We start from the raw sequence: 126,376 nt of genomic DNA, 5'->3' as shown, positions 1-126,376 counted from the left end.
TTTGACGCCTGTGATGAATGTCGTGAAATTTTCCGTCCTGTTGTCGAAAAACACAACTTGTTTATTTTCTGGGAAGGTTGTTGTTTAGGCTATAACTTCAATTATTTTTCCTACGGTTTCAGAGATGCTCTTTTAACTCCGAAAGAGTATTTGGAAAAATTAACAGATTACAGCGAAGAAGGCAAAACATTAAACTATATCTTGGCGTATTATTTGCCCGATTGCGAGACTAACGTAATTACGAAACTCGGCTTTGGTTCTGGAAATTTGCGTCGGGTTGATCATCGTTATATCAATACCCCAAACCAAAAACCTGCAACACCATATCAGATTAAAATTGGACAAGAATGGAGTTCAAAAATACCCTACGATAACCCTGAAGATTTTCTAACTTTTAAGTGGTTCAAGCAAAACATCATGTGTCTGGATCAACCCTGGATTTGCAGGGAAGATGAGAAGCAATCTGCTCCACCATATGTTGCCTCTACGACATTTGGTTTGTGGGAAATGATATTCGGAAAAACTTGAAAAACCTGCCAGTCACATTCACATTAACTTCAACTTTTAATTGTAACAAATATTTTAATTTTTCTTAAAATACTTCTTACGTTCTTGAGGAAGAATTGTAAAATTGAAAAAAGGGAATTAGAATTTGGGCAAGTTGTAACACAGAGACGAAGCTGAGCTTCACATACTTGCGATACAAAAACAGAAAGCAGCTATCTCATATTTGGCACGGTCGTTTTTGAGAGAGATCAAAAAGTTTCCGAAAAACGGTCTCAAAAACAAACAATCTTAATTTTTCCGAAATAAGAAAAAAAAGGCGTATCAGCTTACCCAGCAGAGAATTCCGAGATCCAATATTACAATTGAATCAATAAAATTGAAATTGGAAGGGCAGTTTTTTGAGAACCGTCAAAAATTTCCGAAAAAAAAAACGGTCGAAGTTTCAAAAATTTGACTTTTCCCTAGGCGATTAGTTTTTGCCGACCATAGTAGACTAAACTCTCTAATGCACGAGGGTTGTCAAAACCATTTTTTTTTCTTTTAGGTTTTTAACATCACTTTGATTTGGCTGGCTAGTTTTCGATAAAGGTAACAACGTTTCCAAAAAACGATCAAAACTCAAAAAATTTGAATTTATCGAGAACTAAATTATTTTTCTACAAAAACTGGAGCGTAGCCGCTTACACCGGGAGGATTCCCACAACCTGTTTTTTCGGTAGAAACCTCAATTTGAAATGTGAGAGGTTACTACTTTTTGAGATAAATGGCAAAAATTTCCTAAAATGGATTAAACTGTCAAAAAAAGGCTTTTTTGAGGCAACACCTTTTTTTCTAGAAAAATTCGGACGCAGTAGGTTAAGTACAAAAACTCTTCACTAGCAGTTCTTGACAATAAAATTTTAATTACAGATTTGGCACGGCAGTTTTTGAAGAAAAATCAAAGAAAATGAGTCAAACATTACCCACATTTAATTTTTCAAACGCTTTTGAAGGTGGAGTTAGGTTAAAAGAGAATATGGAAGTATGCAGACATATCAGGTAATAGTCGGTCTTTAATTGGTGCCAATTTTTAAAAGTCAGTGAAAAAGTTGTCGAAAAATCAAAACTTCAGCTAGAAGTGAAAAAACTTGTTAAAGCCGTCTCAAAAAATCATAAAAATAAAAAAAAACAGGATTTCAAACTAAAATTAGCTGTTATTTAGACTCGTTACATGGCAACCGTATAGCCAGGTTACCACAGTGACGAGTGGGGCACGTCAGAAAACACGAAATTCAAGGGATCAGGGATCGATCCCCTGAGAAGAAAATGGTCTAGAAAATCCCCCTGAGCAAGTATTTCCCTTACTTTATTCGAAAGTCAGAACAATTACTACACCTGATGACTTCAGCCTTGCTAAAACTATGCGTACAAAGCCATGTTTGGCTAGTACTATGTTTAAATTTATTGTTGCGACTTTTCAAGAAAATTACCAAATATTTCTGATCGTAGTGGTTTTTTCTTCAGACTATATTCTTAACTGATTTTTTTTATATCAGCCAGTAAGAATTGAAGCCCTGAGCTCAATTTTGAAACGATATTTTACATTTTATGGTGAAACTACGAGGGCATCGTATATTTTTTTGCCAGTATGGCCAATTCGAGACAATTAATGTGCCATAATTTGCCATATCAACACGTAAGCGGAGCTTTATTCCGTCTTATAAATCGTTTCATATTGGTTGAAGCAGGCTTTTTGTCATTATTGCTACAATAATAGGAGCAATTTGGGGAGAGGGCGTTAACTTGGTACCTGGATGTACCGACTTTCGAAGTGTTGAATGAATACAATGAGTAAGTTTTTTATTCAGGCCTTTACGAATCATTTGGGGGCTCAATCCCCGGACCTACTTGACCCCTGCCACTATGTTAACGTGACTGGGTTGTTCAATCTGAAGCAGACTATTTCAGCACTTAAAATTATTATTATCTTATCAGCCTAAAACCAGCTAAAGGGCATTCGAAACATTCGGCGCTCTGTTCTGCTGCTAGCAGTCACACTGTTATTCATGTTACTGTTTTCGATTAAGATAAAAAATGATTTGGTTATAGAGTGATTCGTAGCTTTTCTCTAAAAGTGAGATTTTGATGGCTGTACAAGTTCTTGTGGGAATGTGAGTGTACTCAAGCAATCGGAGGAGCTGAAAATGAGCATTGGTTAACTGAGTCTTAATTCCTAACTGTACTGACGGTGTTATTGGCGAATACAATGGGAAGTTGAAAAAGAATCCTGAAAAGCAACTCGAGTTGATCAAATAGAACCGATGACATAATTTTCAGAGTTGTTTTCTGAAAGCGTTGTTCTTTTCCTATAAAACTGTATTATGTATAAATGGGCGTTTTTAGAAATTAAAAGACCGATACACAGTCCTGTTATGGATCAAGTTAACATCCTCCCCCCAGTTAGACCAATCTAAGAGCTTCCCAGCTCAGAATTTATTTCAGATAATATTTGCTAAGCGCTGCATGTAAAACGCTCGAATCTCGATTCTTTCAGCATGTTTAGATTTATTTTTCCGACTTATGAATAAAATGATGGAATATTTCTGATCGGGATAGTTTTACTCCAGACAAATTTCAACCTGTTAACGGGTACTTTCAACGGATTTTTCTTATATCAGCCAAAAGGTATTTTTGTCCTAAGCTTACATTTAAAAAGGTATTTCACGCTTGTGATCGATCTTTTTTCAAAAAGTTATGGGCGCTTAAAGCAGCTCGCCACTCTAGCCAATTTAGGACAATTACCGCGCTATATATTTTGCGCTAATAACGCATACGCGGAAATGTAATTCGTCTTAGAAAAGGTTAACATTAGTTGTTCCGACTTTCGTAACGAAAGTGACGGAATATTTGTGCTCGGGGTGGGTTTTTTTTCTTCACACAAGTTTCGACTTTTTAACTAGCCATTTTTGGTGGACTTCATTTTGTATATCATTCAAAAGGTATTGTTGTCTTGAGCTCAAATTCGAAAAAGTATTACACCTGTGATCCATATTTGGTAAAATTATGGGGGTTAAAAGATTGCTATTTTGGCCAATTAGGGACAATTAACGCGCGATATATTTCGCGCTTTTAACTTGTAAGCGCAGATTCAACCTTAGAAATCGTTCCAAATTGGTTGAAAGAAGCTTATTTGCCCTAATTGGTTTGTTACAAGGGGCGAAATTTATCTTTTTGTACTTTATATGGCGTCTGGGGGGATAATTTTCAAAAAACTCAATTTTTAGAACGAAAAAAAAATTCATTTTGTTTTATTACATTTAATTTTTTTATGTTATTACTGCTCCAAAACCTTAAAAGGAAGTCGGAACATTCAGGAAGACTGCTCGTATATGGGGGCAAAGCCCTGAATGTTACGACTGTTCCTTTATTCATATCGAATAATTTTTGGGAAAAGAAAATATTGAAAACTCATAAATTTTGGACGGTACCAGAGTGCAAAATTTTGAGTCGAACAAAATTAGTACGACCAATTAGCCTCAATTCAATTTAAAACATTTTTGTTGTGCGGGATAGTTAACCACGCATAAATTATTTGCGTTACGCTCTAAGCATTAAAATTAAATTCTTAAAAGCGCGCATAATTTTGTCCAGAATATGGCCAATTTACCTACTTTGAAACCCCCAGTACTTTACAAAAAAAATCGGAGGTAAATTATCTTTTTATATTTAAACTCAGGAAGTCAATATTTTCAATGAGATATATTTTTTGTTGAAAACGATTTCGATCGGCAATAACTGACTGAAAAAAAAAACACTCAGATATTGAAAGTTGCGTTTTCTTCGAAAGTCGGAACAACTAGCATTAACGATAGTTAACGCGTTGCGAAGGAGTTGAACAGAAAATTTCGAATCTATTGAGTAAATAATCTGCAAGAAATAGTTGTGACTGCGTTTAATATTTAAACTTATTCAACCTGTTATTTCGGTGTATCAGAAACAGCTTTTAAACTGTTGAATTAGGAGCTGTATTGAATTGCATGCGTGCCGCTTCGCTTGCGCAATTAAAGTACATACTCAGTTCAATGTGGCATGCCTCAGTTTAAGTTTCAGTTGCAAATGTGAGACCAGACAGCTCGTATCAGTAGCCTTTAATGTTCCGACTCCCTTTTAAAATCTACTAAGTGATTGCTTTGAAAAGCGTATGAAACTTTCGGAAAAAAAAGTTTTTTTTTCAAATTTGATTTTTTGAAAATCATCCCCCTACACGCTATGTGAAAAACAAAGAGATACTTTTCGATATATCAAAGGGTCAAATATAATAAATATCAGGCTTTAATTCAATTTGGAACAAGTTCTAGGACGGATTAAAATTCCGCTCACGCGTTAACAGTACAAAATAAATCGTGCTTTGATAATCCTACTTTAGCCAAGGTGGCTATCTTTAAACCAACATAATTTTACGAAAAAAATCAAATATGAAATATTTTCTTTTTTTTTAATGAAGCTTAGGACAAAAAACTTCTGTGAAAAATGTCTAATTAAAGTCGAAATTTGTTTGGACAAAAGAACAAACCGAGGACAAATATTCCGTCACTTTCTCCAAAAGTCAAAACATAAATTATTCCAAATTTTTCAAATATTGCATCGATTTTAGTTGAGCGATGTCTAACAGCCAGGTCCTCAGGAAAACAACACATGGCGGCTCTTAGATCAGGAATTGCTCCGACAGCCTCTAACTGGTGTCAAAAAATTTTAAAATATCGCCATTTTCTTGGAGCAACAAAAACTTTCGGATGATATAAAAAACTAACTCCATCAAAAGTAAAGTTGCTAGTTGGAAAGTCAAAATTTCTCAGGAGAAAAAAGACCCGAGCACAAACATTTCGTCACTTTGTTCAAAAGTCAGACTACCAACCAAAGGCTAAGCGGCACGCATGCAAGCAGGCCTATGCCCGTTGCATTGAGATATATCTATAATTCAGAAGAAATCCAAAAAAAAACAATCTTAAAGCACAAGAAGAAAGAGTTTCGCTCAACAAAACAAGTTAGTCTGGAATGTAGGAAAGTGAGAGAAATGGACTATATTTAGACAGGCTGCGAAACTTTTCATACATCCTGTGAGAATCGCAGGCACGACAATCAGTATTTTTACAAGCCAACAGAACCTGAGACAAAGCCATATTCAGAGAGAAATAATTGGGAAAAACTTTAAAGCTAAACCGTAATTTTCGTTCGCTTGTTCATCTCAAAATAAACTAAGAATACAAAAAACAGCATTGAAGCGAAATAGAAGAAGCTTTATCTAATCCGGCAAGTCTTTTTTTTACCTTCGAGTAGTTTTTAAAAATGTCATAAAATTTCCAATCCTGGGTCCTTAAAAGTAATAACATAAATCGAAATTAGTTTTTAATTTGAGATTTTTTGTGAAATTTATCCTCCCACACGCCATATAAAATAGCAACTGATAGATTTCGCTCCTAGTAACAAATCAAATATAGCAAATAAGCTTCCTTCAGCTAATTTGGAACTATTTTTCAAACCGATTAATTCTCCGCCTACGCGTTTATAGCGCGAAAAATATTGCTTGTTAACTTTCCCAAACTGGCCCAAATGGGAATTTTTAAACAACCATAATTTTACGAAAAATGATCACAGATGAAAATTTTTTTCAAATATAAGCTCAAGACAACAATACTTTTTAAATGAGATAAAGAAATTCTGTCAAAAAAGGCTAGTTAAAAAGTCGAGATTTGTCTTTCGAAAAAAACACCCTGAGCACAAATATTCTTTTACTTTCGTTACGAAAGTAGGTTACTGTGAAGTCACCAACAGAGAGTTCACTAGAAATACAATTTTGTCGACCTTTTTTTTTAAAGTCGACCAAATTGATTTTCTCAGCTCTCCCAAATCACTATAAACACTGCATTTTGACTGAATTGCCTGCGCCGCAGGCAAGTTTTTGAATTCACAGGTCAAAAAGGCGTTTTTAGGCACTTTTTGGAAAAATTTGACCAAAAAATTGCGTCTTTTCGGCGCGCACTCTCCCCTCAAAATTAGTACAATAGTAGGCGCCAATTAGTAGACGCCTTTAGAAAAATTTTAGGGTCAGTCAGCCAAAAATGGATACCTCAATATAGTACAAAGGGGGGAAATAGTATAAATCAGCTGGTGACTTCAACACTGGAGACTCTTTTGGCTGATCGATTAGTTTGGTTAAATTTTCTGAAGACTACTAAATAATTGTTGCAAATGATACTGCAATTGTAGGAAAATGATACAAGTTTTTACAAGTAAATGTTTTCGAAGTTTCCAATTGAAATAAATTTTGATTGTTGCGCGTAATCGTCTAAAAGCTTAATTGAAGCTGAACGAAAAAATCTTAAGTGAGATAGAGTATCAGGGGATTGTGCCATAGAGCGCTGCTGTTCGAAAAAAAAATTCTAAAAAACTTCGAACCACAAAGTTTTTGACAAGAGATCTATGAGTTGAGATTACAAAATAGATCAACATCCAGCGCCTCCTGCAATGATCAGACATCTGGTTTCTTCGAAGAATGTAAACGCCGACAGAACCAGAGAAAACCCAAATCCAGAGCACACGAAGAGCAGGAGACATATCGCCGTCTTCTTATTGGCTGTTTTCTCTCCCTCCTCGCGCCATTTTCGAGCCATCGGTTTCTGAGTCGGCAGCAGAAATACGAAACCGATAGTTGAAAATGCAAAGAACCAGTCGATACAAAAAGTGTAGAAAACCATCTTTCGGTCGAGTTCCGAATCCCGAATGTATCTTTCATCGTTGACGACATCAAAGAAACTGAACATTATATTGCCGAACGCAGAGCCTGAAAAAAAATTGACATTCAAATAAAATTGATTTTTCGTTTTAAATTCATAGCATTTGAAAAAAATGCCGCCTCCCAAATAAATCTTAAAAAGTTTTCGCATCGAAATTTGACAATGCAGGAGCCTTTTTTCACGAATTTAATACAAACTTAATATGTTTTGCTTTGCTTCCAAAGCACAATTTATTATTTGCACAAAGCAGTTCTGTAGCTGAAAATTACTGACAGTTTTCAAATTTCAAAGCCAGAACTTTTAATTTTGCAGTTATATCAGTGTTAAAAAATACAAGAAGCATTCCATACAAAACTATCGCGGAGTTACAAATAAGTTATGTGCGAACTTAACAGAGCTTTTGGAGTTCTTCAATACAGCACTTCGAAATTCTGGTTCTAATTTCTGAGGCAAGCAAACACACAAAAAAGACGAGTAGCCTTATGAACCAAAAAAATGTACATTGCCTAATTATGAGAAAAATGTGAGGAAGAAAGTTGTCTTCGACAAGTATTCACTCCATTTTCAAACGATTGATTAAGTTATACTATAAATTGTAGACCAAAAAGATCTAAACCATCATCGTGTCTTCTTGATTTACTTTTTCTCGATACTCAAAAGTTCCAAGGGTTTCTCCAAGAAAACTTTTTGTCGCAAACTGGTTGAGAATTAGCTTAAATTGAGTTTAAATTATCGTAAGCGTTCTTCTGCAATAACTTCGTCCGGAGATTAGTCGGCATGAATGGCTGAACAATTTTGAAGCGAATTTTTTTGCGAGAAAAATTCTTAATTGTATTTGATTTTGGTTATCTTAACATTTTGAACTCTATTTTGAGCTTGGATTGTCGCGTTTTTTGGTTGAAACTTAGAATCAAACTGCCAGCTCCCATGTGATATTGGACTAACGAATGTTTTGTTAAAAAGTTAAAACCAATCGTTCGTATTTTATCACATTTTCTGGAAATCATGACAAAAATCCCGAACCAGATATCGTATGCCATAAGCCACTGGATGAAGAACATCTTCAAATACAAGCTTTCCGGAGCAAAATGTTTGTGTTCTGAAGAACTGAACGCACTGGTGCATTGCTAGTGGTCTAATTTGTTTGTTCAGCTTCCGATACGTTTCCATGCTGTCCCTCCAAATTGAAATCTCAGGATTTTTTTAAATCTATGTAATCTAAAAACACTTTTTTTGCTATTCACGAACTTGAAACCATTTGAAGTTAAAACATTCAATTAAGAAGGCCATTTTAAGCAGTTCTATGAAAAATTTTGTACATTTCCCATTTTGACGCGAATTGGCAGTTGATTCGACAACCTGGGTTAGAAAAAGTTACGACTGGAGTACAAGCGTTTTATCGATGAATAAGCATAACGCATATATATTGGTACATTTTTGTCTTCAAACAGACATTTTCTAACAACTATAAAAGCCTAAAACCACTTCTGCGTTTCACTGGCAACTAAGGTAAAACATGCAGAAATAGACGAAAACTTTCAAAACTCGAAGGCTGAAAAAACAACTGATAATCGGGAAAGCCCGCATACAAACTAATGCAAAGGTTTCGTCCTAGCATGCGTATATTATGAACACTAAATTACTTTCTTATGCTGTATCATTTTAGTAATTGAAACCAGCATGAGCTGCAGACAGCGTTTTTTTCAAACTCAAGAGAAGGTTTTGCTTCATTATACTTTTTCCAAGAGAAACCAAGCGTTTCTTGAGTTCAACTGATGTATCGCAAAAGCTTTTCTCTTTGACCCGGTTTTTTACGCCGGTTTAAAAAAAACACGTACCTCTGTTCATTCAGGATTTTGCGCTAAACCCATTGTTCTAAACCAAATGGAAATCCAATCAACCTGCCTAGCTATAGCGGCATCTGGTGGTTCATTTTTTTTTCAATGACTTGTAGATGGTCAGTTATAAATCTGATACTTAAGCGCTGCTCATGTGAACACTTCTCAGATCGGTCTAAATTAAATAGAAAACAGTAGAGGTAAAAAAACACCCTTGTGGAATACCAATATTAGCAACTTTTTCATCAAAACGCGACTCTGCGATGAGTGCTGTTTGGCGTTAACTTTCAGAGAGGGATTTTAGGACGAATCTCTGACATTCATTTTTGTTTCCAGAAAGTAAATCATCACGTCGAAAGTTTCCGGTAGGTCGCCCTTAAAAGATAATTGTGATTTTGTCAAATATTCTCGGGATGTCATCAAAAAAAAAGAGGAGCAACGACGTTTCAGTGGAGCTATACTTCCGATAGGCCGATTGCATACTGGGTGTGGGATTGATCGAATACCGGGGGCAGTCAACAGTCAGGGTATAAAAAGCGAGAACCCGTGAACGCCGTCAAAGGCCAACGGCAAGACAAAGGTCATAATTGCTAGAATTGGTTAAAACCAACCATAGAGAACACTGCTCTGCTAGAAACATCATTTGTAACAACTGTAGTGGACGTGGATACTTTGCTAAACATTGTAACAAAGTAGCAGTTAATCAAGTTGATGATTCGGAATTTACGCAATACGAAATGAATGTAATACAAAAGTGGGACACAGAAAAGACCGAAAAAGAATTCGGGAGGTTCGCTATAAGGATGGTGTCGGATAGGTCGGGCCGTGAGAATCGTACGCTATAGACGGTCAACTTGGAGTGAATCGTTGGAAAGATGAATTCCAAACTGATTGTGCTAGTCCGGTGTCCTTTATATCATAATCAAATCTGCACGAACTCAGGATCCAGAATAGGTTTTTTAAAAAATGCACCCGAAGAAAGCTTTTTATAGTGCAACAGAAGATACAATCAAAGTAATTGGGCGCATTTTTGTTGAAATTTGTTCAGAGGGATGGTTAGCGGAAAGTGTGGAATTCTTCATCGCCGTTGGCGGTCAGCGAGATATCATTGGCCGCAATGCGTTACCTCAGTTGGGCATCGAAGTCCGACAAAATCGACATCTGGTTCAGTAAACATGGTAGAGATGCAGGGTGATTGTTTGGGGATTCAGTACTCGCCTATACGACGGAACTTTGTAAAGTTTGCATCGGTTCAAGGAAATTTTTTCGTATGGGTTCAAGGACTTATTCGAACGAAAAGGGATGCTTAGAAATTGCGAAGTTCGTACACATTCCCATGATCCGCTGCGCTCAATTCAGGTTAAAGGTAAACGGGTCTCCATTCACATATTACCCAAGGCGGAGGAAATCATCAGAAGCCTAATAGAAGACGGTCATATCGTAAAATTGGGCAAATGCACGGAATATTGTTTTATTTTACCGACGGTCATAAGCGCTAAAAGCGATGGGTCCTTGAAACTTGCACTAAATTCAAAGTTAATTCAAAAAACAAATTTACCGCAAATGCCACCAATTTTTCATTTTGAAAAAATTGGTGGATATTGTTGCATTGGCTAATAGCGGTAATAACGAGGATCCAATTTGGTTTTCCAAAATCGACCTAAAAAACGGGTATTCCCAAATGCAATTTAGTGAAGCTATTAGCCGGCAATGTAACTTCAGCATCGTGGGAGAACAATAACGGGAACATACTGGTTTAAAACGGGGTTTTACGGGTTGGTATATGCCCAACGAATTACAGCGGATAATTGATTCTTTGCTAGGACACTTACCGGGGGTGCATGTGTACTTAGATGACGTATTAATTGCAACCAGAAATTCCAATGAACCCACTGAAGTGAAGTCACGCGGACGCTGGAAGTTCTTGATTCCAATAACGCCGCGGTTAAAGGGAGTAAATGTACTTTCTTTGTTAAAGAAATGGAGTGACTAGAATTTTGCTTGTCCACTAAAGATAGGGTACTTATCGAACGAAAAGTCGAGTCTTTTGTAAAAAATGAAACAACCGGAAAACATCACTGACATTCAGCCATTAATAGGGTCAATTTATCAGATTTATACCAAACTTTGCCGCTAAAAAGGAACCGTTTCGGTAGCTTGTGAAAAAAAATGTTCTCAAATTGAATTGGACGACTCCCATGAAAAAACATTTCAGCAGATGAAGGTTATTGTCAGCCAATTTGTCCAAAATCATCATTTCGACGTGCACAAAACCTTTAAGGTAAAATGTGATGCTTCTGAACAGGGCCTAGGGGTCGCATTGGAACAGGTACATTCCGATGGATGAAAACCAATTTCGTAAACCTTTAGGTTCCCAAATGAAGCCAAACTAAAATACAGTAGAAACGAATTGGAACTTTTGGCTCTTGTTTGGTCTGTAACTCATTATCAAAACTACTTGTTTGGAGCTCCCTTGAAGATAGTCACCGATCATAAAGCATTTCTCTGGTGTTTATCCGATGAGAAAAATACTAAAACAACTTTAGCACGGTGGGTACATCGACTATAACCGTTCGATTACGAAATCGAGCACATTCGGGCAAGAATATGGATTTGGTGGATTATATGTCTCGCCACCCCGTGGGATAAGCGCCAAAACAACCCGAATTGGATAATACTTTCGCCGTAGCACAAATTATTGCAATTAGTAGGCTATTTCAACCAGCGGCTAAACTAAATACGGCGGCAAATTTTCCAATTAATGAAATAATCGAGTATACAAATTTTGACCGAGAATTGCGTCATCGGAAGGAAATCAAAGCGCAGAAACTCTTTAACGCGTTTCAATATTGTCATTTGTTTAAAGTTTGCTTTGTTGGTCACAAGCGCACAGAGTAACGCAAAAACTGTTTGCTAGTAAATCCATTAAGGATGAATACTCTTGTTAAATCTGATGAAGGGCAGGATACCCGAAAAATTGCCAGTTATCAATGTCCACGGGACTACTTCTTCAAAACAGCCGTCGGCTGAAACTTCTGTTATCCGACCAGAAATGTTTCCGTCTACCCTGTTTAAATGACTAGAGTTTTTCGACGCCGAATTTGTAGGTATACTTACGAAGGCGGTTGAAATTTTGAGTTGTATTATTGAAGCTTTACAATCAAGCAATTACAGTCAGATTCGGTACTTGGGCCAATACTTTGCCAATTATCTTGGTAATTTATTTTTATCCAACGGCATTCTTTTTCTCGACGACAAGATGGTGATGCTTCCACAGTTGCGGGCTCCAATAAGGATGCGCCTACATAAAGGTCATTCGGGCACGTAGCCAATGATTGTTTTTGATGGCCTCACGTGAACCGGCAAATACAGTTGACGGCGGCAATATTTCGAGAGTGCATAAAAAATCCGGTAAGAATCTCAAATCAGTTATTCCCGAGGGAGATGGTGTGCCTCTTCACTTTTTAGAGGAATCGAATCAGGAGATTCATTTGGACTTCCTAGGGCGGTTACCGGCGGTTTGGCAGCTAATAAGTATTATCTCATCTGTGTAGATCGATTCTCTAAGTTTAAGTCACTTCAAGTTACTATCCGAACCACTGCTGGCGATTTTAAGGACTTCTTTGAAAGCTTTATTGCGCTACACGCCATACCGTCGTTCATTTGGACTGACCAAGGATCGGGCTTCATTTGCAAGTCTATTCGGGATTTTTACAATAACATTCTAGTGATGTTTGCGCCTGTAAAAAACACCGGGAAACCGGTCTTGTCGAATGATGTATCAGAACTATTAGAGAACGCTTTATGGCGCCTTCTTTCCAAACATCTAGAGAGGCTCTCGAAACAGTGTTCACTGAAATTTTGTATAAAAATTGCAAAAAAACTCATCAGTCAATGGGCTGTTCGCCGTTTGAGGCACATTTTGGTCACAAACCAAATACAATCTGGCACACGGATGCTAAAACGGCTTCTGTCAAAAACTTAGAAACAAACAAGAAAAAATTCCCGAGCCAGGTGATGCAAAATTATACCTTGCCGACAATACTAAAATGATGAGAACTTACGACCGGATTGAACATTTGGTGGCGACTCAAAAGAGGATGGTGCATGGCCCAGTCAGGAAACCCCAAACAAAGCACCTATCTTGAGTGGTCAGAAAAAAGATTACCAGCTCTATCGAATAAAAAAACAAGATCGGTCAAAATCGAAACCTTATTTTGAACCTTTGTCGGAAAAAATTGTGCGAGAGACTGAGCATACGATCACATTTGATTCCGGGAAGGTGATTCATAAATCTGATATTTCGATAGTTTAAGTGAAAAATCGTTAGAACCGGCACAAGCGACACAGCCGGCTTCGAAAACACCCAGCACACAGTTGACCGACTCGAACAACCGACGAGCAAGTAGCCTTGAAGATCCCAGAAAAAGAGCCGCTTTGTTCGAATCGGAAACGACTTCCCAAGCTGCTCCCGACTCGGGAGTCGAGGATAAGAATAGGGGGGTCAAAAAGTCTTGGTCAGTAGACAATCCAATTTGGATTGACAGCTCGTCGGAGGGGCTAATGTTCTTAAAAAGCCCAGTGAAAACTTGGACATAAGTGCTAACTCTGCGCCCAGTTGTTCAGTGTCGGTTTCGCGTCAAAACGTCGCACAGTCAACAAAGACTAAGGGAATCGTCCCTTTCTCGAGTTCCGAAGAAAACAGTGGAGTTAAAGTAGATTTCAGCGCAAGGGTAAAGGAGCAAGGCAGTCCATTATAATTTTGTCAACGGAGGAAGCGGAGGAAGTTTTCCCCACGCCATACGAAACCTCAGGAATGGACGTTCAGGAGAGATCAGTAAGTCTCCACAAGCGGCCCGAACAGGCCGAAAGGTCAGAGCCAATGAAAATCAAAGGCCTCGCGTCACTGCCCATAGTCGTGCCGACGGATCTGAGAGACTCGAGTAGCCCGCAGGTTCAAACGCCGAGAGGAGCAGTGAGGCAAAATACCCGGCCACTACGTGATCGAAAACCCCCAAGTTCTTGTGGGAACGATTTTTCACCAGTCTCATTTCCTCGGAGACCGCAACGGTAAATGTAGTACAGGCGAAGGACAGTTCAGATGAAGAGGAAATTTGCGAGAAACTGAGGACCCCGAAATAAATTCTCAACATAGCCAACCACCCCAGCGGATCTTGTCATAGTCGTGACCGGGGACAAATACAGAAGGAAAGGGGTATACGAACGAAGATCCCGAGCCCTAAAAAACGTAACGCTGAAGACACATACTTCGACCATGAAATGTGTCGTTTTTTGGGGCTGACTATGTACAGGACGACATTAGTGGATTTGATACTGCGTTATCCGGGCACTTTTTGGAGGGTTTTGAAAAAGCCGCATCAACAAGCATTCAATGATAGATTTCGTCTATTTTCGTCTATTAAGGTCTCGAAGTACGCATTAGAAACAGAAGAAAGACTCGGCAAACTGGTCGATGTGGTGCAGGCCGAGATTCAGCGCACTCGAGAAGCCATAAACGCCGCGGTTAAGGAAGTATTATTGCGTGTACTGGCAGGGAAAGATATCAATGGTCAAACTGAGAGTGCCCGAAGCATCAAGTTTGGCACGCGTCCAAATACTCCTGAGAAAAAGCAGGGCTCGCTATTGAGACGGGAGACATGCCTCCGGCACTCTTATCAGCCAAATCAAGCGCTACGTCACCGGCGGTAAGGGTGGTCAGCTCCCCACCGGTTGCGAAGCACTCAACTGCGGAAACAAAAGGGCTAATCGATACTGTTATGGGACTGCTGACATTGCGAACATAAGCAGAGACTCCAGCGGTCCGATAGTAACAGATGATCTGGATTTTTCTGACGAGTTATTAGCAATCAACATGACAGAGGAAGATCACCGTCAGATTTTAGAAGAAATAGAAAGCCTGTAAGCGACCTGCAAAAAACTTTCACTTACCCCGAAAGAGGGAAAAAGGGTTGGGAGACTATTGAACTCTCAAAACACCTAAAACTAAGTACATTTATTAATAGAGCTGTAAAATTAAAAACCATACTTTCTGAATTGATGCAAGGGAAGTGTGGTGATGTATAATGAGTGACATATGATTACGTATTAATTATTATTTTGTAATGGTATGGTGTCAAGGTCAACCGTATGGAGTGAATTTAGGTTAGAGAATTTAGGTTAGGTTTTTAGAGAATTTAGGTTAGTTTTTTACGCTCTCTTTAGAACATTTTAGGTATAAACGCATCTTCAATGGGTATACTTCTACAAAATATTTTTTTAAATAATAGCTGTAAACTATTCTTGATTTCGAGCCCCAAAATGCTCAGTGAACTAAAAACGAATCATCACGTTGTTCATGGGCCAAGTTTGGTATACTGTTCGATAATTCCTATATCCTGTTCTATGGGTTTTACGAAGGCTCTGGTTTAAAAAAAAGAGAGGAGAACATAGAGTGAGCTAGGTCAACAAATGTGAATAAACCCACGACGAGTTCAATGCGAAAAAAAAAGAAAGCACTGGTATTTTGGGCACAATATAATTGCCTGCATCATTAACCAAAACTGTTCGTTCGACTGCATCGTCGCTAGAAAACGCTTGGCTGCTACAAGCCATCAACAGAGCATTTTGCTGGAATTAGTAAAAAACAAGTTTAACTTAAAAATTGCAACTAAAGGTTTTCTGTTCCGATCTTTGAACACTCGGGTGTTTTGGTTTTTTTGAAGATCCCACACAAAAACAGGTACAACAAACAATCAACGGATTGCTGGTTCTAGTAATATAAAAAAATTAGAGCCTTTCAGTCGAACGACATAAAAATTTTTTCCCAGTATTGAGAGAAACAAATTTAAAGTTTTTGAGTTTTAGTCAAATTTCGAGTAACGTTGGTTATATAAGAAAATTATATATGTTATATATGTTCGTTACAAAATTTCAGCTAAAAACTTGATCTTACTACAAGGAAAACTAGTTTTGGAAGCTTCAGTTAGTGCTTCTCTGGTAAACAAAAAACATTTTCAGAGTTTTTTCTAAACTTCAATGCAAAAAATTGAGTTTTTTTTGAAAAATGGTTTCATTTTTTTTTTCGTTTATTTATTGTTTGAAGACATATGTAGTCGTTAGGCCTAGTTCACTAACTTTTTCCGCGTTCGTATAGTTCTTTTATACACACCGCACAAATAAAGACACAATTTAGAAGAAAAATTTTTTTTTTCTGAGGATCTGGTCGGAACATTCTGTACTACTTGGACAGCAACTGGCTCTCCTTGTTTTTATTTGAGATCTGATTCTTTTTTCTCAACCCAAAAGCAAATCACCTTTCAAGCAAAATCATATTAGGGTCATTGCGGTATCTTTGCCAGGCGAAAGCATGTATGCGTGCTAAGAAAATGCCTAGCCAAAACTACTAGCTTTAGTTAACTTCAATATTTTACTATAAATAACTAAATGAAAAAAAAAACAATTTATGAACAACAATGAATAAACTCTTATGCCTCGCATGCAGAGAGCATTTCCGAATATGCACAAAACAAGATTTTAAAACTAAGACCGAAAAACTGATTTCTAGCACAGAAAAAAAAACTGGAAAAAAGTAATATGGATGTAACTAGGCAAAAGCTCATCGTAGGTTTGTCATTAGAAGCTGTGCAATTCGAATAACGAGTTTGGCCCATCCCTCGCTAACCCATAGCCATACTAAGCTACAAATGAAGAAAACATCCGTTTACCTATAGCTCCTGAACAAGCGGCAACAGACCACATGACTGCAAACGAGGTTCCCTCCAAGTTCTGAGGAGCATACTCGATGACGATTAATGAACTAGTGAAGAAGATCCACATATGAAATAAACCGAAGACCAGGTCATCCGCATACCATAGGAACTGATTCCGAATCACTCCGAATAGAGCCAACGTTTCAGTTCCGCCTCTCAATCCGATTTCGATCATGGTCAGAATGGCAATTAGTTTGCGCCAGTTGGAGTTGATGAAGAAGCGCCTGAAGATATACATTCCGAGCGCACTGAGAAGGTTGATCAATACACTCTGGTATCCCTTGACCAGGGGTTCCACTCCAACCCACCGGATCTCCACTTTGCTCTTAGCCGGAGTCTGAAACTCATTGTCTTGAGCTGTTACAGTTGTACCTACTTTTCACCACTGATTTCCCCTACATGAGAACAATTGTATATGTGCTATGGGAAGCTACACACTCTAATTTGTAAACTATGTTTTTATCGCCAGTGAAAAACCAATTTGCCTTGAGACTTAAAATAAGGTTCTAAGAGCTCTACCAAGGTGAAAAAAAATAGGAGAAAATGGTCAGTAATGCCTCTGATATGAAGTTATTTGCTCACCGAAAACCCAAAGAGAATAGATACAAACATTCTGTATGCAAGTAGCTTCAGAAAGTGCGTCGTCTGCAGGAACTCCCAGAAACTAGAGAAGTTATCCTTGAACCCAACATGCTTATCTGCAGTATCAATATCTCTCTCATTTGTGAAGATAATGGTGTAAATCAGAGTCACTATACATCCCACTGACACAACCAACGATATTTGGTTGAACTCCAGACCAAATGTACAAAAGCGTCCGCCATAGTCCACTTTGTTGTAGAAAGTTGCGAAGAACATGGCGAAAAAAGCAGCGGCCAACTTCTCTACTATTTTGATGGCCGTTAAAAATCGTCCACGCTTTGACTCTTCCTCAAGCATGGACTTCTGTGTTATAAGTCCATCAATGCAACAGTCAGACCAAGCCATACAGGTGTAAGCAATTCCGAATAAAATTGCATACGGTAAAGCAGAATTGGGCGCGTCGGGGTTTCTGATTACGTTCAAGTCACGCGAGCAGTTTGAGTTTCCATTCGAGTCAATTTCGGTGTATGAGTCAAAATAGGGTTCGGGCATCGGGAGTAAAAACATGATGCAGCTGGATAGGAAGATGATGCATAAACCTGTTACAGGGTTACAGTTCATTAAATCTTACCTTCGCAGATCTTACAAGTACTAGTCTGATGAAAATTATCCAGACTACCATAACGAGTTAAGAGCGCGAATGCTCAGCTAGTCCCTTTTCGTTATGATATACCAACTAATGCAAAAAGGGTAGCTGAATAAATAAATTTTTGAAAAATTAAATTGTTTTAATCCGACTGCGAGGTGGGAAGAAACTTTGTATTCGGCTGCGTTTTAATTTTTTTGCGCAAAATCAAATGTCAGGGTCGCGTGAGACATCATATTCAAGTTTTTAAATTCGTTTCTCCAACGATCTTTAAACTTTTCCCATTCATTTTCTCAGTGTCGTGAAAAATCTGGTTCAAACGTTTGCTATTTGAACGAATACCCGGGTTGACCTCCATAGACCGAAAATGATAATCATACAATTTCATACACTTAGTCTGTGGAAAAATGCTAGTCATACAAATTTCATACTTTTTTGCAAAATGAGTTTAATCGTATTTCAAAGGTATTTTATAGTTGTTTTGGCATCGAATTTTTTGTGTATATAACGTAGTCCTGGGATATACTAATATTGGATTTTTTTTTCCTTTTCTCTTCATAACTTTTTTCAAAAACGCTTTAAACTCCTCTTTCTTTTGTATGACATGTTTTTGTATGCCTTGATCAATGTCTGGTAATTTAAAAATTCAAATTTTAGAAATAATCATCTTTAAAAATTATTGCCAAAATTTATAAGTTCATTACTTTCGTTATATTATTTGTCTGAAACAGAAGTAACACATATCAGGCTGTTTCATTTTAATGCGAGACGGCCAAACCGTTGGTTACTACGTTTGAGTAGTCAAGGTTTATGTCATTTGTGTTCTGTTACGAACACAACCAAAACACAATCAATATTTTTGGTTTATGGATAAATGCTGGTCATACAATTTGCATATATGAAAAAATACTAATCATAGACCTTTCTTGCAATTTTCTGTACGTATGGAATTGTATGGAAAGTGTATGACTAGCATTTTTCCATATATGGAAATTGTATGACTAGTATTTTTGGTCATCCCGGGTATAGAGAGACAGAATCACACTAAATGATGATTCACTATGCATCGGATAAAAATGCTATTTTTTGTTATTCGCAAATAAAACCGTTTGGAGTTTGAGTCCCCACCTGAAAAACAATAAAAACTCATCTTTCAAAAATTTTTCCAAGAATAACTGTTGTCGGAACCTTCTATGATACTTGTTTGCACAGCAACCAGCTATTCTCGTTTTTTTTGCGCACCTGTGAAACTATCGGAGAAAAAATCATCAACACTGTTCGAAATGACATTTTCTGAATCGCAAGCAATGTTAAAAAACAACAGACCTGAATCGAAAGCTGCTTCTAAATCTTGGGTTGGAACAAACGAAACTTTAAGGATAGGCAAGATCATGCCTTGCTTACCTATGGAAATGTAGGGCAGGCGTCTTAGTCCACAGATTGGCACTGAGTCACTGATGAACGAGAAGAAACACTTCATGCTCCACGCATTGCGAAGCAGTGTGTTCATGCTCAAAACAGTGAAAACCCATTTAGTTTTTAAATTCCAAAAAATAGAAGAGGGTTATATCACAGGCAGCGTAGACTTATCAACGCTCTTTGCGAAATTAAAAAAAAACATAAAACAACTCACGAGGTTAGGTAGAAATCTGCTAGCTGTAGAATCGCCAAATATCTATGGTTTATAATTTAGTAAAGTTTGAAATGCAGCAGTGAATAAAAATTACCTGACGCACCAGAAATTACACTGGAAAAAATGGCGTGCGGCGAAACTTTATTTTCGTAGAAAATTTTTATATTTCAATCCTCCAACCAACACATCGAAATTAAGCCACTACAAATTACTCCAAAACCATCTAGACACATCCCACCTCAACATAAAATGAAGGCTTTAGAGATCAATATTTTTCAAAGTTAGCAGTTAGTGTCACCGCCGTACTGGACTCTTGAAGCAAGAAAAAATTGCTAAATACATGTCAAAAATCCGTTGAATTAGTAAAAAGTTCGATTCGATGTTAAATGCAAGTTACTATTGTCGCCGAAAAAATCCACTGGCAGCCTCCACAAAAAAATACAGTAGAGACAATAAATACTAAGAGCAAAAACTGTGAGCTTATCAAAAACTAGAAAGCAAAATATGCCAGCTCGAAGAACATCAATCAGACAGGCATTTAACTACGAAAACTGAACATTGCTTAAACACCGGTAAAATGAGTTAGGACCGATGTGGTTAACTCATAGAGTAATTTCGGATAAGGTACACCGTCTGCTCGTCACGCTATCTTATTTTCGGCCGGATAGATTCGTGCAACTTCTTAGTCTAATACCGATCCTAATCTTACTCTTATACTTTCTAGTCTCAGGGTGTTTAACTAGTCTCTGCTAGGCTCAATAGATCTAGGGTATACTGGTTTGTTGCGGCTGCTGAAGTTCTCTTGGAGAGACAACTAATTTCTAAGTTAAATTCAAATCTCTCTGGTGCTGAAATTACAAATAATTTCAGCACTTACAAATAAGTGGGTTGTTAGTTAGATGGATCATGATTGGTTAATATTAAATACTTTACAGTGGTAAAATATCTAATTTATCCAATCATAAAATGTAGTTTGGATCAGTTTCCACCCATCCGGGTTTTACAGAGTTTTTTAGAAATATCTTTCTGCAATTCAAAGGATTGATGATGAACGTTGGCATTGGGCGAACATCGTATTCTTGTCCGGTTCTTCTTGTTAGAGAAGTTCCAGGACGCTGGAGTTAGGGGCATCAATCGTTGTATCTTCTTGTGACAACGACTGCGTTTCCCAACGAAATCAATCTGACTTCAAAATGGTTTGCTATGACGGGTTTTTCTGTATTATGTAGAGAACTTGTTTTGTGTTCAACCTCGTCTGGGAATGGCGTGGAGATTGTGCGTGGAGGGGATGCCTTGTAACTCGGATCTGTACGTATACTTGAACATCGAGGTGGTCATTGGTCTAGTTCAATGAAGTCCTTTTCTGCGAAGTCAAGTCGTACTCTAAATCCTTTGAGTTGTGATTGTGGACGGCATATCGGTTGTGGTTAGCCATTCTTGTTCGAGTGTAGTGGGGTCATTTTGTCTTTGGATGTTCGTCTTTGTTGTTGTGTGCTGATCTATATGCTGCAAGGTATGATTTACATTGTATAAAATTTTTGTTAGTTCAGTTTTTTAATTATGAATTTAATTAGTTGTTTTCACAAAAGCATTTTGTTTTAGTTCGGTTATTTTGAAGAGTTACTCACCCTTGAGTACCTTTTATTAAAAATAGAAGTGTGGTCACAAAGCGTGGATGTAGCGCGGTGGGTTAGGCCGGCTATAGAGCATGCTCAGGACGTCCTCTCTGTTGGGTTAGGCCAGGAGTGGGAGTATGATTTCGTGCGGTTTCTTTGAGAGGTCCTGTTATGTGATAACGTTTTATGTTGGTTTTATGTTGGTCTTTCTTATGTTCTTTTGGTTGTGTCCTTTTTTCAAAAATCAAATTGTTTTTGTTATGGGTTTGTCTTTCGACTTTTTTGTGTTTTATTATTTCTTTCTTAAACTTTATAATAGTCTTCAAAAGAATAAATTATCCAGTTTTAAACTGGGTTAATCCGGTTTGGGTACCGTTGGTTTTCTTTTCTTATTCATGCTGTTATTTTATGATTTGTGGTGTTTAGTAAGCTGCGTTGGTTAGTTTGTTTTAGTATATAATTCCTTTCCAACCGGGTTAAAGCAAAGTTTGAAACTTGTTATCGTGTGTTAGAGTTGTTGAGTGTGAAAACTTGAAACTGAAATTCATTATTTAAACAATTCTTCGTGGGCGAGCTGTGCGAGTTTGGATAGAATTCTTGTGCGAGTGAATGAAAACATCAAAAAGTTAGTACTGCATTTTTATTTTATTAATTTATTACATAGAATTTCAATTTTACTGCTAGTTTTGGGGGAAATTTAAAGTTATAAATTTTCATCATATTTAAATTTACTGCTTTATGGGGGAATAATTTATAAATTAATTTACTACATTTGGTATAAATTTTATCAGATTATTTTGTGGAAAATATTAATGAAGTTAGAATAATTTTAACAAGTTTTTATTTTTTATTTTTCTTTTCTGTTTTTTGCAGATGATCGTGGTATGAAGACTAAAAATCTAAAAGAAACATGAGTAAAGAATGGTTAGTATTAATTTAAATTTATTAGTAAAGAATATTTGAAATTATACTTACCTGTTAATCGTCTGGGAAAAAACCGTGGGGGAAGATGTCGTGTATCATGTCTGAATTTGTTAGTAACTTTGCTAGTATGCGAATGATGTTTTTAGTTTGAAGCAGTGGCCAAAGCAATTGAAGTGCTTTAATAGTTTTTAGTTCTTCGGTGCCTACTGCAAACTCATAAGGTGTGTTTTGAATGAGATTATATATTTTGTGATTGTATTTAGTATTGTGAATAAATTCTAATATAGGGATTTCTATAGGTTGGATAAATTCATGTGGGATAAGGAAGGGTCTGGATTCTTCAGCATTAAAGGTCTTCGTGATGGGACAAAATATATACATTTGTGTTATTGGGTCATAATTGCGGAGGATGCCGTGGAGGTTAGTATCTATGATGCAATAGGTGAAATTTAGAAAAAATGGTGAAGTGTACTTCGAGTTAAGAAACTGAAAACGGTGGTGTGGTTGTCTTGATGGAGTATGTAGATCAAAATGATTTTGTATGAAGCGATAGTATGTATATGTGTGAGTTTGTTTAGTGCGTAACATAATGTCATGTGAACAATGCAAATCGCGTTCTTGTGGTGCAAGGAAGTGAAAGGCAAGTGAAAAATTTTTCTTTAAAACTTTCGTAAGCTTGCATATCAGTTAGTGCTTCAGAAATGATGTGATCATATTTTCTACCAAAAATATTGAGTGTGAATACATATGACGTTTTGATGAAGAATTTTTCTGTTAGTTGTGGGTTAGCGAAGTGGTCGTCATCTAGAAATTGGTCTTGATTAGTTCGGATGATATTATGGTCGTAATATTCTAGTGTAAATTCGTTAGCTCGGGGTGCAGTGAATGTTTTTAGTAATTTTTTTTATATCCAACGTAAGTAAATTGTCGAGGTGTTAGTGTTGTGGTGAGTCTATATAACATGTCTTTGTTCTTTTCTATGCTGTCATGAGTATTAATTAGTGGTAGGCAAAGGGGGTTAGTAAGATTATAATAAGCTGTCCAATGAAGTGTTGGCATTAAAACATATTCATCTACAAAATTGCGTGTGTCTTTCGTATCGTTAGGTGTGTTTAATGTATATTGCGGAAATGAGGGTAAGGTGATTGCAAGAATTTTTTCGTGTTTGTATGTTGCGGGTGATTGATATATTCGCGGGCTGTTCCTGGTTTGGTCGGGAATGGATGGTTTGGGAATTTTCTTTTAAAAGTGCGATAAGCTCGGTTAGTGCTATTTGATGATTCGGTGGATGTTGATGATTGTGCTAATGATGCAGTGTAGGCTGAGGAGGGTGTAAGAGTAGGTGGGTTTGAGGATTCTATTGTGGATGAAATTTGATTAATTGTGAGGGTGTTAGGGTGTATTAGCTGTTGTTGTAGGGTGATAAAATTATCAAGTTCTTGGGAGATTTGGGGAGTATCGGGAGAATTAGATGATCGGTCGGAATGAAATGGAGAATAGGTTGGGGTTAATTGTGAAGCATAAGAGGGAGTAGAAACGGGCGGGAGTGGATTATTTGGTGGGATTGGTTGAAAAGGGGGCTTTGAAAAAACTGAGGAGTTGGTTTGAAAATTATTGGATGGAGATGGTTCGGAGTCTGCAAATTCGTCAGGGGTTTCTATATTAGGGTTATGGAGTTGTGAAATGGAGTATAAAACTAAAATATCTGAATTAGTATCCGAATTCATGCTTGATGTTATATTACTAGTTGGAAAATCGGGTGGCGGGAAAGCAAAAAGTGGGATTATTGTGATTGGAGTGTTGAGGTTGTTTGGATGGGAATTTGAGCGGTGTAGGGATCCAAGTTGTCGGCTCATCGTGGGCTAAAAGAATTATTATTTTGAGACTGAAAAGCGGTGGTATGGGGTTGTTCTATAATTTGTTCATATGTATTATCATCTTGTGACTGATGTGTCATTAAATGTTGTATGGGACTTTGCGATATGTTTGGTCTAAAATTTGGGTTATGTGTTATTGCTAGGTTTCGGAAATTACGTGGGACTAAGTATAATGGATGGCTATGTGGTAAGGGTGGCAACTGTGGTGCTGTAGGCGTTACTTCTATGTTATTATGTTCTTCGCTATAATCTCGTGTATAGATATCTGCAAATCCTGCGGTTTCGGCAAGTTTGCGTAAGTTTTGGTCAATTGATTGTCTTGGTATAAAGTCCATTTGTGTTAATAATTCCTGGAATTGTTGTGTTCTAATGTGGTGTTGGATATCAGATTTTGAATATATTTCAATTGATTGTAAATCAATATTTGGGTTACGAGCAATAGCTCTGATGCTTTCGGGTGAAATTTTTTTGAGTGATTGCATTAACGTGGGGTATGGGGTAAGAAGATAATATTTATCTTCATCAGGGTTCAATTGTACTACATTGTGGCTATTCTCTGATCCACATGGGACTGCGGTATCCCAAAAATATGTTCGTCTTGAAAGTGTGTCAACAAAATGTACTTCATTTTTATAAAAGATAGGGATTCTTTTATAGCATCTTTTATCTTCAAAAACATATAGTGGTGACACTTTTTTGGTACAAGTATAAAACCATAAAACGTTTCCTTCGTAGTCTAGAAAATTTGATCTATTTCCTGATAGTAAATATCCTGCGTAGGGTATTTTTAATACTGCTAGTGCAAGTGATTGTAGGATTTGTGTCCTTTCTAATTCGCATAGTTGGTGAAGTGTTTCTAATTCGGAGAGTGACATTTCTTGAAAAATTCGACTAATCGTGTAGTCTAACTTCATATCTAAGTGGATATCATAGTGGGTATTACCAAAATAAGAATTATTCATTAGTGATAGTTCTTGTAAACGTGTGCTTCTAGTGTCATGTGGCTTTAAATGTCCACCAGGTTGACCATTACTTTTTTGAAAGTTAACTGGTATATATGATATTCCTTCGTGTAGAGGATGACCTGTGGCATAGGGGTCAATTTTTATTTTTCCAGTGGTCATGTCGAAACCTTTTTCGTATTCAACTAATATTTCAGAATATTGTGTTTTGTGAAGTGGGTTTCTGTATTTGCATGCGAGTTCTGTTTCTTGATATATTTGAAAACGTGTTAATTTATTTTCTATATTATGGATATTTCGAAAATCAGTACTTTGTTTTCGTGATGGATTAACTTGTTCATATGGACTTGGTTGTATAAAATATTTTTCGTGAAATTTTATCATTCGAGCGTGTATTTTTGCTACTTGAAATGTTGTCCATGTATCTTCGGGAAACCAAACAATTGTTGCTTGTGTCCGTGTAGTAGGATCACAATAACCTTGATCGTTTTTACAAGGTAGTCTAATTCCTTGATAGATTATTGTGTTGTCAGATAAATCTCGTGTGAGTTGTATTTTTTCGAGTTGTATTTTCCAATCGAAAAACATTATTTCTTGATATCCTTTATTTTTTGTGTCTGCTTTGCAGTTTGATGGATTATTTCTACCAATGTGTGGTATCCAGTGCTTATCGTGTATGTCATAAGTTAATCTTCCGTGTGCGCCATTGTATGGGTATTTTTCATCTAGTTTAATGTGTCCTTGATATCTTTCAAGTTCTGCTTGATGTACAGAATCGGCAAAGACTTGAAAAAATACTATTTTTCTGTCGGTGTTTTTATTTCTTGTGATGTTTAATCTGAGTAGCTCGTTTTTACAATCATCAGGATTTAGATGTAGAAGTCGTTCTATATTGATTTGGTAGAATGATTCATGGTCAAGTCGGTTTTTATTTCCGTTTGAAACTTGTGAACAATGTACTTTCTTTTCGGAAATTGTTGCTGTAAATTTATATCCTATGACTGTTGTTGCTCGGGCTTTTGAATATAGTGTCGCTATTACATTTGTAGTTTCTATAGCTTGTGGTTCCGTTTCGCATTGTGATACTTGATTTATTGCATATAGTGTTTTTTGTTCATTTTCTTCACAATCGTAATGTGTTACTAATAAGTCTTGGGGTCCTGTGCGGGGAGAAGGATTTATGTTCTGATCGGAGATTATTAGAAAAAAGAGTTGGAGAAATATCATTATTTTTAGAATATACATGTGTATGATAATCCTGAGTACGGGTTATAAAATGTGATGTAACCAATTGTCTTTTTGGTATATCTGTCGTATTTATATATTACTTCAGTTGTTATGAATGGTGGTGGTAGTGATTGAGCTGTTATATTTGATGGGTTTAATGGGTAGGGATGTTGAGCAATGTTGTTTAGTTTAACCGTGATTTCAAATTTTAATTGTAGACTATTTTGTTGGAGTATTTGGATGTTATGGTCACGATTGTCTTCGTGGATGTGTTGTCTATACTGTAGTCTATGGAGTACCCAGTTGTGGAGTCGGTTACTTTCCGGGTGTTGTCCAAATAATGGTGGGGGTGCTGTGAACGTGTTCCAATCTAATCTTAAAGGGATATTTGTTGATGATTGTTCTCGATATCTAGCGTCGAGGTTATTTGGAAAATTTAGAGGGAAAGGCGTCGGTGAAATCTGGCTTATTGATGGTGTTGACGGTAGTGATAATGTTTCTGGTAGTGATGATGATGTTGTTGTATCCGTAGAAATATCTATTGGATCATTTATTAAATTTGGTTCACCTTGTGTGAATGATTGTGTTGTCCAATATGGTAGTCGTGATGTTTGGTTTGGGGGGTTAAAGGGATTTTCACGTATTTGTTCAGATGTTGGTGTTGAACCTAAGTAATCTGAGGGTAGACTTGAGGTGCTACGTTGTGAAAGAAGTGTAGGGGTTTCCGGTAAGATGCTAATTGGGTTTTCCGGAGTAGTTGGTGATGGGGATTGGGGTATATCAAAATGAACTCGAGGGGTTTGAAAGTTTCTATTTCGTCGTGGATGTATAATTTGTCTATTTCTTTCACCTGTATTTTGGTTTTGACTAATATTTCTTATTCTACTTAATTCTTGTGGTAGTGTTGGGTACAAGTTATATGTTGGTTCACTTAGAGGTGCCTGTCGCTGAACTGGTTCTAATGGTTCAGATAGGCGAGCGTGTCGTTCTTCAAAAGTGTATGGGTTATCTTGGAAAGAAATTCGTGTAGATGTTTGGGGGTTTTGGGTAGTTGTAGGTATTGTTGGATTTTCTTGGGATGATGTCGGTGAAGACTGACTGTGTGATTGTTGGTTAGCAATTTTTGAGGGTTTTTTGATTGATTTCTTTTAGTTGTGAAAAATTGTTGGGGGCGAATTTTATGGTGTTCGGGATGTCTTCTTTGCTTTATTTTTATTTGTCAGGTGATCTGGGGTATTTTTGAGAATTTTGTACTTTAGGCTAAATTAATATGGTCGTACTTTTACTTTAGGCTAATTTAATATTTTTGTTTGGGGGGTTTTTGAGGTCTGAATTGGGAAAATATTGTTGATCTTTGCGTTATTAGATAAGGGAGGGTTATGATATTATGGTGGTATTTATTTTAGTTGTCAAGTTTGAGTGGTTTGCTTATTTTGGACCTGGAGGTTGTAAAGTTATAGTTATAGATATGTCTGGAGTTTAATATCTTTCGTCCAATTGGTTTGTGTTAGAGTTTGCAGCATGTTATTCTGAAAAATGAAAGTTCAAAATGTTTCAGAGGTGCATATAGTATTAATTTTAAAATTAAAGCTGTTTTTGAAATTCAACTTTCTTTAATATTTTAGATTGTGGGATGAATGTTTTGTAGTTTTTACGTCGTTGATTTCTAAGTCGTAATGACTCTCTATGTTCTGATTTCTCGACTTGTTCTTGGGGTATAATTTTTTCTATCATTTTTTTATTTTTCCTTTCTTTTTGAGGTGTTTTTTGATCTAGCTTTTTTGTATTGTTTTTGGTTGTAGTTGGTTTTTTATTTTGTTTTTCAAGGTGAATGTCGTTTTGTTCATTGATTTCATTTTTCATATGTGGGTGATTTTGAATAACTTTTAAACCTGTGAAATAATATAATTGAGTTAGTTCGCGTAGTGCGTATTCTTTTGGGTAGTAAGGCAATAGATTGTTTCTATGTTGAACAATTTCTTTTTTGTCTGAATCGGTGATTTTATATGTTACGTCTGTGGGTTTGGCGATTATTTGGTATGGTCCTTTACGAACGGGTTGTAATTTTTTAGAAATTCCTTTTTGTGTATTAAAATTAGGTTTTAAGACAAATGTTCCAATTTTTAAATCTGAGGCTGGTGTAAAGCGTGAAATTATTTGTTCGTTAATGTTTTGCCTTTGTAACAATTTTTTTGTTACTTTTTGGTAAATTTCATTGTGTTTTTTATCTCTATTTAAAATCCATTCGGTGTGTGTACCGGAGGCTAATTTAAGGATTTGTGGGTGATGAAAATGATTTTCATCATGTGTGTGTAAAGGTAGGTTATAACAAATTGAGTCTTTATTTGGTTGGCAATGACCTTGTGTATTTTTATGAGAGTTTGCTGTAAACATAATTGGTTTACGTGGCTTTTGATTAAAAACCATTTCGTATGGTGACATTCCTAGAGTTGTCGTAATTTGTGAATTATATGCTAAGGGAAATAATTTTACATCTGCTGACCATTCTGTGTATCTTGTATCATTTCCATTTATGATACATCTAAGATATTCTTGTAGTGAACGGTTCATACCTTCGACTAAACCGTTTGTCCAAGGTCCATGAGATGTACGTGGTTTGTGTTTAATGTTGTATAAATGACATAATGTGATAATTTCATTATTTTTGAATTCTGTACCGTTGTCTGTAACTAAGATTTCAAGTAATCCGAATTTGGCTATCCAGTGTTCATAAAGTGTTGTGTAAGCATAATAAGCGTTACAATGTGGTACTGGGTTGAGTGCTACATATTGTGTAAATGCGTCAACAATTACCATAATGTAGGAGTTTCCTTCAGAGGATGGTGAAATTGGTCCTTTTGTATCGAATGATATACGGTGGTTAAAATATAAACTTTGTCCTTTAAAATCTTGTTTTTGTGCTATTTGTTTTTGATTTGGATAAGGTTTATTTAGCTGACATACTATACAATCATTGCATAGTACTTTTATCCAAATTGGTGCATTTGGGAAATAAAAATTTTGTGTAAATATTGAATATGTTTTCTCTGATCCAGAGTGTCCTTTAATGTTTTGTGTATGTGAAATGTTAAAAGCTATTAGAATCATACTTAAAAGGAGACAGGGAACTGTAGAATCGTTTAAAGGATATTCTAGAAGGTCTGTGTTTTCATTAATTGTTGTATTATTATATTTTCGAAAATATCGAAGGAGTGTCTTATTTCTCAAAATTGTGGTATCTGCCTTTACGGGCTTAGTTTTGTATTTAAGCCATGATTTTAGTTGTCTAATTACTGGGTCAAGATTTTGATATTGTTTCAAGCTATTAATTGTAATTTTATCTGTTGGAGGGAGAAAAATGTTTTCAATTTCTAATTTAGATAAAGGAATTGTGTCAAGTGGGTCATGGAGATCAAAAACTTGATTTATTGTGTATTTTGAATCTTTTGTTTGTGGTCCTGATAAATTTATTTTATCAGTTAAATTTTCTTTTTCAATTAACGGAAAAAGCTCTTTTTTATGCGAGTGGTGTTTTATTCGTTTTTGTTGGGTGTTATTTTTTATCCATTGTGAGTATGGAATTGGTTTGAAAGTTGATGTTCCAAGTAGATCAACTTCGTAGTGATTATTTTGGCAATCTAAGTAAAGTGGGAAGTGTTGGAGATTATTTATTTGTGATTGTTCAATGTCAGTTTTTACTGCATATTTGCATTCTAGTCGGGGTGATGTTTCGTCTTTTGCAAGGTAAAATTTTATATTTTTAGGTATTTCAACTGTAGTTTTTCGTGTTAGTAATTCAGGTGGTGTATTTCGACTTAATGTATCTGGTAATGCAAGATTCTTTCCTGCTGTCCAAACTATATGTAAGTTTGGAAATTTCATTAGTATTAATTGAAATCTATAAACTCGATGATTTGGATTTGATTTTTGTGTAAAGAGAAAAATGATTGATTTGTGATCTGTGAATAGAACTGTTGGATGTTTTGATCCAAGTATCAGAAATTCATATTCTGTAAGTGTATAAATTATAGCTGTACATTCTCTCATTAGAGTTGAGATTCGTAGCTCTGCTTGAGTGAATAATCGGGAGTTTGCTGATATAAGGTTCATTTTATTTGTACCACAGTGTGATTGTAGTAATGCTGCGCCGATGCCAAAATTTGAAGCATCGCACATTGCGTAGAATGGTTGATTTGGATCTGGGATTGTGTTTGAAATGTGTTCAGTTAAAAGTTTTTTTAATTTCTTCAAATCGTGTTTGATGTTCAGTGGTCCATTCAAAATTATTTTGTTGTCTGAGGATATTATAGAATGGTCTTAAATGTAATTGCATTTTGTAAACGTACTTGCTTAAGAAATTTAACATTCCAAGGATTTCTTGGATTTTTTTTTGTTTGTTGGTGGTTGAAGTTTTTGAATAGCATCAATGCGTGATTTTAATGGAGTGATTGTGTTTCTTTCTATGTTATGTCCTAAAAAATTAACTCGTGTTAAAAAGAAGTGTGATTTATCGGGAGCGGCCTTCAGATTTTCGTTCTGAAGTATTTTATGATAGTGTTCTAAGACTGTAAACATTTCTTCTTTTGTCTGTGATTGCATAAAAACATCGTCTAAAAAGGTGATTGCGTTTTTCTTAAGTATTAGTGGTCTAAAAATTTTGCTCATAAAAGCTGAAAATGCTGCTGGTGCTATGGATATTCCATAGAATAGGCGGTTGAATTCATATTGTTGATTTCCAATAACAAATTGTGTTAAACGTCGTGATTTTTCATCTAGTGGCATTTGATTGTATGCGCTATTCATCTCTGCGGTTGTAAAGTATTTTCTGTTTATTTTTGTTAAAATAACTTGTATTGGTTCAATAGGCCAATTGCATTTTGATTCGTCTATTAGTGAATTGAGATATCTAGCGTCTAAAACTATTTTTAATGATTCTCTCTTTGCTAGGAATATAACAGGGTTAATAAATGTGTTACCTTCTGGTTGTTCTTCTTTGTTTACTGGTGAGATAATTTTGTATTGTTCTAAAATATCCAGTAATCTATTTACCTTATCGTGTAAATGAATTGGTACTTTACTTGCTCTTTGTTTTTTGAAAACTGCGTCAGGTTTTAACGGGAGATGTAGTGATGAACTGATTTTCCCAACATCATATTTTGATGTTGCATAGACTGTTGAATATTTTAACAGTTGTTTTGCTAGTTTGTCAAATTCGATTTGTGTAATTTGCGAGTGTTCAAAGTTAAACATCGTTAAAAATTGCTGTTGTTCTTTTGTGTAGTTTGTTATATTGAATGTTGGTTTAAAATATGGTGTTTTTGTGAAATAATCTGTGTTCCTCTTTTCATTGCTTATTATATTATTTATGGATAGTTCCTCGTTAAGAATTGTGGATTGACAAAGATCTAATAATTGGAGTATATATTTACGCGGTATGCTTTTTCATGTATGGGTGATATTGTAGCGTTTGTTTCGCAATATCCTAAAAGTCCTAAGGGTAATGTTACTTGGTACGGTGGGTTATTATACACATGTAGCAAAATGATGTCTGAATTTGTGTTTTTCAAATATTTTATAGATGAAATCGTGATTTTGAAAAACTTATGAATAGGTTTAAACTCAAAGTCTGACATAAAGAGTTGTTGTTTATTTTGACTTTTATCATATTGGTGAACTTGTTTTATTGAAAAGTTATATATGTTTCCTGATAGTGGTTTCAGGTGTTTCCGTTGTTGGTTATAAATTGGATAAAATTTTGAAAAGAATGGTGGTTTTTTATTTAATCTTTGAAAAAATGTTAGAGCTGTATTTTTTGTTTTTGTGTACTTTTCTTTGATTAGTAGTTTACTATTCAAGATGTTGATTGTTGGTATATATTTAGATATAAATGGTATACCAATGATATTGTGTTTAATATCAGTGATACGAAATATTTGATTAAATGGTTTGTTTAGAATTTTATTTTGCTCCATTGTTCTTGTGGGGAGGAGGAATAATTGAACTTTTCCATAATTTACAAATGTTGATCCTTGCGCTGTTGTTAGTTTACTAGAGGTTGCAAGAGGCGTTAATTTTGGGTGTAATGTTTTGATTTCATTCCATGTGGGAATGTTAATTATGTTTGATTCTGCTCCTGAATCAATTAAAAAATCAATTTCAAGATCTGGTGGTTGAATTTCTTTGTTTCTTGGACTTTCTGAGAGAAATGGTATTGTCCAAATTTTTTCTCTGGGTTGTTCTTTTTGTATATTTTGGTAAATATGATTTGTGTTTAGACATTTTGTTTTGTCATTTTCATTGGGTTTATTTACCGTGTTAATTTTGTTTATTTCTTGTGCAGTTTGTGTAGTATTGATGGGTTCAATGTAAAAATTGTGAAGGAGTTCCAATTGATTTTCATATATATGTGATGTAAAAGGTTGTTCATATATAATAGGTTCGTAGTCGTTTTCGACTGCTATCATATTGATGGAAATGGTATTTTCTGTATCACTTTCTGTGTCTGATGATCCACAGTTTCTTTGATTTAGTTGTAGTTCGTTATTTCCTGTGTCATCAATACCTGGGGGGTCTGATGTTGTTTCTTCATTTGACTGTACTTGATTAATATGGCTTTGATGTTTTGGTGTACTACTTCTGTATCGATGTTTAGAATGATTATAATGGTCATTATTCCTATGTGGTGATTGGGAATAATTTCTATATTGATTATTATAACTTGAATTTCGATTTTGTGAATTATTCCGTGATCTGTTTTAATAATTGTTATTTGATCTGTGATAGTTTGATCTGTTATATGAATTATTTCTTGATCGATTGTTCGGGTAATTCTGATTTCGATTGTTCGAATAACTTCTATTTCGATTATGTGAATAATTTCTATTTCTGTTATATGATGAATTTCGTGATTGATTATTGGAATAGTGTTTATTTCTTGGGTTTGATTTGGAATTGGATCTAGACACAAATTGTTTTGCATTTGAATTTGATCTCGAATAGTTATTTCGACTATTTGATTGATTATAATGATTTTGTGAAGAATTCTGTGTATTTCTTCGTTCTGGTGATCTTCCTCTATAACTTGAGTTATATGGTGACTGATTTCTTGTGTAATTAATGTTGTTCGGAAGTGGTTTTCCTGAACTGTTGTTACTGTATACATTTTTGTTTGGTAGATTTTGATCTTTCTTCATATATTGATAAAATGATTTATTTGGTTCTTTATACTTTTGAGGTTTGTTTTGGTTATCTTGTTGTTTTTGTCTACAATACTATACTAAATACTATGTCCGTATCGTCGGCAATAATTACACCATTTTTTGAAAGATGGTTTGCCCTTAAAATTTGGGTGTTTTTCATAAATAATTAGTATTTCAGTGATTTTTTCAACTAGGTCTGTATCTTATTCCTGTATGTTATTGATATGTGTAGTGTTTGTTTCAATTCGATTAACATATTGTAGTTTTAGATTTTCTGTTTCTTCAAGTTTCATTGTGATTTCCGCTTGCTGTAGTTTGTCTACTAGTTTTCGAAAATCTAAATCTGGCTCTCGAATTGAAGAGGGATGAGATGCTCTCTTTTTTATTGCTATTTTCCTTAGTTGAGGTGTTAAGGTCATCATTAAACTTTCTGTCATTTTTGTGTTTTTATAGTCATGTGTATTTAATGAATATGCTTTTCGAACCAGTGTTTCGATACGTACTGCTAATTGTTTGATAGTTTCATTTGGTAATCTGCGAATTTCATTACATAAAACTCTTTGGTGTTGTTTATTTCTTTCGGAGTCAAACATTTTTGAAAATTCTTGTGTAAATCTTTCCAGTCTGATTTTATTTCTATGGATAATAATGAAAACCATTTTTGAGCTGCGCCATCTAAGGTTGTTTGTATCAACGCTGTGCGTCGATGTATCCAATTTTGATGTAGTGCAGTATTAATTGGTTCAGGTCCTATATTTAAAATTAAATTTGCTGTTACTGCGTTTAAATAATCTTCTACAGAATATTCAGGATCTGTTCCTGTGAATACCATTAGTGGTTTATTTGATGTTATTGATGATCCATCCATAAGGTATGGATTCATTGTCATCTGTAGTGATTCTGCGGCATTTGGCATTTGCGAAAAATTTGAAAGTTGATTTTTTGTTATTTCGTGTTGCTGAAGGTAATATGGGAGTGGTATTTCATTTTGCATTTGAGTTGGTTGATACGAGTGCATAGTCATTGGGTTTTGTGGTTGAATTGGTTGAAAAGATTGTGTATTAGTTGGATTTGGCATATGGATTGGTTGTTGATTTCGTGTATCTGTTGGATTTGGAGAAAAAATTCTAATATATGTATGAGCTCGTCGCGATCCTTGTTTGCGATATTCTTGGGTATATGGTGCAAAAATGTCTGGTTGTAATTAATCATCATCAGATGATAAGTAATCCGTATGATGAGGTGTTTGCTTTTTATTTTTATTTTGTTGAAAGAATGGGTAATTTTCACTATGGTCCTGTGGAGGATGTGAATTAGTCCGAAAATTTACTGAGTTGGTTGTTGTCATTGGGTTATCCCAATAGTGAGAACTTACATGATTATTATTAGTTTTTCGTGGGGGATAGTTTGTTTTTGATGAATGTGCATAATTATAATTGTGTTCTGCAAAAGTGTTTCTTGTGAACGTTCTTCGTGGTTTTGATGGTACTGTCATAGGTCTATATGTTTGATAATCCATTTGTGAATATTTTGGAGCAACCGAAGGTTTAACGGTTGATTGTAAGGTTACTTGTGCAAATGAAGTATTTTTTTTTGGTGTTGTTAAATTTGGATGTATTGGTGAAATACTTTGTTGTGTAGTTGTTGTTGTTTGGACAATTTCTTCATTTATGAAGTGTGATGGTGTTTGGATATCTTGTTGTGTAAGATTTCTAGTTCCATTAAGGTTTTCATTGTGTATGACGGTCGAATTTAAACTGTTAATTCGCGTATCGGGTAAAAATGTATTGTAGTTTAATGGTGTTGCATCAATGGTTAGTGGTACTACTTTTACATAATCTCTTTGGTAAGATATTGTACTTATTGCTTGACTTGAGATTGATTGTGGAATATTTATAAATGCATGATGAGACCATTCAGGGTCCCAAACGTAGTCTGACTGTTCTGTAATGTCAGTATCATCATTTGGATTTTGAGGTCTGAAATTTTTTCTTGCTTGTGAAATTAAGTCTATATTATGTGTGAAATAATCTATTATAAACCATGCCAAAATTTTTTGTAAGTCATGTTTTGTGTGTTGTGAAACATCGTCTTTAGTGAAATTTTCTTTGATTATATGTAGGAAGGTTGAAAATAAAGTAATTTCTTGTCGTACTTTTGTATGTTTGGATGTTTCAGTTGGTGAGATACTTTGAAATTCTGTTTTTTCTAATATAGAAATATAGGTATATATTATTGCAAAAACTTCATTAGTGAATATGGAGTTTGCTCTTTGTGATTTGTGATATTGTATGCTTTTAATATATTCTTAGAATACTTTTGAAAATTCTAATTCAAGATCGTCTGTTTGAATTACATATTTTCGATGATTCGGATTTGGTGTGCTGAATTCTATGGTGTAGATTCCGTATTGTTGTGTTAAATTACATATATCTTTCCGATAATGTTCAATAATTTGTCTTTTGATTTTTACATCTGGGAATTCTGCTTTGCATGGGCTGATTCCGGGTTCAAACAAATTTAAGACTAAATTCTTGCAAAAATCAGGTTGCCCTCTATTATCGGGTGCATCTATGAGGAAGGGGTAAACCTCTTCGTCATCTGGACTATCGTCACTTTGAGTGTGGCTCATTTTTTTGTTTAATGACTGTTAATATATAACTATCGATGTGTCTAATTGGTTGATTCCAATTATACAAGTGTACTGGTTTGGGTTTATATTGCTTTTTTCTTCTTCTTTTTCCTCTTTTTGATGAATTTGAAGTTGTTTCTGAATCGGAAAAATATAATTGATCGTGAATGGGTAATTTTTATCAATTGATTCCTTTAATTTGTAGAGTTCATCTAAATTGTTGGCTTCTGATTCTGAAAATGCGTTTCTATTTTTTGAAAATCTTTTTTGTGTGATTTGCCTTTGTTTGTTTATTATTTTTCTTTTTATTGTTAGTCGTTTTGTTCTAATGTATCCAACTGTTTGTGTGTGAGGTGTGATTACAAGATCGTATTTTTGGTTATCTATCTCACAGTTGTGTAAAACGATTGTTTGTTTATTTCCTAGATTTTTGAATGACATAAGGTTTAGGATGAGGGATGCAAAAAGTTGTTAGGTGATTTCTATTTTCTTAGACTGTTAGTCCTTACGATTTTTTGGTTAGCTTAACCTGGGTCTTTTTGATCAGGGTTGGAGAGAAAAATATATCGATTCCGAAGAATGATTTTTTAATTTCTCGTGGCTAGTCTAAGCTAAGGTGTTAACTTACTTAATCTTACTTAGGGGTAGTGATTGTGTTCAAGGGTTGGAGAATAGTAAATCGATCCACAAGGTTCAGGTACAATTAGAACGTAAGTAGTTCGTTAGATACTATTTTAAACTTACTAAGTCTAATATTTATCCTGGGTCTGGTAAAAGGAGGGTTCAAGTGAAGGATGAATAACCGAAGTTCTTCACTGTTTATCTTAATTTGAATGGTTAGTTTTATTTAAAAATTTCTATTAATCTTGGGTCGTTTGGAAGGGCTGGATAGTGAATCGACGTTTGAGGTCGTTAGACACTTGCTAAGTGAGTGGGGGAGAACAAAATTGTTCCTTTTGATCCAAGGATAGGCCTTGATGATCAGGTTTTAAACTTAATGAAATAGAAAATTAATTAAGATCCAAGGATAAGCCTTGATGATCTGTTTTTAAAATTAAGTGAATTTAAGTTTAAAATTGTTTAAATTTATCTAAAAAAAAGATTTAGTTTTTTAATGATATTAGTGAGCTTATGATTGCTGTTATGTTTAGGTGATAAAGCTGGGACAACAGAAGATTTTATGATTACTAACAATTTATTGTCAAGCTACTAATTTTTATTTTCATTTTCAATAAATTTTTTTCAAACATGTTTTATATAAGACTTCAGAAATTAAGAAAACGATCTGAGATCTTTTTATCAATCGTTATTGCATATTAATAATTTTGTTTAGCGCCTGAAATGATCATGAAGATTGACTTCAAAATTTTATGTTTGCAAATGAAAATCTAAATTCATTGCTAATAAGATTCTAAATATAAAAGTTTGTGTTGGCTTTTGCCGTACGATCATAAAACTATTTGGTAAGCTTCTACTTTGTCGTATGTCGTCTCTTGTTCGAGGTCTTCGTCCAATTCCGGGTAGTTCTGTAATCGTTCGGAATATCGGCTCTGATCTATTGAGTCGTAGAGACATTTCGATTAAATTATTATCGTATAACATTTTAAAAATGTTTTGTCTAAACTCTATTCTATTTTTTGGTTAATTCTAAGCTATTAAGGTCTTATTTGAGACTTATGGTCGCACCAGATGAGTTAGGACCGATGTGGTTAACTCATAGAGTAATTTCGGATAGGGTACACCGTCTGCTCGTCACGCTATCTTATTTTCGGCCGGATAGATTCGTGCAACTTCTTAGTCTAATACCGATCCTAATCTTACTCTTATACTTTCTAGTCTCAGGGTGTTTAACTAGTCTCTGCTAGGCTCAAAAGATCTAGGGTATACTGGTTTGTTGCGGTTGCTGAAGTTCTCTTGGAGAGACAACTAATTTCTAAGTTAAATTCAAATCTCTCTGGTGCTGAAATTACAAGTAATTTCAGCACTTACAAATAAGTGGGTTGTTAGTTAGATGGATCATGATTGGTTAATATTAAATACTTTACAGTGGTAAAATATCTAATTTATCCAATTATGAAATGTAGTTTGGATCAGGTTCCAAAAAGTTGTTCCAGATCAAAAGAAATAAAAAAAAAACAAAGATAGCCGATAGCTTGTGCGTAGTGCCATGAACAGATCCGAACGGATCTAGAACATTGGGCGTATACGATAGCCATAGAAAGCAGACGTATTGGAAAACAGTTGTCTTCAGAAAACTGACTAGAAAAAAAATGATTCTATAAAAATCAAAAATTTCTCTAAAAGATTTTTTCCATTTTTTATTGAAGAAAGTTTTCTGAAATTTTGAAATATTTGAAAACTTATTTTACTGGAGCAAAACTAAGTTTTCCAGGCTTGAGTAAAAGTTTCTCGGCTTATCTTTCCATGATAAAAAGCCTGCGCACTTGATTTTTCAAAAGTCAAAAAATTTTAGCCGGTTTTTCTCGTCACTGAGAAGTTTCTTGCAGTTTTTTAGAAGCAGTTTTCGAATCACGACTGAAAGAGTTTCAGTATGATATAACACTCAACTCATTCCGAGGTTTTTTTGATGGCTGATTTTGTGGTACACACACGAAGACAAAAATCCCTTCCTATCATCAATGGTTGCAACAACTTCTCACATTTTCAATATCAACTGCTATCTTCATTAGAACAAGTTATACGGAAGCGAGACAAGGAACTAACGCAAAAGGAAAACCAGCTCAAAAGCACTTCGAAGTTCCAGAAAATTCCATTAACTATTTTTCGAATGAAATCAACGTAAGCTTAGGAATTTAGAGATAGTTTTTTAATTCATTTTCTGCTGGTTATATCTCACATTTACATTTGTTTTTCAACTTAAAACGGAGAAGTGATTTTTTTGCTTCTTTTCAAATTTTGTTTTTGTAGAGCGGGTTTTGCGCTTCATTTGGTTAAACACCACAGCAAAAATTGGCAAGCAACAAACTTTAAAACTTTCACGGAAGAAAAAAGTTATATCCGACTTAGATGATTAAACAATTCCACATTCCATAACTTTTGTATTTGACCAAATTAGAATGGGATCTAGGATTTTTGTGATTTAGTAAGTTAGTATCTCTTAACCTTGACATTTATTGCTTAATCAAGTAATAGTTAACGTCTACTCTACGAAGTCCAGTGGACTTCGAGTCACTAGTTGCTTTTCTTAGACTACAGTCAGTTTTAATTCACACATTAATTTTATTCCGTTTTAATCTTAGTTAGATACTATAATTACCAGTGGTAGTTATATACTTTTATTATGGCGCAGCCAGCAACTGATTCGAATCTGTGGCGAATACCCGCCTTTTGGCCAAATCACACGGTAGAGCCTGCCACCCAATGGAACAACTGGATAGACCAATTTCACCTGGCTATCATTGCGAATGAAAATCTAGATATAGACAATCTGAAGATCTGAAGGAATTATTGGAAGGGGAGACTGCATTACCAATCCTAGAAGGCGCCCAGGAGTCAGAAACTGACCAACAGAGGAAAGCTAGAGAGGCAGGAATAAAGAGACAATGCGAGTCTACGAACACGCAGAAGAGAAAAGAATAGCAGAAGAGAAAAGAAAATTCGGAGGAATGAGGAGATACGAGGCCGACAAAAAAAGTAAGATCAATCCTATACTTGGCCTTAGGAGCGGAAGGGAAAAGAGTCTTCGCCCAAAAACATCCAAGGGTAAAAGTCCTAGGAATCTCATTCAAAGAATTTTTCGAATCGCTAGAAGCGGCTTTTATCAAACCGACAACTATAACGTTTGTTCAATACAAATTACTGAGCAGGAAACAAAAGGATAGAGAATCCTACGAACAATTTTGGGGCGCATTATCAAACTTAGCAAGATTTTGCGAAATTGAAATCAATGCTGAACAGGAGTGGATCAGAGACGTATTTATTTTTAACATGAAAAGTTGTGACTTACAACGTAGACTACTTTCGGAAACTCTCAATTCAGTGGACGCACTCAACCAAGCTATCATCAACCTCGACAAAAAAGGCTACTACAATCACATGAAATTAACAAATATGACTAGATCATTCATCACGACAGGAAGTAGCGTAAGAGTGTACAAAAATTTTAATGATGTAAAAAAGTAACCGAGCTTGAACATAGAAAGATCAAATATTTGTATGAAATGCGGGAATGCGTTTACCAAGGGTCATCTGAATGAGTGTCCGGCGAAAGAAATAATTTGTAATATCTGTAAACATTTTGGAAGACTGTATAATTCGAAAGGAAGAAAACCCGCTGTAAATACTGTAGAAGAATCTGTAAATAGTCAGAATTGTTCATATTCCCCAGAAGACCTTCAAGCAAGAAGCAAAGAAAACTTTTGCGGCGTGATCAACGCGTGGACCGAAGAGGGGATCAGCGACAACGACGACTATTCCGTCCTTAACATCAGAACCATCTATGATACCAATGGCTTGGAAATCAAGAAACTAGTTAACATAGGACTGGGAGACGATGCGATAGTTAATCTAAACATTCCAGTGGTTTCTGCGAGCCCAATGAGCTTCCTGAAACAAAACGTCCTACACGAATTGAAGTTGAGAAACCCACAATTGAATATACTCCCAGTAGACAAGAAGACTAGGGAGTTATACTGCGGGTTTACCAATGATACAATCAACATCATCGGGAAAGTGGTAGTGAGAATTCAATCCAATGGATGGACCACGGACAAAATTCCATTTTTTATCACTTGGACATGAGAGGAAAATTCTGGGAAACGATAATCTACCACAAATCGGAATCGAGATAGCTCAACGACAGCCTCTACTACCCGTCAACAACATAACACTCCCAGAGTTGTGTAAGTTAAACAATAATTCAGACACAATCCTAATCTGTATCATAAGTACAAAAGACTATTTAACAGAGTTGGGAAAATACCCTTGGACAGAAAAATTACTCATTTTCACTCTCCATTCAAGCCTATTCAAACCAGATACTAGATAATGTTAAGATGGAATTAAATAGAATGGAAAAAGAGGGACATATTGTGAAGTTGAACAATTTCGATGAAGACTGTTTTATAAGTCCAAGAGTGGTTACAAGAAAAAAAGACGGTAGTATCAAGTTGGCATTAGGTTGGAAACTGTTAAAAAACCAGATATTCAAGAACAAATATCAAATGCCAAACATACACGAGCTTATCGACAACATAGCTCTGCAACTGTCCAGCAAAGATTCAGGGGAAGTTTGGTTTAGTAACCTAGATCTAAAAAACGCTTACAGTCAACTACCAGTATGCACAGACACTAGCAAACAGTGTAATTTCAGCATTGTAGGGGGTGAAACCACCGGGACCTATATGTTTTTAACGAGATTTTACGGACTAGGCGATATGCCAAACGAATTCCAGAGGGTGATGGATTCTTTATTGAAAGACATTCCTTTTACCAATTGTTATATCGACGACATTTTAATAGCTTCGAAAGGTTCATTAAATGAACACAAAGCGATATTATCAAAAATTTTAAAGATCTTGGACAACAAGAATATGGCGTTAAAATGGGAGAAATGCGCATTTTTCCAAAAAGAAACAGAGTGGCTTGGCTTCAAGATATCAAATTTGGGCGTGAAACCATTGGTTGGAAAATCAGATTCGATAAAAAACTTTCCAAACCCCAAAAACATATCTGAATTAAGGTCATTCTTCGGGTCAATCAACCAATATATGAAATTCGTTCCGAACTTGTCAACTCTAAGTTCCCCCTTGCTACCACTTCTAACAAAAAAAAATCAGTTTAACAATGGGACGACGATCATACGAAGGCGTTTGAGGAACTGAAGAAACAGATAGTTAACATTACAGAGAACAATCACTTTGACATCAAAAGGATGTCAAGATTAAAAACAGACGCTTCACAAAGCGGTCTGGTAGCCACTCTAGAGCAATGGGATGGGGAGAATTGGATAACAATAGCATTCGCTTCCCGATTTTTAAATAACCACGAAACTAAATATTCTACAAACAAATTAGAATTAATGGGAGTAGTCTGGGCTACAGAGCATTTAAAAATTTACTTGTATGGCGCTGAGTTTGAAATCGTAACGGACCATAAGGCATTGTTATCAGCATTAAATGCCAATCATAGCAACAAAACTATGCACAGCAGACTAACCCGTTGGGTAAATCGACTTTTAGCTTTTAATTTCAAGATTAAACACATTCCGGGAAAAGAAATGGGATTTACAGACCTACTGTCGAGATTACCTTCAGGAAAAGCACTCCCAACCTCACATTACGATAGCAAATTTGTAGTGGCAACAGTTGAAAAGATTGTAGAAAACCTCTCTGTAAATATTGATTGTAAAAAAAATAATTGTAAAAAGATTAAATTGAACAACCCAGAGGATGTAAATACTATCAGTAACTTGGATTGTAATAATCCAATGGGCGGAATGAAAGAATTAACGCTATGCATACAACGGTCGTTCTTCTCGAATATTTTGAATTACGTAAACGAGACAACTAGAATTTGTAATTCCAATCACTCACGTTCAGAGTCTTGTACAAGCGGTTGTGTTCCACTAAATTTATCAAAATTTGATTTTAATTATTTTTATTTGTCAGAATAAACCTTCTTATTTTTCCTTGCCCAGTCAATATTATCGATTATTCAGCCCTTAATTTCAGAAAATAAAAAACTGTTAGAAGAATTCCTCAAATCGGTGAACGTGCTAAAAATTTACCTCAGGCAGAAATTAAAGGGATTTTACTGAACTTCAATAACGATACGATGTCGGACATACACAAGAAATTACTGGCCAGATACAAGGTAGATCTCAAATTACCAGACTCTCCGTTATCTCTTACTGATCATTGCTCAAACAAACTAATCAAACTCATGACGGACGAAGATAAAATCCTCAAGGAGGTGAAGAAGGCGGTCGAAGAAGGCAGAACATTGGATAGATTCGGAGCCTATCTAAAGAATTTTCAGAGAGACATACACGTTAAAGAAGGATTGTTATTTAACGATAACAAATTGATAGTTCCAGCAGCCCTAAGGTCGCCATTCTTGTCGCTACTTCACGAAACGCACCCAGGACAGTTCGGGATGAAATCTTTGGCAGAGAACATTTGGTGGCCACATCTATACAGAGAGATCTACTATCATGGGAAAAACTGCATCCAGTGCATCAAGGCCGGTAAGAATCTAAAAGTGATACTAGGTACGAACAATACGGAGAAATTACCAATTCTGGCCGAACCAAACGAAGAAGTAGATTTAGACTTTGCGCGTCCATTGGACAAAAAATGGGGCAACTCGAAATACCTTTTGTTATGCATCGATCGCTTCTCAAAGTTTCCGTCAGCAAAGGTAGTGAATAACACCTCGGCTTCTTCGATTTTAGCATTCATGACAGATTATTGCCATCTTCACGGATTTCCGAAGTCTATTAGAGTCGACCATGGGTCATGTTGTACTTCTAACGATTTTAGAAACTTCTGTGAGAAGAAGAACATTAAATTGATCCTATGTACTGTCGGGGATCATAGATCCAACGGAGTCGTAGAACGACTCATCTACACAGTTAAAGCAAAACTATTGGCAATGTCGTTTAACGATCCAAAACCATCATTAAATACGGCTATTGATAAAATCATCTGGAATATTCGTTCGACGAAACAATCATCCATTGGATGCTCTCCTTTTTCAAAGCATTTTAATAGATCCCCCAACACGTTTTGGAAATCTCTGGTGTCACACGCGATTAGTTTAGATAAGGGAAAGTCAATACTATCAAAAGATAGAGCGCAAGACTGGGGAGCAGACGACGCTTTCGAGGATGGCTATCTGGAAAACATAGCGACGGACAAAAGGGGGTATGAGAGCGCCCCTTCGGACAAAGTAGACAGAGTTCTTCAGCCAGCCCCACTGTCAAACCCCTTCAGCCAAGGAGGTAACTAGTTTAGGAGAACAGTTAACCGAAGGGAAGGCGAATCCTACTTTAAACCACTTGGGGGAAAACCATTGTCGGATACGAAACATACGGTTACATAGACAACGGACACGTGATCAGAAAATCTGACTTAGCTTTTAATAAAATCCAACCGTCGGCCCCCAGTAATTTTTCGGCAGTACCGAAAGCGCTAATTAATAACCATGATTTAGCAGGAAAACGAAAGAGAAACTCCCCGTTGAAGAGGCCAGACTCAAGCACAGGAGGCCCATCGACGAGTTATAAACCAACGGGAGACAAGGCAACTAAAAGGAGGAGAACTAACACCCCGAGCACGAAAGGTTTAAAATCAGCGTTTAGTAATTTAGATTCCTCGCTAGAGTTAGACCTTTGGGACAAAGTTATTGAAGATTATTTGGGTACGCACTCGGAAATTGTATGTAATACACCGACTGTTAATATGCATAGTGATTTAGATCAGTCAAGTTGTACCTTACCAAGTCAAACGAATACACAGACGACGATTACTATCCCAACGGGCACAGGCGATGACCCAATTAGAATAGACAGCTCTCCGGAAAAGACGGAGACGCCCAAAACTCCGGTATGCATCAAACCTCGGTCAAGAAGGAATCCAGGCCCCCTAAATTTTACGGAGACAGGCGCTTCATCGACCAAGTGACTCTAGGAACAGAGACCAGCGAATTAGTAGATTCCGATGACGAACCCCTAATAATATTCTCCAGCTCAAAGAGTCTACAGACACAGACAACCTATCCATCGGCGTCCCCATCGGACTATTTGTCAATTGTACAGTCGCTGTAGATATCTGTGTAATCTTGTAGGTAGCCTGTATATATTACCATATAATCACCTCCATTGTAATTTGTACTCTCGGTTAATTTCCATTGGTGCTAATTGCGGTTACTTTTTGTTTCAACTTTGGCCCTGGTGGAGTGAGGGGAGAATGGAGTATATGTGTGATATTGGCTACATTGGAGAGCGGGCAGATATAAATTTTTGTGTAGTGGGGAATGTTTTGATTTAGTATTTTAGTATCTCTTAACCTTGGCCTTTTTTGTTTAATCAAGTACCAGTTAACATCTACTCTACGAAGTCCAGTGGACTTCAAGTCACTAGTTGCTCTTTCTAGACTACAGTCAGTTTTAATTCACACAATAATTTTATTCCGTTGTAATCTTAGTTAGATGCTATAATTACCAGTGGTAATTATATACTTTTATTAAGGATGTTACGAAAACTTATTACCGTAAGAAGCACAGCAGAAGGAAAAAATTGGTTGGTGAAGACAAGTTCCCAAGTAAAAATGCTCCTCTCTATATTTATCTACACAGAAGCAAAGCTGTAATTTGAAAACGCATGCAAAAATGGTGAACAAAAGCTTAAAAACAGCAAAACAACAGAAAACTAATTTTAAAAAAACTTTAAAACACTAAAGATTTAGCCGGCTGCAGAAGTCCAGCCGCGAATTTCCGGTTTATGAAACTTTCGTCTTTCTGACTGTCCTAGCCGTTTTTCAGCGTTCACACATTATCCTCTGGGTATAATATGACTTCGAGTTTTTCAACCTAGTTCGAACTATTTTTTTTCCTTGCGCTCATTTGCGCTTAGTCGCATACCTGTTTTTAGCTTCATCAGAGGACCTAATGTTTACTTCTAGCTAGAAGTAAACATAGGGTCCTCTGATGAAGCTAAACAAAAGGCATGTTACAAAACGCAAGTGAGCGCAACGAATTAGTTTGAACTAGGTTGAAATAACGGAACTCCTATTTTACACAGAGGCGAAGTGGAGCTACAACACAAACATTAGAAAAAATAAGTCAAAAAATTTTTAATGAAAAAAAAAAACTAGGTGAACCAAAATTTTCGCAGATAAAATTTCTTTACTGCTGCGGTACGAAAAATTTGATTTTAAAAATTGGACTTTGCCCCATACTTTACTTGTTTCTCTACTAAAAAAAGTAAGAAGAGTGAAACATTTTTAGATAATCAATTCTCTCAAAAAGATGACATTTCTCTCAGAAGAAAAAAAGGAGTCGCTGCTTCTGCAGCAACCCTTATCGCAACAGATTCTTTCAATTAAACTCTTCAGCTCAGATTCGATTATGTAAATTTTTGGAAAATTAAAAAAAAACATTATTAAACGGTCAAAAATTCTAGACTCGAGAAAAGACAAAAACTTTTAAAAGAAAACAGTCAAAAAATCAAAATTTTGATTTTACCGAGGGCCATGACTTTTTGTGTCTGAATAGTTTGGTAAAATCGAGCGAACAAATGGGCTTCCCGCAACCTGTTTTTTTTAAAATTAAACCCAACATTTCAGATATGGCAGGGCAGTTTTTGAGAATAACAAAAAAAACGATCAAAAAATCGAAAATGTGGTTTTTCCGAGGGCGATAATTTTTGCAAAAAAAATTTGTGAGTGGCTACTAAGGAAGGCGAGATTCCATTGAACCAACAATATCAGATTTGAGAGGTTCCTTTTCGAAAAAAAAAGTCAAAAAAATTCACAAAAATCAAAAACCAAAAACTTGACGAGAGCCATGACTTTCTGTGTAAAAAAATTTGGATGTAGCCGCTCACGCAGGGAGTTTTTCAGAATCGTTCTATTCTTTGAAATCGAAAACTCAGAATTGAGGGTGATAGTTTTCGAGAAAGTATTTTTCAAAAATTCTCCCTCAGAGTTTTTGAAGGCTCTAGACAGAGGAGTCAAGTAAAAAGAGACTATAGGGAAAAATACAGGCACCCAGGGGAGTAGACGGTCTTGTAATTGATATTCGTTTTAAAAATCAGTAGAAGTTTTTTAAAAAAACTATCCTTTTTCCAATCAATTTTTTCCATAATGAAAAAAAAAACAATTGTTCAACATACAACCATCTTGAAACGACCCAAAAGAAGGTCATTAGGCCAATCAAAAACAACCGAAATAGTTTGGGCAGAGTAACTGTTTTTAGCAAAACAAAAAAAAACGAAGAAAGAAAAAAAAACACGAAGTCAAGGTAAAATTACAAATTGTAGAAGTAAATGAAACACTAAAAACGAAAATTAAAAAAACTCGCGCAGCAAGAAAAAAACGATTCCAATATGTAAGAAATGAGCCAAAAATAGATAAGCAGACAATAAATTGACCGACAATTTCATTTGAAGAACTGTTTCTCGTTTGAATATATCATCCTACATAATTAGTAGAAATTGTTTGGATATTGCAGTCGATCACGTTTTTCGTGACTTTTACACCTGTGCTGTTCGATCGTGGAGTTTGGCTTTAATTTGACAAAGGAAATGAGCTGAACTTAAAAAGAAATCGAAAGTCAAACCGCGAGAAAAGAAATTTGAGCGTGAACAAATTTTATTACTTTTACTGAAAAAAAAGTTAAAAAGTTTGAGATGATTATGGCCCAATAATTATTATTCAAATTCATGGTACGCAATACCTGCAAACTTCTTATTATTCTTAGATCTGCACCAGAAGTACAAAAGCAAATCTTCGGGAAAGTATTGTGGTTAGTTTTTAAAGTCTTTTGTAATTCAGTGCTGATATGAACCATACGGACCAAACGAATAAGACTTGAAATTTAAAACGCGTTTTTATTCCAAATTCAGCAGATTTTTAGCACTAGCACAACAATGATGATGGTGAAACTTCCTGAGAAGTTTTGCAAAATTATTATTGTTCCGACTTTCGATACGAAAGTAACGGAATATTTGTGCTCGGGGTGGGTTTTTTTTTCTTCAGACAAATTTCGACTTTTTAATTAGCCATTTTTAACGGAAATTTTTTATATCATTCAAAAGGTATTGTTGTCTGAGCTTAAATTTGAAAAAATATTTCACCTGTGATCATTTTTTGTAAAGTTATAGGGGTTTAAAGATTGCCAATTTGGGACAATTAACACGCGATATATTTCGCGCTATTAACGCGTAAGCGGAGACAAAATCCGTCTTAGAAATCGTTCCAAATTGGTTGAAAGAAGCTTATTTGCCATAATTGATTTGTTACAAGCAGCGAAATCTATCCTTTTGTACTTTATATGGCGTGTGGGGGATGATTTTCGTTAAAAAATTTCGAAATTAAAAAAAAAATGTCAATTTATTTTATTACATTTTGTTTTATAGGTTATTACTGCTCCTTAAACGTTAAAAGGCAGTCGGAACATTCAGGGCTTCGCCCTGATACGAGCAGTCTTGTTACAATTTATTTTGCAAAATTCGGGCACAAAATTTTTTCTTGTTCCACTCAATTAAGAGTTTTGCTGGAACTACCGGATCAAATGCTGATAAAAGCTATACCAAAGTGAGCCTCTTATGCAGCCGAATCGCGTTTAAGACGTATAATCGTCTAAATTTAGTATAGATAAGTTTTTTTCGTTTGATAGCCTAAAGCGTCATTTTCACAATTTTAAGTACCAACTTTTTATTTGAAAATAATTTTAAAGTATTTTCCTCAAATTTTTAGAGACTAGATACTTCTTAAACCTTGTTCGGTTACATGAGAGACTACCTTTGGCATAGTTATATCAGCATTGACTAAAAAGACCAGAAAAAGATCGGTTTTGAGTAAAATTTCGGTTCTGAATTTCGCAAATAAATTGCACAATTATAATTTCACTAAAACTCACAGCAAGTTTCGTCTTCATCAATTTTTGTCTAAAATCAATTCATTTTGAGAAAAACGTGTTTTAAATGTCAAGTTTTATTCGTTTTGTCAGGATAATTTAAACCAGCCTTGTAGCTACTTTGCAGCATAAAGTACTTTTCTGCTAAACAACACCTACCTTTGGTATTGATGGCCTTCAACATTGAGGTATTGTCCCAAAAATGCATAAGTTGACGCGTAAATGTACTTAAAGAACAAACTCTGAAACGTATAAATTGCGAAGGGACTAGTACCCCGCAACTTTTTTGAAGTTGATTGGAGTAACATGATTCAAATTTGGCGTTAATATAGTAATTTTTAATAATTCAATTTTTATTGTAATTAGTGAACTTGTTGACGTTGACCTCTATTCCAAACGTGCAATTGATCAAACAGCCTCACGTTTGTGGTCGATTAACTTGGATTCTAATCAACACTCGAAACTGACTGACTAAATTTGATATCACATAATCCAATTAAGTTATTCGAGCCAATTGATCAATCTGCAAACAGACAGGCGATTGAAGTCTCTTGGCAACATTACAACCTAGCCGGAGTGCATTACACAGTAATCTAGCTTTTAATCAGACTGTCAAGATATCTACTCCATGAATTATGTTAACAAATCACAGTTGGCGAGAACGTTCATGTACTCTATTGACCTTTATATAGCTCAGATGTCGCATGAGTATTTGATACGATTGTCCAAGTTCCCCCATATCAGAAAAACAGCCAGACTATTGAACGTAGATTATTTTGAGCGTATCGAAAACTTCAAGATAGTATTTATTGTTCCGACTTTCGATACGAAAGTAACGGAATATTTGTGCTCGGGGTGGGTTTTTTTTTTCTTCAGACAAATTTCGACTTTTTAACTGGCCATTTTTGACGGAATTTTTTTATATCATTCGAAAGCTATTGTTGTCCTGAGCTTAAATTTGAAAAGATATTTCACCTGTGATCATTTTTCGTAAAGTTATGAGGGTTTAAAGATTGCCACTTTGGCCAATTTGGGACAATTAACGCGCGATATATTTCGCGCTATTAACGCGTAAGCGCAGAGTTAATCCGTCTTAGAAATTGTTCCAAATTGGTTGAACGAAGCTTATTTGCCATAATTGATTTTTTACAAGGAACGAAATCTATCTTTTTATACTTTATATGACGTGTGGGGGGATGATTTTCAAGAAAAAATTTCAAATTTTAGAAAAAAAAAATTTTCATTTTATATTATTTCATTTAATATTTTTATGTTATTACTGCTGCTCCATAAACCTTAAAAGGCAGTCGGAACATTCAAGGCTTCGCCCTGATACGAGCAGTCTTGTTAAAAATTTATGATTTGAGCGGAAAGTTGAAAACGTAACAACGTCATCGATCATCTGTTTTCCGCGCGGTTGAAAGTTCTACCCGTACTGAACTTTTTGTGCCATTTCACGGCTGGACATCCATTTAGCAGGGGAGAGAATATTCTCAGGACTGTTCCCCCATTATGCAGGGCTGTTCACAAGTGAGCATGCGTATTTTTCTACAGACGTGGTCGTACCTGGATCTTACATGATCAGACCTGAGTGAAACATGTTCATACCTGTCGCAGACATGATAACGACTGACTGAAAACTTGACAAATTCACATCGTATCTTGACTAATTGGTCTTTGTTGTTAAAAATTCACTTTTTCAGATTTTTTTTGAAATGAGCTTATCCAAATTTACCTCCTCGAGTCAAATATCTTCAAATGAAGAAAATTATGTCGCATCTACATCCCAAAAAAGAGGACGTCAGGTTAGTTTCAGGGGATCAACGGGAGGGATAGTCGAAAAAACTAAGAATCCCCGGTTTGAACTATAAAGCATTGAATTGAAGCAATTCGTCACAAAATTTTTTGGCCAATAAGCCTTCAATTTTCGCGAACCAGTAGCCGCAATAATTGCGAATAAATTAAAAAGATTTGATTGGTTGATACTGATGATCTCATTGAATAAATTAACAACAAATGTGCGACTACTTTTTAACGCATGATTTTTGCAAAATTTGATTGGAACATAAAAATCTTTAAATTTTCGCAAACCAGTAGCCACAATAATTGCGAATAAATTAAAAAGATTTGATTGGTTGATACTATTAATCTCATTGAATAAACTAAAAACATATATGCGACTACTTTTTAACGCATGATTTTTGTCTAACTTTATTTGTTAAGCATTTATTTAAAGTGATGATGTTTTGACTAACAATTAGTTTTATGTTGACAGGAAACAGAGAAAAGTATCCACACGCCCCGCTACTAACGACTCCCTGCTGGCAATTAAAGAAAGATGCATCTAACGACTACAGTAAATTTTCAACAAAAAACTTCACCGATGTCAGAAAAAATTTGAAAAAAAAAACTAAAAATTTGAAGTAAAGTGTCACATTATCAAGCTGAGTTTATGATGTTGTTACAATTTAACCATTTCTTTAATTATCTTATAATATTGAAGATACCGATTTGAGCATATTCGGTTCAGGCATGGCCATGTATCTTGCAGATGTGAGCATGTTTAGTTCAGGTATGATCATGTATCCTGCAGGTGTGAGCATGTTTAGTTCAGGTATGATCATGTATCATGCAGGTGTGAGCATGTTCAGTTCATGCATGATCATGCATGCTGCAGGTGTGAGCATATCTTCAGTTAGCACACCTGATGCAGGTCTGATGCAGGTATGTGCATGCCGAATATAGACATGCTACACATCTGTTACAGACATGAATTTTGCATGATTTTACAATGATCAGATATGATTATGGCCAAAAAGTTCGGTACGGGTAGGACAAGCCTGCTCCATAAGTTCTATCTTTTACTGGTTAATAAACACGATTAATAACTAGAAAATGAAGGAACCGCAACAGCTTCAGGCTGTGATAAGATAACCGAAATGGGTTTACCGTAAGGTATAACAATAATTAAAACATGCCTCATAGCAAATGAAAATAACATGCCTATAACAAATTTTATCTATTAAAATATTCAACTCGATTGAAGCAATAAATTCTGTCTAATACCAGCCACGGGCACTCGCCCTCACGACGCTAACCCTGATACCTCATTTGAATATTAAATTTACAGCCTCAATAAATTACAATTAATTAAAATATATTACAACTTCAATCGCCTGAAAAAAAAACATTGAAATTTAACTTTTTAACGCTATTATTGTTCCGACTTTCGAAACGAAAGTAACGAAACATTTAAGCTCGGGTGGTTTTATTCTTCAGAAAAATTTCGACTTTTTACGATATCATTTAAAAATTGCCGTGCTGAGCTTAAACTAAAATCGCCATTTTGGCCAATTTGAGACAGTTAGCGCGCGATATATTTCGCGCTAATAACGTGTAAGCGGAGATTTAATCCGTCCTAGAAACCGTTCCAAATTAGTTGAATGAAGCTTATTTGCCTTAATTGATTTATTACCAGGAACCACATCTATCACTTTGTATTTTATATGGCAAGTGGGGGATAATTTTCACAAATCTCAAATAAAAAAAATCTTTTTTATTTTATCTAAATTTTTCATGTTATTACTGCTCCATAGACCTTAAAAGGCAGTCTTGTTTCTTGCGAAACCAACTTTTAGGCACAGATTCGCAATTTATCTAAATTGTTTTGTCACCACACTTTGTTAATTGTTTAAGGATTCTAACTAACTGCCGAACTTGAAGTAAGTGGGTTCTAAGCTTCCTAAAATGTTTTGTACTAACAATTTAATACCAAACAAAATTTTGATGGTTGCGTATTTTCTCTAGTTTTTTTTCTGGCAGTTTTTTATTCTCACTTGAAATGTTAGAAAACTTTGACTCACACGGTTCTGTATTGAAATAGATTTATTTTTCTTAGAGCACAAAAGTTTTTTAAAAACTAAAAATGAAGATCCTCGGGTTGCCATTTTGGCCAATTTGGTTTGCCATTTCGGGTTGCCATTCCGTCAAATATTTTGGCCATTTTGGCCAAAATATTTGGGTCGGAATTCAATAAAAAAACTTGTTTTCGAAACATTTTGAAACAAAAACGATGACTTATTGAAGATAGTTCACGGATAGAAAAAATTTTATCATGCAGAAGTTCATTTCAGACCAAAATTACACATGAAACATTCCACTTTGAAGAATTTTATATGCATAAGCAAAAAACAACAAGGATAGCCGGTTACTGTGCAAGTAACACAGAATGTTCCGACAATGGTTTTTAAAAAATTACGGTTTAGAAAATTTTTTCCAAATAGTCTTGTTTTTTCTGCTTAGTGTGATAAAAAGATCTGACTTAAAAAAAATTTGGTCAGATTAGACAGTCGTAGTAATATAGGCAAATTGGACAAAAATTTTAGTAGAAAAATGACAAGAAAAACTATGAAAGTTTTTAAAAATTTTCAAAACTTTTCGCAGAAAAATTTTGGAATATTTGAAGTTTTTGGCTCTCAAAATACAGCTAAATAAAAAAAACAAAAACTAGCTTTATTTGCTTAAAATTAAGTTTTAAGGTCTTAAGTTAGGAAAAATTCAGCTTATGTAAGCCTGCTCGCTTGCTTTATTCGCTCAAATTAAGACTCTTTGGAAATTTTTAAATGTGGTTTGAACCACGACTGAAACCACAGGGCTTTAATATGATATATCACTCAACCCAGTCCGATGATTATTTGTGGTACCTGATTTTGCATGGAAAAAAAAATTACTCCCGAAAACGAAGTTCCACGCCATTTTTCAAATAGTCAGAACGAAAACAACACAGGATTTATGAAAGACGGACAACCACAAAAAGGCAGACAATACTGACCAATTGGTTTTACTTTTGCTTTATAATTATTAACCAACATAGCTTTGGGTATAAAATGTGCCATTTTAGAATTAACCCACAAATTTTTCTGAATAAGATTTAAATTTGGCAATATCAAGTGAAAAATTGTTTATATATTTAAATGCGGTCTTCACTGTTTCGCCATATTTAAGCTATTTCAAACTACTTTTTTTGGATGCTTAACGAAAGACTTTTTTTCACGTTTAAGCTGTATCGCGTTATGCAATGGTTAAAATTTTTTTTCAATTTTCCTGTTTGAATGCATTGTTTACTTCACCAACTTTGAAATTATCAAAACAATAATGGGATGCTGTCAGGATTCCCCCAGGAGTTGCGCCTCCAATTATGATACCTTGTAGTTTACAAAATACGACAATTTTTGTGCTTTGTTCAAAAGTTTTCAGAAAAATTAAATTTAAAAACATTCACAGAAATTGAAATCTTCAATCATGTAGTAGAGTGCTGAATGAATAATCTTAGGATTGTAAATCTTGCCTCTAAAAATGACTGCTCAAGTCCTAGTAGTTTTAGAACTCTGACAATTTTTATTATTTCTTTTAAAATTTCAGAAAACTTAGATTCAAATCGATTCAAAAATTTTAAATTTCTCAGCTGAGTAGGGAGGTACTGTGAAGATAATGTCACCGGTTGCGAATCATCCTTCCAAATATGAGCGCTTAAATTCGAGTAGTTTTCGAGATATGACGTATGACGTATTTTTTTTTTCCAAAAAATTCCAGGAAACTGAAATTTAAAAAATTCACAAAAATTGAAATTCACAAAATTTAAATTGTTTTGTTAAAGTGCTCGTAGGATTTAAAAATCTTGCGTGTAAATGCGACAGCTCAAATGCTTGCAGTTTCTGAGATTGATCTTTTTCGTGTCTTTGTAATTTTTCAAAGAAGTTGGATAAAAAATGGACAAAATTTGAACTTCCCAATTTTATTGTGAGGCGCTATCAAGGTACTCTCAGGGGTTGCGAACCTTGGTTTCAAATATACATATGATCGCGATCCTTTTAGTTCTCCAGATACAACGTTTTTTTATCATTTTCCAAAATTTTCAGAAAACTTTGGAATTCTTAACCTTGTAGTACTCTCAAAGGTTGTAGTACTCTCAAATCTGAAGTTTTATTATGATTTTTGAAACTTCACAATAGAAAAATTTGCAGCCTTATAGTGAGACAACTTGATAGTCAGGGTACTCTCAGCAGTTGAGAATATTGCCTTCAAATTCGAATGCTCAAATCCCTTTAGTTTCTAAGCTATGACGTTTTTTTAAGGATTTTTCAAAACTTTTCGGGAAACTTAGACTGAAAAAAATCACGAAATTCTCAAAAAAAAGTTTTTGGGGCTGTCAGTGTAGCCTCAGAGCCTACAAAATTCTCCTAACGCCTTTTAAGCTTCTGAGATATGACGTTTTTATGGTTTATCAAGCTTCGAGTGGAAAAAACTTTTTTACAGAGTTTGAAATTACCAATCTTATAATTGAGATTTCACCCAGAGGTTGCAGAATTTTTTCCGAAAAAAAAAATGTTTTTAGTGAATTGTCAAAAATTCGAAGCACCTCTTTAGACACTAGTATAATTAATTGCTGATCAATAAACCTTAAAATTAGCAGGCAGACAGCAACATAACCATTTTATGAAAAACAAAGCAAAAACTGCAAGCTCCACAATCATTATTGAAATTAATTAGGCAGTTTTGCCCGAATGAAGAGTCGAAACTAACCAGCAAAGAAAATTTAATAGATCTGACTGAAAATCTTACAGGTCCGGACTGCAATTAATTAAATAGATACCAGCCGCAAATAAAACAAAACCCGACGATTAACATTCTTCACGCATATCATTACTGAAGACGAGAAAAATCACATGACCTAACAAAAAGCCTCGCAGAACGCCCAGATTAAAAAGTAACCAAACAGTTTTTTTGCTAACTTTCCCGCAATGATTCCATTCTAAAACTTGGCAACTCAGCTTTTTACTAATTACGACTCGGAATCCGTAGCGCTCTGATTCAACAAAATTTTATGCTGAAACTCTACAAAAATTTTTTGTTGGTGTCGCTAGCCAGTAAAACTTGCTCTTTTCTCGGAATACGATTTGCCTGCCGAACAGATTTGAAATTTCCTAGTTACTATTTAATCGCAAAAACATAATTGTTTCTGAAATTTTGCTGCTGTTGATAAGCAGAGAAATTGAGTGATAGTTAATTACATCTAGTGTGCTGGGTTTTATCAGGTTGCAAAAACCTTGCGTATTTGACTTGAGCAGGAATAAATCCAAATTCAAAAAACAGACTGATCAATTTTGTTAGACAGGGCGCAAAAAAAATAATGAGTAACATTACGAGGCCAAACTAAGCATTTTGTTAACTGTGAACGGATTCCGCAAAAGACAAAAATCAGATTTGTCACAGAACCATCAACATTTCTATTTTTTTTGTTCTTCTTTGCTGTTTTGAATTACCTAAACAAAAATCTAAAACTCTGTCATTCCAAGTCGCTCAAAAAGTAGGCAAATTTGCGTAATCCGCAACAGTACTTGTGGAATCTCGAACAGTTTGTGAAAACCATATACAAATTTTATAAATATAGGTTTCGCAAACTTTAACTGTTGTGAAAACCGCAAATTCTAAGCGGAATCCGCAAATTGCCAGCGATATCCGCATTTTGTGTGCGGGTTCCACTAACAAATATAGTTACGCCTTGAAATTATATTTCTAAATTAAATTTTTTCTGTGGGTGATCAGCAAGTTTGTCCAACAATTCAAAATCATTAACTGCCAACAACTTTCCCATCTCAAATATTGATAGAATGAACACTTTTTCCAATCTCAAATACTGAAAGAATGAAAACAAACAGAGTTAAACTATTTCATGGGTGATAATAGTAAATTATTAATGAAATTTATTTTATTCTGATCATTTAAGGGGTACATCCACGAATTTAGTTGAACAATGGTTAAAACTTGTTTATTGAATTCCAATAACAATATTTACTTCCCGTCTTTCAAATTCCGCGTTTGCTAGATAATAATTCTAGCTATAGCTCTTCATTGTTCACGCAACGACTGGTTCAGTTCAGGATAACAAACAGAACTACAATCAAATTGAGTTTGAGGGATCCGCTTATATTTTCCGGAATCCGCTTGCAGTTGCAAAACCTAGAACTAGCTATATTCGCTTGTTGCCGAATCTGCGAAAAAATAAATGTGCCGACAAAATTTATGTTTCCACTTAGATTTTGAAACATGTTGAAAGACTTGTCTCTGGAATTCAAGAACACTCAGACGCAAATGGTGCCCCCAAATAGTTTGGCCTCGTAATGTAATTAGGAAATAATTGTTGATTTATCAATACCTGGTGATTGTTTCGGCTTTGGGCTAATGATTACGTTAATCACTTCATTAAAAAATTAGGAGAAAAAAACTGACTAGGATGCACTGGCAGTTTTGATAATTGGTTCTGTCTGTGGAAGTTGATTTGCTAGATTCCTACCTATTGAAGTGAGGAAATTATGGAACGCGTCAGCTATCGCAGATGGTTCTCTTACATTTAAACCATTTACATACAAGCTTGTAACACCTGATGATTTTGTAAGTTTACCTACCTGTTAGCTCTAATATAAATACTTGTTTCGGTTCTCCGTTACAATGATTTACTTTCTATTGAAATTAATTTTTCCTCGCTAACCTAATAAAAATTCTTCAAAAAATCACTGCGTCGAGAAAAACAGTTATTTTTTTCTTGTGCTTTTAGACTGGTTTTCTCCCGTGCTGGCTGAAATATACAATATTTCAACCTTCTTCGTATTTGAACTTCAATTCAATACACAACTGCGACTAATGAAAAAGGGTAGAAAATTTGAGAAAAAAAAACGAAACTTCAAAATAATTTTTTGCAAAAATGTCTGTTGAAGCAATGATCCGAAGATATATTTTGTACGCAGTCGGACACACTAACTTTTTCTAGCTCAGCCAGTCTAAACTTTTGAGCTCTGTGCAAACCCTGGAAAGTACATAAATGAAATTACTTTCAACGCGCCAGGCAGTTTCGCGGAAGGTTTTGGTTAAAAAAATTTCTGGTTTGATAATCAACGCAGTCAGTAGTGCTGTTACTTTGTTCATATCCAAAACCACACGCGCTAAGGCATAGTCACTGCTTCGTTCCTGAGATCTTTCCATTGATTGCCTTAGCGAACCAGAATATGAACTTTTACATTTCTAAGAAATTATACACAGAGGCGAAGCGGAACTTCGCACCACTTGAGCTACACCACAAACATTTAAAAAAACATAAGTCGAAAAAACAGTTAGGTGTTGAAAAACAACTAGATGAACCAAAATTTTCGTAAGTCTCGATAAAAAAACAACTAGTGGCCCAGCTAAAGCTGCGGGTATGACATGATATTGAATGAATTTGCTATTCTGATGCGGCACGAAAAGTTTGATTTTAAAAGGTTATGACCGCTTTAGCAGAGAAGATGTTCAAAACCGGATTTCATAATTGATTTCCGCCTGAGAATTGGCCCGGTAGTTTTGGCGTAAAGTGGTTATGAAGGTAGACTTTCAACAACCTATTACTAAGGTAAGCTTTCAACAACCTGTTTATTCAATTAAGCCTATGATCTCAGATTTGACAGGATAGTTAGCGAGAAAAGCCCAAAAAGTAGTTAGCAAATCAAAAATTAAGCTATTCCCAGAATCATAGCTTTTTTTGTGGAAAATTGTGCGTAGCCGCTTATGCAGAAGGGATTCGCGCGACCTGTAGTTTCGATTGAACCCAAAATCTGATTTGGGAGGGGAGTTTTTGAGAAAAAGTCAAAAACTTTCTAACAAAACGGTAAAAAAATAAAAAAATTTTACTTTTCCGAGGGTCAAAACATTTGGTGGTAGTCGCATAAGCAAATGAGCGTCCACAACCCATTCTGAGAGCTTAACCAAGATATGGCAGTGTAGCTTTCGAGAATTATCAAAAAGTTTAGCGAGTGTCCGCTAATGCAGAGGAGCTTCCCACTACCCATTATCTCCATTGAACCCACAATATCAGATTTGAGAGGTTAGTTTGTGGTTAGAAACGTCAAGGAAAACAAGACTCTAGGGGAGTATGCCGACAGACAGGGTAGAGGGCTGTTTTTCAATTGATGCCCCTTTGTTTGAAATTTTCTGCGAAAAACAAAAATTTTAGCAAAATTGGAAAATTATTCCAAAAAAAAATTAATTTCAACAAACCGATTGGTTAACATAGAAACAGCTTGAAAAGTGCGAAGAGAGTTTTCAAGTTGTGTTTTGCATAAAACAGCCCAAAATTAGGTCATTAAGTAAATGAAAAATAGGCCGAAATAACTTGGGCAGAAGAATTTTTCTAGCGAAACAAAATACAAGAAAAAACAAAATCAAGGTAGTGAAAATACAATTTTTAGGCGTAAATCAAACACTAAAAGCAACATTAAAAAATTCCCGCGGCAAAGAAAAAACGATTCCAAGAAGTGACAACTAAGCCGACAACAGATAAGCAGACAAATAATTGGACAATTTAATTAAAAATAGAATATTTCCCATTTGAAAAATAACAGGTCCTGCTCAGATTCGAACCCAGGACCTTTGCCGTCCCAGACTTATTCGTTATCTCCAGGCTAAGTTGGCCGGGAACGCTAAGAATTTTGAATACATTATGAAACAAGGTAGAGATGAGTCAGACGAACATCTGAGTTTTGTGAACTAAGTTATTTCCGCGAAAAGTCTGGTACCCGATGGCAATACCCTTGCTTATCGCAAGGGTAAAAAGAACATATGACCGCATAGCTTCTATGCTATGTTTTTTTTCATGTTATGCGCCATTTTATGACCAATGTTAGGACAGCTTGGTCGATTTTAAACTTTCATATTTTGTCGAATGTGACAATGGCATACGATATGATATTCGCTATTTGATATTTCGACACGTATAATATAACAGTATATATAATAGAAATAAATTATTCTCTGTGCCGAGAAAAGGCCGTGATTATTATTTTTATCAAACATTTACAATCTCTTCGCGCGAGGACTACCTTCGCGCATCGCACAAAAAGGAAAACAAATTTTCACCTAAAAGGAACTCTATAGACAAACCAATTCCAATAGGTCACAACTTACAAGTCATAAAATCGTTAAGGCAACTCATGAACAGCAACTCATGAGTCCAGATAAACATGTGGTCACAGTGATATACTTTTAAAGAACCACAAAAATATATCCAAATTAGACCTTTCAAAACATGACATTGCCTCGTCCAATTGTTTTGCAAATGAACCGCTTGATTCCTTGATAGAATACGAACAAACACTCTGTTTTCAATTACAAGATTTAAACTCGTTCGGTTTTACTTTTAATTCCAAACTAATTTTGACATTTCAATCTAACGGTGGCTTTCAAACAAAAACAAGTAGAGCAAAGTTTCTATCAAAAATATCATTGGAAAAATTTTCAAGTATTTTTCAACCTTTTCTGTGATTTGTTCGCAAGTAGCACAGAATTTTCCGATCTTAGTCTTGAATTCTTTTTTTCAAGTTAGTTGTTTTTTTTTCAGCGTGGTGTGATGAAAAGATCTGAACGAAAAAATTGAAATCGACAGTCCAGGCCGACTAGAAACAGTTTTTGTAGGAAATGGACAAGAAAAGCGAAAAAAAAGTGTTAAAAATTCAATCAATTTTCAAAATTTAATAAAAATTTTTTTTTAGAATTTTTTTGCAAAAAAAAAGGATTTTTATAAATTTGTTTAAAAAATTTCAAGTCTCCCTGAAGCCACAATGAGCAACACTTCCACTTATTACTACCTGATTGGAAAACACAAAAATAAATTTCATCAAAAACAGTTGATTTGACTAAACTGATACACAAACAAATGGCTGAACAGTTTGAAATTGAATTCTATTGAACTAAAGAGCCGAAAGAGTTAAAACTAGAAAGTATGAGGCAATCTATTCTTGGTATCCATTTTTTTTGCTTCCATAGAACATAACTCGATACAAAAAAGAGTTCGGATATGGGTCTGATATTGGTTTTACAACTTCGTAATTTGAGAACTATTAAAATGGAGTGTTACATTTAAATCTTCGTTTGCTTAAATAGAAAATCAAAATTTTTAAGAAACAAACTTATCATATTACTAGCGAAGTTATTTGCATAGCGTATCAAAAATATATCTGAGAAAATTGCTTATTGAAATAAATTATTATTACACAGAGGCTAAGCGGAGCTTCGCATCACTTGCTATACAACACAAAAATAAAAAAAATTAAGTCGGAAAAATGGAAAATTTTTTAAAAAAAACCAGTCTACGGAAATTTTTGAAAGTCTCGATGAAAGTTCATTCTAGGCAAACATGCCAAGCAAAACATTTGAATATTAAATAAGCAATGCAACAAGCTTTTAGGTCAAGTGAGAAGGAATCTGGATGATATTACTTTTCCGAAAAAAAATAAGGTAAATAAGCCGACGAAACGAAGGCGACACGCAATAAGCTGAAAGTCAACAAAGTTTGAGGCGAAAAGTCTGATTAGAGAAAATTGAATATACTGGCCGCACACAATCCGTGAGTGCAGTATAGTAAATGCAAGCAAGGTGAAAAGTAGCGGATGAATAAGTAGCATATATTGTGCGGATCAGCAGCCTAAATGATTAAACTGATTTTTGTAAGCAAGTTGTTAACCCTAAAAAATCTATATTCCGATTTGATAGCGCTTGCTAATCGCAAGAGTCAAAAACCGCTGAGAATGGAATCAGATCTAAACTAGTATTTATAATTGGTTAATATTATGATATTTTATCTCTATAAAATATTAAATACTAGCCAATCATATTCCATAAAACTAACAACCTATTTATTTGTTAAGTGTTAAAACTACTTGTAGTTTCAACACCAGAGCAATTTGAATTAAACTTAGAATACAGTTGTTCTCATTCTGGAACTAACTCGCGCTAACCGGTGTACACTAGATCTATTGAGACTAGGAGATATAAGAGTAAGATTAAGATCGGTATTAGGCACGAATCTATCCGGCCGAAAATAAGATAGCGTGACGAGCAGACGGTGTACTTATCTGAAATTACTCTATGAGTAAAGTAAACTATACATAACTCATCTAGTGCGACCAAAAGTCTCGAACAGACCTTAACTAACCTAGCATTAGACAAAATTAGATTAGAATTAGACAAATACAACATTTCATAAAAATTTTATGTGACAAAAACTTAGTAGATATGTCTCTACGCCTCAATAGATCAGATCCAAAATTCCGAACAATACGAGAACTACCCGGTATTGGAAGAAGACGTCGAACAAGAAACGACATACGACTAGGAAGAAATCTACCAATTGATTTCATGATAGTACGACAAAAACGAGATCAAACTTTTGTATTTAGAATACTACCAGCAGTAAATTTAAATTTTCCTTTACTGACATAATATTTGAAATGAGAAAAACTTTCAAATAACCTTTCATGGCGCTAAACCTACTAATTGTAGAATAACTACTGATAAAAACAACACTTGTCGTTTTCCTTAAATCAGCTGTAAATTGAATAACATCTTGAAAAAAAATTTATTAAATAAAAATACAAAAATTAGTTAGTATAAATCAAAAATTGTTAGTATTATAATTCATCATATCATCCCAGCTTTATCACCTGAAACATAACAGCGAATTTCAAAAATTAACAATCACCAAAACTAACACTTAACCTTAACGCTCTAAGTTTAAACTATCAAGGCTTATCCTTACTTTCACTTAAATTAATTTCATTTAAATACCGGATCATCAAGGCTTCCCTTGGATCTTTAAATTAAATTAAATCTTAAATTTCTAAATAATTAAATCTCTGATCATCAAGGCCTATCCTTGGATCAAATAGAACAATTTTGTTCTGCCCCTCCCCTTTTACTTAGTGTCTAACGACCTCAAACGTCGATTCACTACCCAACCTTTATCAAAAGACCCAGAATTAACCAAAACTTTTTGAAAAACTAACCATTTTAATTAAGCTGAACAGTGAAGAACTTCGGTTACTCATCCTTCACTTGATCCCACTCCTCATAGATGACCCAGGCTAAAACACTTAGTAAGTCATAAAATAGTATCTAACGAACTACTTGCGTTTTTATTATACCTGAACCTTGTGGATCGATTTACTAATCTCCAACCCTTGATCAAAAATCATAACCCCTAAGTAAGATTAAGTAGGTCAAATCTTAGCTAAGAATTAGCCACCAGAAAGTAAGAATCATTCTTCGGAATCGATATACGCTTTCTCCCCAACCCAAATAAACGAACTAAGTTAAGCTAACCACAAAAAATATTAAGAACTAACAAATTAAGGCATTAGAATCATTAATCCAGATTGTGCATCCATCATCCTAAACCTTATGTCAAGAGACAATTTAGGAAACAAACAAACAATCATAATACACAATTGTTTAATCAACAACGAGAAATACGACCTCGTAATCACACCACACAGACAATCAGTAGGATATATACGAACAAAAAGACAAACACTAAGAAAAAAGATCATCAACAAACAAAAACAAATTATTAGGAAAATATTCCCAAAACGAAGAAACGCAGTCTCAGAATCAGAAACAACCGCAATACACGAACTTCATAATTTAAAAGACTCAATAAACAAAAATCACCAAATAGGCGATCAATTATATTTCACAGATTCAGAAACTAAATCACAATCATCAGTAAAAGGCAAACGGAAAATAGAAAATTGCTACACAAACAAACCAATACGTTTGTACAATTGGAATCAACCAATAAGACAATTGAAAACTACACATTAACAGTAATACAATACAGAAATGATCCAAAATGAAGATAACTTAGAAAACTCAGTACTTCCATTTTCAATATCACCACTATCTGAACCTCGCGGACAAATAGAATTTTGTAAAAATTTAATTGCAAACTTATTTGAAAAAGGACAAAGTCCATGCACAAAAGAATTTCCAGATGTAAAAATAAGAAGACAACTTCTCGATCCCTATATCAAAGGTATATGTAGTCTCACATCACACTTTGGAATCTATACAATAGAAATCATACCACGAAATGCATCTCATAACAGATATCTCATTGAAGCTGACGATGTAGAAATAGAATTCTCAAAAGTTTTTACACAATACATCAAAAACATACAATAAAAACTCGATATTTACAAACGACGTATTCTCACTTATCTATAGCTATATATCTATATTAGAATGGGATGAACTCCAAAGCGATTCACCTACTCAAACATCTCGACAAACAGTTGTAAGACAGGAAATACACATATTTTCAAAACTTTAAATGCAATTCGAGAAAACCTAACAAATGATCAAATAACACAAAGCGTTAAATACGATTTACAAAAAATCTTAGCATGGTTCATAATCGATTATTTTGGTCACAATATTGATCTTATCGAACAAGCAAGAAAAAATTTTCGACCACAAAGTACAGATGTTGAAACTGTACTAGCAGAACAATCAGACTATGTATGGGACCCTGAATGGTCTTAAAAATTATTTATCAATATACCAACAGATATATCAAGTCAAGCAATTAGCACTATTTTTATTAATAAAGATTATGTTAGAGTATACCCCTTTACAGTTGACGCAACACCTTTAAACTACAATTCATTCTTACCTGAAAGAACAGGAAATAATAGTTTAAATTCCACATTCATAAATAATGATAATCTAAACGGAACAAGAAATCTTACACAACAAGATGTACAAACCCCATCACATTTTGTAAACGAAGAAATTGTTGAAACAAAAACAACAAAGAAGCACAACGAAGTATCTCACCTATTCAACCAAATTTTACAACTCCAAAACTGAAAAGTCCAACATCAGAACAAACAATCATACAATTCACAGTAAAACCCTCTGTTGCACAAAAATATTCAGATGGATTACCAAACATTTCGACCCGTAACAAAACCATCATACAGACAACACAGAAATAATTTTGCAGAACACAATTACAACGATGTCAACGGACGAAAAACGACAAAAACAAAGACAAATACTCAAATATTTACACAGTCAAAATGTACCACAACCAATCTTAAACTCAGTAAATTTTCTAGATCAACCACGATCCTCGCAAGAACAAGACGGAAACTACCCATTTTTCCAACAACGGAAAAACAATGCAAATAAATACCATACTAGAAATCAACCTCATCATTACACACATAATTATTTTCCATCAGACGATGAAGAATACAATAATCAGAATCATCAACGATTTTCCTCAAATGCAAGACCTCGTTGTTATAGTATTGATCAACCAGATATTTTCGAAACATATACACGAAATGAACAAATAGGACAAACTAGAACTAACCCAACGCCTTACAACCATGTTTTTCAACAACAAAATCCGGCTAATACAAACTCATACCGACCAACCCAGATGAAAAATGAAATCCCACTACCATGTTAAATACAACAACACGAAATAACAAAAAGCCAACTAACAAAGTTCACTCTAATGCCACATACCGCAGAATCCCTAAAAATGAGTATGAATCCATACCTAATGGGTGGATCATCAATAACATCAAATAAACCACTAATGGTATTCACAGGCACAGATCCTGAATACTCTGTAGAAGATTATCTAAACGCAGTCACAGCAAATTTAATTTTAAATAAAGGACCTGAACCAGTAAACACACCACTTCATCAAAATTGTTTACATTGACGCACAGCTCTAATCCAATCTACCCTTGACGGCGCAGCTCAAAAATGGTTTTCAGTTTTACCTATAGAAATAAAGTCAGATTGGAAAAGATTCACACAAGAATTCTCAAAAATGTTTGACTCAGAAAGAAACAAACAACATCAAAGAGTTTTATGCAAGGGAATTCGTAGACTACCCAATGAAACAACTTGCAGTAAGAATAGAAACACTAGTCCGAAAAGCATATTCACTTAATATTCATGATTATGAAATTACAAAGATGAGAGAAATCCTAATGATGACTCTAACACCTCAATTGCGAAAAAGGCAATCATGAAGATCGTCACATCCTTCCTCAATCCGAGAACCAGGTTTAGATTTTAGGAAACTAGTAGATTAACTAGAACAAGCAGAAATCACAATGAAACTATCAGAAACAGAACACTTAAAGCTACAATATGTCAACAACATCCAAATCACTACTTCACACATAAACAATATCAACGACTCTGATACTGATTCATCCGAAAAAATCACCGAAATTTTGAACATCTACGAGGAAAAAACCCAAATTTTAAAGGCAAATCATCATTCAAAAAATGGTGTAATTATTGTCGCCGATGACGACACAGCATTGCTGAATGCAGACAAAAACAACAAGATAACCAAAATAAACACAAAAATACAGAGAACCCAACTTATCTTTTCATCAATACATGATAAATGATCAAAATTTGCCCAACAAAAACATTCATAGTAATAATTGTTCAGGAAAACTACTTCCAAATAACTGCAACTACTCTAGACAACAATCACCCTATAATACAAACTATAGAGGACGATCACCATACCAAAGAAATTCGCACAATTTCTCACAAAACAGGTATAGTCGATCACATAGTCGAAATAGTCAATATCAAAATAACTATTCAAGATCAAATTCAAATCAACCCAAATTTTCGTTTAATGACAGATCACATTCAAATTCTAGGAATAGAAATTTTTCAAATAATAGATCTAGAAACTCTTCATACAATCGATATAGAAATTATTCTAACGATCGGAATAGAAGCTATTCAAACAATCGAAACCCCAGATATCAAAACAATCGATCACGCGATTATTCAAACAACAGATCAAAATATAAAAATTATCAAAATAGATCACGTGATAAATCACAGAACAGAAGTTCAAGCTATAACAACAAAGAAACTTCTCTCAATCACCACATAGGAATAACACACGTTATCAAAATTCACAACAAAATTATAGCAGTGATACACGTAAACATCAAAGACAAATAAATCAAGTACAATCAACTGAAGAAACTCAACCAGACCCCCCCGGTTTTGACAATAACGAAAGCACAGAATTGCAATTAAACAACATCAATGGCGAGTTCGCAGATAGCGAAAGTGATACAGAAATTACAATTTCAATTAACATGATAAACGTTGAAAAAGACTATGAGCCTATAATATATGAACAACCGATGTATTCTCACATATATCAAAACCATGATAAATTTCTTTTAAATATTATACCCAATAATACAACAAAGGAAAAATACAAAAAGTAAAAGAAGAAGTAACAGAAGAAAAATCCACAGAATACTCAAACACAAATAATATTTATCAAACATACCTAAAGAAACACATTTACAAAAAGAAAAAACATGGACAATCCCACTTCTTTTAGAAAGTCCAAAATCAAAAAAATTGCAAGCACCAGACCTTGAAATAGATTTTTTAATCGATTCTGGAGCAGAGTCAAATATTATAAACATTCCCACTTGGAAAGAAATCAAAATTCTGTACCCACAACTGATACCCTTCAAAACAACAAGTAGACTAGCAACCGCACAAGGATCAATCTTAACAAACTATGGAAAAATACAACTCTTCCTTGTTCCCACTCGAACAATGGAACAAAACAAACTCATGAGCAAACCATTTAAACAAATCTTCCATATCACTGATATAAAACACAATATCATCGGAACACCATTTATTACTAAATATATACCAACTATAAATTTCTTAAATAGTAAAGTTCATATAAAAGACAAATACACAAGAATGAAAACACCTCTTTGACATTTTTTCAAAGAATAAACAAACAACCACCAATTTTCTCAAAATTTTACCCCATATATAATCAGGAAAGAAAACACCTGAAACCACTATCAGGAAACATGTATACATTTGCGATCAAACAAATTCACCAATATGATAAAGAGCAAAACAAACAACATCTCTTTATGTCTGACCTTGAATTCAGACCAATTCACAAATTTTTCCGAGTAACAATTTCATCTCTTAAATACATGAAAGACTCAAACTCTGACAAAATTTCTTTACATATATATAACAATTCCCCATATAAAATAACCTTTCCACTACGACTCTTAGGTTATTGCGAAACTAACGCGACAATTTTTTCCACAAAAAAAATAGCGTATAGAGTAAATAAAATTTTACATATATTAGACATATGTCAATTAACAATTCTTGATGAAGAATAGTCAATTAATAATGTTTTAAGCAATGAAAAACGTAATACAGATTATTTCGCAAAAACACCCTATTTCAAACCAGCATTTCAAATTTCAAAATATACGACAGAACAGCAAAAATTTTTTAACAAGGTTTAATTTTCAACACTCTCAGATAACACAAAAAGAATTCGAACAACTAGCTGACCTATTATTAAATTATCCAGTTTACGCAACATCAAAATTTGATGTAGGAAAAATAAAATCACCATTACATTTACCCCTAAAATCTGACGCAGTTTTCAAAAAACAACGGGCAAGTAAAGTACCAATTCACTTGCAAGATAAAGTTAACAGATTACTTGAAATACTAGAACAATATGAAATCATTTCTCCAGTAAATAAAGAAGAACAGCCAAAAGGTAACACATTTATCAACCCCGTTATCATCTTAGCGAAAGGAAAATCATTAAAAATCGTTCTAGATACAAGATACTTAAATTCACTCATTGATGAATCTAAATGTAATTGGCCTATAGAACCAATTCAAGTAATTCTCACAAAAATAAATGGCAAATACTTCATAACAGCAGATATGAATAGTGCATATAATCAAATGCCACTAGATGAACAATCACAACGATTAACACAATTCGTCATTGGAAATCAACAATACGAATTCAACAGATTATTCTATAAAAATTCCATAGGACCAACAGCATTTTCAGCATTTATGAGTAAAACTTTCAGACCATTAATACTCAATAAAAATGCAATTACATATTTAGACGACGTTTTTATGCAATCACAAACCAAAGTCGAATGTTTACTGTCTTAGAAAAATATCATCAAATATTACTGCAAGAAAACATGAAAGCAGCCCCAGATAAATCACACTTTTTACTAACACGAGTAAAACTCCTTGGACATATTATAGAAAGAAACACTATAACTCCATTAAAATCTCGTATAGATGCAATACAAAAACTTCAACCACCTTCAAATAAGAAAAATCACAAGAATTTCTTGGAATGTTGAACTTCTTAAGTAATCACGTATACAAAATGCATCTATACCTAAGACCCTTTTACAACATACTTAGACAACAAAATTATTCAAATGGACAACAGAACATCAAAAGCGATTCGAAGAGATAAAAACTCTTCTCGCCAAACAATTATCAAACACTAATTTCATACCTCGATCAACCATTTTATGCTATGTTCGACGCCTCCAATTTTGGCATCGGCGCAGCATTATTACAATCTCAATATGGAACAAATGAAATGAATCTCATTTCAGCAAATTCTAGACTATTTACACAAGCTGAACTTAGACTCTCTGCCCTTAAGAGAGAATGCACAGCAATAATATATACGATTACAGAATATGAATTTTTAATACTTGGATCAAAACATCCAACATATTCACTTACAGATCATAAACCAATAATTTTTCTCTTTACACAGAAATCAAACCCAAACCATAGAGTTTACAGATTTCAGCTTATTTTAATGAAATTTCCAAACTTACATATAGTTTGGACAGCAGGAAAAAACCTTGCACTACCTGACACTCTCAGTAGAAAGACACCACCTGAATTAATGACACGAAAAACAACATTTGAAATACCACAAAATATAAAATTTTTCCTTGCAAAAGACGAAAGATCCCCAAGATTACAATGCAAATATGCAGTAAAAACGGATGTAGAACAATCACAAATGAATAAGCTACAACATTTTCCACTATATCTATATTGCCAAAAACAATCACTACGAAGTAGATTTACTAAGAACATCTACATTTAAACCGATACCATACTCTTCATGGATAAAAAATAATACACAACAAAAACCACTCTAACAAAAACCATATAAAAAAGATTTATTCCCTTTAATAGAAAAAGAAAATCTAACTGAGAATGTAAATTTATCAGGCCCACCAAATATTGATTCAAAATATAAAATTAACCATGTTTTTAACCTTCATGACCCACTAGATACAATACCTCTATCAAAATTGGAAATTGAAAACATTTTTCTACCAATAACAGAAGAAGTTACACTACAATTATTACAAAAACATCAAAACCTTGACCCAGTCATTAGACAAATAAAATCTTGGCAAAAAATATAAAACCAAACCACTGAGAGCCGATACAACCATACTAGGAAACGAAACACTTCTTCGATACTTCAGAAAATTTAACGACAGCTCAATCAATGAAAACACGGATATCCTAGAATACCGAACACCTGATATAAAAGTACCCTGCTTACCATTAAGTATGATGCTTATAAGCTTTTCATACCTCGCACTCCTGACACACTAAAGGACACTCAGGAGCAGAAAAAACATAACAAAATTTCTATTTCCCAAATGCACCGATTTGGATAAAAGTATTATGCAACGATTGCATAACATGTCAATTAAACAAACCATACCCAAATCAAAAACAAATTGCAGAAAACAAGATTTTAAAGCACAACGTTTATTTTTTAATCACAGAATCTCTTTCGATACTAAAGGACCAATATTACCATCCTCAGAAGGAAACTCATATATAATGGTAATAGTAGACGCATTCACACACTACGTAGCACTAAACCCAGTACCTCATTGTAATGCTTACTATGCGTATACAACACTTTACGAACATTGGATAGCAAAATTTGGTTCACCCGAAATCCTTGTTACAGACAATGGCACTGAATTTATAAATAACGAAATCATTACACTTTGCCACTTATAAAATTATAAACACAAACCACGTACATCTCATGCAACCTGGACTAATGGTTTAGTTGAAGGCATGAACCGTTCAGTACAAGAATATCTTATAATCTTATTAACGGAAATGACACACGTTATACTGAATGGTCAACAGATGTAAAATTATTCCCACTATCTTATAACTCACAAATCATAGCAACCCTAGGTCTATCACCCTATGAAATGATTTTCAACCAGAAACCACGGAAACCAATAATGTTCACAGCAAATTCCTCAAAAAATGCACAAGGCTATTGCAAACCAACTAAAGAGTCAATATGTTACAATTTACCACTACACGCACATGATGAAGATCATTTTCATCATCCACAAATCTTAAAATTAGCTTCCGGAACATACACCGAATGGATTTTAAACAGAGATTAAAAACAATGAAACTAACCAAAAAGTAACAAAAAACTGTTACAAAGACAAAACATAAATTCCCAAATAAATTCTCGATTTACCCCAGCTACAAATTTAAAAATCGGAACATATGTTTTAATTCCAAACTTTACAACGCAAAAAGGAATCTCTAAAGAATTACAACCACTCCGAAAAAGACCGTATCAAATAATTGATAAACCCACGGATGTAACATACAAACTTACAAACTTGAACAAAAAAGATATCGTTCAACATCGAAGCAATTTTTTACCTTACTACCCAAAAGAATACGCACTCCGAGAACTTACTCAATTATACTCTTTAACAGGACTTAAAGTCATTCCAAACAGTTCAGAACAAAATCAAAATCAAAAAACTGGTACACAAGTCATACAAAAACAATTAGATAAAAAAGAAAAAGAACTTTCCAAACAAATATCAAAAAACGCAGATAAACCTGAAAAAAATCAAAATTAGAAAAAAAAATTACCACAAGATTAAAAAGAACCATCTCCACATAGACAATCATCACGACTTCGATATCAGCCACGAAAAGATTACAAAACATTCATCCCACAATCTTAAATATTAAAGAAAGTTGAATTTCAAAAACCACTTTAAATTCATTCACATTTTCACCTCTTGAAAATATTTTCATGAACCGAACATTTTTCTCAAAAGTCATGCTGAAAAGCATTTGAACAAACTAGTTCAAATTCAGCCAATTAGAAGCTTTCTCGAATCATCACCTCATTTTAGCACAACTTCATTAGCCGACAAATAACTACCCTTAAGCCAACCTCTAACTATAATTCAAAGACCTCCAGGTTTTACAACTTCGTAATTTGAGAACTATTAAAATGGAGTGTTACATTTAAATCTTCGTTTGCTTAAATAGAAAATCAAAATTTTTAAGAAACAAACTTATCATATTACTAGCGAAGTTATTTGCATAGCGTATCAAAAATATATCTGAGAAAATTGCTTATTGAAATAAATTATTATTACACAGAGGCTAAGCGGAGCTTCGCATCACTTGCTATACAACACAAAAATAAAAAAAATTAAGTCGGAAAAATGGAAAATTTTTAAAAAAAAACCAGTCTACGGAAATTTTTGAAAGTCTCGATGAAAGTTCATTCTAGGCAAACATGCCAAGCAAAACATTTGAATATTAAATAAGCAATGCAACAAGCTTTTAGGTCAAGTGAGAAGGAATCTGGATGATATTACTTTTCCGAAAAAAATAAGGTAAATAAGCCGACGAAACGAAGGCGACACGCAATAAGCTGAAAGTCAACAAAGTTTGAGGCGAAAAGTCTGATTAGAGAAAATTGAATATACTGGCCGCACACAATCCGTGAGTGCAGTATAGTAAATGCAAGCAAGGTGAAAAGTAGCGGATGAATAAGTAGCATATATTGTGCGGATCAGCAGCCTAAATGATTAAACTGATTTTTGTAAGCAAGTTGTTAACCCTAAAAAATCTATATTCCGATTTGATAGCGCTTGCTAATCGCAAGAGTCAAAAACCGCTGAGAATGGAATCAGATCTAAACTAGTATTTATAATTGGTTAATATTATGATATTTTATCTCTATAAAATATTAAATACTAGCCAATCATATTCCATAAAACTAACAACCTATTTATTTGTTAAGTGTTAAAACTACTTGTAGTTTCAACACCAGAGCAATTTGAATTAAACTTAGAATACAGTTGTTCTCATTCTGGAACTAACTCGCGCTAACCGGTGTACACTAGATCTATTGAGACTAGGAGATATAAGAGTAAGATTAAGATCGGTATTAGGCACGAATCTATCCGGCCGAAAATAAGATAGCGTGACGAGCAGACGGTGTACTTATCTGAAATTACTCTATGAGTAAAGTAAACTATACATAACTCATCTAGTGCGACCAAAAGTCTCGAACAGACCTTAACTAACCTAGTATTAGACAAAATTAGATTAGAATTAGACAAATACAACATTTCATAAAAATTTTATGTGACAAAAACTTAGTAGATATGTCTCTACGCCTCAATAGATCAGATCCAAAATTCCGAACAATACGAGAACTACCCGGTATTGGAAGAAGACGTCGAACAAGAAACGACATACGACTAGGAAGAAATCTACCAATTGATTTCATGATAGTACGACAAAAACGAGATCAAACTTTTGTATTTAGAATACTACCAGCAGTAAATTTAAATTTTCCTTTACTGACATAATATTTGAAATGAGAAAAACTTTCAAATAACCTTTCATGGCGCTAAACCTACTAATTGTAGAATAACTACTGATAAAAACAACACTTGTCGTTTTCCTTAAATCAGCTGTAAATTGAATAACATCTTGAAAAAAAATTTATTAAATAAAAATACAAAAATTAGTTAGTATAAATCAAAAATTGTTAGTATTATAATTCATCATATCATCCCAGCTTTATCACCTGAAACATAACAGCGAATTTCAAAAATTAACAATCACCAAAACTAACACTTAACCTTAACGCTCTAAGTTTAAACTATCAAGGCTTATCCTTACTTTCACTTAAATTAATTTCATTTAAATACCGGATCATCAAGGCTTCCCTTGGATCTTTAAATTAAATTAAATCTTAAATTTCTAAATAATTAAATCTCTGATCATCAAGGCCTATCCTTGGATCAAATAGAACAATTTTGTTCTGCCCCTCCCCTTTTACTTAGTGTCTAACGACCTCAAACGTCGATTCACTACCCAACCTTTATCAAAAGACCCAGAATTAACCAAAACTTTTTGAAAAACTAACCATTTTAATTAAGCTGAACAGTGAAGAACTTCGGTTACTCATCCTTCACTTGATCCCACTCCTCATAGATGACCCAGGCTAAAACACTTAGTAAGTCATAAAATAGTATCTAACGAACTACTTGCGTTTTTATTATACCTGAACCTTGTGGATCGATTTACTAATCTCCAACCCTTGATCAAAAATCATAACCCCTAAGTAAGATTAAGTAGGTCAAATCTTAGCTAAGAATTAGCCACCAGAAAGTAAGAATCATTCTTCGGAATCGATATACGCTTTCTCCCCAACCCAAATAAACGAACTAAGTTAAGCTAACCACAAAAAATATTAAGAACTAACAAATTAAGGCATTAGAATCATTAATCCAGATTGTGCATCCATCATCCTAAACCTTATGTCAAGAGACAATTTAGGAAACAAACAAACAATCATAATACACAATTGTTTAATCAACAACGAGAAATACGACCTCGTAATCACACCACACAGACAATCAGTAGGATATATACGAACAAAAAGACAAACACTAAGAAAAAAGATCATCAACAAACAAAAACAAATTATTAGGAAAATATTCCCAAAACGAAGAAACGCAGTCTCAGAATCAGAAACAACCGCAATACACGAACTTCATAATTTAAAAGACTCAATAAACAAAAATCACCAAATAGGCGATCAATTATATTTCACAGATTCAGAAACTAAATCACAATCATCAGTAAAAGGCAAACGGAAAATAGAAAATTGCTACACAAACAAACCAATACGTTTGTACAATTGGAATCAACCAATAAGACAATTGAAAACTACACATTAACAGTAATACAATACAGAAATGATCCAAAATGAAGATAACTTAGAAAACTCAGTACTTCCATTTTCAATATCACCACTATCTGAACCTCGCGGACAAATAGAATTTTGTAAAAATTTAATTGCAAACTTATTTGAAAAAGGACAAAGTCCATGCACAAAAGAATTTCCAGATGTAAAAATAAGAAGACAACTTCTCGATCCCTATATCAAAGGTATATGTAGTCTCACATCACACTTTGGAATCTATACAATAGAAATCATACCACGAAATGCATCTCATAACAGATATCTCATTGAAGCTGACGATGTAGAAATAGAATTCTCAAAAGTTTTTACACAATACATCAAAAACATACAATAAAAACTCGATATTTACAAACGACGTATTCTCACTTATCTATAGCTATATATCTATATTAGAATGGGATGAACTCCAAAGCGATTCACCTACTCAAACATCTCGACAAACAGTTGTAAGACAGGAAATACACATATTTTCAAAACTTTAAATGCAATTCGAGAAAACCTAACAAATGATCAAATAACACAAAGCGTTAAATACGATTTACAAAAAATCTTAGCATGGTTCATAATCGATTATTTTGGTCACAATATTGATCTTATCGAACAAGCAAGAAAAAATTTTCGACCACAAAGTACAGATGTTGAAACTGTACTAGCAGAACAATCAGACTATGTATGGGACCCTGAATGGTCTTAAAAATTATTTATCAATATACCAACAGATATATCAAGTCAAGCAATTAGCACTATTTTTATTAATAAAGATTATGTTAGAGTATACCCCTTTACAGTTGACGCAACACCTTTAAACTACAATTCATTCTTACCTGAAAGAACAGGAAATAATAGTTTAAATTCCACATTCATAAATAATGATAATCTAAACGGAACAAGAAATCTTACACAACAAGATGTACAAACCCCATCACATTTTGTAAACGAAGAAATTGTTGAAACAAAAACAACAAAGAAGCACAACGAAGTATCTCACCTATTCAACCAAATTTTACAACTCCAAAACTGAAAAGTCCAACATCAGAACAAACAATCATACAATTCACAGTAAAACCCTCTGTTGCACAAAAATATTCAGATGGATTACCAAACATTTCGACCCGTAACAAAACCATCATACAGACAACACAGAAATAATTTTGCAGAACACAATTACAACGATGTCAACGGACGAAAAACGACAAAAACAAAGACAAATACTCAAATATTTACACAGTCAAAATGTACCACAACCAATCTTAAACTCAGTAAATTTTCTAGATCAACCACGATCCTCGCAAGAACAAGACGGAAACTACCCATTTTTCCAACAACGGAAAAACAATGCAAATAAATACCATACTAGAAATCAACCTCATCATTACACACATAATTATTTTCCATCAGACGATGAAGAATACAATAATCAGAATCATCAACGATTTTCCTCAAATGCAAGACCTCGTTGTTATAGTATTGATCAACCAGATATTTTCGAAACATATACACGAAATGAACAAATAGGACAAACTAGAACTAACCCAACGCCTTACAACCATGTTTTTCAACAACAAAATCCGGCTAATACAAACTCATACCGACCAACCCAGATGAAAAATGAAATCCCACTACCATGTTAAATACAACAACACGAAATAACAAAAAGCCAACTAACAAAGTTCACTCTAATGCCACATACCGCAGAATCCCTAAAAATGAGTATGAATCCATACCTAATGGGTGGATCATCAATAACATCAAATAAACCACTAATGGTATTCACAGGCACAGATCCTGAATACTCTGTAGAAGATTATCTAAACGCAGTCACAGCAAATTTAATTTTAAATAAAGGACCTGAACCAGTAAACACACCACTTCATCAAAATTGTTTACATTGACGCACAGCTCTAATCCAATCTACCCTTGACGGCGCAGCTCAAAAATGGTTTTCAGTTTTACCTATAGAAATAAAGTCAGATTGGAAAAGATTCACACAAGAATTCTCAAAAATGTTTGACTCAGAAAGAAACAAACAACATCAAAGAGTTTTATGCAAGGGAATTCGTAGACTACCCAATGAAACAACTTGCAGTAAGAATAGAAACACTAGTCCGAAAAGCATATTCACTTAATATTCATGATTATGAAATTACAAAGATGAGAGAAATCCTAATGATGACTCTAACACCTCAATTGCGAAAAAGGCAATCATGAAGATCGTCACATCCTTCCTCAATCCGAGAACCAGGTTTAGATTTTAGGAAACTAGTAGATTAACTAGAACAAGCAGAAATCACAATGAAACTATCAGAAACAGAACACTTAAAGCTACAATATGTCAACAACATCCAAATCACTACTTCACACATAAACAATATCAACGACTCTGATACTGATTCATCCGAAAAAATCACCGAAATTTTGAACATCTACGAGGAAAAAACCCAAATTTTAAAGGCAAATCATCATTCAAAAAATGGTGTAATTATTGTCGCCGATGACGACACAGCATTGCTGAATGCAGACAAAAACAACAAGATAACCAAAATAAACACAAAAATACAGAGAACCCAACTTATCTTTTCATCAATACATGATAAATGATCAAAATTTGCCCAACAAAAACATTCATAGTAATAATTGTTCAGGAAAACTACTTCCAAATAACTGCAACTACTCTAGACAACAATCACCCTATAATACAAACTATAGAGGACGATCACCATACCAAAGAAATTCGCACAATTTCTCACAAAACAGGTATAGTTGATCACATAGTCGAAATAGTCAATATCAAAATAACTATTCAAGATCAAATTCAAATCAACCCAAATTTTCGTTTAATGACAGATCACATTCAAATTCTAGGAATAGAAATTTTTCAAATAATAGATCTAGAAACTCTTCATACAATCGATATAGAAATTATTCTAACGATCGGAATAGAAGCTATTCAAACAATCGAAACCCCAGATATCAAAACAATCGATCACGCGATTATTCAAACAACAGATCAAAATATAAAAATTATCAAAATAGATCACGTGATAAATCACAGAACAGAAGTTCAAGCTATAACAACAAAGAAACTTCTCTCAATCACCACATAGGAATAACACACGTTATCAAAATTCACAACAAAATTATAGCAGTGATACACGTAAACATCAAAGACAAATAAATCAAGTACAATCAACTGAATAAACTCAACCAGACCCCCCCGGTTTTGACAATAACGAAAGCACAGAATTGCAATTAAACAACATCAATGGCGAGTTCGCAGATAGCGAAAGTGATACAGAAATTACAATTTCAATTAACATGATAAACGTTGAAAAAGACTATGAGCCTATAATATATGAACAACCGATGTATTCTCACATATATCAAAACCATGATAAATTTCTTTTAAATATTATACCCAATAATACAACAAAGGAAAAATACAAAAAGTAAAAGAAGAAGTAACAGAAGAAAAATCCACAGAATACTCAAACACAAATAATATTTATCAAACATACCTAAAGAAACACATTTACAAAAAGAAAAAACATGGACAATCCCACTTCTTTTAGAAAGTCCAAAATCAAAAAAATTGCAAGCACCAGACCTTGAAATAGATTTTTTAATCGATTCTGGAGCAGAGTCAAATATTATAAACATTCCCACTTGGAAAGAAATCAAAATTCTGTACCCACAACTGATACCCTTCAAAACAACAAGTAGACTAGCAACCGCACAAGGATCAATCTTAACAAACTATGGAAAAATACAACTCTTCCTTGTTCCCACTCGAACAATGGAACAAAACAAACTCATGAGCAAACCATTTAAACAAATCTTCCATATCACTGATATAAAACACAATATCATCGGAACACCATTTATTACTAAATATATACCAACTATAAATTTCTTAAATAGTAAAGTTCATATAAAAGACAAATACACAAGAATGAAAACACCTCTTTGACATTTTTTCAAAGAATAAACAAACAACCACCAATTTTCTCAAAATTTTACCCCATATATAATCAGGAAAGAAAACACCTGAAACCACTATCAGGAAACATGTATACATTTGCGATCAAACAAATTCACCAATATGATAAAGAGCAAAACAAACAACATCTCTTTATGTCTGACCTTGAATTCAGACCAATTCACAAATTTTTCCGAGTAACAATTTCATCTCTTAAATACATGAAAGACTCAAACTCTGACAAAATTTCTTTACATATATATAACAATTCCCCATATAAAATAACCTTTCCACTACGACTCTTAGGTTATTGCGAAACTAACGCGACAATTTTTTCCACAAAAAAAATAGCGTATAGAGTAAATAAAATTTTACATATATTAGACATATGTCAATTAACAATTCTTGATGAAGAATAGTCAATTAATAATGTTTTAAGCAATGAAAAACGTAATACAGATTATTTCGCAAAAACACCCTATTTCAAACCAGCATTTCAAATTTCAAAATATACGACAGAACAGCAAAAATTTTTTAACAAGGTTTAATTTTCAACACTCTCAGATAACACAAAAAGAATTCGAACAACTAGCTGACCTATTATTAAATTATCCAGTTTACGCAACATCAAAATTTGATGTAGGAAAAATAAAATCACCATTACATTTACCCCTAAAATCTGACGCAGTTTTCAAAAAACAACGGGCAAGTAAAGTACCAATTCACTTGCAAGATAAAGTTAACAGATTACTTGAAATACTAGAACAATATGAAATCATTTCTCCAGTAAATAAAGAAGAACAGCCAAAAGGTAACACATTTATCAACCCCGTTATCATCTTAGCGAAAGGAAAATCATTAAAAATCGTTCTAGATACAAGATACTTAAATTCACTCATTGATGAATCTAAATGTAATTGGCCTATAGAACCAATTCAAGTAATTCTCACAAAAATAAATGGCAAATACTTCATAACAGCAGATATGAATAGTGCATATAATCAAATGCCACTAGATGAACAATCACAACGATTAACACAATTCGTCATTGGAAATCAACAATACGAATTCAACAGATTATTCTATGAAAATTCCATAGGACCAACAGCATTTTCAGCATTTATGAGTAAAACTTTCAGACCATTAATACTCAATAAAAATGCAATTACATATTTAGACGACGTTTTTATGCAATCACAAACCAAAGTCGAATGTTTACTGTCTTAGAAAAATATCATCAAATATTACTGCAAGAAAACATGAAAGCAGCCCCAGATAAATCACACTTTTTACTAACACGAGTAAAACTCCTTGGACATATTATAGAAAGAAACACTATAACTCCATTAAAATCTCGTATAGATGCAATACAAAAACTTCAACCACCTTCAAATAAGAAAAATCACAAGAATTTCTTGGAATGTTGAACTTCTTAAGTAATCACGTATACAAAATGCATCTATACCTAAGACCCTTTTACAACATACTTAGACAACAAAATTATTCAAATGGACAACAGAACATCAAAAGCGATTCGAAGAGATAAAAACTCTTCTCGCCAAACAATTATCAAACACTAATTTCATACCTCGATCAACCATTTTATGCTATGTTCGACGCCTCCAATTTTGGCATCGGCGCAGCATTATTACAATCTCAATATGGAACAAATGAAATGAATCTCATTTCAGCAAATTCTAGACTATTTACACAAGCTGAACTTAGACTCTCTGCCCTTAAGAGAGAATGCACAGCAATAATATATACGATTACAGAATATGAATTTTTAATACTTGGATCAAAACATCCAACATATTCACTTACAGATCATAAACCAATAATTTTTCTCTTTACACAGAAATCAAACCCAAACCATAGAGTTTACAGATTTCAGCTTATTTTAATGAAATTTCCAAACTTACATATAGTTTGGACAGCAGGAAAAAACCTTGCACTACCTGACACTCTCAGTAGAAAGACACCACCTGAATTAATGACACGAAAAACAACATTTGAAATACCACAAAATATAAAATTTTTCCTTGCAAAAGACGAAAGATCCCCAAGATTACAATGCAAATATGCAGTAAAAACGGATGTAGAACAATCACAAATGAATAAGCTACAACATTTTCCACTATATCTATATTGCCAAAAACAATCACTACGAAGTAGATTTACTAAGAACATCTACATTTAAACCGATACCATACTCTTCATGGATAAAAAATAATACACAACAAAAACCACTCTAACAAAAACCATATAAAAAAGATTTATTCCCTTTAATAGAAAAAGAAAATCTAACTGAGAATGTAAATTTATCAGGCCCACCAAATATTGATTCAAAATATAAAATTAACCATGTTTTTAACCTTCATGACCCACTAGATACAATACCTCTATCAAAATTGGAAATTGAAAACATTTTTCTACCAATAACAGAAGAAGTTACACTACAATTATTACAAAAACATCAAAACCTTGACCCAGTCATTAGACAAATAAAATCTTGGCAAAAAATATAAAACCAAACCACTGAGAGCCGATACAACCATACTAGGAAACGAAACACTTCTTCGATACTTCAGAAAATTTAACGACAGCTCAATCAATGAAAACACGGATATCCTAGAATACCGAACACCTGATATAAAAGTACCCTGCTTACCATTAAGTATGATGCTTATAAGCTTTTCATACCTCGCACTCCTGACACACTAAAGGACACTCAGGAGCAGAAAAAACATAACAAAATTTCTATTTCCCAAATGCACCGATTTGGATAAAAGTATTATGCAACGATTGCATAACATGTCAATTAAACAAACCATACCCAAATCAAAAACAAATTGCAGAAAACAAGATTTTAAAGCACAACGTTTATTTTTTAATCACAGAATCTCTTTCGATACTAAAGGACCAATATTACCATCCTCAGAAGGAAACTCATATATAATGGTAATAGTAGACGCATTCACACACTACGTAGCATTAAACCCAGTACCTCATTGTAATGCTTACTATGCGTATACAACACTTTACGAACATTGGATAGCAAAATTTGGTTCACCCGAAATCCTTGTTACAGACAATGGCACTGAATTTATAAATAACGAAATCATTACACTTTGCCACTTATAAAATTATAAACACAAACCATGTACATCTCATGCAACCTGGACTAATGGTTTAGTTGAAGGCATGAACCGTTCAGTACAAGAATATCTTATAATCTTATTAACGGAAATGACACACGTTATACTGAATGGTCAACAGATGTAAAATTATTCCCACTATCTTATAACTCACAAATCATAGCAACCCTAGGTCTATCACCCTATGAAATGATTTTCAACCAGAAACCACGGAAACCAATAATGTTCACAGCAAATTCCTCAAAAAATGCACAAGGCTATTGCAAACCAACTAAAGAGTCAATATGTTACAATTTACCACTACACGCACATGATGAAGATCATTTTCATCATCCACAAATCTTAAAATTAGCTTCCGGAACATACACCGAATGGATTTTAAACAGAGATTAAAAACAATGAAACTAACCAAAAAGTAACAAAAAACTGTTACAAAGACAAAACATAAATTCCCAAATAAATTCTCGATTTACCCCAGCTACAAATTTAAAAATCGGAACATATGTTTTAATTCCAAACTTTACAACGCAAAAAGGAATCTCTAAAGAATTACAACCACTCCGAAAAAGACCGTATCAAATAATTGATAAACCCACGGATGTAACATACAAACTTACAAACTTGAACAAAAAAGATATCGTTCAACATCGAAGCAATTTTTTACCTTACTACCCAAAAGAATACGCACTCCGAGAACTTACTCAATTATACTCTTTTACAGGACTTAAAGTCATTCCAAACAGTTCAGAACAAAATCAAAATCAAAAAACTGGTACACAAGTCATACAAAAACAATTAGATAAAAAAGAAAAAGAACTTTCCAAACAAATATCAAAAAACGCAGATAAACCTGAAAAAAATCAAAATTAGAAAAAAAAATTACCACAAGATTAAAAAGAAACATCTCCACATAGACAATCATCACGACTTCGATATCAGCCACGAAAAGATTACAAAACATTCATCCCACAATCTTAAATATTAAAGAAAGTTGAATTTCAAAAACCACTTTAAATTCATTCACATTTTCACCTCTTGAAAATATTTTCATGAACCGAACATTTTTCTCAAAAGTCATGCTGAAAAGCATTTGAACAAACTAGTTCAAATTCAGCCAATTAGAAGCTTTCTCGAATCATCACCTCATTTTAGCACAACTTCATTAGCCGACAAATAACTACCCTTAAGCCAACCTCTAACTATAATTCAAAGACCTCCAGGTCAAGAATAAGCAAACCGCTAAACATTGACACCTGAAAAAAAAACGTTTCAAAGTTACAACCCTCCCCTATCGAGCAACACAAAAATCAACATTATTGTACCAACTTAGACCTCAAAAATACCTCAGGCAAAAATATCAAATTAGCCTTAAGAGCAAAATAGACATGATAATTTAGCCTAAAGTACGAATATCTCTCAGAAACCCCCAATCATTCGATGAATAACAACAAAACAGCCGAAACCCAACCCACTTCTCAAAAAATCAATAAATAATCCGACCACACTTGAATTTAGCCTCAAAAACAAGAAATAATTCGACGAAGAAATCACTTCTGCAAATGCTATTTTCTAAAACAGTTCATACAATCCGCAATAAAATTTCAAATTTTTTAATAGTCTTCAACTTTTTCAAATCTTTCATAAATTTCATATCCAACCTTTTCGAACTATTTATCCTCGCCCTGATAACTTTTTGCAACTTTTTCATCATTTTTATTCCCTTGCCCAAACCTACATAAATCTCTCCAAAATCCTTGACCACCTCTTCAGATACGATATTTCAAATAACCATCTAAAATGTTCAAACATCTATTTAGTAGAACAGATGTTTTCCTCCTTTTTATAATATTTCTCACATTTTTAACATCCCTAATAATGACAGTATGTAAATGTATAAAAAAGGCTATCGTAACCTTCGCATTAGCAACGATACTTTTAATCCTTTTTATTGAAGAATATTATAAAAAACATAAAATTTCTTAAATAATTTTCAAAACACTTTTCCAAAATTGCTAATCAACAACCCCCACATCAGTCCCCACCAACAACGTCCCAAGAACCTCCAACAACACCAACAAATACACAAACAAATAATCCTCAATCATCGACACGCATCTCTTTTCAAGACAACCCCTATGAAGAAACATTTGAAGAAAGACACGCACGATTGTCCGAACCATTAGAACCAGTAACTCGTCAAGCACCTTTAAGCGAACCACAATACGAACCATTATATAATATATACCCCCCTCTCCATCAAGATCTTATTAGAGCAAGACATCAAAGTCAAAACCAAAACACACAAGAAATAAATCGACAAATTATTCATCCAAGTCGAAATAGAAATTTACAAAACACCAGAGTTCAATTCAACATACCTCATTCACCAACAACAAATCCTGTAAACCTTTCTAGCAGTTTAATTCAAACTACCCCACAGACTCCATCACAACAGAACACATCAAACATCCCATCAGATTATTTAGGTTCAACCCCTACATCTGAACAAATCAGAGAAAACCCTTTCAATCCCCCAGCCACTACAGAAACACTCCCTTAATGGGTGACACATGTTTTTCCCCAAGGCGAACCAAATTTAGTAAATGATCCAACAGACGTTTCATCTGACACATCTTTGTCACTACCTGAAACTCTTTCACTTCCTTCAACCCCTTCTTTAACTCCAATTTCACAAACACCTTTCCCTTCAAATTTTCCTACAAATCTCGACGTCAGATATAGAGAAAATTCAACAATAACATACAACTACGATTAAATTGGAATACATTCGTAGCACCCCCTCCATTATTTGGACAACATCACGAAAGCCACAGATTACACAACTGGGCACTAAATAGATTAGAATATTGACACGACATTCACAAAGATATTCAAGACCACAATATACAAATACTTAGGCAAGACAACTTAACATTAAAATTTGAAATCACAGTAAAACTAAACAATATAGTTCACCATCCCTTACCTCTAGCAGCTCGAAACATAACAGCTCAATCGTTACCTCCCCCGTTTATAACCACAGAACTAAGCTACAAATACGATCGATACACAAAAAAGACAATAGGATATATCACATTTTATAACCCATATTCAGGACTATCATACACATGTATATTTTGAAGATAATAAATTTTCAAACCTTTTTCTTTTTCAATTTTTTCGAAACCTAATCCGAACAATCCTTCACCTCAAACCGGACCTCAGGATTTACTAGTCACACATTATGACTGTGAAGAAAACGAACAAAAAACATTACACAAATATGCAATAAACTAAGTCACTCAAAATGAATCCGAGCCACATTCAATCGAAACAACAAATGTAATAGCAACACTTTACTCAAAAGCCAGAGCTACAACACTCAAATGATATAAATTCACAGCAACATTTTCTGGAAAGAAAGTACAGTTCACAAGTTTCAAACGGAAATAAAAACAGATTAGACCATGAATCTTTCTACCAAAGTAACATCGAAAGACTATTGCACCTCAGCCCTGAAGATTGCAAAAATGAACTTCAAAGGCTAAAGACCAGATCAAACAAAGGCACAAACAGAAAACTAGTAAATTTTCAAGTTTTTTCAGACTCAGCACATCAAGCCGAACTTGAAAGATACCAAGGTCATATAAGACTAGATACCAAATACCCCTTTCACGGAGCACATGGAAGATTAACATATGATATCCATGATAAAAATTGGATACCACACATTGGAAAAAACAATCCCTCAAAGCAGATAAAAAAAAATGAAGGATACCAAGAAATAATGCTTTTTGATTGGAAAAATCAACTTGAAAAAGTACAACTAACACGTGATTTAAAAGATGACACTATAATTTATCAAGGAACCAGACTCCCTTGTAAAAACGACCAAGGATATTGCGATCCTACTACGCGCACACAAGAAACAATCGTTTGGTTCCCTGAAGACAGTTGTACAACATTTCAAGTAGCAAAATTACACGCTAGAATGATAAAAATTCATCAAAAATATTTTATTGAATCAATCCCGTTTGAAGATGTAAACCCTGACCAAATTAGACATAGTCAATTTAAATTTAGAAACATTAATAATATAGAAAATAAATTGACACGTTTCCAAATATACCCAGAAACGGAACTAGCATGTAAATACACCAAACCACTTTACAAAACACAATATTCAGAAATCCTTGTCAAATACGAAGAGGGTTTCGACATGAATACAGGAAAATTAATATTACATCAAATGGCTACATCTCACTCAACCACAGACGAAAACTCATACGTCCTAGTAAAATTTCAAAAGAATACAGGAAGAATTGGTGGAAAATTTAGACCACAAGACACAAACAGTACACGCTTACAGGAACTATCACTTATGAACAACACGAATTTTGGCGTAATCCACTATGATACACACTTAGACATAAAATAAGATTACACAATAAGCAGAATTTTTCAAGAAAGGTCTTTAACAGAACGTGAAACACTCCATCAATTATGCGAACTTGAACGCACACAAATTTTACAATCACTTGCACTAGCAGTACTAAAAACCCCTTATGCAGGATATTTATTGTCAGGAAACAGATCCAAATTTTTGACTACGAAGGAAATATATTATGGTATTACACCTGTACCAAAAAGTATCACCTTTGTATGTATTCGAAGACAAAAGATGCTATAAAAGAATCCCAATATTGTACAAAAATGTAGTACATTTCTTTGATACACTCTACCGCAGAACTTATTTTTGGGATACAGCAGTCCCATGAGGATCATAAAACAGCCACAATGCAGAACAACTAAACCCTGACGAAGATAAATACTATCTTCTCACCATACCCCACACTCATGCAACCACTCAAAAAATTTTCACCAGAAAGCAATAGAGCTATTGCCCGAAATCCCAATATTGATTTACAACCAATCGGCATATACTCTAAATCAGACATTCAACATCACATTCGAACACAACAATTTCAGGAATTACTTACAAAAATGGACACAATCCAACGACAATCCAGAGAGCAAAATCTACGCAAACTTGCAGAAACAGCAGGCTTTTCAGATATATACGCACAAGATTATCGTGGATATTTTTCAGATATATACGCACAAGATTATCGTGGATATTTTAAAGACATAAAAGATTACATTTATTTAAATGGCCAAAAATACAGACCACAAGATATATCACCAAAAAATATCTTTAGTTTAGTAAAATTGAAAAACGAACTTCTTGCCTTTCTAGGATGCCCTACTACATCTTAGAAAGATTGACTATATTATACGCAATATTTAATTTTCTTGGATTCCTTTTCTCTCTTAAAAGGCATCTACAATATATGCGCAACACACACACAAGTAAATAAACAAGCAAGCGTAGCACGCATACTTTTCGCCGGATTTTTTGGAATATTTTCAACATCAATCAATAAAATTCTTTTAGACGCTCAAATAAAAGAATGTAATACAAATTTATCAACAACACCAAACGCATATGACGAATCACGAAATGACACAAATACAACGCCCACAGCACTGCAATTACAAAATTTCAACCATAACCACCCCTTATCATTAATACCACGAAATTTTAGAAATATTGCCCTATCAGACCTCATAACTTCAAGATCAAATTATCCACAAAGCCCAATCCAACATATAATAACACAACAACCACATATAGATGACACATACAAACAAGTTATAGAACAACCACATACCACTAAATTTCGTTCTCAGAATAACCATCTTTTTAGCCCACGATGAGCCGCCAGCTCGGATCCCTCCATCGTTCATTTTCCCACCCAGCCAACCTTCAGAACAACCTCCCCATCATCCCACTTTTTGCTTTTCCCCCCACCTCAGTCACCTCATCCTAACTTTTCACCTAGCATGGAATCAGATACTAATTCCAACACAACAGTATGAAATACCATCTCCCAATTCAACAACTCCGATATTGAAACACCCGACGAATTTGCAAACTCCAAACCCAGTCCATGGACATTTCCCAACCTCCCTTTCAACCTCTCCATTCCCAAGTCAAAACTGAACCTCTTTCCCCTTCTCCCATTTCACGTCACACCCACATATTCCCCTCTAACTAGTGAATCATCCGATAACAACGACCAAGATCACACACAAATTTCACATGAACTAGATAATTTCATAACACCAACAAATGCAACACCCTCAGACACTAACTATTCACAAGCTTTCACGATCCCTAACATCACCTAAACTATCAACTCCAACCCCCCTTCAACTTATACACCCTCCCAAAACCCCACTTCTCCATCAACCCCATCCTCTAGTACAAGACGCGCATTCCGAACCTTCAAAAAAAAATTCCCAAATACCCCATTACCATCTAACCCAGGAACATCCACTTCATACATAAATCATCCACTTCACACTAATACGAAAGAATTCCTACAAATATGCCTACTCTTTTTCCCACAATATACATATTTCCATTCCGCCCCCAACGATGAAAAACCCAACTATGTCAACGAGCATGTCTTATATCCCACACTCTCATGGACATCTTATTACCACTTTACTAATCCATTAACATTACCACTAAATAACACCCCTCATAAAAATGAAGTAAGCAGCACCTTACTCTACCTCCTAACAACAGCACTAACTCCACGCCAATTCACGCAAATAGGATAGAGAATCACGAACAAAATTCACTGCACCAAAAGCCAAATAACTACCCCATCGATTATTACGACCACAATATCATCCGACCAAATGAAGACAATTGTCTACTTGGCGATCTATACACTAATCCTCAATTAACCGAAAAAATTTTCATTTAAACCTCATACACCTTCACCCTCAACATCTTAAATAAAAAATATGACAAAGTCATCTCTGCAGCACTACGCAATACAACTGCTTATGAATCATACTTTAACAAATTCAACCATTTTTCACTAACCTTTCATTTCCTCACTCCTAAAGAACGTGATTTGCACTGTTCACACGAAGTCATGTTACGAACTAAACAAACACATACGTACACTTATTATAAATTTATTCAAAGTCATTACACTCACAATACACCAGCACGACAACTTCACCATAGATTTCAATACATCAACTCAAAATACACATCACTGTTTTTTCTTAACTTCACCTATTGTATTAAAGACACTAACCTACAAGGCACCCTCCGAAATTATGACCGCATTGCCCAGATGTATATCTTCTGCCCACTAAACAAACTCATAAACGTAGACGAATCCAGCCCACTAATTTTCCCTCATGAATTCCTTCAGCCCGTCGAAGTTCCCATCCTAGAATTAATATATAACACTCGCTACAATCACAAACTATATAACCTAATACAAAACAAACCGTATGAACAGTCACCTCACACTCACACTGAAGAACGTTACATCATTAAAGCACTTGAATTGCTTTGGCCACTTTTGCAAACTAAACACATCATTCGTTTGTTAGCTAAACTACTAATCTCATCCGATATCATCCATGATGTTTTCCCCCATGGCTTCTTCACCGACGATTAAGGTAATATGAATTCAATGTTTAAACAATAAATTCAAATAACACTAACTCTTTTTCTTTATAGGCACAATCATCAATTATCTACAAATAAAAAAGCAAAATAAAAAACAGAAACTCTTTTTCAAAATCATTCATTTTTATTAACCTGTCCATAATTGAGGCAATAAAATTATCCCGTACAAAGCAGTAAATTAATATATAAATTCTTTCCCCCAAAGCAGTAAATATTCATAAATTGAAGATAACTTAATAATTTCAACCCCCAAATCAAGCATTAAATATTCTTATTTCAAAAGTAGTCAATTAATACAAATTGTTCATAAATTGCAGATAGCAGTACTAACCTTTTTACAGACGCTTCTTTATATACTCTCGCCCACAAATTCTATCCTAATTCGCACTGCTCGCCCACAAAGAATTGTTTAAAATCTTGAACTTGAGTTTCAACTTACTCTCATAACAACTTTAACAAATATCACACGTTTCAAATTTTCCTTCAACCCGGTTGGAAAGGAATTATATAATAATCCAAACTAACCAACGCAAGCTAACTTAACACCATAAACCGCAACCTAACAGCCTCACTTCTGGCCTAACCCACCAGAAGAGGACGTCCTGAGCAAGCTCTATAGCCGGCCTCACGCACCGTGCTACATCCACGCTTTGTGACACACACGACACTATTTTTGACGAGAGTTACTCAAGTGTGAGTAGCTCTTAAAAATAACCGAACTAAATAACGCTTTTGCGATAAAAACTAATATAAAGATCATAACTAAAAAAATAGGATTAACAAAGATTTGTATATGTAAATGGTATAATGCAGTATATAGATTACAAACAGCCCAAAGACGAGCATCAAGGAATCTTACAACCCAATCACACTCCAACTACGGAATGGCAAAACGCACCTGACATGCTGCCTACAGTCACTACACTCAATGGATTTAGAGTACGATTTGGCATCGCAGAAAAGGAAATCCATTGCAACAGAACAATGGCCATCTCGATGTTCAAGTATACGTACAGATCCAAGTCACCAGGCATTGCATCCAAGCTCGAACTTCACGCCACTCCCAAACGAGACCGAAACACAATTCTCCACAAAACAAGAACAAACGACCATAACAAACCATTCTGGAATCAGTTGGCGGTCACAGTCATTGTTGAATGACAAATTGATATCCACGATTCCAGCTTCCTGGAGCTTCCTTCTCCAAGAACGGAACAGAAATGATGCTCGCGACATACAAACGAACTTCATCAATCCTCCATCGCAGATGAATATAAGAGAACAAAAACTAAAACTCTCTAAACCCCGGATGGGTGGAACCAGATCTAAACTAGTATTTATAATTGGTTAATAGTATGATATTTTATCTCTATAAAATATTAAATACTAGCCAATCATATTCCATAAAACTAACAACCTATTTATTTGTAAAGTGTTGAAACTACTTGTAGTTTCAACACCAGAGCAATTTGAATTAAACTTAGTATACAGTTGTTCTCATTCTGGAACTAACTCGCGTAAACCAGTGTACACTAGATCTATTGAGACTAGGAGATTTCAGAGTAAGATTAAGATCGGTATTAGACTAAGAAGTTGCACGAATCTATCCGGTCGAAAATTAGATAGCGTGACGAGCAGACGGTGTACCTTATCTGAAATTACTATATGAGTACAGTAACCTAAACATAACTCAAGAATTGAAAGATAATATTACCAAGCTCGATTTTTTACCAGTTGAAATTTTCGTGGTAAAAACTTTTGGAGTACTAACTTAAAAACTATCAATAACCAAATAGCCAGCATATAAAACTCAGCGTGAACAAAATCAACAAAAAATGATTAAATTGCATTAGACACAAAAAGGCATAAAATGCTGCACTCCGAACTGCCACGCCAAAGTTTCACATCTTACTATTTATTCTGATTTATACTTGTATCTGTTGTTAAAGAGCGCTTACATTGTGAGCAACCGCCAAGACCGGTTGCCAGCGAGCTAATTTGACACTGAATTTAACTCATGAAATAGCATTTTAAAGATAAAAATACAAAGCTTTAAGCTTTGCTACAAAAACAAACGACCTAAGCAAAAAAAAACATTTAATGACCAACACGAAAATATTGGAAATTCTTTCGGAAAAATACCATCGATTTTCTCGAGAAAAGTTCAGTGCCAAAACCTTATACAAAGTTGGCGAACTTAAGTGATTACCAACATTACCCAACTTGAGGTGTCATGTTCCATCGGCATTTCTTTTATTCGGCTAGAAATGCTTAAAATTGAACAAATCTTGTAAGGCGATTGTTCATTCAAAACCCTTAAATTTTAATCTCGAGCCAGAAAAAAAACATAGTTGAGGCAATATCACTGACAAAACAAAAACGACCGCAAAGTCTTTAATTACAAAACATTTTATGAAATTCCAAATAAGTTCTAACTAAAATGTTTGTCATAAAAAGAGCATTCTAACAAATTCATTAGATCATTATAGTAATTCATCATTTTAATGCAAAATGAACCTCATATACATCTAATATTACTCGCAAATTTATATTTTGTTGTGCTTCAAAGATATGTTAACGATTAAGTGTGACTCAGCACAAGACGCGAACGCGAAAGATAGTTAGCATCGAAATGGCGAACTTCTGATATGTGAAAGAAATGTGAAAATAGAAAAGTTAAAAAGGTTTGAAACTCAGTGTCTAAAAGCTGGGATAGAAAATGGATAAAAGCAAGCGGTAAAGGGCAAACGATATGCAATTTATATTTTAATAAATTTCAATTTTAAATTCAGTTTGGCATGTTGGTGGCGTAACCACCTGATGATGCTTGCATAGTGTTGACATTGGCGGATCAACTAGGATTGATACTGGTATTTATATTGTCGCGAATTGGCAAATCGAGACTGTGTTGCCTGTGGGGGATAATCGTCCGGCTGGTTGTTATCCATATAAGATGTTAGAAAATTCCCAGTTCCTAGGCAAAAGAGAAGTTAGTTGATCACGCGCTACGAAGTGATGAAGTTAAACAAGTTTTCGCGCATGCTAATTACTATTGTGAACAAACTAGAAAACATTGAGAAGTTAGAATTCAATTGCTAATGATGGTGGCGTCCCTCATACTGGAGAGACCGAATGCTTGAAATTTATTGCATTCAACAATGAAGACTGAAATATGATTAGATTATTTGTTCCTGGTAATTACAGACAAGCTAAAAATTGACGTTTTTATAGTGCTTAATCCAAATCTACTAGGTAATATGGCCAAAACTTGCATGCTAAAAATCTGTTCTTTCGTGACAATATTGGTAGCTGACTTAATCAACCATTAAATCCTATTTCGAATAATCGTACAATCGTACTACTGCAGCTACGATACTATTATATTAAATTACATGAATGAACTATTTTTCAAAACTGACGTTATTTATCGATCAAGTTCGGAAGAAAATCATGGCTGGCATACCTCGCACAGTGTGCGTTGTTGTTCGTGTATGAACTGTGGTTTCTTTCTCCGTCTGATATTTAACATTCGAACCCCTCGAATGACTGGCGTCTCCAAATTGACTCTTAAAGATATCACTCAGACCTCCCGTGTTCCTCCCAGGAGCCCCAGGTCTTTCACTGGGTGGAACATTGAAGTGTGCGTCATCATTGCTGTTGAACTCATGAGAATAAACTCTGCTTTCAGAGTAATAACCACTTCCATTATCTCCCGAGCTGTTTACAAACACTTTAGAACTAGTCTCCGGCTGCGATCGAATACTTTTACTCCCGAACTGTGAAGGTTTTGTTGGTATTTCCGGAGCCATTCTCAAATCTGCGATTTTCAGATTCAAAGTTCCATTTGCCGAACTCAAAGCAGCTGGAGTCATCATTTCGTCTTCGCTGCTTTCGATCGGCGATTTAACCATTCCACGAACTGCAGCAACGCCGGGGGGCATTTGCCCCGACACTCTAGTTCCGGGCTCGTACGGTTGGCGCTCACTGATCCAACTACGGTCGTTGAAAGCCTTCTGAGGTTTCGGTGCAACAGGCGGAGCCTTTGACGCTTCAGAATTTGAGTTGTTAACACTAACTGATGCTACTTCTGGAATGTTTCGACTTTCAGGGGGCGATTTATATACAGTGGATGATGATTTCTCTTTGACGCCTGATGCCCCAGCTTTGTTGAAAAAATCTTTTCTTGCATTCAGGTAAGTGGATCTTCTCGAAGAGAGATCTTCATCGTCCGTTCTTGAGAAAACAGGCTTTTCGAACAATATGTCAAACTTACTGTCATCGATCAGTTTTTGAACAGGAGGTGACTCTGATTTGAGTCCACTGGTAGACACCTCAGTCCTATTGACCTTTGGTGATTCGAACCTTGATGTTGAAACCTGAGTCTGACCAAACTGTTTAGCGTTTGCTGGTTTGTAGTCGGATGGTCGTTCAAACTTTCCAGAACCAGTATTCACATCACTGCTTCCAGAATTTCTGTCCTGAGCATTAGAACCATATGACATTAGACCACCTCTGTTCTGATAGTTAAAACGACTCGATGTGGCTTCAGCTGCTGGTTTCTGGTAACCATCTCTCATTTCGCCAGTTCGCGAACTCTCAAATGACAATTCAGCTTTCAAATTGATATCTGCGCTTTTTGGCTCAATAGATTTCTCCGGTTGATCAGCAAGAAGAGGTTGATTTCGGGCTGAATAGTCTCTTTTTGAGTCCCATGATCTGTCTTCATTGGATTTCGGTTGTTCAAGCCTTCCAGAACCAGTATTCACATCACTGCTTCCAGAATTTCTGTCCTGAGCATTGAAACCGTATGACGTTAAACCACCTCTTTTCTGATAGTTAAAACGACTCGATGAGGAGTCTGCTGCTGGGTTCTGGTATTCATCTCTCATTAATCCTTTGATGTAATTTGGGGGTTCAAATGAAGCAGATGCGCTGCCAGTGGGATTCAAATTAGGTCTTGGGGGTTCTGGTGGTTTTACTTCTCCATCTTCATCTTCCAATCGATATCTCAAACTTTCGTCTGCTGGAACACTCCCCTCGTACTTTTCTTCATACCGATAATGAGGCTGTCCTTCGAATCGATTACCAGCCTCGTAGCTTCCCTGGAAGGGCTTTCTTCCAAAGGCGAAGCTGGAGTTCGGCCTGGATTGCACGACAGGAGCTTCCGTTTTTCTTAAAGGAATGCTCAAATCACCGCTCATCTCTCTGATATTATGTGGATCTGCACGTAAGACTTCTAATTCTTCCCTTCCAAAACGTGGCCTCAAATCCATGTCGTAATTCTGATCTCGATTATCCCCCATTTCATTTCTGTTATAAGCGTTCGAATCTGGCCGCATTTCAATGTCTCTATAGCCCATGACAGCTTGGGGCCTCAAATCTTCATTTCTATCTTGATTTCTGCGAAAATCCAAGTCTGCGTCTCTGTCATAACGTGGCCGACCATGCATATCTGCGTCAGATCCCATTCTAAGCTCACCCTGCTCTTGCATTCTCTCGAAAGATGATTTTCGAGCCACACGAGGCGGTTCCACATCAAACCCAGCTTCAAAACTGTGATCTAAACTTTGTACTCCTTCATCAGACTGAGCAGGTCTTTCAGGAGAAAAATCTGCTTGATTTTTGTCCTTCTTATTTTTCGTCGACTTCTTATGTTTTTCCTGGTGTTCTTTCACTGGTTTCTCCTTGCCGCGGGACTTATCGCCTCTTTTGAACACACCTAAGCCAAACTTCAGACCAAACTTACCTCCTGATTCTGCACGAGGATCAGGCTGAGGCGCGTAAAAGTTTTCTGGATGCTGTTCCTCGTTAGGACCTAAGTTTTCCAGGTTTTCATCGTCATGGTAACGATTCTCTAGATTAGGTAGTCTTCGCTCAGTGAGGTCCATTTCCATTTCTGCATTGGGACTCACCCTAGGCTGCTCAAAACTATTATAATCATTTCTGTACGAATCTGTGTCTAAATCGTAGCGGTAGCTTGGATCCTCGTAATTTTGCTTTGTTCTATTTTTGTACAAATTGTACCGATCAGACTCTATATCAGTAGTTCCTTTAATGTCCCCAGTTGCTCGTTCAAACCTTCCAGAACCAGGAATTAAATCATTGCTTCCTGAATTCCTGTCCTGAGCATTATAACCGTGATTGACATCTGGGCTTTTTGTCTCATAAGATCTCCTCGGACTATGAGTAACTGGAGGTTGATTTTGAGCTGAATCGTCTCTTTTTGGGTACCGTGATCTGTCGAAAAATCCAACTGGCTTTGGGGGCATTACCCGTTTCGGAAGTGATCCAGTGATGGCATTTGGGTGTTCAAATGAATCAGATGCGCTTACAGTGGGATTCAAATGAGGTCTTATTGGTTCTGGTGGTCTTTCGTCTTCATCTTCCTGATCGAATTGATACCTCGAACTCTCGTCCGTTGGATCGCTTATCCTGTATTTTTCTTCATACCGATTCTGAGGTGGTCCTTCGAATCGGTTACCAGCATCGTATTTTCCCTGTTTTCCACGAAGCGGCTCTGTTTCAAATTTGAAATTGGAGTTCGGTCTGGATCGTGCTCCGTCTCTGTCATAACTTGACTGTCGACCGTGTATATCAGCGTCAGATCCCATGCTAAGCTCACCCTGCTCTTGCATTCTCTCGAAAGATGATTTTTGAGCAAAACGATGGGGCTCCCTTTCAAAACCAGCATCAAAACTGGGATCAAAATTTCGTTCTCCTTCATGATGTTGTGCAGAAGGCCTTTCAGGAGACAACTCGGCTTGAGTTTTGTCTTTCTTGTTTTTCTTCGACTTCTTTTCTATTTCCTTAAGTTCTTTCGCTGGTTTATCTTTACTGCGTTTATCTTTATCGCCTCTTTTGAACACCCCCAAGCCCAATTTGAGACCAGATTTAATTCCTGATTCTGCGGCAGAATCAGGCTGACGCTCGTAAACCTTTTCTGGGTGCTCTTCCTTGATAGGAATGTTTTCCATGTTTTCAGGCGACAATCTTTGCTCAGTAAGGCCCGTTTCTCTTTCTCCATTCGGACTCATCCTACCGAATTGCTGCTGCTCGATATGATCATCTTGGTTCCTGTCGTTCCGGTAACTTGGATTCGCAGTAGTTGTATTTCTGTACGAATTGTACTGGCGGTCATTTCTGTTTCTCTTTGAATCGTCCGCTGGACTGTCCCTTTCAACCTGCTGAGCTACCTCTGCAGGTGGAGGCGTTGCCTCCTGTTGACTGGCTGTCGAATCTCGAGCATTCATCAATTCGAGTCTAGCCAGGTATTGATTCTTGTCACTTCCAATTTCCAGGGGCAAATGTTTGTCGTACATTTGTTGGAACTGGTCGTTTGAACTTGGTTCAATGACATATTCGTCTTCATGTCGATTTTTCCTGCCTTCATCAGGGCCTAAAATTTCATCCATTGAAAATGCCCGTCGGTTTGAATTTCCCTGACCTCCACTTCTGGTTAAACTCAAACTCCTCACAGTGTCCATAGTATTGTACCTGTCAAATGTCTGATATTGACTTCTTAGCGTCTCGTTATGCTTTCGAACCTGGTATTCAGTTTGAAAAGTCATATTTGGTTTAGAACCAAACTTTATTTTCTTCGACTTTGGTTCGGTTCTGACCAATCGGAAGAAAGCGTGATGTTCTACACATATTTTCCAAAGCCTTTTGGCCGCCTTGTAGCCCTCCGTTTTGAACCCAATGGTCTTTTCGTACTTGTCATTTTCAGCCGGTCGAACTCGGATGTAGAAATAATCACGCTTGTAGGATATCTTCAGAACCTTGGGCCACGAAATACGGTTGATTCTGGTTTTGTTCTTGAAAACAAGAACTCCGGACCAATTTATACCCAGATCAATTTCGATATTATCTGCGTCTTCGCAAGGATAGAGCTCCGTTCCATACATCGGCAACTTTTTAGCATTCTCTAGGTAATTCAACTCAGCTTCTCCGGTGGTCATGCCTCGATGACCTTTCCAGATATCAATTATTCCTTCGACCATTTCGGCTGAGTTATCTCCGGGACCGAACGGGAAATCATAAAGGAAATCATAATTTTCACCTTCCTGGTAATCGCCGACATCCGCTTGACAGATGTAGGATCCTAGAACTTTTTGCGTTCCCAAAATCATGGGCTGCATCTTTCCTTTGCAGACGTCATCTCTAAGCTGCAGGTAGAACAGGTACCGAGTGTACTCCAACAACTGAGTGGGGTCGGGTGGGTAGAACTTAACGTTCATCGCGAGAGCCTTGTTAGGAGCATTGATCATCTGTCTTGCACAAGGCTTGTTGAAGTCAATCCAAGTTCGTCGCAAGTTACCGTGTTCTTTGATATCGAACGACAACGCGAAGTAAAATTTCTCGTCAATTGGGGTGTCCATATTCGCGCAGCATGTCTCGAAAAGGTCGCGACCTTTTGATTTTCGATCAATTTGTATTTGCACGGGCTGTCCATCCAGCAAATATATTGTGTATGAACTTTTTCCAGGGAGAGTTTTTGTGCTGGTGTAACTCAAATTTGATCTAACTGTGCCCGTTCGTTGAATATAATCGTCATCAAACGCCATTTTTGCTGTTTTTCCAAAATCGGAATTAGGTAAAGCTGATACTTTGTACAACTATGATATGTTCAAGAAGTCTGAAAACACGCTGTGTACGAATTAAGAAAATTTTTCTTGTACAAATGGTCTTTAAAAAATAACTCGAAACAATGCGTGCGTAACAGCATGTTTTATAATTTACTAACCAATTGCAACTTTTGCATCTAAAATGAGGGCTGTGTTTTAACACATTCATAACTTGACATCATACCAACCAAATGTGTTTGATTTAATTCAGTTGCTAACTCAGTTTTCTTTACATGTTCTGTATGAGGCACGATGGTACAATTGAAGCAATGTATGTATGACTCATCCGCCGTAAATAAGCGTAGTTGCTGTGCAAAAGCGTTTATTGTACAAGCATTAGCCGCCTTTGTAGCGCCAATGAAAAACAAATACAAAAAAAGCGCGAGCAAATAATATACTCTGTTTTGAATATTGGTATATCCAACGATGTCACAAAAAACTGCATTACGCTGATCATTTAAAAATAATATAAGATTGCTATCAACAACACAGCGAAGCCCCGGATGCTTCGCGTGCCTTTGAATTTGTCAAGTAGACTTTGATGTATATAAAATGTAAGTATGTTTCGAATTTCCGAGATCAGCAGCATATTCTGCGAGCCAATTTTAATCTTTTCTGATTGAAGATTTTTAAACGTTTTTTAAAACTGTCTTCCTTCCAGGAAAAGTTTCTATGACTAAATAAACTATCAAAAAGCTGAAGCAAAGTAGATATGAATATCAAAAACCTGACGCAAAGTAGATAGGAAAATCAAAATATGCTTTTGTATCAAGTAACGTTTCTTTTGGTTCATATTTCTAGGCTCAATTCAACGTGCAAACCTTTTCCTGCCTAATCAGTCCGCTGCTTACGACTTGGGCATATATTTTAGAAAAGCAAGACTGCTGATAGCAGGACGTTACCCAGTTTGTTCCAACTCCACCTCAAAATATCTGAATAAGTTTTAACACTTCCAAAAACTTCCCCCCACACATTTTAAACTATAAAGCGACATATTTCGCATCTACTACACAATTATTCGGACCAATTGGCACTCCTTGCTTGAATTTTCATCAATTTCTGAGCAGGATTGATTTGTCTGTTAGGATCAAATATCAAGTGCTACAACTTGAGTCATATAAAGGGATCTCGTTAACTGGTCGCCCTGGTACCTAGTAACAAAAAGCCATCCCATTTAACGAATTAAGTCAACTCAACGGTTAAACATATGAGCATTTTGTACCTAGTAACCAATCCCACAACTTACTATTGCAAAAGGAAATAATATAATCAACAAAACTGATCGTATCAGGGAGATGCCCTAAACGTCCCGACTGTCTTTTAAAAAGTGTTCCCTTTAAATGAGCTGAAAAAATTTCAAAAATAGAAAAATTTAATTATTTAGAGTTTTGAAAATCACCCCACCGCGTATGTTAAAAACAAAGTGCGCATACAACAAAGTATTGAATACACCAAATAGCATGCCTCAATCCAATTTGGAACAATTTCTAAGACAATTAAATCTCAGCTTACGTGTTAATACCCACCACGAAGTTTCTAGCGCGTTAATTGTCCCAAATTTGCAATCATTAAACACCCGTAACTTTACAAAAAACGATCACAGGTGAAATATTTTTTTAAATTTAAGTCCAGGACAACAATACCTTTCGAATGATATTTAAAAAAAATCGTCAAAAAAGGCTGCTTGAAAATAGAAATTTGCCTGAGGAAAAAAGACGACCGTGAGCACAAATATTCCGCCACTTTCCTCAAAAGTCTGAACTAGCTTGACTGATTTAAATTCGGAGTAATTTTGTGCGTGGGATAATAATCTGCGTTACGTTTTCATCATTCCAGATAAACTCTTCAAAGAATTAAACGAGCAACTAAAGCGCAAGCAGCATAGTGCATATCAGACCCGCATCAAAAAACGTAGATTGCAGATTCGATCCCCACTGAACTTTTTTGCTAAATCGGTCTGGAAAAAAAACTTCAAGAATAAATATTTCCTATTTTCTTCGCAAGTCAGACCTTTTTTTTACACATGAAATTGTAAACCTTGTTTTCTGAAGTTGTAAACACATGGGACTCTTTCAAACGCGAAACCTTTTTACAAAATGTAATAGTCGGTTAGTGCGTTGGCCTGCTGCTAAAAATATATAATCCCCAAGTGACAAATTCAAACGCCGTGTTAAAAGCAAAACTAAAATGCCGTGTGATATTTAACTATTCTTTTGCCGAAAGACGGGAGTAAACGTAAATTACAAAAATTCGAGAATTGGTCCTAACCCATACCCTTACTGGTCTCCACTGAAATAATGTCAAGTCGCTTATATAGGTGAAAGCCTGCTTTCTGTTCTTTTAATTGAACTCAAAATCAGTTTTTGCAGCGTAGTTTTTCAAGAACAGGAAAAATATACAAAAAAAATAATCAAAAATTTAGGAAATGGAAAAAAGTAATCGTTTTTGCAGAAAGGAACACATGCTCTTTCAATTAAAAATTTTAAACTCAGAAATGGAAGGCCCAGTGTTTGATAATAGAAAAAAAATTTAAAAAGAAAAATAAGGCGTAATTGCAGGTAAAAGGAAGATTTCGTAAGTCATTACAAAATCTCTACGAAAGATAAGGCGTGTTCGCTGCTACATGGAAGATTTCCAGTGGCAGTTGTTTCTAACTTTCAAGGTTTGGTCAAACAACAGCCTTTGGGAACCTCCCCTCTCGCAGCAACTACTCCTTATTTTTGGTAGAAAAATTGTGGTGACTTACTCTAGTAAGAACATACTGTAGTGAAAGCTCTTCAAAATTTTTTTTAATGAAGTTTATCTTTTTCGGGTCAGCGGGTGGTGTACCATAGTTTTGACTCAGTTGCCGCTCGGTAATCGAATATTTTCAAGTTTTTTCTCCAAACAATTTTTCAACATAATTTTCAAAAAACATCCAACCTTAGTGTCTTTTTTTTAATCACTCTCTCGTAACGCAATGTTTTTGTTGTATTACAAGTGTTCCGAAGATAAAATAGAGAAAAAGACTGCAGTCGGATTTTGTTTTAAATTAAGTTGAAAAAATGTTTGAAAAAATTAACTGGAAAAAATTCGATGACCGAGCGGCATTTAAGACAAAACAATGGTTGACCACCTGTTGAGCCGAAAAACACTCTTTTCATAAGAAAATTAAGAGCAAAAAAGTTGAAAAAGTTTTTACTAGAGCACCTTGTACCAAGACGGGAGTATGCGTAAATTTCATAACTTCAAGAATTGGTCTTAACCCATACCCTTAGTGGTTTCCACTGAAAAAATGTAGATGCCGCTTATGTAGGGAAGAGCCTACTTTCCGTTCTTTTAATTAAACTCAAAATCAGTTATTGCGGGGTATTTTTTAAAGCAGAGGAAAAATATCCAAAAAATATCAATGGAAAATGGAAAAAGTATGTAACCGTTTATACAGAGATCTTTACAACATGCGCTTCCAATAAATTTATTGTTTTCAGAAAAAGAAGAGCCAGTGCATGAGAGAAAATTCCGAAAAACAACCACAAAACACTGTTTTTCTACAAAAAATAAGGCGTAGTTGCTGCAACAGGGAAGATTCCCAAAGGCTGTTGTTTCGATTGAATCAATAATCGCTGAGCCAGTTATAGAGTAAATATTTCAATAACTAGTTTGTTCGATTGATCTCTTGATCTCAGATTTGGCAGGGTATTTCGAGAACAATGGAGTTTGCAAAAAGAGCAAAAACGGTGTCGATTTCAAAAAATTGACTTCATACAAGAACACATTTTTTTTTCAAAAACTAAGGAGTCGCAGCTTGTGAACAAAAACTTTAGCAACCTATTCCTTAAACTGAACCCTCAATCTCAGGTTTAGCAGGACAAAAGTCAAAAAATAACCAAATTGACTATTCCAGAGGCTATAGCTATTTTTTACATAAACAATGACGTACCAGCTTATGCAGCAAAGAAGGCCGAAGTCTGGCTGTTCCAATTGAACCACAGTTTTTGAGACGTCATAAACAGTTTCCAAAAATCGGAAATGCAAATAATTTTACCCAAGGCGATTATTTTAATCCAACAAAAAATAGAGCAAATCAGCTAATGCAGGGATGATTCCTTGAAGCCTTATTTCGATTCAAATGAGGTTAGGCAGGGAACTTTTCGAGAAAAATAAGTTTCCAAAAAACCAGCAAAAACGCAAATTTGACTTTTCTCAATTTGATATTTATTTTCGTACTGAGAAGAGTCGTAGCAATTAACACAAAAAAAAACACAATTAACAATTTAAATCATGGCCTCAAAGATGTACTGTGAGGGGAGGGGCGCTCGGGTGTATTTGAAATCGTTTGTTATGTGCTGTATAGAGCTCTAGGGTCATTAAAGTGGTGATGTCAAAACAATTTTCGAGAATAGATACAGACTAGCGTGTAACACACCTCCGGTGCTTCGATTTTCCAACAACTCAAAAAACTATTCTTTGAGTGTACTCTGACAGCACCCAATTACAGGGTTCGTAATTACAAATTTGGCAAAGTTTTTTATTCAAGTTTTTCATACAAATTTTGAAGAACCATAAAATTTTGTGAAGTTTTATAAAAGTTCTTTGAAAAATTTAAAACCAACTAAGAAACGCCACATCTGGGAAAGTGAAAGCAATTGAGCAGTCGCATTTGGACGCAAGATTTGCAACTCCTGAGAGTATTTTTACAGCACCCAACTACAACGTTGGGAAACTCAAATTTTGAGAAACTTCACCTTAAGTTTTCTAAAAAAAAAGGTGTTCACATCTCGAAAACTACAAAAGTTTGAGCAGTCTTTTTTGATGGCAAAATTTGCAATCTTTGAAAGTACACAACTACAGGGCTGTGAATTTCACTTCAACGAATTATTTAGTTTTCTGAAAATTTCCACAAAAAAATCACAAAAATCGTCGTATCTCTTAATTAAAAATGATTTGGGCATTCTTAACTGGAGCCCAAATTTCCAATCCCTGAGATTACTCTGACAGCCCCCCAACAACAGGTTAGGAAATTCTATTTTGGAAAAAACAATTAATTTAATTTTCATGAAAATTTTTATGAAAAAATCACAAACAACGTCATATCTGGAAAACTACAAGGATTGAGCAGTCAAATTGGGAGGTAAAACTCGCAACTCCTGAGATTTCTCTGACAGAGCCTCACTAAAGAGATGAAAATTTCAAGTTTTGTGAAATTTTTTATACATAAGTTTGCTGAAAAATTTTGAAAAAAAACGTCATATCTCAAAAACTACAAGAATTTGAGCAGGCATATTCAGAGGCAAGATTCGCAACCCTTGAGAGTACCCTCACAAAATCCAACAACAGGATTGAGATCTTCAACGTTTTGAAAAATTTTAAAATCTAAGTTTTTGAAAATTTTTTGAAAAAATTACAAAAAACGTCATATCTCGAAAACTACAAGGATTTGAGAAGTGAGAATTGGAGGCAAGATTCGCAACCCCTGAGAGTACCCTGACAGAACCCAACTAGAGGGTGAGAATTTCAAAAAATGAGAAATTTTTCTAAATAAAATTTTCAAGAAATTTTCGAAAAATCTCGAAAATTTCCTATCTCGTAAGCTAAAAGGATTTGGTTATTCATATATGGAGGCCAGAATCGCAAAACCTGGGGAAAATCGGACAATATTCTACTATTGGGTTGCTAATTTCAAATTTGATGAAATAAACACTGAATTTAAACTGGAAAATCGAAAAAAAACTTGACCATTGCAATATACGATATAGCTTAAACGTGAAAAAATTCTTTTGTTAAACATTCAAAAATAATAAGTTGAAAATAGTGAAGCCCGCATTCAAATATATAATAGATAAATTATGAAAGTTAAAAAAATTAGGCGACGGGTAGACAGACATAATCAAATTAATTAAAAAAGCAGGTATACAGACAAACAGACTGACTTAATTTGACCTCGAAAAAAAATAATGAAAAATTAATGACCTTGCGGCAAACTAATTGAAACATTAAAGGATCAACCTAAAACCCGCCTTATCTCTATAATTGTGTAAAAAACACCAAAGAAATTGAATTCAGTGTGCACATAGTCAGGCGACTTAATATAGGTAAAGCAACTCTGGAAGTTTTTGGTAATAAATAGTTTTGACTCAAGAAGTTTAGTTTCCTGAACCATAACAACTGAGGCAGCAACAAAAATTGCTTTAAGCAAAAAACATGATGTGGCAATTAAGCGGGTATAATTTGAGCAGACGCAAATCCGACAATACTAGTTTAAAAAATTCTATGAATAAAAAAATTCGAAAAACAGAAAAAACTTTCAATTTTATAAATACACAAAAAAACCAAGTGCGAACTTTTTCTGGTAATCAGAAGGTAAAAAGTATCATAGCAATCGAGGTTACAGTCAGGAGCAGGCAATTCAATTCCTTGATTATCGGAATTGGAATTGAGAAATCTCACTAGTAATTGGAATTTGTAACAGTCGCCTACTTCGGTCACATATTGAAGAAGAAAGAACACTTGAATTACTATACAATAAAAAGCCGAGGCATCAGTGTAGCAAAGTGTAAATAATAAAATTGGTTATAAATTCATTGGTTACATCAAACAAAAACAAAACATCAGAAAACAAGCAATAAACAAAACAAAAAAAAAACAAAATCGGTTACAGTTCGGAAATTGGTTGATTGAAGTATATGAAGTTTCGGATACTATAGAAAATTAAAGATTTAAGAATTAGGAACAAGCTGGTAATAAAACTTTACAAACAATTTTACAGATAGTCCAATTATACAACGTATATGCAGAGTATATACAGTTTCTCTTTCAAGCAATGTGTGAAAAATTAAACTGAATTAAAAAATATAGAACTAGCAAAAACGGTAATCACGCCACGTATTTGTATTAGTACATATAGGATTGTTTCTCAATTCACTCACGTAAAATTTTTTCAATTTTTTCTTGAATTCTGTTTTCGATTTTTCTAAATTGCGCAAAATTATGGGCAGTGAATTCCATTTTTTAGAAGTCAAATGAAAAAATGATTTTTGTAGAGAAGCAGTCGAACAATGTTTGTCAAAAATAATTTGTTTCGTTCTTTCGTTGAGCCTATAATTGGCAGTCGGTAGTCTCAGTGTATTTTCAAAAGCCTTCTTTTTGTTTGTAAGATATTGGTATAAGTATGTTATACACTTTAACTCAATTCTTTTCTCGATTCCAATGAACGATTTGCTAATGCGAAGAAGGGAAGAAGATTTAAAATTCGATCTGAAATATGTTCTTTTTAGCGCCCAGTTCAACTGTTTCTCCAGAGATAGCATCAAAGTAGCATTAATTTGTTGTAAAAAAATTGCTGAATAATCTAAATGTGATAAAACAAGACAATGAAGCAAGGCAACTAATGATAATGTCGGCAGTTGTTGTCCAATTGTATCAATAGTTTTAATCCCTTGGGCCATTTTTTGGAGAATTGTTTTGATTTGAGCATGAAAAGATAAACTTGAATCAAGAATTATGCCTAAATATTTGCATTCTGATTTTTTGGCTACATAATGCCCACTAATTACTAGTTTATCAGTATCCACATTTTTGCTATCATTTTTTTGACAAAATGTTATAAATTCCGATTTAGATGCATTCAGATTCAATTGGTTCTCTGCAAAAAATTCCGTTAGATTATTGAGTGATTTTTGCAATCGATTCAAAGCATCCTCAGAAATTATAGAAGAGGAAAAAACCATACAGTCGTCAGCATATTGAACTAAAGTACAACCCTCATATAATCGCTCTTGTATGTCATTAACATAAATATTGAACAACAACGGACCAAGTACCGTTCCTTGTGGGACACCTCGTTTTATTTCAATCCAGTCTGAAAAAATTCCATTGACGTTTACTCTTTGAATACGTTTGTTTAGGAAGCTAGCAATTAAAGCATTTGCTCCATTTGAAAAACCGAGAGAAAGCATTTTTTCAATTAAAACTTCATGCGAAATAGAATCAAAAGCCTTGGACAGATCTAATAAAGCTGCATGTACGATTTTTTTTGAATCTATTTGATTTCGAATACTTTCTGTCACATAAACAAGAGCATCTTGTGTTGAAATGTTTTTGCGAAATCCGAATTGAAATGGTGTCATTATTTGAAATTTGTCAAGATGTTCTGTTATTTGGGCATGTAAAATTTTTTCAAAAATTTTAGAAAAAGCACAAGTTATTGATATTGGCCGATAATTTTTTGCATCCATTGGGTCATCTTTTTTGAACAAAGGGGTTACGTTTGCTTTTTTCAGTTCGATCGGGAAAATGTTCTCATCTAAGCAAGTATTTATGACAAAAGTTAAATGTGGAACTATAACTGATTGACCGTCAATGATTGCCCAAGCAGGTACGGTACAAGGTCCGAGAGGTTTTCCAACATTGATTTTTCGAACTATATCAAAGCATTGCTTCACTGTAATGTGTTGAAAATGAAAAGATGCAGATTCAGAGGCAGATTTGTTGTAATTCGGAGGCTTTTTAGCGCCGAAAAATTCGCCTAAGTTTGAAAAAATATAATTTAAATGATTGGCAATTTTTTTGTCTTGGGTTATCATTTCACTGAAGGAATTTCGTAGAACTGTAATTCGATGGTTGCCAGAACATGTACCTCTAACTTGGTTAATATATTTCCATTTTTGTTGGATAGTGCTGAGAAGTGAAAAACAATTTTTTGAATGATCGAATTGTTTACTTCTAATCAATTTGCTCATTTGATTACGTAAAAACTGGTACTTTGACCAATTATCGCTTGTGCTTTGACTGCGATATGATCTGAGTGAATTCTGTTTCTTAGTCAACAATTGCTGACATTCTGAATCGAACCATTCCGTTTTCAACACGTTTTTTGGTTTAAAATTACGAACAAACTTTTTTTCGATAGGAGCATGTTGCTGTAGAGCACAAGAAATTAAATAAATCATCGTCGAGAACATGTTTTGTGCGTCTGTACATTGATATAAGAGATACCAAGGAAGAGCGGAGAGTGAATTGCAAAATTCATTTTTCTGATAATTTTTCTTATTGAAAGTCGTAATTATCCTCGGTAAAATTTTGCCGCATTTTATATCCGTCAAAATAAATGAAGCAAAATGGTCGGTTTTATAAGGTGTATCAAAACAAAATTCAATGCCGTTTGTTTCATAGTCACTGATTATGTAGTCGATATGAGTTTTTGTTGAGGAACTAATTCTGGTCTCATCGTTTGGACAAAAAACCTTCAATCCATATGGAATAATTATAGAATCTAAATTTTCTTTTTCTTTGCTATCCAGATAATTTATGTTATAATCACCCAAAAGCGTAATTTTATTAGAAACTGAAAAAGCATTATCTATGTTAAGCGTTAATTGTTCCAAAAAATCAATAAAGTTTGATCTGCTTGGGTTATAACACAAATTAACTAACATTTTTTCTTTACTCGAAATGTTAAATGTAGATTTGCACTCAACCCACACTGACTCATATTTTTCTTTATCAAATAAATTTAGATCAGGCCTCAATTTCGGAGCCAATTTGACTGGTATATATAACAAAACGCCACCGCCTTTCTTTTTTACCGCTGATTGCCTATCATATCTGAACATCGCATGCGTTCTAGGTTGGAAATTCCATAAATTGTCACTATCTTCTTTTTTAAGCCACGTTTCGGAAATTCCTATAATTGTGTTTTCGCCCATATCATCAAGAAATTTTTTCAATTGCATCCGTTTTCTAATAATACTTTGAAAATTCAAATGAACAAATTTAAGATTTGCACAATTTTTTGAGCAGATACCGTAGACTGTTTCAATGGTTTCGATAGGACCAGGGTTTTTTTCAACATCCCCACTTTGGGTCAGTAACAACGCGAAAAGGAAAAGATGAGTCAGTGTGGTAGCTCTCCGCTCATTTATCCCACATTTCGTTGATAATATCTTTTGCTGGCAGCTTAGATAGCCCCAGTAAACAATAGTTTTTTCTTTAGTTTCCATCTGAGCCTTGGAAATTAGAAAAATTGCACAAAACAACCAGAATTTAATATTCAGCATAATAGGTTAAATAAATTAAATAATCGCCAAAGTTTGCACCAAGAAAAAATGCGAAACTAGTATTTCCTAAAAAATTTTGCACCGTTTTGGAAAAATTGTAACATTTCTGCCGTTTTTGGATCTAAATTTGATGATTGTTGGGTTTGCTTCATTCTGGGGCGGGTTGTAATCTCACATGTGTTTGCATTAATATCAGAACCCCTAAAAGAATCTCTAAAACTTTGCACCAAAATTTCAACACCCCCATCAGAAGGATGCAAACCATCCGAGCTAAGAGCATCTGTATTTTGACTAAAAATTTTGTTTATGTCTAAAATATCCAATTTTACTTCGCCCAAGTCTTTTACATTCCGTACTAAATTAAGAATTTGCTTGTTTAGCTTCTGTACATTTGGATTAAAATCTTTTCTAAAAGCGCCTAAGGGAGTTACAGTACATAGTGAAATTGTTTCTGGGGAGAATTTATGATTTATGAGATAAATTAGTTTTTCTAAGCTACTCACGGCTTCCTTCGCGTCGAAATCACTTGAGAGGCAGTCATTTATTCCAATTAGCGTAGTTACATGTTTAAAATGTCGCGATTTACTGTTTCTCACGCGTTCCAGCAATGCAGAAATTTTGTGCCCACCAAATCCTCTCGCCAACACATTTTCCGATATTTGTTCCCCATTGATTCTGTTAACAATTGAGTCTCCCAGTAATAGGCCAGAATATTCTCCTTCTCGTGGTAAAAATAAATGTTTTCGTTGCTGGTCGAATTTTTCTTCTTGAATATTGGTTGCTTGTATTTTGATTTCTTGGTTATTCTTGCTTTCTTGGTTATTTTCGCTTCGTTTGTTCTGATTTCTGCTCCGAGTTCCAATCTTGCTCCATTCGTTTTCAAATTTGTTTTCTGTAATTTTCGAATTGCCCGTGTTTTTAAAATTTTCTAGATCAAAAAATTTGTTTCCTCTTTCTTCCTCTTTCGTTGATACAGTTAAATTTTCGATAATTCGTTTAAAATAAGTAACATTTTCGACTAAGTCTTTATACAGCTCGTATTTCAATTCGTCGTTCAGATTTCGGAAAGTTTCGAGGTCAAACATGTTGGCGATTAAAAGCGAAATTAAAAATAAGACATTAAAATGAACCGACTGATCGCTAGAATATTAATTTGGTTGTGAATGAGGTTAAAGAAAAATAGACCCTATAACCATTTGCTCAAGAGTCAGGGACACAATCTCTTGTGTTTTTCTACCTCGAACGGTCGGAGCCAATTCAGTTCACTTTCGACATGAGACTAAAAACCCGTTACAGCTCAAAGGCCACAACCAAAAGATCCCCCCCCCCCCCCCCACTCGTCCCCATACTCAGGTCTCAAAATTCCCAAAATACACGAACGCCGTTAAAAACAGGGTCGGATCAATCCGTACAGTTACTTTTTATTAGACAGTGAAACTTTGATCCATTTCAGATGGATCAACCTAAAACTCTCCTTACCTCAACATAACAATCATAAAACACACTCAAGAAAATTAAATTGGGTACTCACATACCAGCACACTCGAGAATTAGAGGTAACTAAATTAGTAAGCAACTTGAGAATAATTGGGAAATTAAGTTTGGTTCAATAAGTTCTGTAACATTCGCCCGGAAGATACAAATCGACGGAAAATAAAACTAAGTTCTAAGACGACTGGCTAACGTCTAAACAGAGCTTTATATGCTTTTCACCGTCTCTACCAAGCCAGTACTTTTCGGTGGTCTTTTCCAACATCGGGTCGACAAAAACGTTACTGCTTTCGGCTTCGGTCAAAACACTCAAATTAACTATATTACATGCAGAAATAGTGAGCCCATGGCTGGGTCTCAGTATCCCCAGAACACGAGGTCACTCCTAAAAACAGGGTTACTACTATTTACTATATTACTATTGTTTTTGTTCAGTAGATAAAAATCATCATCTCCATCGAAGATGGATCAACCCTTTCCCCCAACTCCTAGCTTCTCATCCTTATCAAAATGAATCTAGTTGTTAATTAAATTCAATGTGACATTCGACCAGAATGTGAAAAATGCAATCTCTGCAGAATTCGAATTTTTAGCAGCGAGCCTTCCGGATTGGTGATTATTAAGAATTAAGAACGTTATTGGAACGATTGGCCAAACGGTGAGGGCTAGAATATTCTGGTATTTTAAAATTTCAAAAATTCGAATTGTGACGTCATATTTCTGAGAAACGTCAGAAACGGCCATTTTGGCTAAAACGAGAAAGAAAAACACAACAACAACATTAGTTTCGCGGACGAGAAGTACGAAAACTGTGAGAAAAAACAATAGCAGATTGCAGAAATTGCAGTGAACACTCCGAGTTGCAACTATTGTGTCGCTACAATAGTTGCAAGGCCGTTGCAGATAACAGTGAAGGGTGGAGGACAGCCTTCCGGATTAAGAGGAAATCAAGATTAGCGAGCTTGATTCAGTGGATTCAAGAATCCGGAAGGGTTTCGGGACTGAAATTTTTAGCCTGTTATATAGACTTTTAGCTTCTGGTCATGTCCTGATTTGAATTTAATTAACAACTGGATTCACTTTGATAAGGATGAGAAGCTAGGAGTTGGGGGGAAAGGGTTGATCCATCTTCGATGGGGATGATGATTTTTATCTACTGAATAAAAACAATAGCAATATAATAAATAGTAGTAACCCTGTTTTTAGGAGTGACCTCGTGTTCTGGGGATACTGAGACCCAGCCATGGGCTCACTATTTCTGCATGTAATATAGTTAATTTGAGTGTTTTGACCGAAGCCGAAAGCAGTAACGTTTTTGTCGACCCGATGTTAGAAAAGACCACCGAAAGTACTGGCTTGGTAGAGACGGTGAAAAGCATGCAAAGCTCTGTTTAGACGTTAGCCAGTCGTCTTAAGACTTAGTTTTGTCTTTCGTCGATATGTATCTTCCGGGCGAATGTTACATAGATGTTTTTATGGCGCTCCTGGGTGTTATTTTTTTAACATCATGACCGGCAGAACCGTTAACGAGCACTCCGCGCCGAGCGGATGCTCACATTAACGCCCTTAATAGGCCTAAGCCGCCGGGGCGGAAGGGTAGTTCGGAACGCGGAAGCCTTCCGGATTACCGTGAATAGCTTTTTAACTTAGTTAAGACCGAAAATTCACGAACCAGGAAGGGTGGGGGGATTCGCGGTCCCGTCATCTCCTGAATGGTTCGTGACCAAAAACACTTAAAGATATATATAAAACCAAACAAAAAGTAGTATAGTACCCAAGAAAAACAAAAAACATAAAAAATATACGAAAAACCCAAAAACAGTAAAAAAAAAAAAGTAAAAAATCAGTAGAAATCATCCCCCCAGACAAGATGTGATCCGACCCCCTCGTTTGTTGTTGATAGATATAATGTTGTTACAGGCATTTATATCAGTCAGGATTGTTACGATCAGTTTTGTAGCACGTTTGTGAGGCTTGTACCGAAGGGTTATTTTAGCATTTAAGCACGTTAATGATAAGTTGCGCTCAATCCGGAAGGGTCAGCTGATTTGCGCTCAATTCGGAAGGGTCTTGGGAGAAGACTGATCCGGCAAGCAGTACAAGGAGCAACAAGAAGAGGCTCAACGATAACAACAATCGACTGTTGGATATCGTTAACAAGTTTTGTATCCCTTTTGGTACAAAAATTAAGATAGTAATCTGTGGGGGGCTCGACAGTGCTGCACTGTAGTGACCCTTCACCGAACTGCGAATATCCGAGTTAAGCACCTTAATTCGGATATTAAACAAAACCGGAGGGGTATAGTATTACTAATATTATTAATTATATAGCCTACATTAATAGTCTTATATCGTTTTTCAGTCAAAAACAACGAAAACAGACCGGTTTTTAGCGTCAAAATAGCGATATTTTGAACCCCCCACAAGTCGCGATTTTTGAAATATCGAAATTTTTTGAAACGGAAAAAAGCGCTAAAGTAGTGTGTTACATTGTAACTGCACTACCATAATAGATAGAACCGGTTAAGTTTAGTTCGGAAGTGGTTGGAACTGTTTTGGTACCGAAAACCGAAATTTCGTGATTTTTGAGAAAACGAAACACTATAAATTTAGAAAATTTTTTGAAATTTTTGAGTTACGACAGTAAAAATTAATGTTCGGACAACGTCCACAAGTGAATCTACAAGTTTTAAAACCCGCTACCCGAAAGCCCTCCGGGTTGCAGAGAAATCGAACTTAACGTGTTTGATTTGGTGGATTCATCAATCCGGAGGGGTACAGGTAGCATAGTTTTTCGCAAATTTCTTCTACAAAAGCGTTTTAGATCGGGTCTTTTGCATTGAACTAGAAGAGTATAGGCCTTCGGAGCTCGGGTCAATAATTTTTAGGACGAAAGGACCAGATTTGCGGAAAAAGTTAGGCGGAAACTATAAGAGAGAAAATTTTTGAGTTTAGAAGAAAGACGTTTTGGTTAATAACTTTGGAACTACTGGGCATATCTAATTGATCTTGGTACCAATAGATCAGAAATTAGCTGAGCTTACTGATAGGTACCCAAGAAAAGTAAGCGTGAAAATTTTTTTGAGATTGTTTTTAGCAAATTCACCAATTAGGAAGGGTAGACCCTTCACGTTTTACAAATTTCTTTTAGAAAAGCCCTTATACCCCTACTAAAAGGTGATAGCGGTTAAATAAAGTAACTTTAGGCTGTTCTAGACGAAAAGGGAAGGCTAAAGGCACAGCAAAACCTTAATCGAGCCGAAGTTAGGCGAGCGATAAGACCCTTCACCGTTAGTGTGAATTGTCAAATAAGAGGCTTAACTTCAATCCGGAAGGGTCTAGGAAAGTAGCACATACCCTTCCTAGTTAATTGAAAGAGCAAAATTGCATCGGAGAACGTATCCGGAGGGGTATATGTTGAAAGAAGGTAAACTCCGAAAAGCTACTTTTACAAAACCGGAGGGCTCCCAATCCGGAGGGGTCAAAGATTTTTCAAGTTAGGAGGGGTCCGAATCCGGAGGAGTCTTATAGTTGCTAATTCGGAGGGGTCCAAATCCGGATGGGTCTTATATTAACTAACTCAGAGGGGTCCCAATCCGGAGGGGTCTAGATTCTGCCAGTCCGGAAGGGTCCTATTTGTGCCAATCCGGAGGGGTATTATTTTATTAAAGCACTTAGGTAGACGAAAGAAAGACTAAAAATGAGAGGTATTAGGTTATTAGCACACAGGCTAGGTATCAGTGACTGCACTGGTAACTTGCCTTTCAATAAGAACCAGACCAAAACAAAACAGGTCCCAACTCGGATATTCGCGACACTAAGTCTAAATTAAAAAGAGCGTGATTCATTGGTGTGGATTGTAACATAATACGTTTTTGGGAAAAGTGACTGCCCTGAGGATTTTAGTAGGTCTAGCTCGGGCAGTCCGAAGGCAGATAGGTAACACATTACTCGGTGGGTGCAATAGACGCCCACTTGAGAAAATTACTGCCTTCAAAGTTTTGTCTGTTTGGTGCAGCACCGAGCAGGGAAAGCTTTTTCTTTAAAAGACAGGTTCGACTATTGTACTACGACCGACTAAGAGTACATTACACATACGTTTTTTTTTATAGAGGTTTTCATATTTTGACATTAAATTTATATATTTTGTTTTTTGATTTTAAATCAACATAAACTGTGCTTGATTGGGTAGTGAGTACACTATCTTTTAAATTGACTGATAACATCATATTGTGCTGGTTTTCAAATCTTACGACCGATAATCGGTTAGTGTGAATAAATTTTATACAAACTGTACTCTGATAACATACAGGGATTCGTGGTCACTATTTAATAGAATCTTGTAGTATTTATTGTGTTGTGTCATTATTATTGTTAATAAAACTATAAGGTCTCTAGCAATCGAGTTAAGTGTATAGGCATTAAAAAGTGACAAATACAGAATGAGTCTAGAAAAGTCAAGGATACCTAAACGAGGTGATAGCTCTAAGAAATTCATACCTAAAAAGCAAAGAAAAACAATGACCGACCCTTTTGTGGATCGGATCAAACGAGCCCGAACCGACAAAGTGGAGACGGTTTCAGGCAGAATGGTTGAAACGAGGAGTCAGAAGACCTCAGAAGAGAGAAAAGAAATGTTAGAAGTAGAGGTCAATACAGACCAGGCCATGAATGACAACCAGGAAGTACATGGACTGGAAGGGAGAAGCAGAAGGCTGGCGAGTGAATCTACTCCGGTAGAACAAGGCCATGATTTTGCCACTTCCACCGGGACATTGGATCGAGAGGAGATGTCGGAACTGTCCGACATCTCGACTGAAATAGCGGCAACTAGAAGATCTCCGACAGACAACACTATGATGGCAGGCGGAACTGGGAAACAAACAACGTCATCATCATTCTCAGAAAGAATGAAGAACACCTTCGGAAACATCTTTCCATTCAGCATGGGAGGAGGAGCAGGAAACGACGGTGAATCCCAGGAGGAAGAGGCTGAAGAGGAGCAAGGGGACTTTGGATCTCAAGTCAGCATCAATAGTTCGATCCAGGAGAATGAGGCATACGTCGGAAGAGAGACTGGAACCTTGGACAAATTTGGTGTAGTGACAACGATAAGCAAAGAGGCAAACACACCGGGCCAGTCAAAAGACTTCGCGATTAGGACAAGTTCAGAGCCACAAACTGGAGAGAGTAGAACCAGAGGGCTAGGCAACGCGTTAGCGGATCCTGAAATAGATAAGGAAAAGACGTCGAGACAGAGAGTCAAGGCCCGGATCTCGACCAGCACGAAGCTACCTGGGACCGACAGGGTTGCACCGCCACTAGTAACGCCACTCGTGAATAACGGGGCAGCACTAGAAGAAGCCTTAAACAACATAGTGGACAGTTTAGGAGAACAAAACGAACAGATGTCAATAAGGATGAGTGAACTAGAAAGAGAGGTTCACATTGAAAGAGAAAGGGAAGAAATAAACCGCAATAGACAAGAAGTTGGCAGGAGCGAAAAACGCTTGAAAGAAAGAACGGACGAACATATAGCGAAGAACTTGTCGCGAATGACAAGAGAGGTGGAACAGCGAGAGTTACGTTTAAGAGACGACATGGAGAAGTTAAGAATTCAACAAGAGCAGTCTCTTGGGACTCTTGACACAAAGATAGACGCGATGATGGAGAGGCGAACTCAGGCTATCATGGATAGGTTGGACGGGCTACTAAGCAACAAGAGTGGACCAAAAGAAGGAGAACCGAACTCGGGAGGTCCCAGCAGGGAACCGAGGGTGAACTTCAATGAACATCAAAAGAGGAAGACGTATGGATCCACTAGAGGCAGGGGCAGTTCATCAGGCTATGCCACAAGGGGTAATGGAGCATGGGGCCCGAACAGTAGAGCAAGTGCAACGGGGAACAGACAAACCTCTAACGAACGACCAACGCAAGGCACACGTGCGACTGGGAGAAGTGATTCCGGCAACAGGGGGCATGCAAGCCCGAGGAGGAGTCATGTGGGCCAAGCGGGAAACACTCACGGCGATTCGGATTGCAGGGATGCACCGCATACAAAGCCTTTGACGAGGTGTGAGGACACTCAGGCGGGACACTCAAGGGATGCTACGGCAATGGCCACAGCATTTGAACCCCTAAACAGGTCTTTGGAGACATTCCTGACAAGGTTATCCAGAACCAATGAACGCAGTGAGAAGTCCAGAAGAGTCTTTAAGAAACCAAGATGCTACAAAGACGAATCTGATGGCTGTATTGATACCTGGATAGAGGTAATGAAGCTGCATTTCGAGGAAGAGGACTTGTCGGAGAGACAGGAATGCAGCGCGCTCACCAGCAACTTGGAAGGGACAGCCCTAAACTGTGCCATGGCCAAGAAGCAATATCAGCGTGACACAGCTGAGAAAATCTTCGAGATCTTGTTAAACCGTTTCGGATCAGGGGTGCAGGGGCACCAAGCGATGATGCGCTTCGAGAAACGGAGGCAACGAGAAGATGAAACGATAGACAAGTTTCTCGATGACTTGGAAATGCTGAGAAGACACAGCCAACCGGATGAGTCAAACCGAAGGATGAACCTGGCCGTAGCCACAAAATTCATCGATGGTGTGAAGAATGATGAAATTCGAACGATGCTAGCAACGCATTACACACCACTATCAACCAATGCGCCAACACCAGAGGAGTTGAGGCTCAAATCAAAAGATTATCTTTTGTTGAAACCTCCTTCGAGATCTGGATATTACAAGAACAATTATGGCAATTTTAACAACGGACCAGCAAACCAAGGGAACAATTGGTACAAACCGAGGGATGATATGGACAAGAGACGCTCTTGTGCTAATTGCAGTTCAACGGACCATCATGTGTCAGCATGCCCAGCTTACAAGCAAGGCATGAAAGCAATAGGCTTTAGCCTCGAGGACGAAGATGCGTCAGAATTGGACCATGAGGATTTCATGAGAGGAGTAATTGCAAAATTCGGCCCGAGGTGTTTCTTTTGCAACTTGGAAGGTCATTTTAAATCAGATTGTCCGCAATTCTGGGATGCAGTGGCAGACATTAAGCATCCAAGACATGAAGAAGCTTTGTCAGGAGTGAAAGCCAGCAAGACTCGACTTTTGAGTGAAGCCGAGGCACGCAGAAAGGATAAACCTCAAGAGCTGGCGGCAAAGAAAATGCAAGCGGTAACAGAGGAGACACGTGAGCCGGAACCAGCAACTGCGGCTGATGACTTCAAGATCGATTATAAGGCAGCCGCAAGGGATGCTCTAAATAGAGTACAACAGGAATTGGTGACGAAAGAGATCGAACAAAAAGTGAAACTTGAACTGGAAAATGAGAAGCTTCAGGAGCAACTGAATACCTTCGAAGCAACGGAGTTCGAAGAAACGAAAGCACCAAGCAGTTTGAACATGAAGCTTAATGTGATCTCCGGTCAGAGGTTCGGCATGGTGCCGCAAGGAAGCAAGATACAGTCGATAATCTCAGTGGCTGGACATCATGTGATCAGAAATCCGAGTTCACTTTTATGCATTTGGACACATATGCAGATTATCTGACGCAGGTGGAGCCACGCACCGAGTCGAGAGCTGTGCGAGCACTACTAACGACGGGTGGCCCTCGCATGAAGAAACTTCATGGACGCTACCTGGAGGTCTACGGGCCGTATCAAATAATGCTGAACGTGGATGGAATCAGTATCTACACCAGGACTTATGTAACAACAGATGATGACCAAATGGGGCAGATCTATTTGGGTGAGGAGGAATTCAAAGTCCGCAGGATAGGCCATGACGCCATGATGGAACAAGACGCGGTACACATTGGATATGAAGCAGATGTGACTGCACATCTGCTCGACATCAACGGAACAAAACTCGGAGTCACAGGGCTTCTGGACACAGGAGCGGTAGTGAGTGTGATGCCGATAAAAACTTGGGAAAGAATGGGCTTCACGCGGGAAGATCTAATTCCAACGAATCTCCGACTGGCCGCCGCCAATCGAGGAGCTATCTACGTGGCCGGAAGAACACCAATTACGGTCCTCCACATGGGAGCACGGGATCTATGGATGAGCTTCCTGGTGGTAGAGAATTTGGACGACGCCGACCAATTCATCTTGGGCAGAGTTTTTGTCAGGAATTTTGACGTGATGATTGACTTGAACAACGGTCTGATACGGATTAGAAACCCGGACCGGAAGTATGTTAATAGACCAATTAATAGGATAATAACAGACGAAAACAAGGTACCAATTGTTTTGGATAGAAAAGTAAAACTACAACCAGGACAAGCTGTGGTAGCAATTTTTAGAATGAGAAATTTGAATTCGTTAAGTGATAGTAAACAGGTTTGCTTAGTACCGAATCCAAGTAGTCAGAGTTCGGTGATTTTAGGCCGGAGCTTCTCGGTAACGCGAAACGGACTGTGTGTCAGTGTGTTGTTGAACACACTGGACACCACGGTTTCAATCCAGCGTGGAAAGAAGCTTGGCTACACTTTGCCGATGAGGACCGACTATGAGGAGACACAAAACTTGAAGGAATATAGTGTGAAAAAGTGTCCTTATCATGCCAATGAAGATAAAATTTCAAAAAGATAAAAGATAAAAGAACAGTTCTCCGCCCCATTGCATACGGCAGCAAGGTCTTGAGTGACACAGAGATGAAATACGGCGCACCAAAGGCAGAAATGTTTGCAGTAGTCACCTTCGTGGAAAAGTACCGTGCATACTTGGGGAGCGCTCCCTTCAAGTTACGCGAGGACAACAGAGCGTTATCCTGGTTGAAGACCTACTCGATGGATCAGAGCTATATTGGTAGATGGATAGTAAGATTGGATGGCTACCATATGATAATCGAACATAGGATGCGTGATAAACACCAGAATGCTGACAACCTCAGCAAGAAAACTGAGTTCTATGAAAGATTGGAGCAGAAACAGGCCAATCAGGCGGAAATAAAGGAGGGATTCTCGTTTTTGGACAAAGAAACTTATGAAGCGCTTCCCTGAACGAGATGGTTGGATAAGTCTGGACATCCAATTCCAGGGCATCCTGAGTTACCTGTAGAGAAAGCAGCCGAGATAAAGATCCTATCCAAGGAGGACCCGGTCCCCTTGGATCTGTTGCTGCGCTCAAACCTGATCCAGCAAGAACTCTCTCGCATGAACATAAACAGCCTCTCATTACTGGATAAAACGGTGCAGGTCACACCGCAAGTGATGCGGATGCTGGGTGGATTGTTAGAAAGAGAAGTGACCAGAGATGACCCCGAGTGGACAGCAGCAGTGGCATCGCTAACAGTTAGTGAGAAGGTGAAGATCATGCCGTCCAGACGACAGCACGAAGAGAACGAGAGGGATTGTAGGACAATAGTTCATCAACTAGTATCCTCAATACCCCAAGAGATTTTAACCAGTACTTCTTACGGACAGAAAGAACAGGGGAGCAGCAAGCGAAAGAAAACCGTCACCTTTGTGGACCGGGATAAAGAGGGTGAAGAGGTAGAACAAAATCTGCTGCAAGACTATTTTTCCGGGGAGAAGGATGATGAGAAGAACCAGCGATCACAAGATCAACACCTGGGACAAGAAAATTTGTCCGGGGAGTCTAAGATAAACGAGAAAAATCCTGATGAGAAACAGGACCTAGAGAACAAGGTTTTGTCCGGGGAGTTCAGATGGATGCGAAGAAAGCACAGACATGATCTGGAGGAGAGTGCAGTCTCCAGAACAACCTCTTCGACGGATGATAATTCAGGAAGCTCAGGAATGGACACCTATTCAGACAGGAATTCGAGCTCGGGATCAGAACTGCCAGAACTAGCGATACACACGCTACTAGTGGAAACTCGGGCAAGGAACCTGGACAGAGAGGTGTACCAGGATCCTGACAGCGATCGCTAACTTATACCAAGCGAAAGAGTCTTTGACAACGCAGCGGATGACTTGGAGACAATAGCGGTATCGAAACGCTCGATAAGCCTGTTGCCGCAGAAAGAGGTAGTCAGGACTGATCTTCTGCCGTTTGAACAAGAAACACAACCGTTGGCGAAAATTTGATGCGTTAAGATGGAAGAAGACACAAACCGGCCCAACGAGCTGAATAGTCAGATGAGGGTCATAAAAACGTACTTAAAGGCGAGATACAGACTCTCGGACCTTCTAAGGGCGCAGAGAAATGATCGCATGACAAGCAACCTGAAAAGGTGGATCGAGAATGGTTCTCCGGATAAAGGGGACCTCGAGGAAGATAGTTATCGCATCCTGAGACAATACTTCATGCAGAAGGAAGGGAGGTTATATTTGAACAAGGACGGGATTGTGGCTTGCAAAAGAAGGGAGGAAGACAGAGTCCTATACAAGTATAACGCGATAGTGTTACCGCAACTCTATCAGACAGAACTATTATTCAGGTCACATGATCAAATGGGCCATCGGGGGATCGACAAAGTATATCAGAGGATCCTGAAGCGCTTTGAGTGGCCTGGGATGAAAAAGGCATGCGAGAAATGGGTAACAGCATGTCTGTCATGCCAACATGTCAAGCATCCAAGGAAGTTGCGATTTCCTTTACAATCGATCGAGTCGTCTGAAGTCAACGAGGTGGTGCAAATAGATCACCAAAAGATATGCATGACAGACAATGGTTACAATCATGTGCTGGTCATGATAGATCATTTTACGAAGTATGCAGAGGCCGTGCCCTGCATAACTGCCTCGGCGGAAGAGACATGCGACCACCTGATCAATACGTGGATAGTGGTTGTCCGATGACATGGTTGTCCGATGACGTTTCAATCGGATATTGGAACAGCTTTCGTAGGAGAGCTTACGAAAGAGCTTATGAGACGCTCACAGGTCGCTCAGGTTCACTCCACGACATACCACCCTCAGACGAATGGCTTAGTGGAAAGACAAAACAGGACGTTAGTGTCGATGCTAAGAGTATATTGTTCCAGGTATATGACGGATTGGGACAGATACCTTCCACAGGTGATGGGCGCATATAATAGCACGCAACACTCCACCACTGGAGTCAGTCCACACATGATGCTAACTGGACACGAAAAGTCTTTACCCTTAACCTTCTTCTACCCAGAATATGAGGGAAAGAAAACGTCCCCGCAGGTCTACGTGAGGGATGTGATCAGACGCCAACAGGAGCTGAACGATTTGTGTAGACGAAACACTCAGCAGGCACAGGTAAGGCAGAGGAAAAAAGTCGACAAGAAAGCAGCTGGTGCAAAGGCTTACTCGGTGGGAGACTACGTATGGGTATTTCAGAAGGTTATACCACCGAAAGGGAAGAAAAAGCTCCTAAAGAAGTGGAGGGGACCCTTCATGATTACAGAGGTGCACCAGGAGGGACGCTTTTATAGACTGAGTACTGGCCGAGCCGCCCAATACGAGTGGCTGAATGAAACAACCTCGGATCCTGAGGAGACCAGTCTCACGATTCAAGACGTAGATCGTGAAAGCAGGAAATACATCAAGACCGAACGAGATGATCCTTCCTGGGCTGCCCAGGAAGGACGACTACTCATTCCAGCTTCTAACCTTGACTTGATACCCGGTATGCGATCGACGGGGACGTCGATGGATATTTTTGTCCGGGTAGTGGGGGTAGGACTTACCCACACTGAAAACTTGATAATAAAAAAATTAAGAATAGCAAGAGAAACAGGAGACTTAGAAGCAGAAACAGGCGAAGAGCCTAAGAAACCTGACATAGGCAGGGTAGTTGAGTCATATTTGAACTTACCAAATGAATATTCAAGTAACATAATACTAACAGACAGTGATTTCATACTCACAAACAGAACATGTGCGATAGCAATCACCGCAGACATGAGTTTTAGGACAGCGTTAGCGGCAGATTTTAAGAGAGAATACAAAAACGTGGAATTCCTTTGGAAGCAAAGACCAGGGATAGGGGGCGTAGCAGCCTTACCTCCGGCGGCGTCGCAGATACCGGGAAAATACTTGTGCTTCTTGGTAACGAGGGCGACGGAGAAGCAGCACGTGGACCCAGAGAAGCTAGTCTTGTCCTTGACGAGGCTGAGGGACTTCCTTGTCGAAATGGACGTGAAGGAGCTCTCGCTTCCAGTGTACGATCCAAACAGAGGAAGACTGCATCCTCGGGAATTGTGCGCGCTTGTACACGTGATATTCTCTGATACGAATATACAAGTATACCTACATAAGAAATATTACTTAAGTATAGGCTGAGTGATGTGCGAGAGGGTGTTAGGCCAAAGACTAAGTTGTATGTAATATGTGATATGTGTGTTATGTTATGTTATGTTATGTGTTAGGTTATTAAGATCATGGGTAAGTAAGGGTTAGTGACCATGAACAACTGAATGACGATCTTAGGAATAGATCCAAAGTTTGGACTGTCCAATCTTAGGTCGAATTCCAAAATTTTAGAAACCAATTGATTTTAATAAATTTTAGGATAAATATCTTTTTATCTGAACTGTTTTAAGCAAATTTTACGATATATGTTAAGGTGAAACAGACAAGTGTGATATTTGTGACTTCTTTTCTAGATCCTGATTGATCATTTAATAACTCACTTGAGTCAAATATCGAATCGAATCAAATCAAACTTGAAAGAATAGAATGGACAACTTCAACTTGGATGAATTGATGGACCTGGCAGAGGCATATGTAGGACCGATGAGAGATGCGATCTATCGTCGGCTGATCGATCGAGACTTCGCTCTGGAGGACCCAGAGGTAGTCATGTTGCTGACCGCCCTGATCAACATCTTGGGGCACGACAACCGTGGGGACCGCCCCACGGAAGTCCTGTTGATGGCAGCATATGGAGAAAGAGGAGTACTAGACCGCCCGAACATGAGAGTGATGAGGTGGAGAAACGGGGCTCTCTCAGGGAGTGACTTGGCGAATGAGCCTGGATTGGGAAGTTCTAGGACTTACCAACCAGGTGAGATGCCAATGCCCTCCAAGCCCAAACCTGGGCTGACGAGAATGCATCGGGAGATGAACAGCGAGGCGACCTCGTCTGGTTCACCACTGAGAGCAGCTGTGCCACCAAAAGGGCGAAAGTAGCACAAAAGGTTCAGACGAACCAAACCATGCAAGCTCTGGACGAGATGAACGATGAGCTGAAAAGTACAAAGAGGGAGCTGGATGAGATGACCAGAAGCATGCTCCAGATGGAGGAAGATCGGGACATGTGGAGAAAGTTGTTTGAAGACTGCAACAAAAAGCAGGGTCAAGAGATTGAGCGCTTGAGGCAGGAATACAAAGAGCGATCGGAGCAGGTGGCGTTGACAACGGCCGTGGAGAAAGTGATACCTGCAAGGGATATTCCTCGTGGGCAGTCCCCGATGGAGCTCTTGACGCCTCGAGAAATGAATCAAACAACGGAGACACTGCTCCCAGCAGAGACAAATCGAGTAACGATCCCGGATCCTAGCGACACCTTGGGTGATCCCGTCGTAGAACAGACAGTGAGGAAACTGATAGAGACAGCTGGACGACTGGTCGCTAACAAGAATGCGCCAGGTTCCGGGGTGACTGCACCCTATGGAACGATTGACGACACGGGCAGAGAAAAGAGTACGGAAGATGCCAGCGAAGAAAGTGTCTCGCATAATAGACTTGCAGAAGAATAATCAATTGAAATACAATTTCATGGGAGTTCCGGAGACAGATCCGAGGGCCTGCTTCAATCGAGCTACTTGGAGCCCGGCTGTAAACCTGCAGCAACCACCACTCGGGACATCTCATCTGATACTGGGAGACAGCTTGGTCAGACAGCTGTCGAATTTGAGGACCTCGTGGGTCACCACGGTGATGGCCTTTGGAGGCGCGACGATAGCCCAATTATATCGGATGGTGGAACTGATGAATCCAGGGAGGATCCCCATTGTGATGATCTTAGTTGGGACGAATGACATCTCCGGAGGTTCAGATGAGCAGGAAGCACTATGGGAGTCAATGATGGTGTGTTTGTTTACGACCCTCTGGCAGAAATTCAGTTGCGCGGTACTGACCGTTTGCACTGTGCCAATGAATACGAGAAGCCTGATAGCATCAGAAAGAAGGCACAACGAGGGAGTCGTCAGGTGGAACAACATCCTGAGGAACCTAGCAAGTCGAAACGCCGGAAGAATGATCCTCATGGTAATCGAACATGAGTTGACAGCCATGGATCAAGCCAGATTGACCACAGATGGCATCCACTTCGACAGTGTCGAAGGACAAGCTTGGTTGAATCGAGTCTTCCAAGAGCGGTTGGACGAGCTGGAAGCAGAACTCTTTGACACAGGAGTGCTGAAGGAAGAAGGAACAGTGAGTGATGCGGTTATTACCACCTTTGTGTCTCCTAGCCTGGAAACACGCTTGGGTACGGTCCCGGCCGTCACGAACTACAAGCAACAAAGCTCCAGCTAACCAGGTCAAAGAGGTCAAAGAACAGACGTACAGAATCGATTGGGAGAAGCACCGATGAGGAGGACCATTCATCCTAGGAGAAGAATAGGACCTGTCAACCCAATCGAAGAGACAGCAGGCACATCTAGATCGGAGACTAGATCGGAGACGACAAGTACCAGTCGAGAGGAGAGACCGAGCAGAGGCTCATTGATGTGGTCGAGACCCATACCGTCTCCCTGGCATATATGCAAAGACGAACTAATGAAGCTGGATCTTCAGAGATTAAGCTTCATTGAAGATGCAAGGAGGATGCTGAATGGAGCGATGCTATCCGTCAGCAGATTGTACTCGATAACCGGCGTAGACTGGTTGATAGCCGCTAGCATAAATTTCAGCTCCACGACGGCCTTAAGATTTGCTGATTTGGAGGGACTGCCTCTAACAACACGATGGGACCAGTGAATGCGAGACCATTGCAAGATGTGAGGTTGAATCATGATGAGGGGAATCGTGAAGAGAGACCAGGAAGATTCCTGACGACGAGAGCGCCGATTGGACAACACGTGAAAATATTCAGGCAGCTGACGACGCCACCAGGTCATGTGAAGGAAAGAGTGTACCCAAAACTAGTGAACCAAGATGGTGATGCCCAGAGATATGGCGGATTGACAGCGATAAAGAAAGATGAAACCATCTTCGCCGCCTATGACAAAGCAGAGATGAGGAAGGCCAAGATTATGGTAGTAGCGAATTCAGAGTTCGTGTACACTTCCAAGTCTTTGTTTTGGCCGGAAGTCATAATGTTGGCAGCGGTCGACCTGGACCTACTGCATTCAGTATCTTTGGCTATAGGGGTACAAAGGCAGACAGACATGAATCCAATTACGATTGTGTTTGCTGGCATCAACGACCATCTACACAGTAGAGGTTTTCTGAGCAGACACAGAGATCCTACAACAGCAGAGAACGCTGTATGGCCAGCGATAAAAGACATCCTTGAGTCGATGGGTGAAGTGGTGGATGCGACGAAGGAGGGGTCATTCAATAAAGTGACATTGAGAGTAGTATTCGCGTTGTCTCCGGGATATGCACATCTCCCGGATGGACTGAAATTCGTGTATGCAATTGTGGCCTTACTCTCGGAAGGAAAATATGATGTGATCATATCAGCCCCGAATCGCCTGATAGAAATGGAGAACCTGAGGCCACTTAAGGCTGAACTGCCTGCAGTATGGTCAGATATCTCAAACGCGATGAGAGGATTCAAGGACCACGCGCTACACATGTTAGTGTTGGACGAAGTGCTGGGGTTGGAACTGTCCAATTTCAGTCGACAACTCAAACTGAAACCGGGAATAGACGACGACCATCGGGTGATCACGGCAATGTCCAACGACTTATGGTTCCGAGCAATGGAAGTGGCAGGTGAAGACACAAGAAGGAAAAATTCACTGGAGACGAGAGCTCATCTGGAGGCGATGGTTCTGAGAACCAAGCCGGAAGCCAACCAGTGGCTACACCTGAACCCTAGAGTGGCGGCATTGGGTGCAGATGCTTTTGAGCAAGGCCACGTGATGATCACGAAGATACATGCCTACTTGTTGAAGGAGGTGAACCTGGCGGAAAATGCCGGAGAAAAGACCGCTGAGTTTCTAAACAGAATGTGTCAGATTTCTCTGGAAACCTTCTAGACCCAGGAAGTGAAAGGACAGGAGGGCTTTGAAAGGACAGACAGCATGCTAGAAGGGTTGGGAGCCGGATGGAACGCGTCCTTCTTGGCAAAAGTTTACCCGAAAGTCTCGCACTATTTGATAAAGGAATTCCTCCAAGCAGTAGTGAGAATATCGATAGTGGAACTAATAGCCTTGTTCGTGACATTCGGAGCGGAGAGTTTCGTGAAAGGACCGGCGATGCTGCTCACCGATGGAATTCAGAACCTGCGGCTAGACGGACTTCTGACATTGATTGCAATTACCCACGGAAACTTGGGAGGACTAATGGAACTGGCACGTTGTCCAGAGCAGATGAAAGAGAGAGTGAGGAACTTGGATATGAAGAAATCCACGGACTCGTGGAACAAGATAAGAGACCTGAGACACACTCTTATCCAGTATCTCTTACAACAAAATCGCTTTGGAACGGGAGAAGACGAGACGATTGAAAGAGAGGAAGATGTTAGACGACATGTTGGAGGCATGCCGCTGTTAACTGATCTGAGCTTGGCTATGAGAACCGATCCCTTGGCGCTGATCAGAGGAGTCACGGAGTTCGTGACAGTGATCTATGGACCAGCAGTCACGTTTGCGTTCCCTGACGTTAAAGTGGAAGCATATAGGAGGTCGGTGCTGCACCTGGACCTCATATCGGCAGTGGACGGTAGTACACTGAACTGGTGTGAGCAGCACACATTGCGGGAGCTCATGAGTGAAGATCTGTTATTTGCGAAAATA

The 126,376-nt window shown here is 36.2% G+C and overlaps 2 protein-coding genes across 2 annotated transcripts; both read right to left on the bottom strand.

Annotated features, from left to right (window-relative positions):
- Positions 1-6,724: 6,724 nt before the first annotated feature.
- On the bottom strand, positions 6,725-49,296 carry LOC134841943 (uncharacterized). Its single transcript, XM_063858040.1, has 5 exons — positions 48,945-49,296; positions 19,520-19,626; positions 17,470-18,068; positions 16,843-17,224; positions 6,725-7,327 (listed from the first exon to the last, which is right to left on the bottom strand). Exons 1-5 carry the CDS (start codon positions 49,091-49,093, stop codon positions 6,990-6,992), a joined length of 1,575 nt encoding a protein of 524 aa, XP_063714110.1. The 5' UTR covers positions 49,094-49,296; the 3' UTR covers positions 6,725-6,989.
- Positions 49,297-91,742: 42,446 nt separating this feature from the next.
- On the bottom strand, positions 91,743-98,336 carry LOC134842972 (uncharacterized). Its single transcript, XM_063859520.1, has 2 exons — positions 92,826-98,336; positions 91,743-92,336 (listed from the first exon to the last, which is right to left on the bottom strand). Exons 1-2 carry the CDS (start codon positions 97,924-97,926, stop codon positions 92,218-92,220), a joined length of 5,220 nt encoding a protein of 1,739 aa, XP_063715590.1. The 5' UTR covers positions 97,927-98,336; the 3' UTR covers positions 91,743-92,217.
- Between the last annotated feature and the right edge of the window lie 28,040 nt (positions 98,337-126,376).

This window comes from Symsagittifera roscoffensis, chromosome 3, assembly GCF_963678635.1.
Source record: "Symsagittifera roscoffensis chromosome 3, txSymRosc1.1, whole genome shotgun sequence".
Lineage (NCBI taxonomy): Eukaryota > Metazoa > Xenacoelomorpha > Acoela > Convolutidae > Symsagittifera > Symsagittifera roscoffensis.
The sequence above is the reverse complement of the archived record's forward strand: the minus strand, read 5'-3'. Positions and strand labels throughout refer to the sequence as shown.

Excerpts from the sequence above, each read along its gene's own strand:
- LOC134841943 (XM_063858040.1), bottom strand. The coding sequence starts at position 49,093 with ATGTTACTCCAATCAACTTCAAAAAAGTTGCGGGGTACTAGTCCCTTC. Across the intron at positions 18,069-19,519 it reads CCTGCCCTACATTTCCATAG|GTTTATGCATCATCTTCCTA; the intron begins GTAAGCAAGGCA and ends ACCCTGTAACAG. Across the intron at positions 17,225-17,469 it reads CTATTCTCTTTGGGTTTTCG|ACTCCGGCTAAGAGCAAAGT; the intron begins GTGAGCAAATAA and ends AATGAGTTTCAG.
- LOC134842972 (XM_063859520.1), bottom strand. The coding sequence starts at position 97,926 with ATGGCGTTTGATGACGATTATATTCAACGAACGGGCACAGTTAGATCA. Across the intron at positions 92,337-92,825 it reads AACAACGCACACTGTGCGAG|GAACTGGGAATTTTCTAACA; the intron begins GTATGCCAGCCA and ends TCTTTTGCCTAG.